This window comes from Lepidothrix coronata, unplaced genomic scaffold (assembly GCF_001604755.1).
Source record: "Lepidothrix coronata isolate B3197 unplaced genomic scaffold, Lepidothrix_coronata-1.0 Scaffold83, whole genome shotgun sequence".
NCBI lineage: Eukaryota > Metazoa > Chordata > Aves > Passeriformes > Pipridae > Lepidothrix > Lepidothrix coronata.
Genome location: NW_016690263.1, coordinates 1,533,018 through 1,654,913, shown reverse-complemented (window position 1 = coordinate 1,654,913; position 121,896 = coordinate 1,533,018). Strand labels below are relative to the sequence as shown.

Below are 121,896 nucleotides of genomic sequence, written 5' to 3'. Positions count from 1 at the left end.
AGCAAGTCCGAACCAATTTGTAATGCGTGTGGTCACTAGGTGCTGATCCCTTGGCCCCATTTTCCTTACAGACAGAGGCAGGGAGCCGCCTTCCGTGCTGCTGCTTCACAGTGCCACCGCTTGTGCTCTCTGTGGGAGGACCTGGGTCTCTTCCACCCAAGCCCGGGACCGCAGTTCTCAGCGCCAGACTCTCACACCCAACAAGCCGCGCTCTCTCCCCGGCACAGCCAGCGCCACCGCCTCCTCCGGGGCTCCGTGCGGGCGGAGCGCGGGGGCGGGCCGGGGCGCGGGCAGACGGCGCCATCTCAGCGCGCCGGGGGCGGGGCGGCGGCGGGATGGCGGGTCCCGCCTGGCGCTGGGTGCGGAGCGCTGCCCGCCTCCTCCCCGCCGGCGGCGGGCGGGCTCCGGCAGCGCCGTCGCGCGGTCCGAGTTGCGCGTCCGCCGCTTGCACCGCTCCGTTCGCCGGCTCCGCGGTGAGTGAGGCGTGAGCTCCGCCGTGCGCCGCGTCCGCCCGGGGCGGGAGGGGAGCGGAGCGGCCGAGCGGCGGGCTGTGCTTGAGGGCGCGCTGCGGAGGGCGGCAGGCGGGGGGACCGCTGTAGTCTGGCTCTCCGTGGATGCCCTGACGGACTGTGTCCTGCGGTGGCCAGTTCGGCAGCAGTATCCCTGCGGGAGGGGATGCGGTCGCTTAGGTCTAGGTCTAGGTCTAGGGCAGTGTTGGGCTGGGTAGAGGGAGATGGGGTCTGCCTGCTTTTTGCCTGGATCTGAGTGCACTCCCAGGGAGTAGCGCGGCGCTCACCGCCTTTGGCGGTGAAATTGTACCTTCCGGGAGCGGGTGGGACGCTGCCCGCGGGGATGCTCCACTCGGCTGCTCGCTCCGTCCTGCCGCGGGGCCGCGTGTGGCTCCTCTGCCGCAGGAGCGGCGGAGAGGATGCCTGTGGCACGGCTCGGGGCGGGCACAGACAGCCCTCCGGGCAGCTGCCTGTGCGGCACCGCCTGCCCTCAGCGCCCCGCGTTCCTCCTGCTTCGCTGTTTGCCGTGTTTACTGTGCCTGAAACAACTGTGCGGAAAAGACGGCTAGGTTTGGCCTCTTTTTTAAAGCTTCGACTTTTAAAGGAGTGCTTTGGTTTATTTCAACACAAGTCCTCCTTTTTTTTCTTTTAGTTTAGGTGTTAAGATCGATCATATTTGAGTCTAAGCAAAATGCGACTGGGTTTACTTTGAAGTGGGCCCCGTCCCTGCCCACCTTGTGAACAGGCTCCCTTTGGGAGAGCCCGCGTGCCAAAGGGTTTTCTTGGACTAGTAGTGACAATTTCTCAGTGTGCAGGTGGGTTCCTCCTTGTCAGCTCTGCGAAAGCTGCATGTTGATGCATACCATTTACTTGCATTCTGGTTTTGTTAGTCCTCGAGCTCCGGGGACGATTCTCTTGGGGACAGACGCGCCCGGATCCTGTCACGCGGGCTGCCAAAGCAGAAGCCCATAGAAGGAGTTAAGCAGGTGGTGGTCTTGGCTTCTGGAAAAGGGGGAGTTGGAAAATCAACAACAGCAGGTAAGATTTGACCTTTTTTAATTGTTGACTTTGCACATTTTCTAATACTTGGTAAAGAATATTTGGATGCTTGTGTCATTAGCTTGTAAATTGGCTCCACTAACACTGCCCTTTACCTCTGTTAAGTCCCATTGCAGCCATTGAGAATCTGTTTGGGTACAGAAGTCTTGCCTTTAAATAAAATATAAATGGAGCAGACAGCTTTGAAATAGTATCTAATAGTGCAGTGGTGTCCTGAGACAGTCTGCTTTAAGAGGCAATGTAAGCTGAGGTGAATTGGATCATATGGTAGTGCGGTGGCACTTCCTCTAGCAGCTTAGATGTACCTGTACAGTGCCTCTCTGCTATGTGAGCGTAGTCATGTGCTCTGTCGAGGACACAAACATTTAGAAAGGCTCAAAATCAGGACTGTCCAATTTTCTCAACTACTTATATAGCTGTTTCATAAACAAAAGAGGAAACAGTAGTTGTAAACCACAAAACTGTCTACTCCACCATTAGGTTTTAGATTAATTGTTCTCTAACTGTGCAGTTGTTCCTAGGTGGTAGAACGAGATAATTCATGGGTTACCAGTACTGCAGAAATTTTCTTGAACTTAAACAATGATGGCAAAATGGAAAAATAATCATCATGCCAGCAACTGTGGTAGCCTTCTAAGATGGGGTTACAGTTGTGGTGGATGAGGGAAGAGTGACTGGTGTTATCTCCCTGGACTTGCGTAAAGCATTTGGCTCTCTCCAGCACAACATCCTTTTGTCTGAACTGGAGAGACTGGGATTTGATGTATGGACCACTTGGTGGATAAGGAATTGGCTGGATGGTCACATTGCATCCAAGTTTGGGTCCTCCAGCATAAGAAGGACATGGACCTGTTAGAGTGGGTCCAGATGAGTGCCACAAAGGTGATCGGAGGGCTGGAGCATCTCTGCTGTGAAGACAGGCTGAGATAGTTGGGGTGCTTCAACTGGGAGAAAAGAAGGCTCTAGGGAGACATTATAGCAGCCTTCCAGTACTTAAAGGGGACTTATAAAAAGGAAGGAGAGTGGCTTTTTACATGGGCACATAGTGATAGGACAAGAGTGAATGGTTCTAAGCTTGGAGAGATGTAGATGAGATGTTAGGAAGAAATTCTTTACTCTGAGGGTGGTGAGGCACTGGAACAGGTTGCTCAGAGAAGTGATAGATACCCTGTCCCTGGATATGTTCAAGGCTGGGTTGGATGGGGTTTTGCACGACCTGGTCTAGTGGAAGGTGTCCCTCTCCATGGCAGGGGTTTGGAGCTGGCTGATCTTTAGAGTCCCTTCCAACTCAAAGCATTCTATGATTCTGTGACACTGAAGGTAAACTTCTTTGAAAAGGTCTGTTTAAAGTGTTAGAAATTTGTTTAAAGATCTCTTCCTTAGCATCTAGATTGGAGAAGAGTCATGCTTTAGTTGAATGATGTGTACTGTTCATGTCCAGTTGTTGAGAATAACAGATGGATATAGCTTTTAATTTACCATTTTTTGTTTTGTATTTCAGCCGTGCTTGAAAAGGGCTGTTGGATAATAAATACTAGAACAGACAAACATGATACCTGTGCTAAAAGTACTTAGAAAAAAATAATTTCCTTTTTTTTTTAATCTATTTATCTATTATCCTATACATAGGATAGACATACCTATACAAAGACATGCAAAATAATTAACAGTTGCATTTCTTAACCATCAACCAAAAGGTACATCATTATAATTCATGGTCTGGTTGTTTCAGGTAAAATACCAAATAACTGTTTGTCTGTCAAAAGTTTACAAAATGAACATAATTTGAAAAGTAAATTCAGACTATTCTTCTTGTGTCTGCAAACAAATGTGTGAATTCAAGTTCTGCTAACTGGCACCTATATGTAATTTCTACATAAAATATAACATATGTATAAATAATACATAAAGCTGGGAGAGAGTTTGTTCCCATGCATTTAAAAATAAAAAATCAGGGTTCAACAAGCATTAAATAAGAGATTAGAAACGTAAATGAACCGTTCAAATGTAGCTGTACTGGACAGCCTTTTTTAATGAATGTATTAATTCATAATATTGAGAAGAAAATCTATATTCCTGTTTATTATAATGAGAATAAATTTAATGATTCAGAGGGACAACAAAAGATCAGATAACTAGTATAAACAAAAGTATTGCATGGCACCATTACTGAATTATGTATTTAAAATTATATTCTTTGTAATTGAGGTTTGTGGGAAATATGTTTGGGGACAATTCTGCTGACACATTTTGAGAGCAGGAATTTAGAGGAAAAGAGAATAGTAAGCACCTCTAATTCCTAAAGCACTACAGAAAATAGTCTTACTGCTTGTATCTCAAAAAACCTATCAGGGTTCTTTTTATTGTTTTTCTCAGTGTGGTAATGTTTTAATTGCACTGGATCTCCATTTCTGGACAAGAGGATCTGCATTCTGGTTAAGTTTGTCAGGGCCATTCCTTCACCTGTTGAATAACTCTGTTGCATTTGGCTTTCATGTTGTATTCTTTGTTGCTTCCAGCGCTTTTTGGTCTTCTGAGATCAATGTAGTCAATGATTAGAAGCAGTTGTGTTATAGGAAATATATTTTTCAATGCATGTTTAAATGCTTCAGTTGTTTTTTGTTGTTATTTCTTTTTGTCTAGTACAAGTCTTGGATTCTTTGTTTGTTTCCTGTGGTTTTTGTCACTTTCCTGTCAAGTTGCTGTCTTTTAACAGCATCCTTCTGTATTTACTCCATCTGGCCAAAGTTTAGGGTTTGTGGTGTGGTTTTGTGTGGGTTTTTTTTTTTTTTTATTCTTTCTCTTCTGTCCCCTCTTTTGCATTAGCCTGAAGATGAGATTACTGAAGAAAATTGATCTTGGCATGAGAAGAGGTCAACGTGTGGTCTTGAAAGAAGAGGCATTTTTTATTTATTGGAAGTCTTGCTGTTTTCAGCTGTGGAAGTAAAATAAAATTAAAGACTGATGTTCTTGCTCACATTTTGATAATCCTGAAGTTTGGGGAAAATAAAACTACTTACTGTGTGGGCCTTCAGACATTTTTAGCAAAGAGTAACAGGCTGAGATTTGTTAGTATTGTTCAGGAAGGCTGATACATTTTACCATGTGTTGACTTTATCTCAGTCATATTAACTGTGTTTTAACTTTTTTTCCTCTTGCGTACTTTTGTTCTGCATGTAGGATATACTGTTATTGAAACTTTTTTGATTTTGGGCCTTCTCTACATGGTAAAATATTCTGATAAATTCTTGTTCTAAATGGCGCTTATGTTGAGACGTAAGTATTGAAAGTTATCTTTCAGAGTTCATCTAAATTATCTATACGTATTTTATTGATGATGTATGTTAACCATGTTACAGATACAGGTACACAGCTGGTTCTATATATGTCTGATTTTGGACCAAGAAGTTTTATTTGTGTTGTTAGCTCGGTGTTCTGAGACTTCAACCGTGCTATTCCTACGGCCAGTTTGGATTTGGAAGTTAGAAAGTACAAGGTAATAAACCTTCCCACCCTTGTGCTGATTTCAAGAAGACTAGAATCATAGAATATCCTGAGTTGAAAGGAACCCACAAGGATCATCAGAGTTCAGCTGCTGGCCCAGCTCAGGACCATCCCCAGGAGTCACACCTTGTGCCTGAGAGTATTGTCCAAATATATCTTGAACTCAGTCAGGTTTGGTGCTGTGACCACTTCCTGGGGATCCTGTTCCAGTGCCCAGCCCTCCTCTGAGTGAAGAACCTTTTCCCAATATCCAAGGCTTCATACCAGGTTTAGGTTGGATTAGACTAACTTGGATCAACCTGTGCATCATTCCTGATACTGGTTGGCAGGTGGAGCTGCTGGTTTAGCATGAGTGCTGAACCCATGAGTGGAGAGACCATGGTTAGAAGTTGCCTGCTTAGAAGTTGTATAGACTTTCTGGCATGTACTGCCTTGCTCTCCTGCACTCCTGGCTATAGGAACTTAGTAGTTAGGGCCAATATGAATGTTTAGGATCAGGTTAGGTCCTGTGCTGCATGTTTACACCCTCTTGGAACTGACAGTAATACAAATACAAGGGAGTGCAAGATTCAGCTGGGATTCAACATCAAGTGTTCAGCTAGATAGATATCTTGCTAAAAAACTTAGGTTTACGTGCTATACTGTTTCCCCTCTTTCCCTTCAGTAGTCAAATATTTTTTATTAAAGAAGCATTGTGGATCATACATTAATTTTCACACATGAAAGGTGTGTAAGAAGAAGATAGATATATGAAGTGATTTTTAAGACAGTGTCTATCTTCCTTCTTCAGATATGAGTTGCAGTTGATTTGTTTTTTTTTTCTTTTTTTATTGATAATAAAATTGGTTTGCTCGTTTTTTCCCCTTATCTGTGATTTGTAGATTGGTCTCCAACTTTCAGAAGATCAATTTTCCCATGATTGATTTGGGGAATAATTAATCAAGCCTATGTTTAAATAGCAAGATGAAGAATAAAATCTATGTGCTTTATTAGCTTAGGAGTAAACAGAGGCTGTGTGCCTCTTAGGAAAGCTGTACAGTTGTCCTTGTTAACGCCCTGACCGTTTTGTTTGAAGGAGCTTACCTTTTTCAGTGCTAAATTCTTCTGGATGGGAATCTGGCTCCCCAGCTTGTTCTCAGAACCATTATACTCTTCTGGTAGAACAAGACTGACTGCAGCTTAGCTCTGTTGAAAGGTTGTGTGGACTGACAAACAGCAATATGTAAAGAAAACAAAATATGTTAGCCAAGAAAGAGTTGTGTGTGTTGGGTTTCTTCTCGTGGTGTGTGGGTTTTTTTTTTTTTCCTAAAACATGTTACTGCTTGCATTATAAAAATTACTATTTGTTTATACTGAAGCTTCTGGGAGGTCTTCCAACATAATTGAAGCTGGTGAGCCATTAAAGATACCATTTCTTGCATGTGCTTTTTAGTTATGGGAATTAAGTATTGATGGAAATATAAAAGCTGTAAACAAACTCAGTCTTTTTAGTTGCTTCATCCCTTTTTGTCTGTTTCTTTAGTTGTTACAATTGCTTTCAGGTAGATGTGATTTTGTTTTCTGACATAAAAATCAAGTGAAAAGCATACCTTGCACCTTGTTCCAGGAAACATCTATGTTCAGTATATCACAAGAAATCAATAATAGTGATATCATCTTCCTGGTCACTGTGCTTTAATAGTTCATGCCAATACTTACCTAAATTCTAGTTTTATGAAAGTGCACTGGAGACTGTTACCAGTGAAGGGTGAAGGTTATCAGTGACAGGGTGAATTTAGTTTTGTAGTACGATGTCCACTATTCAGAAGTGGGTACCTCAAAAATTTTTCCTTAATGTTGTGCTTTGGCAAAGTACTGAGATTGTTTTTATTTTGCAGTGTCCTCTAGAAACTTAAGAGTTTGCAAGTTTTTGCAGATTAAGTTTGTTCACTTGTTAACAAATGTGGACTGAAATGTGAGTGCTGCTGCCACTTAAACTGAAAATATTGTAGAGGTGCAAGAAGCTAAGAACCGAGATGATGATGCAATTATTAAATAAGTGTCATGTATTTATATTATATTTTCTCATGTTAGTAATGATAATGTTCTCAATATTTAGGAATTCAGTTTTCCTGGATTTAATCTTTTTGTTTTTTTCTCTTTTCTCTTTCTTGCAGTAAATATAGCCCTCGCCTTAGCAGCAAATGATTCGGTAGGTAATCATCTAATTATCAGCCTTAATGTGAAATGTGTGTCATATATCAAATGGTTACTGCTGAGGGCAGTCACATACATTAAATGTATTTACTCTGACAGTTAATTTCTTTATTTGTTTTTGGTGGACTTCTGATTTTCTGTTAATTTGTTTATATTTTATCAGTACCATTAATAACTTAGTAGATCTCATCCTTTCTCTTGGTTTGGCTGTGTCCTTTCCCTTGTGTGTTACTGAGTTCAATTCTACAAGAATGTATAGATGTAGTAGAGGATGCTTGTGCAGGTTGGAGACACTTAACAGATAATTAAATTCTATCAATTCAGAACACTGATTCAAAAATATAGGTCCAAAGATTTACTTTTTCTGGAGAAATTATTATAAAAATACTTTCTATATAAACAGCTATGGAAAAAAAAAAGAGCTATGTATCTTCCCTAAAGCTTGGAAATACTTTTTTTTTAATGAAAAATTATCATTCCCCAGTTTGGTATTGCTCAAACTGTTACCTGGACTATAAATAGATGGTGGGAACAATTCAAATGTAAAAACCACAGGTGTTCATTATGTCCACCTGCTGCTACTGGGGGGTAGTTCCATTGTGCACATTTATTGCCACACATGAATACTCAGAAGCAAGTCTCATTTCCTATATGAGGGTGTATAATGCAGGTTTTGTGCTCATAAAACATTAAATAGAAAGATCCTCAACTACTTTAATCAGATAAACGTAGCATCTTTTTAATGTTGTAAAAGATGAGTAAAAGAAAACAACAGGTAGAAAGAGCGAGGTTTACATTCAATCTGCACACTTTCTGTAGGAATTTTATCTAAAGTTAAAAGAAATTTCCATAAACTCACTTAATAAGAAGAATGTTTAAAGCTGTTATATGAAATATGTACTGTTTGTGATGGCATCTGATCTTGTTATTTCACAGTTTTAATTCTGTGTTTTAAATAGGCTGTTGGAGTAATTTGATTTCAGAGAAATCTGTCATCTTGAAAGCAAAACTGCTTGAATAGTTCCTTCTAATTAACTTTAAAACATGGCATTTGCTGTAATACTTTTGTAAAACAAATGTGAGCCTGCAATGTGATCTGTTGTTGGATGGCCATTGAGTAGCTCCATGGAAACCATGGCAACTAATTGCACATAACTTTCAGTACCAGTTTATGTGTTTTTAAGATTGTGTCTGATACTTTTCGAACATGGAGATAAAGCATCTCTTACTAATTCTGACATACACAAGTTTTGGATTATGCCCTTTTTAGGAGTTAAGCATCTGGCTTTAAACATAATAATGTGATATACCACTTCTGTAGCCCATTGAAACACTCATGAAGCACACAAATAAGAGAGACCATAGTCTAGAATGATTGAAGAGGTTACTGCTGGAGTTATGTGGCAAATCAGAGACTGAGAACTAATTTTAAATGAAATTGAGCCAAGAAAATTAAGCAAACGCAGAATGCACCTGCCATTTCTGGTGTTCCGATTATGTGTGAAGTCGCAGGCCAGCGTCTGGTGGATGTTAATCAATGAGGAGGAGCTGAAAGTGATGAAACAGCTGTGACTTGCATGAACCGATGGTCACAAGTTAGCAAGCTGCTACCTTGGTGAAATTGTGCACTGATGTAGTTACAAGTTAGAAAATATGAAATTAAGGTGGATTGAATAAACTCAACTCTCTCTTGCTTGTTCATGCATTAATATTTTTTTGTGGGTTTTTTTGTTTGTTTTTGTTTTGGTTTTTTTTTGAGATAATGATGTGTACATCATGTTTATGTTTAAACTTTGGCCTTGAAGTCACTGGTGTGTTCATTTGTGTACTCACATTGATTTCAGTTCACTAATTTTGTGAGTCAGGCTTTTGAAGTGAGTATCTCAGGCTTTTGAAGTGGATCTTGTTCCAGGCTAGGATTGTCCAGTGCTCTGAATTGTAGAAGTCATTGCAATGATCACTTTTGTTATGGCGAATGAAGTTGTAGTGGGTTGATCTTGGCTGGATGCCCTTAAGTGCTCACCCAGCTGCTCTATCACTACCCTTCCCACCTGGAAAAGGGAAGAGAGAAAAAGATGGAAAATGAACTCGTGGGTTGGGATAAGGCACTTTACTAAAGCAGAAAAGTAAAGCTTGTGTGCAGAAAAGCGAAGCGAAAAATAGTGAGGTTTATTCTCTACTTCCCATCACCAGCAATGTCCGGCCATGTCCTGAGAAGCAGGGCTTCAGTGACTCATAATGGTTTCTTAGCAGGCAGCCATTGGAGACAATGGATGCCCCCCTTCCTTCTCCTAAGCTTTTGTATCTGAGCTGACATCATATGATATGGAATATCCCTCTGGTTAGTTTGGGTCAGCTGGCCTACTTGTGCTCCTTCCCAGAATCTTGCCCTTGACTGGGGAAGGAATGTTACATACTGATGCTGTGCTCAGCAGAAGCCAAAACACTGGTGTGTTATCACAGAATCAGCTGGGTTGGAAAGGACCTCTGAGATCATCAAGTCCAACCCTTGATCCGCTTCTAGCTACCAGTGCAAAGCACAGCACTGTGAGGGCTACTATGGGGAAATGAACTCCAGCTCAGCCAGACCCAATACAGAAGTAAATAAGGAGTTTTTTTCCCAGAGTCCACTGGTGCCTCCTGCTGAAGTTTATAGTGAATTTCTTTATCCTCAGACACACAGCAGTGGATGCCTTCTTTTTACATTTAATAACTACTGATTATGGATTACCTTCCCATGGTTTTTCTTCTCTTCATTGCTTTTGTAAGTTAGTCTCTTTCAGAGGAAGCAGTAATGATTATGTGAGTAAATCAGAGCTTCAGGAGCCCCCTGCAACCTATTAGAGTCCTTATATCTCTTATAAGCAAAATACAGATTTATTGAAACTGATCTTGGACTTGATGTACTGCTTAAAGGAGGAAAGAACGATTCATGGAGGAAGATAGATCACCATGACAATAAAGGTCTGTGCTTCCTTCATTAGACACAGTGTGTTTGCGTTATAAATTCTATGTTTGTAACTCAACTGTTCTTTTTCTAAGATAATACAGGTCACAGACTGTTGAGAACAACTGTTTTCAGGTGAGGGTGATCTGTAAAAGATGCTTTCAGAGGAGACTGGATTAGAGTAGATTCTTGCTGTGTTCAGTGACAGCTGTGATGTCAAACTAGATAGTTTGATAGTCAAACTAGAAGATTAAAAGTCAAAGCATAAGGATTTTTTGTCCTCTTGATAAAAGAAAGCATCCTTCCCTCTTCTCTTGAAAGTCTACTTTCTATAGTTAAAAAAACAAAACCAAAACCCCACTGTTTCTATAGATAGACTTTTTTTTTTTTTTCATATGGAAGCTTTTTCAGTTATTGTAGTGATTGTCTGAAATACTAGGGCATCAACAGAGGCTTGGACATTGTCATGGTCGCACGGTGTTATTGGCAGAGCCGAGATTAGAATTCAGGAGTTCTAAGTCTTGCATACTGGTTTTCAGTCTGTTTGGCGTATTTTTACCTCATGGTTACAGAGTAAATAATTCAATACTGGATTTCATTTAGATGCCTAGATACCATGTCCAAGACAGAGTAGGGGTTTTGGAGAGGTTCTCTATTTTTTCTTGTTTGATTTTAGTTTTTGATTCAAAGCCAGGGAAAACAAGCAGGACAGCCTCTTATCCCTTCCTGGTATATTAGTTTTTTGGTACCCTGGGTTACCTGTTGTAGATAGATTAGTTAAGAAATATATAAGCTCTTGGGCTTGTACCAAGGCCTATAAATCTATACAATGTTCTTTTTCTGTTAAGAAATAACTTAAAGTCTTACCCTTGTGTCCTGTTTTTAATTGCTCGCTTAGTTTGACAGCTGATTCTTTTCATTCTTTTGATGTATCAGCAGTCAGTTGTGCTCCCCTAGGAGCACTTGGGAAGAATTTTTGGTTTTTGTGCCAGGACGATTCATATTCAGACTAGAATGACTATTTATGAAAGCTGCCTGGCCAGAGACGATTTATTATAGTAGAAACAAGTTGAATTAATAGATGGCAGCAATAATAGGGTAGAGATTGCTTGTTTATGAACAGAGTATTTTAGTGAGCAAACACCAGCTGTGCATGACTAAGGATGGCACAAATCCAGTTGGGAGGCTGTATGCTTGTGCTGTCACTATGAGGCAAGCTCCTCAGTCAGATTTCCTTTGACTTGCCTTTTAGATGCAGGAAGATTTACATTTTTCATTATAGAGTGAAATGTTTTTGTTGTGAAGGACAGAGGAGCAAGAAGTAAAACCATATGGAACAAGTTAGCATGTAAGCAGAAGCAAGTGGCTTCTGCCTGCAGTAGTGGGGACATGTGGTTAAAGGCAGCAGTTTTCACTATTCTAGCCGAGCTCCGCGCCAAGGGATTACGGGGTCATGCAGACTAGGACCAAAATTTGGGATGCATCATGGGCGATTTGAGCTCGGGGAGTGGCCCCCGTTCCCAAGCAAGCCCGTGGGTTGCTGAGCAACGCGGGGATTTCGGCTGGGCCCGTCCGTGTCCGTGTCCCTGTCCGTGCGCGCGGGGAGGCGGCGGCCGGCAGGGGGCGCGCGGGCAGCGGGAGGCCGGGCCCGGCGTGAGGGGGCGGCAGCGGGGGGGGAACGGCAGCGCCGTCACTGTGAGATGGCACAGCCCGCTGTAGTTTTCTTTTCTTTCTAAACCAGAAAACTCGCATGGATATCTGCCCAATATACACATAGGCGAGTAAGAAGTTTCTCATACATATATGGCAAGTTACAGCACAGAAATGACGTAGTGAGGAGCTCGGTCTTCATGGAATTCAGTATTGTGATACCAAAATTAATTTTAATTTCTTCGAAACGTGTATGTAATAAAACACACATTTTGAAACTGCTCAAAAGCCACCCAGCTTACTTTCTTTACATTCCAGCTTTCTTCCTCCCCCCAAATATTTGGCTCCTGTAACTAAGCTATTTGTCCAAAGGGTAATATTTGACTGCTGCATTCGTAGATGACTTCACAATGTATATACATTTCTTGTTGGTAAGGAAAAAATCCACGTGGGAGGACAAACAAATGTAGAAGAATTAGGACAATAATAGGCTCCTTGGCTGAGTAATCTGTAGTGTGAAAGCAGGTTTTGACCTGTTTTGTCTTCCTCCTATGCAGCTTTTCTGATTATTAGGGTTTGATTTCTAGGCATCTCTACCTCTGTTGCTTAGAGAATTAGCAGACTTTAATTGCTGTAGATAAGGTCTTCATGCTTGTTTCTTAATGCTATCAAGTGTCAATAAGGGTGGAGATGCTAGTTAGAATTGATTGGATTATTTTGCAATGACAGCTTCTAGATCAGATGAGAAAATGAGGGAATAAAGCTTTAAAAATCTGTTTTTCAAGTAAAACATGAGTGAAATTAAAAATATTTTAAAACGTAGACATCTTAAAATGTTTTATTTAAATCAGATAACTATATGCTTAATTTGAAGAAAATTTCCCCTTTTTTATTATTAAATATTGCCTGTAGAGTTAAGTACCTGCATCCTTAGTCTTCAAGTCATTGAAAGCCTAGTGCAAATATCGCAGAGACTTATGTGAAAGATGGAGCATGTTTGTAATAATTTGACGTGCTGTGAAAGTGGAGAGGCATCTTGTAGAGATGGGGTAGTGTTAGGGATTCCATTTTGGTAATTTCTTTTCCAGTGATGCTATATTGAATTTTTTTTGAGTGGGATACATAATGTGCAGGAAGGCCAAACAAGGCTAAATTACTGGTATCTGATTATTAAGAAGCTTGAGTAGGAGCTAATGCAGACTGCTATGGAAGGAAAAGGACTTTTAAACCAGTAGCAGACTGAATGTTTAAAGCAAGTTCGTGTTTCTAGGATAGATAGCGAGGAAACTGCAGTGGTACGTTTTTGGCTTTAATCCAATTTACAGCTAGGCACTTAAATATTGTGTGCAGCTGAAAGAGTTAGAGAATTAGGGATTAAAAGATGACTATTCATTGTGTCAGTATGTCAAACGAGGAATCCATAGCCTATCCTGATTTTAAGTTCCCTTTTGTCCTGTGTGTTGCTGCTTGCAGTTTGAGATTAGCTCTAAGTCTATAATGACATTAAAAGGGTAAATTGAGAGTCCTGGTGGTGGATTAAGAGCACCAGCTTTAAAATAACTGGCACCCTCACTTAGCAAAGCTAGAATCTCTGTCTCTGGAATGGACTGCAGCTACTGAATGCTGGGAGCACTTCTAGTGTAGGAAAGCCTTCACCATATAGAAAAACGACAGCTCATTAACCTGTGCCTCTATCCCTCCCAGACTGAACACCAGGGAATTCTGGTGAGCTGCAGAGTTTACTTCAAAGTAAAATACCATCCACTAACATCCAGTGGGGATACGTATGCCTTACCAAGTATGGAAAAAGTCTCAGATAATATGAGCAAAAATGAAATTAATGCTGTCAAAGAGTCTCTGGATGCTTAGCAGTAACGTAGGCTATGTTGATTAACAGCTATTTATAGCAGCTTCTTGTGAGTTCCTTTTTTAATTCTTTTTCTTTATTCTTTTTTTCCCCTTTCTTTCTTTCTGTTGGTATGAAGTCTTTAATCAGGTCTGTTCCTCAATAAAGCATTTGGCAACTTGGAAGAAATTAATATCACCATATTCTCCTCTGCACACAGAATTATGTGGGGAGGGATCCTTTGTGATATGTAAATAGAACTGGTTGCATTTGGTTAAAAATTTGTTACTGGAAAGTGTAATTGATTTCATTGTTACTATTCCCTGAAAGACGAAAAAGGGAAGCTACATAAAGAAAGTGTAGGGAGAAACTAAACAGTTCTGAAGTGTCTGTTCAAATAGCTAAGAGGATGAAAGATATGGATCATTTTATCATGAGTATGGACTTATGCCATCTGAACAAGGATTGTGTATAGTAAAACTTACCTGCCTAAGAGAACAAACATAATAGCAATTGAATATTTTCTAATCTGCATGAGGAAAAGCAAAGGAGGCAGAATTTACTGGGTTTTTTACAAGACCTTTCTCTGCCAGGACTTTGTCTAATGTGGCCTTCAACAACTTTATTTTTTTCCCCCAAAATAATTATAACTAAGTTCAGAGCTTGAAAATTGTTGGTTTAGAATACAGCTGTCTTCCAGATCTTGATTGTTTTGCTCACAAGGCAGTGACCAGGTTCAAGGACTAAAGTGAACTTTAATTATGTTGATAATCTTGCCAGAGAAGGTAAAGGAAAGGATCTTTTTAGTGAGGTTCTCTATGCCTGTATTTTGTACACTGCAAAAAATGAAGCTGTGGAATTGCCATCTTTCAGGGATATATGCAAGAATATCTTAATCTATTGACATAGCATTTGGTTTCTTGTAAATATAGAGTCTCTACCTGGTGACTGTGAAAACTTGTTTTCGTTTCTTAGTGTAGGTGAGAGAAATTTCTGAATTGCAATAAAAACTTCACTGTATTGGTACTGGGTTAAGAGCTGCAGTGATTATATAGCTTATAATACGTTATGCTGAATGTTTGTCAGAAATCTTTAGAGAGGTCTAATGGGGAAATTAATATCTTGCTGAGAAGATAAATGGTAGTGAAGTAGAAAGACGTATGTAGTCCATGATGTAAAAGCAGAAGATGAAGAGGAATTATAGTTCCTTATCACAATCCTTTATTCTGTAAATTTTTTTTTGTGGTCTTAAGCTCACCAGTGATCAGATGAGACCATGGCAGCCAGTGCCAGTGCTGCAGAAAGAGCAAATCCTAGTGGTAGTTGGCCTGTGCTAGAGAGTGTTTATCTAGAGAGGAGAGAAATCTTAAAAGCATTAGTAAGAAGGTAAGTGTGCACATTTCCGAGTTTTTAAGTATAGTTTTTGCTAACAAGAGAGTACTTTTGTGTTTTCATGTGCCGACAATATATTTAATTATAATATTGTGTTCTCTGCCTGATGGGATTTTGATAAGGCTCTTATTCTGCATGAAGAAGACAATACTTCTGTATGTGTTAGATTGTATATTTTTTTTCAAAGTAGCTTCCAGTGGCCAGGAATTACATGATTAAATCATATGGGAATGGTTACATAGTCAGTTGAATCTTGAGAATTTAAGCTGTTTAGAACTTGCAGTCATCATCATGGCTGGGCTTTGCGAATGAAGATTTGGGAAAGGCTCTACCCACATTTGTTACAAGCGCGCTGGTGGCTGATGAGGCCAGTATGAGATAGATAAGTCCGATTGCAAAAGGCACAGCAGAAAGACTCCTTAGGTGGTATATTCTGCAGGACACGATTCTTTCTGCGTTGTCTTTTCTCCTCAAGGGTGATCTTGTGTGCTTTCTCAAAGGAAGCAGCACCATTATAGATGGTGTGTCTCCAGACCTCCTGATTTGAGGCCAGAGTAGACCAGTTATGTTGATCAATATGGCCCAGGCTGAGATGTTGTTTCAGGGAGTCCTTTTATCTTCTCTTCGGGGCTCCTCTCCTGCAGCAGCCGGTGGCAAGTTCACCATAAAGCAAGATCTTAGGGAGGTGGTGGTCCTTCATCCTTGAGACGTGCCCTGCCCAGCGCAGCTGTGTTCTCAGCAACATGGCCTCAATACTTCTGACTGCTGCTTAGAACTTGCAGTAAGGCAACAAAAATACACAGGTCTCTAGAAAGTATTTTCCGAGTGTGGTTAAGTTGAAGATTGTCCACAGCTGGGCAGGTGGAAGGAAAAGGACAGATGTTAACTTGAGAACAGCTGTTTTGAACTTGGTTATTGTTATGTTGTCTGGAGAGATGGAATGCTGTTTGTTTTATAGCACAGGGTAGAAACACGTTTATAAGGAGAAAATGCAGCCATAAGAACATAGTGGAGTTTTATTTCCTGAATCCTTTTCCTGCAGAGTGCCGAAGGTGGCTGTAGCAGTGGTGTGTGCTCTGCTCTGAAAACCACTCTAGAAGCAGGGGGAGTTCTGCATGCTTGAATGTGCTTTACGTACTGCATTTCTATTTGTATAACTAGTATTACTTAAGAAAAAAAAGATTCAGCATCAGAATGATATGTATATGCATATGAAAATAATGCCAGAGGGCATAAGAAGAATCTTAGAGCTTTTTTTCCTCCCTCTTTTTAATTTAAGTTGCCTTCTTGGTTCTGCTTGTGATCCCCTGTAATGTGTTTCTTCTGCCCAGATGTTCTTTTTTGCCTTGTCTGATGTTATGCCTGTTTTTTTAGGATTTGTTTTAATACAGCAGTGCTTTGAAAGATGTTCTTGTTTTATATGAGGTGTGGGTTATATGGGGGAAACACAATTTATTAAAATTTAATTTAATTTTTTAATTATTGTAACATGCATCTGGATTACATTTCAGTCAGCATGAGAAGTATCTGGTGTTGGTAATTCTGATGAACAGTTTCATGTGGTAGCATCCAGGTGTGTGCATATTATTTCTTCTCTTGGGCATTTAAAACATTGTAAATGCTGGAAGAGATGATCTGGACTGTGCTGTACCTGCCTTAAAAGATCCCTTGGTAACTGCCATAATGTATTTCCGAGATAGTTAAACCTTGAGTAAAGGGTTTTTATTGGTATTCTATGGATGCTTAGATACTGCAAAAGCAGGGATAGCTGGGAGAAACAAAACTCAAAACCATAGCTTATTGGGCCAATGCTTTGTGTATAAACTGCTGCTTTTAGGCAGTAAGAATTCTTACCTAACATGTTGAATTGCTTGGTGAAGAAAAAAACCCCTGCCTTAGGCTATCTTTAGTGAGGTTCTGCCAGTGATTTAAAGATTTGCCAAAGAACCTTTCTCCTATAATCCGGTAGAAAGCACCGTGCTTACAGGAACACTTGTGGTTTTGCAAACGTGAGTTGTAGAAACTCGAGGATCTGTTAATTATTCTTCTGTTTGAAGACAACAGTTTTATTGAACCATATCCATGAACACAAACAGTGCATCTTGGAAACTGGCACTTTCCTTGTGTCTGAGGAAGTGTGTACATTTTTTTGAGAAACTATCAGGTTTATTGCATTTGCTTGAAACAAAGATCAGCTTTGTAATGTGGAGTAACAGCTGAATTTGGAAAGTCTTCCTAGGTAATTGAAGGATGTTTTTCTCCAGTGTGCTTGTATCTATTCAGGAAATTTTGTACACTTGCAGATACCTTCCTGCTGACTCCTAGGAATAAGTGGCTTGTATTGGTGAAGACCTGATTATGTCCAGGAGGTCATAAAATGAGTCTAATTAATTTAGATCATCTTAAATCTTCAGTCCCTTTAGGCTGAAAATAAAACTGTAGTGAGTTGTGAGATCATTGTAGTCAGTCAGTGCATAGTCACAATCCATGCTGGGGGTGGGGAGAACCCTCAAAAAATTGAGGGAAAGTATGTCAGTCAAGTGTAAAACACTGTAGGTGTTCCAGCAAATATTTACTTTTGTTGGGAAGGAATTAGGTGGTACAGCCCTTAAATGATGTTTTGATGGGTTGGATTAGCTGCTAACACGGATAAAGGGACTGGGTCATGAATCTTTCTAATCTGTTAAAATAATACATTTTGTATAAGAACAAAGAAACTCTAATGCTCTGTTGATGTCTTTGAAATCTAACATAAAAACGGGTCTTTTCAATGTTTTTGAAATCACAGCTCTCATGCAGTAGACAAGAAGTAGAATAATTTCTTAGAGGAACTCCTGAACTTTTTTCTAGTAGTTTTCACAAGATGTTATAAAAAAAAATGCTTAAAAAATCTAAATTAAATAATCCATATAATTACATGTGTTTTGCTCTGTTTAATAAAAAGTACACTGAACAACTGAACCCAAATTTGGCTGATTTTTGTAGTAAAAACTTATTTTTCAAAGTACATAGTAGATAAAATATGTTAATGCATTTTTTTTCACATCTTAGTTGTAAAATTTAAGATACATGTGTCTTATAATAGGTAAATTTAACACTGCAAATTGTTGAGCTGTTAAGGATGTCTTCAGGATTCAATATCAACAGCTTTAAAAAAGAGAAGGAAAAAAGAAAGCAACCTCTACAGAAGAACAATGCCCAGAAACTCAAATTATTACATATAGGTTAATGGTTGGACTTGATGAGGTCTTTTACAACCTAAATGATTTTATGAGTCTATGATATGTTGTACTAACAAGTGTCAGTTTTGTTTCTTAGTTGTCTAGTCTTCTGTGAGTTAGTTTCCTTACCTTAATTGAAATTCAGATTTATTTAGTAGCAGTGGCCTCAATACTCAGGTTTTTAATCCAGGTGCATTTCTCGATTAAAAAACTACAGTAAACAAACTGATTGTGATGGCACAGAATGTACTTCATGTTTAGAAGTTCCATTCAAGGGTAAAGATGCTGTATACTTGCATTAAAAGCCTTGTTGCACTCCTCTTCTAACCGGAAACTCAATAGTTATCACCGAGCCTTTATCTTTCTTTCTTTCCCATCAAAACTGTGATAACAAAATGGCTTAATATAAGATACCAAATTAGGAAAGCATCATCCAAAAAGTGAAGCCCACATTTTGAAACACTGACTGATTTGGCAGTGTTGGAAAAGCTCCTATTGCTGCCTTAACCTTTTAAACATACTTGTTTGCAATTTTGCAAAATGTTGAATACAGTTAGCTTTTTATATTAGAGAAACTTGACATTCAGCACTTTAAAGGGCTTGCTCTTTACTACTTAATTTGCAGAACTTGGTAATTCACAGTGTGTCTTGCCATCTGTAGGAAAAATAGTTTTAATTTCCACAAAATATGTATGTATATCTGTAAAAATGAATATAGAAAAAACTCTTCTAAGTCTAGACTACATAGTTGAAATCATTTTTATTTAAAGTTTATTGCCTAATGTACCATATGTAGCTGAATAAACCCATTTTTAGCATACTTTTGTGTAAATATATTTGATTAAAATGTTATGCCTGCTTAATTAACTTCAGAGACTTGCATTTCAGTAACTTCAGAATGTCTGCAAAAGTTTACTCTGGCTACTTAAGTGGAAGAAAAAAATGTTTTTTATGTTTTTCACATTCCTTATGGTCACTGGTGTAATTTAAATTGCATAAAGTTGAATATATTTACAAACCTAATTTGTTGGGTTTTTTTTCTTTTTACAATAAAATTTGATACCTTTCTTAAAAAGTTAAAATATTATTTCTGTATAAATGTACGTGGAGTAGAGAGAACGTTGTTCATAATGTTTGGTAATATAAAGTCTGTGGTCTACATTATGTAAATAAGAAAATGTGCAAGTGAGGATTCTGTGTATTGAGAATCTAGATTTTATAAAGATGTCTTACCCAACTTGTAGACATTGTTATATTTCATTCTTCAACTGCAATTTAGAGAGAAAGGAAACAATGATAACCGATGTCTAAATCAAAATCCTATTTTTATTTCTGTGGGAAGTTTTGAATTTTGCTCAGCTAATAATTCAGAAAGGAAGACATGTTTTGACAATTCCTTTTTTTTTTTGTTCCTTATACAGACAAAAGAAGTTGGTTTACTTGATGCAGACATATATGGACCTTCAATTCCAAAAATGATGAATTTAAAAGGAAACCCCGAATTAACACCAAGTAAGTGGAAGTGATTTTTCTTCCTGTCTTCGTTGTACAGGGATGAGCATGGTCCACTCATCCACTCATTGGTGCTTCTTTGGTGTGGTACAGAAGGGATGCAAACAGAAGACTGAGTTATTTGTTTATTTATATATAGTATTGAGATTGCCTTCAGAGCTAGCTTGTACAATCTAGGAGCATATTCAGGGTCTTATTTTTTGTTAATCCACAGACTTTGGCTGTTTCATGTATTGTTACTATAAACACTGGAAAGACCATCTGGGAAAGGAAGGTTATTTAGTAGTTTTAAACTTGCTGTACAATATCCTGCAATAGATGACCTTCAATTAAAGAACAAAACCCAGTAATCTAAGGAAAAAGAAAACATTAAAAGAAATAAGAGAAGGATCATTACAGGAGCTTGTACAAAATGTCATTAAAATGATTCTGTTTGGTCTCTCTTCAACCAAAAGTGCTAGGCCACTTGAATAATTTGAAGTTGTGTCTGTGTGAATGCAGTGCTGAAGGTAAAGATACAGACAAAACTTCCACTTTTCCTTCTGCTAGGAAGAATTCTGGGGAAACATAAATTGAGGTAGGAGAGTCTTGAGAGAAATAAGGAAGATTTTTTTACTATGAATTTTGCATTTGAAGTGCATGGTGCAGTATGAACACGAAAGGACCTATTTTGTCGTGTTCTCTTTTTGTTTTTATGTGACATTGACTTTTGTTTCTCCAATTTTTTCTCTCACTGTCTGAAATATTGATTAGATAACTTAGAACTTCTTAGTCATTTTGCTCTGTATTTTATGAATCCATACAAAATGTAAATTTTCTTATGATCATACAAATGAACTTGCCAGAAATGCAAGAACTTAAGAGTATATTTAGATATTGGGCAACTCAGTTTTGCTTCAGTGACTGTAGATATTTTGGTAAACAGCTGAAAATTCACTATGAGCTTTTGTCTCAACATGTTTCAAGCATTGTTAAAAAATGCAGAATTCAATGTAATAGAAAAAAATTGGAGGATTTTTCTGAACTGAAACTGCTGCTGTTGACTTCTAAGCACTAACATTTTGATCACTAAAATATATTCTTTCTAGTTCTATGTGGAATGTACAAGTAAATATCGGGATTTAAAGAACATACCTTTTTTTTTTTTTACCTGACAGAAAAATGAATTTGTATCTTTCAAAAGCTTGACACATTACATGAGTCTGCTGAGAGAGACATGTAGTAATTTGGTATGAATGATAATAGGATAGAATTTGTATTTCAGGGATTTTGTTCACTTCTCTGTGTGCTTTTAACTCTTGAGTTGGTGAAAGTGCTGTCAAAGATGGTTTAATTGTGAAAATTGGAATGTGGATGGTGTAGGAAACTTAAATTGTGAACTTCAAGGATGCCTTTAATGAGTGACAGATACAATAAGCTCACAAAGAGATGGTCCATCGTAGGTGTGTGGAGATATATATATAGATATATATATATAATGTGTATATATAGAAGTGTATATGTATATATATGTATGTATAGATACACAAACGTGTATGACCCTTGTATTTTGGTATAATGAGGGTTAGTGTTATCTTTTGATTTCTTGCTATGTTTTGTAGAGTAAAACAAGCTCTGAACAAATACTGCATAGCAATTGAGAAAGCCCAGGCAGTTCTGTGTTACTTGTATGCATGAACTATGTCTACACAACAATAAGTCAATTAAAAACATTTTTAATAGCATAGCAATCAAAAAATATGTTTAATGTCTAATGTTGTCTTCATTGTGAGGCCTGGATTTGAAAATGAATCTGCAGAGTAATCCTGGGAAGTTCTGAGCGCTCCTGCAGTCTTTGATTTCTATTTCTTTTCTCACACGAGCAGTTGAAAAGGGATTAGAGATGCCTGGTACAATACAAAATAAGTCCATGCAGTAACTATTACTGCTGAATAGAAATTATTATGGTTATGCTATTTTTATTTAAGTATTCAAAATGAATTGGGAGTTCTTGTTGAGGAGAGTCTGTATAAATGGAAGATACTCCATTAATTTAATTTTGCTAGCTGTAGTACATTGGAAACTCTGCTAACATTTAATAGGCTGTCATTCAAAATACTTTAGCTAAATGGTCAGAGAAATATTGGTTAATAAGTTCACAACTGAATTTAATTAGCTAATGGAATTATCTAACTATGGAATAAATATTAACATCAGCTACAATGTATACACAGGGCAATGCTAATAACACAAGTAACAATAGCATTTATTCTTTCCCAAATAATTTACTGAAAAGCTGTTTTCTGGCTTAGTGAACTGCATAATTTTTTTTTTTTCTTAAATCTGCCATTTAAACTAGTTGGCAGAGAGTAAAAACTATTATATTGCCAAAAAAATATGGCTATTTTGCCAGATAAATAAGTTTCTTCAGTTCACTTAAGTGATTATGAAGGTTTTGGTGGGCAAATCTTTGACAGTTGACTGCTCTCTTAGTATTTCAAACCTTTCCTCATTTTATGATAGCTTCAGTGTCTCTTCTGTTTCTAATAAAATGGTATATTCAAAAGATCAGTAGTGGGTATCTGTTTTCAAAATTTAGAATGAAAAGTAATTTCTGAGAGAAGGCTACCGGTGTTTGTAGCTGGCCCCATTGATTCTGTATAATATTGGGGCAACTACAGAAATGGACACTTGCATTTTTTCAGTGGGGTATGTTTACATGTCTGCTACTCTTTAGACTGTGATAGCAGACTCTTGTAGGAGAAAGTGAATATTTAAAATAGTTGTGACTGTTTAAAGATGTCTGCTGGAATATAAAGAGATTGTGGTGCATCTGTTTGAGGGTTACAAACAGAAAATTTGGAGTGGAATAGTTAAATAGAAAAAATGTTATATATGTAGCATATTTATTGTGGTAATCATGAAGAAGTTTCTTGATCTTGCATAAGAGTTTAAATTTAAAGATACAGCTTGAGGTCTCCAAGTTGTCTTTATCATGCTCTACCAATGGCACTGCATCATGATTGATTCTTTCAAAAAAGTCATATTTGCTACTGGCACTACTTCATGATTTGTGAGCAAGTGTTTTTTAGTCTAATAATATCCTTTATTGATTCTATTTTCAAAGAAGTCTGAACTGAAACCCTGTGTTTTTCTTTTGGTAATGTCTTATCCCAGTTTACCTGGATGGCTGAAGTAGAGTAGGTCCCATGTGTCTTACATGGGACAAAATAGTAATTCAGAATGTTGTAATTAGTTGTGGTTTATATTTTGGAGGCTTTTCAATATATGATGAAGTTGAAAGTGAGAAGACTACTTAAGTGTTAAATATTTTATTCTGATCCTTGACTGTTGCCTTCAAACCTGTAACAATTAACCTCAACTGGTTTAATACATCTATTGATGAGTTCACTTGTGGCAAAAATTGATGATCTTTACTTTGAAGGTAAAGGAGATGGAAGACAGCCAGTTCTACAAGGAATTAGTTATAGTGCATACAGTTGTTGGCTGCTGTTTTAAAAAAAACAACTGTAGGGGATTAATTTATTAAAATTTTATTGTTCATTATACATAAATTATACAACTAGAAAAAAAAAAGGGGTGAAAAAGTATAAGATAAAAATGTAGTGTAGTAACTAAAGCCTCTTAGTGAGAGCAGTCTTTTTGGATAAATGGCAAATCAAATTTTACCAAATACTATTCCAGTATAAATTACTGAAACACCGCGACCTGAAAAAATACATTTGAAGTCCTTGAAAGTGTTGTATTACTCTTCATGTTGTTAATCCTGCAGTGCAGTAATTCTAAGTGATTTGATATGGATTCTTAGCAGCTATTCATTATATTATGAAGTTTACTCGTTAAGGTACAAATGGTTATTTGGTTCAACTTACACAAAAATTGGAATTAAATTGCAAAATGATTTTATTATAGGAACATGATAGATACACTTTTCATTGTACATAAATAAACAAAAGAAATTAATCATGTTTTGGTACACTGAACACATTTACCTTTTTGCTTATTTCAGAGGAATAAATGTTTCCATTGCTCTTCTCTGCTAGAAGTAAAATTGAAAGACTGTAATTAAATCTGAATTTTCTCAATATTTTTACCTTGCAATTTCACTTTCATGCTTTTTTTCCTCTCTAGGTTTCTTGCAGTATTCTCCCTCTTTCCTTCTCTGCAGTACAATGGAGTGGCTTTCCAGAATAGAGAAATAAAGCACAGTATATCAAAAATAGGAAAAAAAAGTGGTTTAATCCTTTCCCTATAGAGACCAGAGGCTAAAAGTGACAGTAGGAGTTTAAAAGCCAACATCTCTTTCCTTTAGTCGATAGTCCTAATCTTGTAAAGTACACAGAACTTCACCTTAAAAGTGATGAAATTAGAATAAAATCACAGAAGGATGTAGGAGGAGATTCATATGAAATGCAAAAGGAAATATTTAATATACACAGGAACACATTTTTTTTAAAGTAGAGAATCGACAAGTTTACTGTAGTTTTAATCTATGTCATCAGTGTCCAGTGTCCGAGTTTAACCCCAGCTGACAACCAAGGCCCGTACAGCCACTCACTCATTCTCATAAGGAAACTAAAATCCACACACACAAGCAAAGCAAACCCAGGAATTCATTCACCACTTCCATGGGCAGGCAGGTGTTCAGCCATCCCCAGGAAAACAGGGCTTCATCCTGGGTAACAGTTGCTTGGGAGGACGAAATGCCATCACCCTGAACATCCCCCCTTCCTCCTTCTTCCCCCAGCTTTCTATGCTAAGCATAATGCCATATAGTGTAGAGTAGGCCTTTGGTTAGTTGTAGTCATATGTCCCTGCTGTGTCCCCTCCCAGTTCCTTGAGTACCCCCAGCCTGCTTGCTGTTGGGGTGGGGTAGAAGCAGAAAAGACCTGGACTCTGTGGAAGCACTGCTCAGCAGTATCTAAAACATTCCTCTGTTATCAACACTGTTCTCAGCACAAATCCAAAACACAGCCCCATATCAGCTACTATGAAGAAAATTAACTATCTCACCCAAAATCAGCACAATTACATATAATCCTTTGAACAGTTTTTTCTCCCATGTCTTTTCACCTAAATTTGTTTTGTGTCTTGCTCACAATGTTAAACCTAGAAAGGCTGAATTGACTCAATTGTATTGAGTTTCATAGTTTTGTTTTGAAAGCAATTAAAGTCCCTAGTTAACTGGAATTTTTTTTGAAGTTGGGTCTTGGATTGAAGCTAATGTGTAGTGAATGTCTGCTGCTTGGGTTCCTGCTGCTCCCTGTTCTGCACTGCTGTTGTCTGTCACCCTGTTACGTGACTGACTTGGGCAGTCCCCCTGTCACACCAGCAAGTCAGTGCTTCAGGTGACATGAGCTTTCCCAGAGGTTGTGTGTGTCAGGACGGATACCTTGAACTGAACGTTGGGTTAGTCTGTTTCATTCCTTGTGGATATAATGAACTAAAAGAACCCACCCAAATTAGTCTGATAAAGCTTTTGATCCACTAAATAATTTTTTTGGCTCCATGGGGATCTGAGAGCATTTCAAAATGTGAGTTATTTTAGCAATTGTAAGAAAGACATTTGTGATGAAAGGTAGTGGCATGATACTTAAAACTAGTCGTACTACTATTTTAAACTTAACAAGTCAGTGCTGCTTTAAAATGTAACAAAGATGTGACCAAATCGCTACTTGCTTTTGAAGTATAGTCTTCCAGCAAGCAATTAGTCCTTTTGCTTTTACATAGGACTGATGAAGTCATATCTGCTAAACTCTTCTGTTAATGAAAAACCTTTTACAGAGCTTTCTTTCCTCTGCAGTCTATCAGGAGGAAAAAAAGTAGAAAACCTGCTCAGGTAATAGGACTGGTACACATATGAGAACCAAATCTTTTGGGAAAAGCTGCATTTCATTATATTTATGTTTCTTGAAATTGAACAACGAGCATGGAATAATGCTCTTGAAGTCTCATTACTAGTTTGCTTTGGTTAAGTATTTGTGATGCGTTCATGGTTAGATAACACTGTTAGTCTGGAATGTAATGGGCAATCACAGCCTTCCTTGTGTGGAGCTCTTCAAGCTTAAAATACAAATTGCAGTATTTCTGGGGCAATCCTGCAAGTAAACTTATAATACAGTGTGAAATCAAGCTTGAAGTCTCAATTAGTCTGTCACTTACCGTAGAATATTCTGGACTTCTGGCACAAGCAGTTAAAACAAGGATTTAAAATTTGTGACTTTGACTGACCTTTTGGTGACAGCCTCCTTTACCCTCTGACATAGATTGGTGTCTCTGTGTTTTATTGCAGGATACCCTGGGGCCCTGTTGCTATTCATTCCCTTTCCCTCTGCTGCATTTCTTTCCTCTTTACCACACTGAGGGTGGAATTCAGTTGTCTTTGCTTAGGAAACTAGTACTGCTAGTGGAGTATGGTGTCTGGTGTCTTGCTGCCCATTCAGGTTTCTTCCTATGCCCTCTGCCAAATCTGCTAGCCCTGTACAGATCTCAGCTCCCTAAGGCATCCAGAGTGGCAGGAGACATCTGTATTTACACAAGTAAAGCCAACCATTTTGCTACTCTTCCTGTCCAGTGTTTCTTCCCTTTCCCCCTTCTTTCCCCTCCTTCTTTCCTACCCCTTTCTTACTTCTTTCCCTTTCCTGATACTGGAAAGCCTATGTCGTCTGAAGCCTTTGTGTCCTTGGCTAGAACCTGGATCCTCCCTTTACAGGATGTTGACCTTGGGAGGTGACTTTCAAAATAAACAGCAAATAAGTTCCTTATATTTGTATGTAGTGACAGCCATGTGAGAATTACTATGTTGGATGTATGCTGTGTATGTTGGAGTCCGAAGTTAGATTGTGATGTTATCCTGTAGTCACTGGAGGATATGAAATTTTATACAATTAAAATCCAGATGATGCAAAATATTTTGAAATCTTATAAGTGACCATGCTGAAAACCTATTGCAGCTTGTCTGTATGTATGGCACATTGAGTTTGTGTCAGATAATCTGGGTTAGCGTACCGGACCCCAGACTGCTCTGCAGTGTCTCTGTCTGACTGGCATGGTGACCGTGTGTTTCAGTGTGCCAGACGTCTTCTGTGTTTCAGGCAGTGAGTTGTCACCAAGATGTGAAGAGGTGGGAAATAGCAATTTGTCATGAAAACCCAGCTAATGATGAGCTGTGCAAACAGCAGCAGAACCTGTAGCTTTTGTATAAACTATGATGAAGTATCAGCTTGCTCAAATTCTCATAAATATATGCAGAGGATGGGTTTTATTTAAATAAGGTACTGTAAAAGATGGAGTACTTAAACTTATGAGCAATTCAGAAATATGCTTTTAAAGCTGCTGCTTTAAATGCTGCTGAAATGTTATTCAGAGACTTAGGTATTGTGAGCAATATGTAGTGTAACTCTCTAAGCCTTTTCTAATGTATGCTTTTTGTGCCTCAGTTTGCTTTTTAAATTCTTTTAGAGGTATTTGAGAGTTTCAAGTGAAAATGTGTAACTTCAGCAACGCACCTAAACTGTTTAGGTCACCTAGATGTTTATTACTTGTTCATTGCATGCTTTCCAACAATGGAAATGCTTCAAGTGGAGCTGTGGCTCTGTTAGAGTATCTGACCTAGGGGAACACTGCATAGGTCTCCAGATCCATGGGATTCTTGAATAATCGATTCCATCATCTGTAAATGAGATAATAATTTGCCATCTTAGAAGCATGTTGTTAGGTAAAAATGTTCATTTTAGGTGCATGAGTGGTACAGAAACAGGGCTTGTATAAAAATTAAGAATCAGGAAACAGTCACATTCAGAGCGTAGCCTGGAGCTTGCAGTAGTGTCTGTGCTTGCAAAATTTCTATGTTGGTAGCGTCTTTGGAAACATTTGGAAATGTGCATGCAATGAGGATGTTTTTAACTGGAAAATAGTACAAATGTTCTACTTTTTCATAGATTTAGCTATTGAAGCTAGAAGAACTTAAAAGCAGCAACTTTGCTGCTTAATGACCAAAATCCAGTTAGGACAGACAGGTGACTTTGAATATTAAGATTTATTGAAGACAAAGATTAAATAAAATAATTACTAGAAAGAATTCTAGAAAGTTTCTGATCTTGTATATAGTGGCAAGTTCCAAAAATAGCTGAGTATAATAGGAAGTCTTTAACAGGGAGGAAAATCTGGGCTTCTAGTGTTCTCCTCTCATGTTTGGATGTTTTTTGGTCTTTGAAGTGGTAAAATAATCCCAACCTACCCTGTAGTTCAGACACTTGAAAACTCAAAGCAGCTCCTCTGCATTAGTGCTCATTGAGTCAGTGAGCTCAAAATACCTTTGCTAGGACGTTACATGATCTACTATATTAATATTTAATAATTATAATATACCTTTGCTTTTCTTAAACAGTATAATGCCTCCTAAGGAGGAGTATTCTGGAATAATTATCTTTATTATATAAATAATTATCTTGCTTTATAAGACTAAATGTAAGCTTTTGCTTGCTCTAATGTATCCATCAACAGACCTCTTCTGAAACTAAGCCAAGAATCGAAGTGGCTCCTTGTAGCTTAACCCTGATGTGCAGCCAAGCACTTGGTAGCTGCTGGCTCACTTTGCCTGAGAGTGATGGGGAGAGAACTGGAAGGGTAAAACCTAGAAAATATGTGGGTTGATAAAGACAGTTTAATAGGGAAAGCAAAAGCCACACATGCACAAGCAAAGCAAAACAAGGAATCAGTTCACTACTTCCTATGAGCAGGCAGGTGTTCAGCCATCCCCAGGAAAGCAGGGCTCTGTCATGTGTAACTTACTTGGAGACAAACTCTGTAACTCTGAATGTCCCCCTATGTATTGCTTCTTTCCCCAGCTTTATAAGCTTAGCATGATGCTATGTGATATGGAATATCCTTTTGGTCAGTTGGGATCTTATGTTCTGGCTGTGTCCCGTCCCCAGTTCCTTGTGCAGTCCCAGCCTGCTCACTGGTGGGGTGGTGTGAGAAACAGAAAAGGTTTTGACACTGTGCAAGCACTGCTTAGCAATAACTAAAATATCTCTATGTTATTGTCACTGTTTTCATCACAAATCCAAAACATATCACCACATGCAAGCTACTATGAAGAAATTTAATTATCCGAGCCAAAATTATATATATATATAGCTCTGTACATACTTTCTGTTCAATGGCCACCATTGAACAGCTCTGTCAGCCTTTTCAGAGAAGGAGTGGAGTAACTCAGTTACCTTGGCAGGATAGTCTGCAAGGCTTGATGTTTTTTGGGAGGGAAAAAAAGCTTAGTAAAAAATAATTCCAAAATGCAGAAGATCCATCTTCATTACATCAATGTCATTCTTCCCCATATGAGTAACAATCCAGCCTTCAGACCAGTCCTAGAGATCTTCTAATCAGCAATCTGCTGTAATGCTGTTACAGATTTGCATGTCTACCTCTTCTAGTGCATTACTTTTATTCTATCAGAAAAGGCATTTATTGATATGTCCTTGGTGTTCTGTTGATCTTACTGATCTGATTTTGTATGTTCAGAGAAAACACAGCATCCTTTTATTTAGGGCCATGAAGCTCACTGGAAAATTGTAATTGATCTCTTGGTGTAGGTGGCATAGTATTGCTGTGTGTTGTGATTTTAAGAAATCTGTTTTGTTGTGTGTTGACTTTTTGGAGCTGTATGGAAGGCCTCTGATAACAGAGAAAGCATACTCTCAAAGCAATGGGAATTTGAGATGTTACTGAGATCTCATTAAGCTAGATCTTCTTTACGTGTTATGTTTTAGAAGATCTTCACCAGTCCCAGGGCGAAGGAGAGGGATGGCCTGTTGCTTTTGATGAGACAGGGGTGATTACCAGAGCCCACTGAAGCACTTGCGATTTGAGATAGATAGATTTAACAACAGAGGCCCCTTTGGTTGCTCTGTAGATCAGTGTTTGTCTACTCACAGCAACTCTCCTGTTTTAGCCACCAAAGTGAAGGCAAGGGAGATCTCTGAACGTGTGTGAGATTAGGCTGTGTACGTAGTTTCTCTGCAGAAGAAATGGTCCATGCAGGTAGTGGATGTTGAGATGTTAGCCTCTTGATATTTGACTGATATAGTGCAGAGCAGTTGGATTGAACTGAGAAGTGGTTTAGTATTTTGATAAACTTTCCAGAATAAATGTATCTTTTCCATTCATCTTACTCTCCCGTTCCTGGTCCTCATGTGCTGAACATCAAAAATTGGCCTCTCTTTTTGTTTTCATTTGTTTTGCCTTAAAATTGTCCCTATTTCATGGTAAAAAATGGAGACTGTGAATCTGCCATGATATATACTCTTGCAGATACTTTTTTCCTCATACTTTTTTTAAAACCCTCTCAGATAAATACGTGGTCATTTCTGTCAATATTTCTAACTTGTGGCGATGTGTATGTTCTTTATAAGGACACCAAAGCAGTGCCTAGAGAGGGCTCTAGGCTGAAGTTCAGATGTAATCAACCTCTTCATAACAAAACTGTCCTACTGCAGGGGAAGAAGTAAGACTGTGGTTCCTAGAAATTTGGTTAGACAGCATAATGCCACCAAAAGAAACCCTGACAAAACACTGAAGAGCTGCACAAGTCAAGAAGAGCTCTATGCACCGGTACAGTGTATCAGTCCAAGCCAGTCTCTTTTCCAATAATAGTTCCATACTCATTTCTGAATGCAATAGTCATGCAAGTGGTTTGTTTAGCTTCCTATTTTGTTCTTTTTGATTTGTAAATCAAAACATCCAATTTATTTTCAACTGTATTTCTACAAAATTACATGTCTTGAATGCCCACTTACTTGATTGCTTGAAAGCTTTCATCTGTAGAGTTTAGCTGTTTAATTTGCGTGCTTTTGGTTGATTTTTTTTTTTTGAATTTTGAGTTCAGTTTTGAATGTACTGCATTACATTCACATTGTTTTTATTTTAGTCTATCTATTTTGCTTTGGATGCATAAAAGGTTTCTGTCAAAATAATATATTTTTTATTGCTTAAAGTATTCTTTCTGTTTTCTGCTGGTTCCTGTCTGTGCGTGCTCTTAAAAGACATCAGCTAGACCAAAGAAAATTCCTTTTGTTCTTTTGTATGTGTGCGCGTGCCATTTTGAGATAAGGTGTGGAATTAGGTGGCAGAGACTATAAAGAGGAGTTTTGGCTTTTGCAAGGTTTTGTTTTGAATGCTCTCTCCTTTTGTTAATTTCTGCTTACTTACCCCTTTACCAGCAGTATAATTACAGCATTTCCTCCCCTATTTTTTGTCCTTGACACCTGAGAGCATAGGAATATGAAGCATGACAAGGACATTACCTCTGCAATATTCAAATAAGCATCTTTTGTCCTACAGAAATTTTAGAAGTCTGCAGACTACTACCAGCCTGAAGAAATCCAGGACTTCTTTCCTTGAGCTGCTGACAATGTGTAATTTAGGGGTGTCTTTATTTAGTACCTCTACTCTGGGTTCCAAAGCAGCCTTAACAGAAGGAGATAAATTCCCAAAACTCTAGTGTGTTAATGGGAATGTTCTTCTGATTCATGAGATTGATGAATAACAGTTTAAAAAAAAAAATTAAAATCCCATCATGTTGTAGGACTTTGGTTTTGTTCTGATATAAATGACTCAGTTTAGTGAAGTATTGCAGAAGTAGAAGGCTGCTTAATAGGACATTTATGCTTCACAACATGGGGATTTCATGAAAATAGATCAAGTTGGGTTTGGCCGCACAAAGTGACATTATATTATGGGCAAATAAATTGTTATTTTGGCAAAAGATGAATGGTATCAGTAAAATGTAACAACCTAATTAAAAGTGAGGTCAAATTCTTGCATAGGTAAATGTATACTGAAGGGATGAGAGGGAAAAATAGACAACTGTTTAAGAAGAGAGGAAAAACTGCTCTTAAAAGATAAAAAAAAGCATAAGCGTATTTCTTTAAAAAAACCCCCAAAACCCACAAAACCAACTCCCCTTCAAAAAAAAACCAAACCCTTGTTTGCTTCTGTTTTAGAAAATCTAATGAGGCCCCTTAAGAACTATGGAATCGCATGGTGAGCATATGTTTTAATTTAAATCAAGCTTCTTTTCAGATGTACTTGATATTGTGCTGGAAAGCTTAAGTTTTTGCATTGTTGTTTCAGCATGTCTATGGGTTTCTTGATAGAAGAGACTGCCCCAGTTGTGTGGAGAGGGCTCATGGTAATGTCAGCTGTTGAAAAATTGTTGAGACAGGTAAGGATTTAGGTACATATTTATGTTTCAAACTAATCAGTTATTTTAAAATATATTTAACTGATACATGAGTGTCCATGACATTATTTCATATGTTAGTGGTGAGCATTTTCGTATCTTGGTCTTCATAAATTCTTAAGAATTTACTCTTAACTTCTGGTAACAGGGAAAGTTGATACTTTTGCATTTACCTATCTCCTTCAAATAGAGCTGTTGTTACATGCATTTGATGAGTGAATTGCCCCAATTTGCCTGCCTTCTCATTCCTTTTTATGTTTCTTTATGCATGAAAAAAAAAAGGCATTTTGAAGTTGCCTAAGGACTCGAATGTATAGGTATCTATGCATATCTACAGCTGTATTCCCTTATGTGCTTGTTAATTCACCAGCACTAAGAACTCCTAGATGGCATTTGACATGTGACAAGTACAGGAAAATGCAGATAGATTGTTAGTTAATAAGTTTCCTGGCATGTAGAAGCAGGGTGGCTTTTTTATTTTTTTGACAGATTTTTTTTTCTTTTATTGTGAATAGATCTGTGAAGTGCTAATGAGACAAACAGCTGAAAAAATGCGTTAAAGTTGTGCAGTAACTTTGAAGTGACCCAAATTGTCCACAGCTGACATCCATTTTAGAGATCTAATGTCCACAGCTTGGAGATCACAAGGTTTCTGTATGTCTTCTTTAAATGCCTCCAAATCTTATGTTCCTTTAACAACTGAAAAGAATATTTTTTCAGCCTTTTTCCATTTTTACAGAATTCTCCTCTAACATGGATTTTAGAATAGCGGCACTCATTGCTCTAGTCAGAAAAGCCAAAATTTTGGGAGGAACATCTTTGTCTAGAATTGACCTCTAAAAGTAAAGGGTATGATGGCAACAGCTGTGGAAGGCTGTTCTGACCTCTTTGTGTGTTGCATTGCCCTGGCCAGGCTCACAAAAGCAGAATGTAAAGCCTTGAAGGCAGAGCTAAAGTTAGCACCTGCTGTATTGGCGTGCTCCGCCCTGAGAGACTGAAGGCTGGCAGGCACTCCGGTACCCTTACTTCAGTCAGTGGGATCCCCAGCTGGGAAGCCTGTGCCATCATTCTTGTGGAGGGTGTGGACGATGCTGTGTAATGAGCTTGTTGCTCCCAAGCAACCAGTGATGCAGATACATGCTGTGTGACCGTGCTGTGGGAACGAGACAAGTCCATTTATGCTCAGGGCATCACTGATTTGCCTGAGAGTGGAACCTGAGTTCTGAAAGAAGAAGGCTTTACAGCTGAATTTCTTCCCACGTGCATTTTGCTTCTGCATGATGACCAGGATAGTCTTAAACTTGTGCTGGAAAAAGTTGTTTGAATCTACTCCTTCAAAGAAAGAAGCTTACAGATCAGATGGAAATGCAGAAGGTCTATCAGATGTACAGATAGTTTTTAGAAAAGAAATAATGCATTTTCCAGACTGAGACATGCTATTTTATTTCTAAAGCTGTACTCCCTTCTGACGTAGCTGTCAGTCTCAAGAAGAGGTTAACTGTAGGACCAATAGTTTTATAACCTTGGACACCTAACCAAGAGGGAACAACAGCGTGTGATGATGCTTTTAAAGATACTGTCATTCTACTTTATATTAGTAGTTTTGTGATTTGTTGGGGACTTTGAAAATTTTTCTTGTTTTCTCTTTATCTGTTCTGGTTGATCTTAGCTATTAACTTTTGTTTGACCGGATAAAGTTGCTTCTAAGATTAAAATACTTCGGCTTGTATTTAACTTTCTAAAACCATATTTTTAAGAAATAGCTGCTTTGTCTCATTAGCTGCATAGAAACCATTTAAATTAGCTCCCTAATCTAGATTTGTAGGATAATATATGTGTAAGGGGCCCCTGTGCATTCAGGCAAGCTGATAAAATATGAAGTTCTTAAAATAATTAATTCAGCCAGACAGAAAACACAGAGGTTCCCAGACTTCCGTGTTAGAATAATTCTTGGTATTTTATAATTGTTTTTTTTGTTAGGTGATGGAGAGGTTTTTTATTTGTTTTAAGACTATGTGTTCACTCTGTAAATAACTTTGGATGCTTGTTTGGTTTTTTCCATATGAACAAATCGGTTTTCCAGAGTTTATCATGCTTCAGATACTGCAATAAGGCATTTGAAGTTCTCAGCTTCCAAATTCATTTATGAGGACTTGTTGACTCATAATTGATCTGTGCCTGTAATGAGTATTTAAATGCTTTTCTTTTACTTGGAAGCTATTTAAATTTCTGGAATTCTTACTTTGGAAAATATATTTGTTGAATATATGTGTTATACTTTCTTATATACTTACTGCATGTAACCTCACTCTTTGTAATAGATGTATATCTGTCCCTCTTTGGTGCGTGAATGGCTTTTCAGCACAGTCTAGAGTCCAACCTCATTATTGTCTCTTGTTGCTTCTACTTTAAGTGATTAACCTTAGGCTAAGTACAGTAAAGACAATTTTTTTGAGAGTCACCTAAAGCCTGTACTTGAACAGTAATGTGTCTGAAAAGCTCTGTTGAAATAAGTATCAAGTAGACAGCTAAGAATCTTAGAAATATAAAGATTATTAAAGAAAAAAAAAGACAAGAAGGTAAGCAAAACTTGTTCTCTGATTTGAACTGTTTTTGTGACAAGGATTTCAAATAGTCATTACCAGTGTCCCATACAGTCTGTATGGTAAGTTTTCTAATACCATTCTCATTTTTTTTTGAGGGCATCTTGACAGGTCAGTGGCAAAGGAGCAATTGGAAGGGTGCAGGCATAATCCTGCTGTATGCCTTGCAGTATATTGTGGCAATTATTCTGCCAAAAGGTCGGGAGAGAGGAAGTGAGCAGACTGTGGGTTGTGAGATCTGGGATATTTCAAGAGCCTCTCTGAGAAAGCTGCCATAAGAGCAACAGTCGAGTGAATGGCACAGTAAAAATTTATGTGTAAAGATTTGGGATTAAATTAATTTGGAAACAGTAGTAGTATTTAATTTTGGAGAGCAAAGACTATGGAGGCTGTATTATTTTTAGTTTTTGATCAGTCTGAAGTGACTGATGTCTATGGAGGAAATTACAGATGTTCAATACTGGTTTTGTTTGACATATTAGTAAATTTTTATGTGCAGTTGCTACTGAGAAGTGTATGTGTAGTTACTGGCATTCTTCTTTCCACCATTTAAATTGGAAAGGTTGCATATGTGGATCTGGGGACAAATTTTCTTTAAATGTGGTTTATTTAACTATATGTTAATGCTGCACATGGGAAGATAAAAATGGATAAGGTATTGAGAGCAAGTGTATTTATACTCGGTAAAATAGCTACAATTGACTGTTTTACTGGGCGTGTTCTATGCAGCATAATGTTCTGTATATGGTGTCTGTACACATCAGTCTGATCTCGTTTGGCGTGTGTGTTCATAACACTGTGTTAAATCTTATAAATTTTTCATCCCGTAAATTTGCACAGTTTTGCACCATCTTACATGTCTGTGAATACATTTTTTACAAACAGAACAATGGAAAAACTAGGGGGAAAGCTTTCCAAATGAAGAGGAATAATGTGTATTTGATTTGGAAGAAATACACAAGAAGAACATTTTCAGTAAAGCGGTTAGATACTACACGCTGAGCCATTTGCCTGATTGATTAGTATGGTTTGCTAAGAGCTGTCCTTCAGCTTCTGTTTGTGTCCATGTACTGTCTTTTTTGTCTCACATTTTTGGGACATCATTCTGTGTATACAGTGTTCAGCACTGCAGTGAGTTATCACTTCTTGAGAGATGCACAGACATACAAAGACTTAGATTTACTTCCAAGACACAGATTTACTTCCAAGTAAATCTAAACATTTTCCTTTGATATTTTCTTATATTTATAAAATGAATTTATTATACCTTTTCTCTACTGAGCACGATAAATGTTGTGTTTCAGGTTCTCAAACTGTGTGTGTATGTGTGTGTGAGTGACATATATCTGTTAAAAATGCCTGAGATCAGTGTAAACTACCAGTGGCATTCACCACAGCTGATATTCATCAGAAATTAAAATCTCTTTTGCAGATACATAACAATTGCTTAACTTCTGATGGCACACGCTACCTTGCATATATATTCTCCAGCAAAGAGCCATCAAGGTGATAAGGGGGAGTGAAGCATGTAATGTGTAGAGAGACACTGAGAATTAGGGTTTTTTTGGGTTTGAGGCAGTTAAAGGGAGATACAAACTGCTGTCTTAAACTACCAAATGGATATGTACAGAGAAGGTGATGATAGATTCTTCCTGGACATGCACAGTAATAGCACAAGAGGTGATGAATGTAAGTTGCAATATGTAGTAAGAAATGTGGCAGTCTTGGAAGTACTAGGAGGTTCCAAGCAAATTAGATTGGATAGCATGTTGTTGCAGCTGGTGGGCGAGCCTACTAGGGGTGGGGCCCTGCTAAACATGCTGTTTACAAACAGATGTGTTGGTCCAAGGCTGTCCAGGGTACAGTGACAATGAAATGATAGTTTTCAATACTCAGTTGAACAGGAAGGGGCATCAACAAGTGTACCGACTTTCAGGGGGCAGACTTTGGCCTATTCAGTATCCAGTTGGCGGCCAGTCACTAGTGGTGTCCCGCAGGGATCAGTGTTGGCCCCAGTCTTGTTTAATACCTTCACTGATGATCTAGATGAGGGGATTGAGTCCACCATTAGCAAACTGGCAGATGACACCAGCGGGAGGAGTGTTGATCTGCTGGAGGGTGGGAGGGCTCTGCAGAGGAACTTGAACAGATTGGATAGATGGGCTGAATCCAACAGTATGAGGTTCAACAAGACCAAGGGCCTGCACTTTGGCCACAACAAGCCCATGGAGCACTACAGGTTGGGGACAGAGTGGCTGCAGAGCAGCCAGGAAGAAAGGGACCTGGGGATACTGATTGACAGCAGGCTGAACATGAGCCAGCAGTGTGCCCAGGTCGCCAAGAAGGTGTTTAAGAAAAGACTGGATGTGGCCCCTAGTGCCATAGTCTAGTTGACAGGGTGGTGTTAGGTTCTAGGATGGACTCGATGATCTCAGAGGTCTTTTCCAACCTAGCTGAGTTGATTCTAGTTGATTTTTCCTCAGTAGCATTTCTGGTCTCTTTAGACTGTAGAAGTGCTGATCAGATCTCTGTAGGCAGAGACAGAAAAGTCAAATAAGCCTTATCTCTTGAATAAGCATCCTTAGTATGAACTATGAAAAAAATAAATAATTTTTTGTTTTCCTATCATACCTCTTGTTTTTATGGATGTACCTTGATCTAGGAGAAGTTTAAAGCATGCAGTGATGTGCTCTCAGGCATCTTAGAATTGAGTAGTGATACCATAAAGAAGGTTTTGCTGGAGCCTTCTGGCAATTTTTTTTGCATTGGCTTTAGTACTTTACTGCCTAGGATACAGACCGTTGTGAAACTCAGTTTTAAGACATCTGTCTGTCCTCTGTAGTGCATGGAGAATGATACGTTGATTTTTTTTAATTTCTTTTTTTTTTTAAATCTTGCTATCAGTGTCAGCCCTGCATAATTTACAGTCTGAACTGGACTAAGAAAAATTCGAAGATAACAGAAAAAAGCACCTTAAAGTAACAAGCTACATGTGTAGAATAATTTTGATAACCAATTTTTAAGAAGAAAGGCAAGCAGGAATGATTTCAGGAGCGGACTCCGGAGACATGAATTTGAAAGCTAGCATGTTTTTAAGTGTTTGCTAAACAGGAGTACTGGTGGTATTTACTTATGTGGAAAATTTCAAAATATGGACTACAGGAGAGACCTAATGCCATTCTTTTATTCTTTTCCACTAATAAAGGAGTCTGTTTATTCTTTCTAGCTGCGGTAGATTAGATGCAGAAGGGGACATCGGTATTGCTGCACTGAATATTGCAGTGCCTAAGAGGCAGGTGCCCTGCCTTGCAGGAATGGAAAGTTAAACCAAAGCCTAGGCTGGAGCTACTACATACCTGGAGTGCTGGGAATACATCACTTGTCATTTCCAGTGGTACTATCTGAGGGATTATTTTTCTCTCCTGGATTGACCTTCATACTCTTTGACAGTGTCTTAAAATAATAGGTGCAAGCCTTGGATTTTAAGGATAGCAAAAACTTTTTATCCTTCAGATCCATTCTTGAGCTAATTGGCAGAAAGTTCCAATTGTACTGTGTTTTGTCACTTACATGGTAAATGCCAAAGATGAAAGCATTATAAGTGTGGGCAAAAACCTGTGTCTCAGTAGTATAAAATGAGTGAGACTGTATTAGTGGATGAGAGGGAGTAGCAAAATGGGATTTAGCTGAGAATGGCACGTATTGAGTCAGGAGGAAGACAACAGTAACAAGTTGATGGCTCTGATTTTTTGTACCTATATTTTAAATGAATTGAAAGGATGCCCAGAATAGTAATAGTGAATCAATGCTGCAAATTATTCTTATTGTAAATGTAAAGAGCAAGGGAAGAAAGCACACCACAGTGAAGCCAGATGATTATTTTTTTTTTAGTATGGATTTTAGCACTTTTTGGTTTAGGAAGGGTGCTCTATCAAGACATTAACATTGAAGGCATTTAACTTGCCAAATTAATTATGGTACTAAATTCTCAAGACAGGAAAGTAGTGAGATGCTGCAGTGGGAAATTGTAGCAAAGGAGATCAGAAACATGAATAACTCTTAGTATTTGCTTTTCAAACTTTTGTAATCTTTTAATCTTTTAGTGCACATTTAAAAGTCTGTGGACACTCCATTTGTGTATCCACAGAGTATATGTACCACAAGCGTATATACTTAATGCAGATTAATATTGTTCTCCTTTTTCTATATTTTGTGTTTTGGCAACATGTTCCATCTTAGGATATTTACTAATTTCAAAATTGACATGTGTTTCACAATATTCATGTATTTACCCAATCTGCAAGTAATTGAGGCAGATAGTCAGTAGCAGGTTATTTACAGTTTGCATTTCATTGAGCTAAACAAAGCTGTGCTTATATTATAAACTACAAAACTGTGTTTATATTTGCAGTGCATAATTCTGAAATACAGTAATCTCACCAGGTGTCACACAGTGAAAAATTTGCCAGCGTTTCAGCAATTACAGAAATATTTCTTCTGTTTATTTCATCTGTTATGAGTTGCCTTAGCCTGAGAGGGACATAGAGCTTGTTAGTTCAGGCTAAAGTCTGCCACCTTACAGTTAGGGGAAAAAAAAAAGAAAAAGCTGAGACATCGCTGTTCTTCAGAACAGTAAGAGCAGTTGCATCTTAGGGAGTTGGAATGCTTTTCCATTTTTATTTTTGTGATCCAAAGTACAAGAATGAAAAGATCAGACGTTTCATCCCTACACCTAAGTATTAAGTATTTGTTCTGTTTAGAAAGATCAAGATGTGCTATCGGAGATATTTTGAAAAGAGGAAAAACACTGAACTTTCAATGCTAAAATTGCACTTTAATATGTCACTAAGATTGCATCTACTGCTGGCAGAGGGTAAACAATAACTCTGAATACTTGTGAGATTTTTTTTTCTGAGGTTTTTAATAAGCTTTCATTTAAAACAAGGAAGGTCAGTTTTCATCCCTTGTTTTATTGGTGAAATTAAGGAAACTGTTTCAAGAGCAAGATAAGCAGAGGACCTACTCATACCTTATAAAAGAATGTTTTAAAAATTCTTATACTCGTTTTTTGTTATATTTATTTTGCTAAGACTGAAGGACAAATAATTAGTTTCTTCTCCTTCAGAACTCGCTGAAATCAATGGAAATCTTGACACTAATTTCTACACCATGCTTCAACTGCGATGTTGGTGTTTAGAAAAGCCTGTTACAGGAATTTGTATAATCATCACTAATTTGCTCAAATGCTAATAATCACCTGGAAAGGTCCTGTCTGTCCAGAGAGAGCTGCCTTAACCAGTCACAATCACTATGTACGTGTTTAAAGGATATGATTGTACTTTCTGGAGATAAGAAACTAAACATTGATGCAGAGATGTACTGCAGCCAGATGTGGGAGATGATAGGAAGCTCCTTCTTTCCATCCCTCTGCCCTCCAGTTAGAGTACTCCTATTGTCACCCTTTGGCTTGAGTGTTCCTGTATGTTTTGAGGTGGCTGTGACTGAACCGATATGGGCCTGATTCTTTTTGTTTCCAGCTGAAGCTACAGAACCTGTTCTCTTGTCTTTCTTCCCTTAATGAAGCAGGATCTGTACAGATCCCTGTTGCTTTACTGGCTTGCGTTAGCAGCTGCTACGAAAAGGGATTATAGTCTCTGAAAGGAATTGACAATCATAGAAAGAAGTGTTAGGAAAACCAGAAAAATACAAACCCATTACCCAACATGTTACTGCTGTACTGGAAGCGTTTGCAGTAAATGTATTTTAACTGTCTTTGAGGATTAAAAAAAAGGCAAAAAAAAAAAAAAGCCTAAGAACATAGTGAGAATGTATTTACAGCAAACATTTCTTGGACTGGTTCCTCAGCTGTCATGACTATGACTGTGCAGTTACTGCTGCTGTGGGAACAGGCTGCGAGAGTGTTTTCTTTACTCTGCTTCCTGTCTCATCTCTCAAACAGATTACACAGGTATGCATGTGTATGCCCTCCTTTGCATAAAAGAAAAATACAAAACATGCAGCTGTTTTGCTGGGTTCATTGACTAGACAGGAAGAAATGGCAGAGAGCTCGTGGTGTCTCAAAATGTACTCAGGCTAGATTTTTTTTTCTTTTTATTCTTTTCTCTTGTTTCTTTTCTTTTTTCCCCTTGAGGTTTTAAAGGAAACAGTTTTGAGGTTTAAGAATTTTTTGCAACAAAGACTTGAATTTTGTGCCTAAATGGCATCCAGCTTCATTCTTAGAAAGAGGTAGTGGTTTAAGCATGATCTGAAGTGTTTACTAAACAGGAATACTGGTGGTAGAGGAACTAGGAAAAGAGCAGGCACTGCTTGTTTTCTTTTCTAAATGAAACTTCCATTATTTACGTGAACTTTTTCAAAAAATAGAAGACACCTAATGCCACTCTTACTTTCTCTGTTCTTCTCCAATAATAAGGGTGTTGTAGGTTAGATGCAAAAAGGGATGTGAGCATTGCTCTGCTGTGCCTAAGAGGTAGGTGCCCTGCCTGCAGGAATGAAAAGTTGAACCAAAGCCTAGCCTGGAGCCACTACATACCTTGTGTGGTAAGAATACATCATTTATCATTCCCAGTGGTACTGGGGGGTTACTTTGCTCTCCTGGAGGTACCTTCAGGCTCTTTGGCAGTGCCTTAGCGGATAGGTGCTGTATCTTGGAATGCTAAAGTTTAGAGCTTGAGGTGGAATAAGTGGATATTAGTGGTGTAAGTCAGTGGTGGTTCACTAACTAGAAGTAAACAGTACTGAAGATGTAGGAGAGCTATTAGGAAAATCCTATGGGCTGTGTCTCACTTTTTCTCTGTCCTGAATCTCAGCACCTAAATGTGACATTGGACAGCTGTGTGGAGTGGAGATTAAAGCTGAAATTGAGCATCTTCCGTTAGTTTCTTTCTTTCAGTTGAACTTCACAGGCTTTTTCTCTGTTCACAGTAGCAGTCTTGGAAGCCTGGACATGGGGGGTGAAAGTTCGGTACTTTCTCAGTTTGGCATTTAAGGCTGTATTACCTGCTGCCCAGGAGAGTGCCCTGAAATCACATCCAGCAGTCAGAACCTGAACCAGAACTACAGCTGGTGATACAAGATTCTTGGGGCCAGAACTAGACACGTGAAGGGGGGACTTGATCAGATCTGTGAGGAAATTCAGTTAATCTGAAGTTTTAGCTTTCCAGGTGATCACCTGACCTACAGGCCTTATGTAGGGTCATGATTGCTTCTGTGCCTTTTGCATTCTTGCTTACGTGGTTGCCACTTGCTTGGGAAATTAAAACTCACATCTTGCTATTCATAGATAGGTTCTCTCGTATGTCTAATTATGATATTAAATAGCAGCAATTATAACAACAGAACCACAGGCTTTGTGATTTTGTTTTTGGTTTAAGTCTTTTGGTTTTTTGATGGCCACAAGTGCTAACCTTTGTGCTGAATTTAGTGTTACCAGTGGCAGGTGCATTTAGAGCATGCCTGCTAAATTGGGCTTATACGACTTGCTCTTTTCTTGGAAATGTGTGTGGATCCCAAATGGGTTGAAATTTTCTGCTCAATGGAGATTGAGCAGAAAGGATTGCTTCTGAGTGTGCAGATGGAGCTCACCAAAGCTGCTTTTTGGGCATGTTTTTTTTCCCATTTTTCAGCCTTTCTTTTTCATCTTTTTGATCAAAACAAAAGTGGAACCTCTCCATCCCTGAACATTGATTGAACATTGATATATTGTTTACCATTGCACACTAATTTTGCATAGTGTATAACAATCAATATAATTCTATAAACAGCTTTTAAAGTTAATATTGAATTTATATATAAAACTGATTGCACAGAGTTGTTTTTTTTTCTTTTTAATAATCCAGCTTGCATTCTGACTGCTGGAAGCTGACAGATTGATCCTTCACTGAAACTATCCTCCCATGTCTCTTTGGCTCCTAGAAAATAACTGCAGATATCCAAGAATAGCAGCAGGGTTTGTACCAGTATTCTTTGTAGAAAGTGATTATTTCTCACATCCCAAGTGATTGACACAAATGTAAAGTAATTGTGCTTAAGGTACCAGAGATTGGTGTCGTGGGTTTTTACCCCCCCTCCCCCTCTCTAACAAAGGAAAAACCTTCCTTTTTTGTACTACTTATGAAGCTGCAGAAGATGTTTCTCTCTTAGTGTGTTTTGCTCCATCAGTAGTATCTTTTAAAAGAAGGATTATGTTCTAGCAGAATGCTGTTGTTGGAATACAGTTCTTACTATGCAGCTAAAGTGGATACCCATTTAAAGTACTTTTCTGCTAGATGTAAACAGCTTATTCTGTAGAAATTAAATAAGAACTGGAGGTAAATAAAAACCCTAGGAAGTGAATGAAATTATGAAGACTGTCCCTTGCTTGGTAGTAATCACTGTATGTCCCTGAAACTCATGGTATCAGCACATTCAGCAAATTATTTTAATTGGGTTTAGAATACAAGTAACACTTCATTGTTGCAGATTTGTAACTGAGGACACTGGTGAATGCAAAAGCATGATTCTGTAGGCACAGCCAGTATTTTGGCAATCTATATGTGATGCTTTCACAGATTATCTGTTGTCTAATTTGTAGTAAGTGCTGTTAATACTCTAGGAATAAGACATTCAGTACATCTTTAAATTGTGGCTGTTATGTGTGTGACTGCAAAACGTGTACAATTTTAAAATGTATTTATTTTCATTTTGACATCGGTGTCTTTAATGCACATTGTGTTCCACTCTTTGTAAGGACAATGTATATGCAATTTTTCTTGCTCCTTTCTGACCTAAAGTCAATTTTTTTAAAAGATAACATATACCAACTTCACAATCAGAGTTCCATGGTCATGAGTCTGCTCTACTGGCTCTCACACATGTTCCTGTTTACATTCTTTTTTCACACTGTCATCCTCTCGAATCTTCCTGTGTAGATAAAAGGTTCTATATTTTGTGCAGTATTATTGTTAGTCCTTGTTGAAATAATTGATTGTTGTGCTCTGAGATAATTCAAACATGCTCTCCAATGCTGGTTTCATTTTCAGGGGAGAGACTGTTTTGAATGCCATGACTGAGGAGGATATGCTTGTGAATTTAAGTACAGAAATTTTGGAGGATGAATCCTTATCCATATTTGTGAAAAACAAGTTATTTAAAAAAAGGAAAACCAACATTTTATTATTGAAAATTAATGTTTCCCCGTAAGGCTACTACTTATTTTGAGATCTGATAAGATCTTACCAGGCAGAAGACCAGTCTCCTATATATCAGTTCAGTCGTCTACATCTAATTGATTCTATTTCAGTTTTTCTTGCACTATTTATGGTAATATTGGAGGGTTTCCTTCAGCAGCATTTTAAGTGACTTGAATAACATCTATCATGTTATTTTCTTGGGTAGTCCTTTTTCAGAAGGCCTTGGACTGGCCTCTGTGGAAGGTCTGTTTTCTGTACAAAAAGGTGTTACACATTGTGTTTGAGAAACAAGAGTTTTCTGAACTTTTAATCTAATGATTTTTAGTTTAAGCTCTGATGTAAAGTCAGTGTCTCAATGGTGGGCATGAAATGGTACCCATAATAGCCTGTTGGTACCCCAATAAGGAATTGATAATTTCTTTTAATTGTACCAGAATATGAACTAAAGCTTAAGGAAGTTAAATAACTTGTGAAGAAATTTAGGAACATTGCTTTCCATTGCATAACTTAAGCATTCAGTCTTAAATTATATATCAGCTTTTGACATCATTATAGAAACATAGGCTGAAATACATAGAGGGAGTGGACTTAATAAGCTTCTCCCTTTTGGTATTTGTTGCCAACACTTGTAATATTTCCTTCTGTTGTTGTTGTAGGGAAAATCTGAATCAGACAGCTTATATAAATTTTATAAGCTTAAATTGAGTCCTGATAATACTGCCTGAAAAATGTGTTGTTGGCTTGGGGTTTGATAGCTAAACAATGATTTTGCCTTTGGGTATTAGTAAGGAGAACTCAAAGAGAATTTGTAATTTAGTTGACGTGTAACATCGCTGTATCTACCTGGTGACTGGTTTAATTAGATGATGGGATGCTAGCCCACTTCTGATTTGGTTACTGTTATATTACTTTTGTACTTAATTTTATTGCAAGAAGATGTAGGAATAGACACTTACCTCATTCCATATTTATTTTCCCAATGTCATATGAGAGTAGCTGAACTACAGACAGTTCTGTGTTGTAGAACCTGAAAAAAAAGAGAAAGGTGTATTTCTGAAGAAAAGTTTCTGCAAATTACGTAGTGCAAACTGTGGGTCAAGGGTGGAGAGAACAGTGGACCAATGATCAGTCTCAAGACTGAATGCATAATAGAAGTTTGTCTCTCAAACTGTCATCTTTTAGGGAATAAACCCTGGGAAATGAGTCACATCTCATGAAAACTCTTTGTAGTTACGACTTGAACCGTTGACACGATGTTGACTGGGCTTTCTGAAGAAGCTTGGTGTTGAGTGCCTTCTCTCCATCTCCTGGAACACCGTGCAGAGAATAATCTCTTATTGTGGTCGTCTTTGTTGTGGCCTTCTGGCAGTTTTTTAGTTTCGTAGGTTATACAAATGGAGGTGACAGAAACTTCAGGTTACTGCATTTCCCTTCAGTTCTTAACATTATTAAAAACCATCAGGGAGGAAGAGGAGAAGGCCAGTTTCTGTTTTAGTTGTTGAATTAAACAGAACCTTGGTGTTCTTCCGAGGTGCTTATTTCTAAAAGTTACTCTTAGTCTATATTGAGAATGAATAGGAGAATTTCCTTCTCATTATGGAGATCTTTGTAGCAAACTGTTCTTATATTTCACCTCAATTTCTCTCTGAACTTGGCAGAACAGACTGCTCAGAAATACCTTAGAGGGAATTTGAACTGTTGCAGTGCATCTGTTTTTCATGGTGTTAGATTGCAAGGCTTTGAGATCAGTTAAGCACCAGAGGACAAGTCAAAGGCGCAGTTGTCTTTGTTCAGAAAGTGTCGAGTTGTGTTAAGCACTGTAGCATATCCTGTTATGATACTGCCAGAGAGAAAGTTTCCACAGGGGCTAAAAATCTTCTGGTTTGTGTCTGGGGAATGTCTTCTTTCTTTGTCAAATACTTTTGAAAATAAATTAAAAAAGTGTGATTAAAATGCCATGTGTCATTATTAATATGGCCAGTCTTCGCGAGCGAAGATTTGGGAAAGGTCATTAACCCTTCGAGCCTGCGCAGTGGATTTTTTAGGTGAGACCCAGTGTGCGCTGAACTGAGCCCACCCTTTAATCCTGAGGTTCATCTACCGGGGCCGAGCAAGCTTGGACAGTGGCAGTGAGGGTCTCAGGACGTAGGTTTGTTTAGAGTGACCTTCTCTTAGATGGATTGCCTTACAAGGCTAACGAGCTCCATCTGCCCGGGGGGCTGGGAATCGAACCCGGGTCGCAGCAGTGAGAGTGCAGCACCCTAACCACTAGACCACCAGGGGCCCCCGTCATTATTATTATTATTATTATGTCATTATACTATTCCTAAATTATCTGTTTTCTTACCTTGTGAAGCTAGTTAATTGTTCCCAATGTCCATGTATGTTTAAGCAGAATCTTTTAGTAATTTTTCAAGGAAATATTTTCAAATACACGTTTGGGGTTTTTTTTTAAAATATGTGCTTTTTATTTTAAAGAAATGCTTTATCTTAACACAGAAATACATGTGAACAGTTATATAAATCTTCATTTAAGAGTGTAATTTCTTTAATTCGTTCAGCTGTTTGGCACTATTAAATCATTTATATGCACATGAAGCAGTTAGGAGGACAGATCTGGCAGGAATAGACCTTAAGCTGCCTGCAGTGTAGCTTTTGATGCTTTTCTGATACCCATGTTCAGAGTTTGGCTGGCTGCTGCCAAGTTTGCCACCTGCATAATGCTTAATTGAAACTCTGCATGTATTCCTCTTAATAAGAACAAGTAAATAATGTTTTCTGTTATTTACCAAACAACAAAACAACAGTATTATTTCAAAGTCACAAGTAGCAATTCATCTTCTTTGCTAGTATTCTATCATTTCTGCCTCATGCACAGAGGATACTCAGGCTTCATTTCTCAGTAGAAATATCATCTATATCTCTATGCTTTACCTTGGGTTTAAATACATATCTGGTGTTTTGATTATGGATTGTCACATAAACAGAATGATTGATTAAAGTAATTTACATAGAAGAATTCGTGGTGTTTCTGAGCAAGGGAAAATACACAGAAGCACATGGCACTTAATTACATTGCTTAACAATAAATGTCAAGTTAAACCTTTTTTAAAAAAGATGAATGCTATACTTAAGGAAAACACAATTTCATTTCTATGGGTTGAAATGTTTTACATACTGTATACATTAGAGGGACAACGATATTAACAGTTCGGTACATACAAAGGTGCTGACAGATTTCAGATGCTACAAGGCAGGGTTTTGTAGCTGCTGTCCACCTATTTCTTGCAAAGGGAACTCGTTTACTGTAATATGCTGTTAGTCTGAGCTCATTTACCACATTTGCATACAGACACACTTCTTGGAACTGATTGAGAACATGAGGACTAGTGGTTCTGATTTAGTAAATTTGTTGTATATAAACAGGATTTGCATTCAAATTAATGTTTTATATCACAGCCTGATTATACTTTCCATTTTAATGATGTTGAATAAATGGCTATAGTAGATTTCAAAAAGCCACTCCTCTGGTTTTATGTTCCAATTGTAAATTTAATTAAAAATGTCTTTCCCCTGTTTTTTTCTCCTATGCTGAAATTTAGTAACAGACCTGGAATTTCTTCTCCTATTATTAAATGAAATGCTTTGCTGAGGCTGCTGAGCTTTTTGGGCTGGAAGTCAGCTTAAAGAAGACAGAAGTTCTCTATCAACCTGCACCTCAGGAAGTCTTCCATCATCCCCATATCACCATTGGCCAATCAGAGTTCAAATCAGTCCAGCAGTTTAATTACCTAGGTAGTCTCATCTTCTTGGATGGTAAGATTGACGGGGAGATAGACAACAGGTTGGCAAAGGCATATAGTGCTTTTGTAAAACTCCATAAAAGAGTTTGGCGAAATAAACACCTGAAGAAAAGTACCAAGATCAGTGTTTACAGAGCCATTGTGTTGTCTACTCTTTTATACGGATCTGAATCATGGGTCATCTACTGCCACCACCTGCGTCTCCTAGACTGTTTCCATCAACGCTGTCTCCATACAATCCTAAACATCCGCTGGTCAGATTTTGTGACCAATCCATCTGTTCTAGAGCAAGCAGCAGTCACAAGTATTGGGGCCATGTTACTAAGAATGCAGCTGTGATGGGCAGGGCACGTCTCAAGGATGAAGGACCACCACCTCCCTAAGATCTTGCTCTATGGTGAACTTGCCGCTGGCTGCCGCATGAGAGGAGCCCCGAAGAGGAGATACAAGGACTCCCTGAAACAACATCTCAGCCTTGGCCATATTGATCAACATAACTGGTCTACTCTGGCCTCCAGTCGGGAGGCCTGGAGACACACCATCTATAACGCTGCTGATGCTTTTGAGAAAGCACGCAGGATCACTCTTGAGGAGAAAAGACAATGCAGAAAGAATCGTGTCCTACAGAATATACCACCTAAGGAGTCTTTCTGCTGTGCCTTCTGCAACCGGACATGCCTGTCTCGTATTGGCCTATTTAGCCACCAACGCGCTTGCAACAAGCGTGGGTAGAGCCTTTCCCAAATCTTCGTTTGCGAAGCCCAGCCATGAAATGAAATGTACACTTCTATAACAAATTATCCAAATTACGTTAAATAATTTGTTTAATAGAAGATTTTCATACTGCTGTACTTCTATGGGAGGGTAACGGAGAAGCAACTGAACTCCACAGTGTTCATCATCTACTCCTTGCAGAATAAAAGCAAATGAAGAGAAAATCCACAGAGAGAAACGGGGTGATGTGCAGAGTTCCCAACCTAAGTCTGAGCAAATCCATATGTCCAGAGGATACCACTCAGTAGTGGGCAAAAACACTAGCTCAGTTTTTTCCAGAAATTATGGCTATATTGTTGTGGTGCAGCTCTCCCTTCTTGCCCTGAATTACAAATGAAAAAGAAGAAAATGAAATTGCGAATTAACTACATCCAAAATAAAAAGCAACATTAGTTTTAATGAGGAGTGGTTTTCCAATCTAGTGTGCTATCTGACTTTGACCAGTTCAGCTCCACAGCAGTGGCATGACTCAGAGAGATTTGTAGAGGGTAGTTCTCTCATGTGCTCAATACTTGCGCACCTTGTCGTCTTTACTGGGGCCTTTTCTGAACTTGTATGATGAAAGCCTGTAGTCTTCTTACTCTGCACAGTGGCAAGACATCCTCTCCACTGCTGCTGGGATGGTGGTGTAGCTTCTCCATTTTTCTGTGTTCAAATTTATAAGTATTACAATGTCTGTCATTTGATAGCTCATTTCTTTTTTTTCAATCCATGAATTTAAAGAAAATATGTGAATTAAGATGTTTCCAGTGCCATAAATTAAATAAAGCATTATAATTTAATTGCACTATGTGTTAGCAGAGTATTTTTCCTGTTGCCTAGCAATGAGATTTGCCATGAGATTCACCATGTGCTTAAGATTCCATTACTAACATCTGTTTCCAAAGGTTGTAACTTTATTAAAAATCATTACTCATAGGACAATCCAGAAAGTGCATGTTGGATGTTATGGGGTCACTTATTAAGGAAGCTTGAGGCAGGAAGCTCTGGGGCCCTCTTATTTCTTTACCCTTTCTCCCATTTTACTGTATGTGGTAAACTCTGGAAGTCACTTTTTGAGCAGCAATTTGTGTTTCCCCACGAAACAGAAGGCCTAGGAAAGGTTTTGAGCGCTGGTGTTTGAGGTCATCTGCATTAACGTTGCACAAAGTAATGGAGTAGGTCTAGATATTTTCTTTGGGGAACCGTAGTGCTTGGTATGTTGGAGGATCACACGGAACCTGATGAGAAGACTAATGCTTGAAGAGATTGGAGGAGCAAAACCTCTGGTAAGAGTGAAAAGAAAAGCTGTAGGCCAAGCCCAGAAAGTTACTTTGTTTACAAGAGGAGCTAGCTTAAAGTTAGGGCCAGCAAGTGTATGCAAAACCAGACAGCTTTTAACTTGGGGGAAAAACCCAGTGTATTTATTTTTTGTTCCAGTTACCTTTGATAAAGGATGGGGTTTGGATTGTCTTTACTACTCCATGAGGCAGTGCTGTACTTAAAAGGACTTGAATTTGAGCTCATGGAGAAAAGGGCTTAAAAATACTCAACATCCAAGGTTTTTTTCTGAGAATATATCTGAGAAGCAAGTGTTTTTGGCATACAAAGTTATTAGAAACTGTCAGAATAATAGCAGTGCTCTGCTGCTCGTAGTTGTGTTTCCAGATTGCATCTTGCTGCAAGGCAGAAAGCAAAAATCCAGTTTGTTCACTGTATTCTATAGAAGCATTTAAGGAAGGAGTATATGATTACTGGACTTGTAAATTTGGACTTAACAAAAGGTGCCAGGACCAGCCTTCATGAGGACATGGGGGAGGAAGGTATTCTGAATTAATCCTTTTTAAAAGCTAAAACTGTCTGTAACTACCTAGTGTTTCGAAATGGTTGTGATTATTACAAAAGATCTGGGTTTGCATATTGAGATTTATAAAGTTTACTTATAGAAGATAAGTATAAAAGAAGATAAAAACATTCACATGTTTTTAGTGTGAATCTTCAGGGAACGTGGATTTACTCATGTTGTAAATACTACTTTTTAACATCTATATAATTTCAATTTGTCACCTTTATAATGGTTTATCTTTAATTAAGAAACATAGAAATTTGAAGTTCATGCCTTCAGGTGAGCAAAGTAATTTTTACTGGAAAAGGAGGCATTCATAAATACTGGCATTTATCTGGCATTATAAGCATGCAAGATTAGTTAAGAAAACCAAAATAAAAGACAGACTTTTATTTAGATGAACTGGCTTCTCTACCCCATGATTGTTTCAGTATGTATATTTTTGCACATATATGTAATCTTTCTTTAGGGTTATCTAGTCTCAAAATAATTATTAATATATAATTACGAATGCTAATTGCTTTTAGAAATCTGTTAGGCATATGTCATTTTTGTTGACAAAATATAGATCATATAGATGATCTAGATCAATATTAAATGTGAAAAAGTAAAGTGCAGTATTTGCCATGCTTGACATAAATGGCATTTCCTGTTTAGCGTGACTGTCTTAGGCACCATTTAGTATTCCTGAAGCCTTTGTATAGAAAATGAGGAAAAGGAGGTGTGCCTGAGAGTCCCTAATTTAGACATTTAAAGTTCGAATTTGCAACTAATCTTCCTCATCCCTCTTTTCTTATAAGTGCTCTGAAATCTTCCATCTTCATCAGTCTGCCTTGAAAAACTGCATTTCTCACTGGAGTGCACATTGCGTTAGTGATCTGGATTTCACATCGCATGTGCTTCCCTAGAAGATCATCAACCATACAAGAACTGAATGAAAATGAATGTGTTGCCCTGACAGGGTACCGTGATAATAACTAGGGCACTGGCAAAATGTTGATTGTTTTTTTGCTGTTAAAATGACACTTGAGGGAACGTGTAAAATACAGTGCTCTAGTTTGGCATATTCCTGTATTAAAGCAGCTCGTACGGTTGTATCTTATATATGTTGTTTGAGTCAGAAACATACCATATAATTGCATTATGTCTGTGTAGAGGGGAAAAGGAGGGGGAGATGTTTGTGCGTCTTTATTTTTAATCTGGTTTTGATTTCTAAAGCTTCTGTAATGCAGAGATGAAAGACCTTATACATTACTGCTGGCTAGTAAGATAGTACTGGTATTAACCTGCACCACGTCAGAATTGATTTGAGGATCTCCCAAAGCTTAGTTAGACTGTTGGGAAATGTTTAGGCAAAGTATAGCTAGACTTTACGTTATATAGAGTAGGCCTAGGACCATTTCTGTTCTTATGAAAGAACATTTATCACAGTACACCATGCTCTAGAAAGAGTTATTTAGCTCTCCTGGAAACCTGTCCTAGTAAAAAACATAACTAATCAGAGCATTCTCATACTGGAGTCTGATATCTTTAATGGTTGCTCTCATTTGATGTCTAGCAAACTTTTTTTTTATTTTGCGATGTCTTATGTGTGTTGTAAGTTTGTATCATTATACCTGATGATTTTAATTTAACAAATCTGAGGTGTTTTGTTTCTTTATTTTTTCTCCCAACACCTCTTTTTCCCTAGGAAAAAAATGGGTAGTGATGGCTCTAAGTTTCTAACAACGAAATGGAAAAAATTTGAAAAATATTTATATGTAATTTCAACAAGTAACAAGAAGGAAGCAAAAGTAGTTTTAAATTAATGGAAACAATTCCTAAACCATATTTGTTGCACAACCCCCTGATTTTTAGCCTGAATTTTACCTAACGTTTGCTTCTAACCTGTGATACTGCAGCTGCAAAGTAAAGAGTCTTAAGTTATTTCTACTTTTTTGCGGGAAAATAATTAAAAAATAATATGCCAATGAAGTTTATAGTAAAATTGAACTCATAGTTTTAAGTGATCAGCAAAGATTATGTCTCTTAGAAAAATAGTGTTTGATCCTGTGCTGAAAGAGTGACTAAGAGGGCATTGGAGTATTAGTCTTTTGAGGTGTCCTGGGTTCACTTTTTGTGCGTCAGAGGAAACAAAGACTGCACTAAAACGCAAAGTGCCTTAAATAAAAACACTTAAATCTTCACATACGTTTTTATTGTTGTCTTCTAGGTTGACTGGGGTCAACTGGACTATTTAGTAATTGACATGCCGCCTGGGACTGGAGATGTACAGCTCTCAGTATCACAGAATATTCCAATTGCAGGTATGTGTTCTGCTTGACTGTTTCTGAGATTTGAAGTTAGTTAAGTTTGGTAGTATAACCTAAAGAGACCACAGAGAAAAAAACTCCGGGCCAATTTAGTGTATAAGATAAGATAAAAAGAGCAGATCGTGGTTCTATGACTTTATAATAAGGTCCATCCAATCCCAGATTTATCTGCCTCCTGGGTCTGCCCAGTTCTGCCCCCAACATGCCCCTTCGGGAATTGGGTCTGGGGTCTTGGGGATCCCTTCTTCCTCATCTTCATCTTCTTCACAGCATGTATAATCCTTGGAGCTCCTCCAAAGTTCTGGACTTGAAGGTTGCTTTTGTCTTTTCTGGTATCTTGTTGTTCAGGCCTAGGGTGTGATGTTCTTGAACAGAGGTGTTTTTCTACAATTCTACCTTGAAAGGAAGACTAAACACGCTAAAGGAATTTAGAGGGGTTTGATATGAAATGGGGTAGTAGGGTTGAGTATGTGTAACCTAAGGGTGGCATATTATACAGGTACATGAAAATCTACATTTACTACTGAACTACTTCTAAAATCTACAAAAAGCTAAAAAAAATCCAAAAAGCTCTGAAAAATCTTATTTTAGAATGCCAGTCAAAAATTTTTTTAATTTTCTTTCTAGCATGCTAAGAAATTGTTTTGTCAGTTGTGTGATGATGAAAACATTATCAGTGATTTTTAACATGTTAGCATTATGGTTGCATTACTTTCTTTTAAGCTAAGTTTTGAAAAGATTGAGAAGTCAAGTATAGTTCTTGAAGGAAAAACAGTCATGCCAAAAACTGGTAATTTTTGTAGTAGAAAATTTTCTTTGTCTGTACCTACTACATAGTAAAGCTAATACAGTGAAATAGTTTGTCTTTATGATTGCTTTTTAGTTAGAAGGTGTAAATGCTGTTAATTCACAACATTTATTCAGATAAACTGTTCGGCACTGTAATACACTAATGCATTCTTTTTCCTCTTGTGTTATGAATTTGACTTTTTGGAGGGGGTTTAAACTTCAACAAATCAATCTTGCCATATGTAGGCTGCCCTCTAATCTCATTGGTTTCAGCAGGATTTAGAAATACTGCTTCTGAAAGAATGCTTGAGCATCTCACGAGGTCTGATAGACTGTAATGGTTTATTACCTGTCTGACATACTTCAACAGAAGCATTTGTCAATAGCAAACATAAACAGTCTTAGGAACTCAGTGGTAAAAAAGAGAAAGCAATCCTTAACAGTCTCAGGAAAAACTTAATAATTGCTGTGACTCTTCACCAGGAAGGGAGTCCATGGGATCTCCTTTCTGGCCAGTTGTCCAGATCATACTAGACAAATCCCTAACTGGCCCTATCTAGTGTTGCCAGTAGAAGACCTCCAGAGACCTTTTCCAACCAAAAATTCTGTGAATCTCTGTTAAAAAGGCATCAGTAGGACCACTTGCTCTGGTTTTAATGGTATCAGACAAGTATGTCAATACAAACCTAAAACGTAAGCATCTTTTGCTGCTCTCATTCTTTTCTGAGTGCAGACTGGCTTGTGCACAGCCCCTGTTTCCCTCCAACATTCCTTTATCTCTGCACTGTGGTGTCAGTAACACACTGAAGTGAAACCACTAAACATTAGAAATGTAGAAATGTTTCGCTTGCATGTAGAACTCTTACCAGAATGTCTATAAATTTAATTAATAAAGAATTGCATATCTCTAAAGCTTCATGGGATAGGATTAAAGAATTAGCTAGAGCTATAGGTAAAAGACAGGGCCATCTATAAGGGGACTAGAGCTAATGGTTTTGGGACACACATCCAGCTTTCACAGCAAAACCATTAACAGGACATTGACGTCTGCAGAATTGAAAGGAGTCTTTTATCAGTCAGGCAGTACCTTGTAGCTTTTTCCTTAACACAGGCATGTCTCAGCTTCAGTCAGTCGAACATGATAACCACAGTTACTCATATACCTAGAAGACAGATTTTTTGACAAATAGTTAAATTCAGCATCAAGGCTGTGTGGGTATCTCATGATCTTCCATGGTGTCCAGTTCAGGAAAATATAAATCTTTTGACATATAAAACTCAAATATTCAGACAAATGCTAGCTCAGCCATAACATAATTGCCCTAAAGTGGTTAATAATCACGGGAGGTTCTCTCTGCTGACTGTGATTGTGTTGAGTGGTGGAAGGGAGCATATCAACAGAGTTGTGATGAAGAATGTAACTAATTTTTCCCAGAAGAAGTAGAAGAGGAGGCTTCTAGTGCCTCAGCTTATCTGTGACTTGGAGCATATGATAAAAAGCAAGCTGATTCATACCCATTTTCTTAAATACAGTGCTTAGTAGGTTGCATGTGTGAGTAGAAAGCAGGAGGGCCTTTTACTCCTGGTATTTTAAGCAATGAGATGAAACATGACAGTGGTACAGAAGTTTTTGGTGAAGTAGAATTTCATCAAATCATGTAAAATTATGAAATTGAAGAGTTGTGTATTTATCTTTGGGAATTATGTTGTTTGTTTTTTTTAAAGTACAGTAGATATTGATAATATCTGTTTACTACAGTGCACTTAAATGTCCTGATTTAACATAGAAAAGGTCATTAGACTATGGATCTTCAAGGGATTGTTGTGCCCTTTCTGCACAGAACTCTACAGTGCCTTCAGGAGTGTAAGTGGTTGTGGTGGTACACTGGGTCCTCTGGGACAAAGAGGTGATGGAAATTGCTTTAATCATGTATTTCTTCTGAATTTTGCTGATGTCTGCTTTTGGAAGGTCATAAAATCTTTCTGACTGATACACTATATCAGTAAATGGAAACTTTAATTTTTTTTCTCATAATACTTACATCTTCAAGCAAAACAATTTTTAAAAAGTTGAATTTTCTTGCTAAGTGTAGTAATGTCCACATTCTTGTGTAGATGTAACAAAGTGAAGAATTAAGAGTAAATAATTTTTATGCTGTATTTTCATTAGTTATCCATGTGATTTCAGAAACCTGTGGTATTCATACCTGTTAAATCAGGTTTTGAGGCAAGTCAAAGTAGACAAGATGTTGATTTTAAAAAGGGAAAACAGGTTTAAAGCAACAACAAGCAGTGCAGATTTTCTTGATATGCCATAAAAGGGGATATATTCTTGCCCATGTCTCTCTTTAAACTCTTCACTATAGCTTCCTGGCATAGTTTTTAGCTTTTTTTTTTATTTATTTGGACAAGTATGGGCTTTTAAAACTTCCTAACTGAAGACAGCATTTTGATTTGAATTCTGAAATGTCTTCACATTGTTCTTGAAGTTGTTCAGTTCAGTTTATTACTTTGTCAATCCTAACTTCATAAAATTAGGAGTGATAGTATCACTTTACGTTTGTCTTTCCCATTAGTTTGTTTTGTTGAGCCTGCTGAAGTCTTCTGCAGTTTAAAAAAAATAAAGGTATTCTGCTTTTGATGAAGACAAATAGAGCAGACAAGGAGTGATAGGATTTTTAATTCCCTGTGTTCTTACTGGTTCAGTGAATTTGTGATTTATGAAGAATTTTCTCTGTTGTTTATTATGGCTATTTTTCACCCTCATTGCAAGGGCTTCTTTTTGTACAGCTTGAACTGTGCTTTCTTCTTTTGCTCTTGTTACTTGGTTTCTGTCTCTTTGACAGTCCCTAGCATTGTTTAGCATGCTTTTATTTTCTTCAACTTTGTTCCTTTCAAAGATGTTGAAGATGGTGTTACACATCCTGATGATCATATCTTTGGAGCAGTCCACAGAATTCGTCTGGCTTGAGGACACCATTTGCAATTCATATTTTCTAAGCCCTATGTTGTCTTTTACTTTGTTGTGGAAAATATTTGATGATGTGCCATTCTGTTCCCTCTCCAGTTTTCTTGTTCTTTCTTTCTTTCTCCTTTGAAGATGCCTTGGACAGTCATGATATTAGTGGAATAATTTCTCTGTTTTTCCTCAGAGGCAACATATATATCTTAGTTAAGTAAATTTAGAAGGGCATTATCTAATTTGCATGAAAGTTGTTCTTTGATTTGCATGCATGCATATGTGAGATACAGTATTTGCATTATGGTTTCTTCATTATTAATCTGTGCTTCCTAGGGATAGGCAGTGTAGAATATTTTTATTTTGCCTCTAAATAAATTTACAAAACCTGCACACATATTTTTGCTAGCCACTTACAGATTTTTCTGTGCATAATGAGTATGAATATGAGAAAGAGTACTGGTAAAGATGTTTTGTTGGGGTTTGGGCAAACTGGGTTTGCCCATTTGGGACATCAAAAACTGTAGCATCGTAACGTCTGACAATAAGAGAGACTCAAAAAGAGACTAGAGCAATACCTAACTGGTAAAAGCAACACAACAAGATATGCCTTATAATTCCAGTTGTCATTAAAGAGAATATCTTACTTAGCATATTATTCTTTAATTGTCTGTAACTTTGCTCACGTTGCACTTGTTCTTCAACAAACTAGTAGATACAAAATGATATGATAACTTGAAAATGGGATACATACTTCTGCGCAACCACCACTGCTTTCCTCAGGTGCAAGTTTGCTTTCCAAATAGAAATCCAGGGTCATTATGGAGAAAAAGGCTTTGTTTATGTCCATTGTTACTTAATTTGCATTTAGTATTGCTTTCTTATTCTGTTTCATCGTTTGCATGAACAAAACTCCCAGAAACGGCTTCTTCATCATGTATGGAACACGCATGCCTGAAAAAGTTAGAAACATCCTTACACGTTTTCCAGCTTTTAAAACGTTTTACAAACAGAGGGTTTCAGATGACATTATGGTGTTTGATATCAAGATATAGTGTGAACTAATTATGAAGAATAAGGCTTGTTAAATTGAGACATCTAAGTGTGTGTATTTGTTTGGTTATTTAGATAAAGGAGCCACAAATAAAATTAATAAATAGTACTGGAAATGGAGGATTAGCCTCCCTAAAGACTGGAGGGAAGTTTATCATTCTCTCCCTTCAGAGTACAAGGACTGTGTGAGGAGCAGCAAGGGCGACTCTGTTCAGGAGGCAGTCTCAGCCCTTCACAAGTGTTTCCGCAGGAGAAGCTGCATTGTGGGGGCTGACTGTTAGATCAGTTAGGGTGTCTACTGCCCTTTCATTATAAATGTTAAAATGGGGTCTGTGTTGGTGAAGTGTGACAGCTTGACAGCTCTAGAGACTTTGTTGCAACTGACAGAATCAATTCCAGGTTAATACTGGAATTCTTTCATTTGCTAAAGTTTGTCATATCACTCTTTTCTTTGGATATTGAGGTGCCATGGCATTGAAAACCATTAGAAGTATACACCTTCCCACCTGTCCGGTGGAAGCTGACTGAGACAACCAAATAATTTCACAACTTACTGAGCAATCTTTTAATAATTACAGTAATGAGCGTTGAACTGGACTGTGTTTGTAGAGGAGACCTAAAGGTAAAAGGCTTCAGGTTTTATTTCAATGCTCTTAATTTTCCCACCCTTTGGAATTAACTTTATATTTTCCATACAAAACATATATTATTATAATCTTACAATAATAAATTCTAAAAAGGTTGTTAATAAGAGTAAAAAAGACAATTAGTCAAGATAAGCAAAATGAAAGCAAAGTGAATGCTATTTGATGTTTCTGTCAAGTTCTAAAAGCAGAAGCATTGCCATTGCTAGTCATATAGGGGATTATTTTCATTACCTTTCCGATTTTAAATCAACATTCAGAGTTTGTACCATCTTTTTATTGCCTTATGCTATAAATGGTGCAGTCTTTCTGAATGCCCTTTTCAGATAAGTCTGAAATATTTATTAAAGGAGTTTTTGTTACTTCAAATATGAATTTTCAAAGAATTGTAATTAATAGGATTTCTTTTGATGGCAATGGTTTGATAGATAATTTTAAATAAAACCAAAAAGTATAATTTTTATCTTTACTGATTAAACATTAGAAGTCTTATTTCTATTCAAGTATGTACATTGAACAGGAAAGAACAGAGGGATGCCACCAATTTGAAGACATTTGGCATTTTTAAATTCTTAATGTAATGTGATACACCAAACTGGTGAACCAAACTATTTAGGCATATTTATGTCAGTGTCACACAGAGCAGGGTGTAGCCTTTGCACAGCTATTTTATAGCAGTGTGTGTGCACTCAGGAGAACCAGATTCTTCCTCAACATATAATAATGTACAAGAACAAGGAGTTCAGGTCATGATTAGATGGTTTCTTCAAAAATGAACATTAAAAACTGTGAAATGAGAATTTGAAATCAGCTTTTAAAAAAAAATTGTTGATGTTTTCTTAAACTAAGTGTGATTTAGCATGAGAAAGAATTGTGATTTGAATAAAGGTGTCTTTTTAAATTACCTGAAATTGCAAGCTGAGTAGGTATGATGCTGTTCTCTTGCCTTTCCAAAGAGAAATGATCAAAAAAAGCCCAGTGCTGCAGTACAAGATTAGAGGTGTATCGGTATTCTGTCATTGCTCTTTGTGTAAGTGTTTGTTTGCCCCTTGTGGTGTATCTCGTCCTTTGATGCAAACCACAGTGGCAGCACATCTGATCTTCTTTCCTTTTAGTTTAACAGTAATATACAATGTTTTTCTCCATTTCTGAGCTTGCTTTCTTCTTCTGTAGTGAAGGTACATAATTAGTTTCTGCAGTAAATTTTTGAAGCTATTTTATGGGAGCCATTTGGGTAATAGTAAATTTTACTTGATCTACTTTTGAATGGCAAATACTTTTAATACCAGATTTTGATGTAGATTTACTCTTTGTTTTGTTCTGTATTTTGATATTTTAAATAGCTGCAGGAAAGGAAAGGCGTGTAGGTTTAGGATACATTGAAAAGCAAAGAAAACCTTAGTCACACCAGTGGGGATTTTAAAACGATTCTTTATATTCATCCCAAAATAATTTGCATGCTGAAATAGTTTGCTTCTGTTGGCATAATAAATGTAGTTGACAAATGCAAATTGTCGTCAGGGGTATCTTAGCTTTGGACACTCTTGATATACTTCATTATGAACTGCCAGACTCAGTAGACTCTGTAAACTTAATTTAGAGACCAAAATACAGTATCAGTTTACACATTAATACCTCATACTCTTTCAGTATAAATTTAACTCCTGGCTCATAGAATTGATGTAACACACATTGCCTGCGGAAGATGAAAGGATAGTGTATTCAGTGCAAGTTCTTTAAATTTTATCATTCCTGAAAAATAGTTTCCAGATATTGAGGAAAAAAGCTGTGAAGTACAGCTTTCAAAACTGGGGCTCTCTGAGGTCTGGCAACAGTGGCTAAGTGTATGTTAAGTACTAGATTAGCTACCATTGCCTCATTTTTTAGACGAATCATTCTGAACAAAAAGAACAAACGAACCTAGTGTTCAGCTGACAATTCCTAAAGCTGAGAGAAATTTATATGAATAATGCTACTGTGTTCTCTCCTCTAGCTATTTCTTCTAAAAAAATAAATATTCAAATCTGCTCCTTACCATCCCCACCTCAAGGGGAAAAAGGTAAAGAACAGAATGGTTTGGGGAGCTGATTGAAGTAGTCTCACTATTGTCATTTTTCTGCAGTAGAATTACTCTTTTACACAGTTCTCCTCTTTGGATTAGGACCTCTCATTTTTTAAAAAAATCATATTTGTCAGAGAGACTGTTTGGACTTTGCTCTTGCCTAGTACAATCCTCATAATAATTTGGACATGATTGGTAGATGCCCTTGAAAGCAGGAGGTGGAAGGGAGTAGAGCAGAAAATGCTCATTCCGATGCCTAAGGAAAAGTGTAAAGTGGCAGTGTCTGTGAGGGAGTAGCTTTTTATTTTATGTCTGTACTTTGCAGATAGTGTTTGTTCACAGATGTTATTATAAATGTTTTCGGTGTTTTCACTTCTCTAAATAAATATTTCATTGTAAATTGCATTAGTATGACATATGTATTCAGTTTGCCATGACCAAAACAAAACGTTTTAACACAGTGAAAGTTGTCTTTCCACATCTTTTTCCATGTGGTCTAGTGTGAAATGGATGTTATAATACTTAGCAGTAAGTTTAGATGAGGGCAGTTTAGCTTTAGGGTGACAGCTTTATCCAGCTTGTGATATTCGTCTGCTCATTGGTTTCACTGACAGTTTGACTTAGCAGGAGGAAGAATCTTGCTCTAAGATTTCTGTTCTCTTTTTGTGGGCAAGTCAGTAGTAGTGTCCTTATGTACAATTACTTGCTAGTCCTTGGACAGGAGAGGATGTGTTGGAAACATACACTGTCTGAACAGGTGTTCAGTGACTCCTCCAAGAAGAAAGCAGTGAGTATGCTGGAGGTGTGACACAGCAAGCTGGAGGATCCAGCCCTTGGGACAGTTTTGAACTATATTATGAGTTTGAAGTGAGGACCCTGTAATGGAAAACCACACCAATGGTTCTTTTAAGTTGCTAGTTGTGATGCGATGTCACACACAAAAGCTAAAGGAACTTCTTTACAAGGTTTATCCAAGGAGATGAACAGTCTTCTAACGTTAGTTTATCTGTTATCATTATCTGTTATCATTTGTTCTTGCAAGACCTTTTTCTGCATCTTCAAGTGCAAAGTGTATCTGTATTTGCAGGCACATTTTACCTATGAAGTAAAAAGAGATATAATAGAAGGTCAGAGGGACTCTGAAGAGATCCACCGTAGAGAAGATTCAGGTTAACCAGGCTATTTATAACTGAAAAGTCTCACCTAGAAGTTTGAAATTAATGCATTGGAAAAGGTAGCAAAAGCTACAAAAAGTGCGTGAATGGTGAGTTCAGATCAGACCATCTACAGCTGCATTGAGGCCTGCATGTGGTTTCTTGCCAAGAGCATTCAGTGCCTGTCAGTCAGCAGATCTCATTATTCTGTGTCTTTATCCTCCAGAATTCTGTGTATCGGTCTTCCTGGTCACTTAGACTTCCCAGCTTTTGAGGTGGCATTGTTTGCTAAGAGGGTGACATAAGACACAGTCTGATACTTGTGTGTGGAGGGATCCTTAGTCATCTGTTTGGATGAGAGGCACCTAGCCTGGTTCTGAAGTCTGTCTGTGAAGACACTACAGGGAAGAAAGAATATATTATAGGGATCCTTTTCGTCCTAAGGTAGACCTTCTACATTGCTGTTTATCAGCTGGTTTTTAGACCTCCCTGTTTTTTGCTTGGGTACAAATTTACAACAGCTAGGGATTGGTGAGATTTCACTTTATGCTTTGTAATTCAGAGTATCTAATGCAAACTTCAGTGGTACATTGAATATAGGTGGTATTTTCTACACACAGGAATAGGGTGTTTAAGTGCTTGTAATTTCCTGAGCACCAGTCCACCCAAGGATGAGTACCAATGTGCTGTGTTGGCACACCTTTCTTTTTGTGAGGACTGAGGACCTGGGGTTGAAAAAGAAAGGGAAACATCAATGTTATTATAGGGTACTGTTAGTTCTGTCTCTATATATCGTGTGTCCTAAGGACAGTTAACATAGTTTTTGCTAATGCAGTCTCACCTTGACTGCTGTGTCCAGTTCTAGACTCCTCAGTACAAAAGAGCCATGTAGCTCCTGGAGCTAGACCAGCAAAAGGCTATGAAGAAGATTAGGGTACTGGAGCATGTCACTTATGAGGAAAGGTTTATGAGGGAGCTGGGCCTGTTTAAACTGGAGAGAAGACTAAGAGGGGAATCTTATCAATGTATATAGACAGCTGAAGTGAGGGTGTCAAGAGGGAGGAGCCAGGCTCCTCTTGGTGGTGCTGAGCAATAGGAAGAGAGGTAATGGGCAGGAATTGATGTACGGAAAGTTCCATCTGAACATGAGGAGGAACTTCTTTACTGTGTGGTTGACTGAGCACTGGAACAGGCTGCCCAGAGAGGTTGTAGAGTCTCCCTTGCCGGAGATACTCAAAAGGTATCTGGACAGAATCCTTAGTAACATGCTCTAAGGGACTCTGCTTAAGCAGGGAGGTTGGACTAGATGACCTCCAGTGGTCCTTTCCAGCCCTACCCATCCACAGCTTCCGTGTGATTCGGTGAACATGCATCAGCTTTTTGTCAATTGACATAGAGTGAAATTACAAAAATAAATGGAATGCTTGAATAAGTAGATGAGTCAGTTAAATATAAGTGTGCTCTACTTAGATGTCCTTAGTATGCTCAAGGCACAGAAATTATTCTTCTGCACACAACTGCAAACGCAGAATTTGTAGTATGTTTTAATGTACAATGTGATAGCATTATAGTTTCTGCAGTTTCTGTGTTCAATTTGTCAGCCTTAGTTTGTCTCATTCAGACAGAGACTTCTGTAAACGTTGCACGTACTGCTTTGAGACACTGTGTGCACAAATGCAGTCATATTTCATTCCCATATTGATTAAAATAACTTTACTGTTTGATAGTCCTCTTAACCTTGTAGAGTCAAGATAGCAAGGAAAGTGTGGGCTGTGTTCTTTCTTGCTTATGATTTTAATCACTTTCTGAATTAAACGTATGCAAACTTATTCAGGGAGGGGAGCACCATGAGAAGTCTCATTTGCCATATTCAGTTGCTAGTAAAGGAAATAATGCTGCAAATAATTTGAATTCTTGAACTTCAGGTTCGGTTTACTGGACTAGCAGTTGTACCATAGAAAGAGAAAAATACTTACTTTATAGGCCATTGGTATAAGTCAGTACAAGCTGGCTGTGAATAAATTTTGTCTGTAATCCAGCTCAGAGTGAAAAGGAAAATAGGAGAGAAACGTCTATTACACCCTCAACAGCAGCTTCTTGAGCATGCTGGCTTTCATCTGTGGAATAAGCCATGCAAATTGTCCATGAGCATAATTTTAACTCATATATTTCAGAAACCAGAGGGTTTTTGTACAGAGTTGGTATTTGTGGCAGCCGAAACTCTGCAATGTGCCATTGAGTCTTTTTGGCATTTTTGCTTTTTCCCTTTGGATGAGAATTTGTTAGTCAAAAATAACTCTCAGTTAAGCTGCCTGTGGTTCTAGTGGGTGTTTTTTTGTTCATAGTCTCCATGCTTCATGCCATGCCAATTATTAGATTCTTAAAAAAAAAATTACTAATGAACCAGACTGCACGTAAGCTTCTACACAAAGATCCAGGGGATGCTGAGCCAGCATCTTGAAAGAAGAGTGTGAATAAAGGTGTGAAGCAACTAATGTGAGTGTATACACATAAGGCACAAATTTCCAATTTTGTTGGAAAAAAAGCATTTATAAGCTTTTCGTCCAAGTATTGAAAGATCCTTGTTCTACAAATATACAGAAAACTCAAGGAGTCTAAATTATTTAGCTGTGGCCTGTGCTTTTAGGGAAAGGTATATTCATTTTGTGAAATTAACCCTACATTTCAGTGTTGGCTGAAAAGTGTAACCCTGTGTTTAGTGAAATGAGGAGCTAAGGTGGCTTCCACGTTATTCTTTGTGATGCTGTTGGAAAGAGGTTGTCTTGGCAAAACCAGCAAATTATTGGAATGCCAGAGTTTTAGCGAACAATAGGGAAATTGCATTTCTTTGGTACATTACATATGCCATTCAGTTTTTGGACTTGTTTATAATACTATGTAAGGCAGAGATTGGCAGCTTTTCAGGAGTGAGGTGCCAGATAGTATTTTTCTTTCACAAATTAGAGGTTAAGAGCGCTGGTTGAAAACACTGAAATGCACTGTCAGGCGGTGTTTGGAAACGGCTGGCTGTCAGGCAGGCAAGGTGCCACCCAGCAGGAGGTGGATGGCATGAGGGGCAGGGCTCCCTGTCCCAGTGCTGCCAGAGCCAGGAGTGCTCTCAGAATGCCAAAGCTTCTGGTGCTCTGGCCAGTGATGCCAAGGTTGTATGCCTCTGGATATCTACCCACCTCTTTCTTTGCTGTGTACACCAAGGATTGGAAGCTGCAGGCCCAGTGGTAAAGTCTCTCTCAAGCATCTGAAATTGTCTGTTGTAGTGGCTGTTAGTGTGAACTTTGACATAAATTTCCTGTGCATGGTTGGCTTAATGTCACTCGACATTTTTCTGTAACAGGTACTTTTGACACTAGATGATCACAGTGAAACCAAAGCTAATCAATTGACCAGTAATGTCCTCTGGCACATTGCATTTTTCTAACATAGGGATGAGCATGAATGGTTTTGAGGAAATAATATTTCAACCCCCGAGCATATGGAAAAAGATGCTCTTTGTGAATGTGGAATATTCTAATGTCTCTATTGGTTTTGCAGGCTGTATTAATCAAGAAGTAATACAATAATACACTAATACAGTATATGATAGTAACCTGTAGGCTTACTTTACTTTAGAATCTAACCTTTGACAAAGAGCTCTAGCTGTTTTATGTGCTTAATAACTCTTGGAAGTACTAATTATCAGATGACCTGTAGCCATGTCTGAACAGTCTGAACACTACACTTGATTCAAACCTAGTACAAGTGTGCATGAGTTGGCCTCTTTTTGTTACCATTCCTACAAAGTCACTGGTGTTGTGTCTAGTGTGACATGTTTCAAGACTGTCAGTGCTTGTATCAGAAGGCATCCAGGTCCGGTCTGATGACAGGCAGCTGCCTCTTGATTTTAGGACAAGGCTTATTGTTAAATTAAAAGCTTTCAAATGTAGTTATGGCGTGAGACAGTTACTGTGTAGATATTCCCAGAGTACCACCTCTGCAACCTGTCAGCATATGGACCACATTGTCTTCTATCCGTCGTCATATGACAGTAGATAATTTTTCTCATTTAGAAAATATAAATGGTTTCTACATAGAAAAAGTTATGATGAAAATATTTAAATTATTTTTATTACTTCCTATCTTATCTCTTATTTTGGTCATTGCATTATAAAAAACATGGCATCACCTTCTTCCTTAAAAGCATATAAATGTGTGACTACTTTGAAGTAGTAGTATGTACTAAATAATCAAAATATTTAGCAATATAATTAATAATACACATTTTAATGGAGTTTCGTATTTTCTTTACCTAGGAGCTGTGATCATCTCCACGCCACAAGACGTGGCTTTATTGGACGCACGCAAAGGAGCTGAAATGTTTAGAAAAGTCCACGTACCTGTAAGCCTCTATGTTAAAAATATCAGTAGATTTTTCTTCCCTAAAATGTAAAAAAAATTTCATATAAGGCAATAGATGAACATTCAGAAATCATTTGAATTTCGTAAATTCTTGTTAAAAGAATTGGAATCCGTTTTATGTCTTGGAACTTGCTTTAACAGAAAGGAAAGATTTTTTTCTTAGACTGAGGTCATAATAATATGTGATTTCTTTTAAATCTGTTTGTTTAATCATGTGGAATGGATCAGGTTGCTAAACAGAGTATCTTATGAAGTAATGTGTGCTTTTCAATTAAACCTGTCTTATTATCTCCCCATTATATGTCCTCTTCATCACTGTCTGTGTTAGAGCTTAAAATCTGAAATTTCTTGAAATGTAGAAAAATCATATATTGGTATGTTCTAAGAAAATTTAAGTTTTTGGGGAGATAAGCATGTTTGGAACTGTCACTTTGCCATTTGAAATGCTCTGTGACTATCATGACAAGTAGAACACTATATAATCACTATTTTTCATGAGGTTTGTAGCTTATATCTTGGCTTGCTTATTTGGGAAATACAAAATTTAAGAATATCCACAATTAGGAGAAAATATTAAACAGGCTGACATCTTTGACTAGATATCTTCTGTGTGTGCTACAAGTATCTAAGTCACTGAATATTATACTCCAGAATATGTTTATGTAGAGATTAATTTTTCCTTTGAAATGGGCATTCATGAAAAAATAAAAACTGAAATGCTTCCTTATCATAAACTGTAAAGAAAAAAAGATGATTTCTTGCTTACCTGTGTGAAGGTTACTTTTGCACTTTATTAAGAAAGGAAATTTGTTTCAAAGCTAGTGCTTTGTTAATTTAAAAAATGCAATAGAAAGTTGAAGTGACTGCTTTCCCTTTTTCTTTAATTTACAGAATAGTTTAACAAAAGAAATACTTTGATAAATTCACTATTATTAACTATTCCTTAAGCATATTTGCATCAAAATAAAAATATAGTAGCATTTATAACTTGCTACTGGAAGGAAAATAAGAAGAATAACATATGGAATGTTTTGTTTTGATTCTATTTTTGGGTTTGCTAAAATTATGTAAAATAATTTTCTTCAATTTACATTGTGCTCAAGTCAGCACTTTGCTGAATTTTACTTTTGTTTTAATGAGAAATTACCAAGATTGCTTTCTAAGACTGTTTTGTTCAGTGTTTTTGAAGAGAATGGCCTCTAAGAAAGTCATGCATTCTAGGATAGGCTTAGCTAACATTAATTTGATTAGTGGTAGATAAGATATTAAGTATCGTCTGTTTTGGTTCGTTGGAATTTTCGGATCTTGTTAAATCAAATGAAAGTACCAGTAAAGCTGTTATGCCAGATGTTGAGTTTGAATGGGCTTGAACCAGTCATGAGGTCTTGGTTTTTCATGATGCTGCTTCATTTTATTCTGCCTTTGAATGTACGTGAGTACAGGTGCATCATTTACTTCTGTTTTAAAGCAACTCCTGCCTATCTATTCCATTTCTAAGTGTCAGCTAAATCTGAGGATCTAAAGAAAATGTAGTTACATAATTTCTGATGGAAAACGTCAAACCTGAGGTTTACGTCAAAGAGGTGGAATCTGTGGGACTGTGCTAAAATTATGTATCCTGGTTATATAATTGACTGATCTTTAAAATTCTAATCTCTAAAATCTTTAATCTTTAAAAAAGTGCTTGCAAAGATTTTATTTTTCAAAGAAGCAGAGAGTACATAGGTTGCAGAATTATGCTTTTTTATATTTAATGAACTGCAGTCTCTCTCGTGTACATATAGGTCTGCATATACCACCTGCCTCTCATACCTACTGTCATGAGTTATCAAAGACTCAGATGACACATGTAGTGTTACCACAGTAAAGTCACAATCGTTAATGTTGTTTGTTTGTCCTTTACAGTATCAAAATTAAAGTAGAATAACTGAAGGAACTGATGAAAAGCTGGCAATTAGAGCATTAAAACCAGGATTACAGCACAAAATTTTCAGTCCTAGGACATGGTCGTTAAAAGAGGAATGTCATCTCTTGTGCAGTGCAGCACACCTACACTTCCAGTACAGAAAGAGTTTTGCTAAGTGGTGCTGATTCCTGTCAGAACAAGTTTTTAAGATTCTTGCTCATTATGTGAGTTTGGTCAACGTTTTCTTGCATTCCAGAGGGTGACTCAGAGTGAGTAACTTTGAGTATTTAGGAAAAAAATTGCCTATTTTCACCTGCTGAAGTTGAGTTCAGTTCAGTATGGTTTATCTCATCAAACATATCCCTGAAAGAAAAAGACAGGGTTTTAGTTAAATCTGCAACTTTTTTGGAAGGTTACGTTGTGGATCTTCTAGGTTTCAAAAAACTGCTTAGATAAACTCAGCTATGTATTTCCTTCTAAGTTATACTAAAATTGCTTGTTTGGCTATGTTCTTTCTGGTATATCTGTAGTATCCAGAGTAGCCAGCCAAGATTATGGCTTCATACTGGGAGCAGATGTTAGAGCCAAAAATTGCTCATTATAAGATGAAAGGTAGGAAGACAGAAATATTGTTCATGTTTACTTGAAGCACTACAGTGTGAAGTGACTGACTCATGGTTACGCAGGAAGTTGATGGCAGACTGAGGAACCGTAACCCATCAGATTGAAGTCAGACCTCAGCACGATCCATCCTTGAGTACAGTGAATGACTTAAGTGGGTTTATTGTCTCCTGGTGTAAATACTGAGAGCTTTCATTCTCTTACTGTGTTTTCTCTAACTTAGAAGGTAGTATATTTGGATTTAGGCATGGTTTATTGTGTAACCAAAAGGTTAGTTAAGCACAAGAAATATGTAAACATTCAGAAACTGTGTGCAGATAACTCATAATGAAAGGTTTCTTCATTTCATGTTATTTCTTGATAGATGTCTCTTCACCATTTAAAATAATGATTTGACTAAATGAAATTCAGTTCCATGCATTATAACCATACTCTCCTCTGCTGCAATAGATTAGCTCCTGCATTATGATTCATATAGTAAATACTAGTTTTCATGTCATTACTGAGCCAAGTTTGCCAAGAAATGTACAGGAAAAGGAGCTCACTAAGGACTGGAATAGTATTCTTACATGCTTATGGGATAGTTTGTGTAACAGCTGCTTTGAATCTATTAGAAGTCTATTATTTGAGCAGGGAAATGAGAGTTATTACTGACTTCATTAGCAAGACGTATTACTTTGTAGATTTAAAAACTCTGAAGATCGTAGTGAACTCTTTTTCTTCTTTAAATATGTGTGCAAAAATATGCATGGTAAAAATACTTCAGCAGAAGAGTTGTGTGTTTGCACAAATTCTGTATTAAAGTTAGTATTTTTAAGTTGCATCTTAATATTAAAAAAAAATCTTCATAGTCCGGAAGAATGGTTTATGTATTAATAAATATGCAATACTCATTGGTTGACAAACAGGACCAACACTAGAAGATTATTGTGTAATGCTAGAACATTATTTGCTTTTAGTAAGGTTTGTTGAAATGGAAAGAAAAAGGACAGTAAATAAGGCCTCTAAAACTGATACAGCATTGGAGATACAGCTGTATCTCAGCATTTGCATTAACTGTGGCAGAAGGACTTCTTAGTTATTAGGTTATCAAAGAATTAACAACATGATTGTAATAGTCCTTAACTATTCACAAAACAATAGTAGACTACAAAACTTTTTCTTTGATTGTAAATTTGCTGAATTATAAATGTCGTGTGACTACTTTGAAGAGAACAGAAAGTTCAAACTCCAAGATACCTGAAAATGAATTAATTAAAGTGTACATGTCAAATTATCTTTTTTTTTTCTCCTGTGCTGTCAAAAATGGCTTCCCTGTATCCTGGTGAAAATAATATTTTTCTTTTGCCAAATCATACTCCTTCCTGTGTCCTTCGGTTTACCAACACAGTGAAAATTCCATGACTCGACTTTAAGGAGAGCAGGATGAATGCCTGCTCAATGGTCATCCATAGAAGGCTGTGGCTGTAGAGATCCCTTGGACACGTAGTATGTCGTGTCTCTCCTAGTTTAAGAACTGGATGAGAAAATTACCTACAACAATGTGCCAGTAAATAGAAACTTATTCCTCTTGCTCCTCTCGCAGTCTCTGGGAGAGCGTAGAAAGTGGGGAAAGTCAGTTTGTGGTATTAAATTGAAAATGGGTAATTTTTTTAAAATGTTTTTATTATTTCTTAAAATGTTCCTTGCTTAAAACCCTCTGAGAGTTTTACATAAGTAAAGAAAATACACCTCATGGTGGTATAGAAAAAACAGGTGACCATCTTTTGATAATTTTAGCTTTTGATAAATTTAGCTTATAGATAAGGAAATTTTTATTAGGATATTGTAAATAACATGCTTTTTTATTTTTAAGTTTGGTGCAAGGAGTTGTACATTCACTTTTAATTAAATAACTATATTTGTTGGTTGCATTGAACACTGGTGCATCCTTTTAGATATGCTTCATTAGTGTAGTGATTATGTTTCTTCTCTAATAACTAGGCCAGCTTCTTCAAGCACAAAACTAGAAGGCTCAGGGAAATGTAGAAGTACAAAGTGCTACAAAGTAAATAACAATATAAAATATATATTCATGTTTTTAAAACTTGGCCATAGTTTGTGTGACATATCTAGATAGCATATAAATCTGAAAATGAAGTATTGTAACACATAACCTTTAAGCAGGTCTTGTGTTAATTAACAGATGGGTAGGAACTTTCACCCTGTAGCATTTGAATGCTGTTTTATCACTTCTGGAAATTCTCCTCTGCCTTAGTGAAGAGTTTTGTTTACTAGGTGGACAAAATGAGATCAATGCTATCATTAGCATTGTTGTATATTGTGAAAGAATATTTTTTTGTGTGAATGATTTCACAAATTTTCATTTGGCATATTTTGTAAGGATGATGTTGAACACCTGGCTTCAACAGAAAGGTATCCAGGACGTGTGTATTAGATTGTTATGCTGTGGTTTTTGCCACTTAGTTTCACATAACTATTTCTTATGTTTGATCTTTAAAATGTGTTTCTGCTCTTCAGAAGAATAGCAAATCTGGTTCTTTTGGAAAACATTTCCCTACAGGACAATTTATAAAAATACCTTAAAAGCATATCTGATTGTGTAATTCCTCATAATGGTGTGTTTTTATTTTGTGTTTCCTGAAACTGCAAAGTACAAAACTGTAAAACACAGCATGGAAATTCTTCCAGTATTCAGAGTTTGAAAATGAAATACTGGCAGGGAGGGTTCTTGGCAAGATAGGCCTGTGCAAGAGGTACTTTTCATTACAAATAAATCTGTTAGTCTTTGAGAGGTGTAAATGTGATAAAATTGAAATAATACACAAATGATGGTGCAACTGAGATGACTAATAAGAGCTGATAATGATGTTAATGAGTCTGATTCCTATTTTAAATGAGTAATCTGTGTGAATTTATAGTTGATAATCTATTCTTTATTGTCAGAGATGAATAATGGAAATACCAGTGCTTGAATGCCAGGTTTGAACATCCTTTCCTTTACTTTAACAGGTTTTAGGACTGGTTCAGAATATGAGTGTTTTCCAGTGTCCTAAATGTAAGCATGAGACACATATCTTTGGAGCTGACGGTGTAAGAGATCTAGCAAAAACCCTTGGGTTGGATATTTTGGGTAAGAATATAGAAATGTTTTTATTTTTCAAGAAAAATTGAATGTGTGTGTGAAGCATGAACTGAAATAATCCTAGCATAATTTTAGATTACTCTATATTCAGACAGTGTTCAGATATAATAGAACTAATAAGTAGTATGCTATGTTCCTTGTCGTTCTTGTGATGGCAATGCTGACTGATTATGAAAATTCATGAATTGTATCTTAAATCTCTTTGTGTTTACCAGCAATCCAGAACGTGAATTGTTTTGATATCAGTGTGCTGTATTACCTGAAACTGATTATACAGCAATTTTTACTAATAACCAAGAATTCTCTTTGGTCTTAGGACAGACCTAAACTCTGTCCAGTAACGTCAATAAATGTTTTCTCATTTATTTCATTTAAATTAAATGAGTTTTTACATATTGACTTGATGGAGACCTTATAGCATCCTAAAGGGGCTTATAGGAAAGCTAGAGACTTTTTGCAAGGGCAGGCAATGATAGGGCAAGGGGGAATTACTTTAAACTGAAGGAGGGTGGATTTAGGTTAGATAGTAGGAAGAAATTCTTTGCTGTGAGGGTGGCGAGGCACTGGCACAGGTTGCCCAGAGCAGTTGTGGATGCTCCATCCCTGGAAGTGTTCAAGGCCAGGTTGGATGGGACTCTGAGCAACCTGGTCTAGTGGAAGGTGTCCCTGTCCATGGCAGGGGGTTTGGAACTTGGAGATCTTTAAGGTCCCTTCCAATTGCAACCATTCCGTGATTCTGTGATTAGCCACAATTAAATGCATACTTATAAGCTAAAATATACATGAATCTTGAAAATATACATCGCTATTTTAAAAAGGCATGGTTCAACCTGTGCTGTAAGTAAAGAATATAACGCAACATAATTAAGTTGGTAAATGGGATAATTGCATGCACTAATGATGTGTTTCCATGTATTACTGTAATTATCTCAATGATTTTCCATAGCTAATTCATTAAAAGGAACCAGGAAGCTCACTTAGAGAGATCAACATAGAAACATCAAGGTCTGACATAGACATAAGATAGCAAGGCAACACATAATTAAAGACATGCTTTTGGGCTATCTTTTAGTTTTCTGAATATATAATGAGTTGTGATCGGGGCCCAAGGGGGCTTCTACAGTCCTGGTTATGTGGATGGATGCAAATGCTCTGCAAACAGTTGAATCAAACATGCATTTAGATACACAGGCACAAATGATGTACCGTGCCATTGGTCCCACAGGTGATTTGTGTTATTTCCTACGAGGGAAGAACCGATCGTGATTGTGTTTAATTAGGAGTGATGTGAGAGATGTACAGATTTAGCAGGGGATAGATGAGATATATGAAGAAAATGAGAGTGAAGTTGAACTTCAAACTGTCAGTGAAGGACCACACTAAGATTAAGAATAGTGCCTCAAGGGTTAAATTTAGAATCACAGTGCTTGATCTGATTAGTGCACTCCTTCCAGGGATGACCATTATATAATAATACCATATGGTATTGTAAGAATTACTGCTTACAGATTTTACATTAATCTATCCCAAATGGAAGTTTTATTTCAATGTTATTTGAATTCTGCCCCAAAGCCTTGAGAACTTATTTTTACATATATATCTATAAAATATATATATTTAAAATTAGTATTTCTAAATTTATTTTGGTTATATTTTGCACCATGGCTATTCTGTTTGTTTAAATAAGAATCTAGTGCTCCTTTGAAACCTGACAAGCTGGCATCTGACAAATTCCGCAAGGTAACAATGTGCAGGATTGAAAAGTATTTTCCTTCTACTTGCTCAGAGTCAGCTGCTATTAATTTTACCGAATACTTCATTTATTTTTGTTTGTGACAGAAGACAATTAGCAGTTGCCAGAACACTTTCAGGTGTAGTTTATTATTTCATATACTTCTGATTGTCTTGTCTTTTTATTGTTCCCTAAAGGAAAATGTGATAAGGTTTGTGAGAAAGAGTTTTGTGCTGCTGATTTTTCCCTTTCTTTCTCTGAAATTTTTTTTTCTGAAGTTTGGTGGCCATAACTGTGTTTCGTTTGTATTCCCGCTTCCTTTGTGTTCTGTTTTTTATTCTCTTAAGCTTTGTCAATTTTCATATAGTTTTTTTAATGTTTCTTTTTCTGCATACACTGAACCTCAATAAATTACACTGGCTTGGTTTGAGTTAAATAAATGTTGCTAAAGTGTACAAATTAAACTTATACAGTTTCTGACATCAGTCAGGGTTGAACTCAGGCTGTTCTGTCTGCATCCATCCATGATGTAAAATGTAGCTGTGTCTTCCATTGAAAGAAATTTGGTCTTCAATTCACGTTATAATTTTTTATGTAGCAGTGAACTAAACATAGGAACCTCCAAGTTTTTTGTAGTGCTGAAATCTGTGTTTTGGAAAGTATGTTTCAGAATGGAAAAGAGCTGCTAATTGACTCTCCCTTAGAATGTTCCTTTCCTCTCTGACAGTTCTCTGCTCATTATAAAAGCAGAATATAAAGAAGATTTCTGTTGGAAAGAAGAATGAGCTGAATAGCTGTCCACCTTTGAATTGAATCCAAGGCCTAATAAGGGCAATAACAAATGCTATTATTTGGAAATTTAGTATTCAAAGAAGTCTTTGAACAGTGATTAAAATCTTAAAACAGCACAGAAAAGAATATATGATGAGGAGATAGTACTGAAGAATAAGTTGCATGATGAGCATTTTCCCAAAACTCAGGCAATTCATTTAATGTATGCAAAATAATTTGTATCTCAACCTGTGTTTTTCTGTTTGTTTGAGGCAAAAAGCCCTGCCTTCTCTAATAAATGACAATGCATGGTCCTTCCTATTCAGAGCATGAAAAGTCCAGAATAGTTTGGCATTATTTATTATGGATGTAAGGAAACTGTACTGCAGCCAGTATTCATTTTAAATGCTAATTCTTGGAGATTAAGTAATTCAAAGAATATACTGAACTGAAATTTGATATCAAGTTACTTTAGGGCTATTCTAAAGAAACATTTGAGAAGTATTAGGTCTTCACATATGTGTATCTTGGTATTTTTGATGCAGGAGACATTCCACTGCACGTTAATATACGGGAGTCGTGTGATTCAGGACAGCCTGTTGTGATCGCTCAGCCTCAAAGTGATGCTGTAAGTTTGGTGCATTGCACTTAAAGCAACAAAAAGCCCCCCTCCGAAAATGAGTGGAGAGGGCTTCTTGGTATTGCTGTTTGAAAAATGTGTGTCTGAATGGAACTTAAGGAAATAAGATAAAAGAAGGTAGTATCATGAAGTAACTCAAGCCCTTGATTTTGGAATGCTGGTCATCCGTTCTGCTTCTGTGGGTTTGGTTTTGTTTAATTAGGCTGAATCATTCGGTATAATGAAGTTTTGATCCAGGTCCTGGCATGCCAAGAGGAGGAAGGTCAGTGTCAAGCCTCATGAGACCTTGCAGCTAATGTAGGACCTCTAAAACTGTCAGTTGAGCCTTTGGTAGCTGAGCCTGGAAACTGTCAAAGGGTCCTATCCAAAGATGTTTGGAACAAAACCTGTGCATTGTCAGTACCTGAGTTGTTTTCAGCAGGAAGTGGAGCAATTTACACACAGGAGGAAATGGATTTTTCTCTGCATTTACCGTAATATTTTCTTGCCTGTGGAAAGTAGGAATTGGTGAGGTGGTGAGAGTCAATTACACAAGTCTGTAAAGAAAAGCAGTTGTACGTACAGAACTTCATTAATACTGATAGAGTAAGATTTTCCTGTCTGGTGTTTTCTTTCTCCTCTGCTGGAGTTTTTATGCCAGGCTCTGTAGGGCAGGGTGCTGTGCATAGTATATGGCATGATGCAGCCTCACTTTTGACTGCTGCTTAGATGTTATAGTGAAAAAAAGTGATTAATGCTGATAATAGATGGTAGAATTAATTTGAGATAAGGTAGACTGTACCTATTTATTTTTTAATATCATGATTGTTAGGCATATGCTGAAATACCTTTTTTCTTCCCAGTGTTTTAGAAGATTAAGAAAAAAGGGAGGACAGGATTAACATTGTCAGTTCAGTGTTTAATAACACTGATTGGGATTGTGGAGGAACAGTGAGAGTCTTAAAATTGTAATATGTCATTTTGTTTTGAGAGAGAAGCAGCAGCACTATTGCATGTTGATTTCTAATTGAATGCAATATTTTTGCTAGACTTGGGTAAGGCCCATGCTGTGTAATAATGTAGTGATCTTGAGTTCAGGTCCTTGTGAAAAGGAATTCTTATAATTCATGTGGTAGTTTCTCTCTGGGAAGTTTGATCAGCAGTGTGAAGGTTTGAATGGATGCATGGCTTTGGTCAAAGTTGAAATAAAACAGCTGAGCAAACTAAGATGGAAGGCTCACAGCTCTCAGTATCAGAAATCTGTAATAACCAAGAGTCTGTAGCTTGCTGGACTATTGATCTAAAAATTCAGACATGGAGAATAGCATTCTGAAAATAAAAAACCAAGAAAGTCTGTGTTGCCATCTGTTTGTCCTTGAACTATATTCTTCATAACAAAAGGATGGGTTATAATCACCATTTGTGGCAATTAAGTTAAATATGAAGAGGAATAAAGATTTACAAATATGTGTGACTCTGGGGAAAAGTCTTTAATATCCTTCTCTGCCATTGTGTCTGTGAGATAATCATTCTTCTCAGAGAATGAGGTTTTCTTAAATGTCACTAATCTCTGCAGAATAAAAAAGAATTTCCCTTTATCCCTGGTTTGCTTCTCATTTTAAAGACAGAAAAAATATTGTTGTTCTCTTATATTTTAAAAGAAAAAAAGAAAAATCAAATTCTTAGTACATAACTGATGGTGGAAGAGGTCATATAAGGTCAGATTCTAATCTTTAATACATGACACTCATCACCATGTTTCTCAAGTAAACTAAAATTGTGGCTGTTCATGCATGAACAATCACAAGTTTTCAGATAGAGAACAGTATCTGCTGAAATTATCCCTGCTCTTGTCTCTGAAATGTGCAGGGGATTTTTATGCAAAATTCTGAGCTGATTTTGTTAGAACACACAAATCAAATACAGAATCATAGACCTGAAATAATACCCAGCAGACTCAAACAGTAGGGAATAAGGATGGTGATTTACTTTTTAGAAACCCAGCATACTGTCACACCTTCTAAGCTCTGTCAAGCCTAGAATAAAGGGTGTTTCTAAAATATGCCAGTTAATACTTTTTTTGCTTACACATTTGCTGTGGGGTTCAACTTGCCTTGCAGATATATGAAAGTATAGCTCTGACTCTACACTAGAATTTCAAAATGTGTAAGCAAAGTTGTTTAAACTCATTATTTTAAAGCTTAAATGTAGTTAGTGGAAAAGAGGTTTTACAAATGACCAGGAAATTGTTAACAACTAAAAAAGAAAATTACTTGTAGAACTGTGCATGTTTGAACTTAGAAAGTTGTTCCTCAGGGAAGGCACAGAATACACAAGAATAATGTACTTATGGAAAAGGCTGACAATATAGCTAAAGGATATGAAGGTTTAATGGCTGGAGTTCTCTTCTGGTGAAGCTTGAGGCAGTCCTCAGGGAGAAATAAACAGTGCTGGTAAAATGATTTTGCTCTTGGTATAACATTGCCTATGCTAGTGTTTCTGTCAGCTTAGTTGTTTAAATTGTGGCTTTTTCTTAGCACTCTTCACTGACAAAACTTTGTTATGTGCTGTAGAAAATTGAATATGGCTGTACTCACGTCAGCCTAACGCAGCAGTTGAGAGTGACCAGAGGTCCTTTACAAAAAGCTATTAATTTCTTAGTTTAATCAACAGTGAGGACTTAACAGATCCTTCTGGAGATTAGTTTAGCATTTCTCTCCTCTGTCAGGCTGTGAAGGTGGATTGGCTGCCTAGGGCTTCATTTTTTCACTCACTCAGACATACAAAAGAGTCTCTAAACAGCAAAAGCTAGTTAAGGAAAATCATGAATGGTACTAAAAGGGTAGAATGGGGGGAAAAAGTAGGGTAAAAGGTAGTCAGGGAAAACAAGTGAGGAGTCACTGAAACCAGGTGAAATTGATTATGCTCAGATGTAGGAAACCTCCTATGGACGTGGGAAGGAGCCAGCAGCAAAACAGGTGTTTGGAAGAGGCATCCTGAAGCTTGCAGATAAGAGGACTAGAAGCACAGCAAGACATACAGAACATGATTAATTGCAATGCAGTCATTGTTCCACCAAATGAGTTGTTTAAATGCCCAGTGAATTCTCCATCAACACTGGGAGAAGAGATAGGGGTTGGTAAGATCTCTTCCATTTGTGAGTACAAAACCCAGAGTGTGGTGGTTATCTTGTGCAGAATTCTTGCTAGAAGCTTTTGAGTGTACCACAGCCTTCATGGCACAGTGGATTTATTATTAATACCTTGGTAGAACAGACGGGCTGTCTTTGACTGTTGAGCACCAGACTCCCACCTGTCTTAAGGCTGAAGAAGCAGCTCAAACAAGTACGAAATTCATTTGCTGTACTAGTGTGTTCCTTCACATCCTAAAAGTTGGGATGTATATTGGGATGACATTTCAGGGAAGAGGCATGCTGGAGGCTGAAGCCAGCAGTAGATGTTGTCTCTCATCTTCTTGTCTTGGGAATGAGATGTTTAAAAAAAATATTGTGGAGGAGAGGTGATACACCTCTAAGGTTCATCAGGGATAATGTATTCAAGACAGCAGAGAAGTCATGAAAGAATGAAGTTTAGATGTCACCTTTTTGCCCTTCTTCGTTATTGAAGAGATAGTGACACTTCATGACAAAATATAGAGAAGATGACTGCTTTTGGGGGGGAAAAAAATCAAATTCCAGGAAACTCATAATGGTCAGTTAGTTCCTTAGTGTTTTCTTGCCACATGTTGTTATGGAAAGCATCTGGAATCTATTAAGGAAAAATACTGAGTTCACCCTCTTGTTCCATAAAAATCAGGTAGAGTATACTGGGAAAGCAAGGAAAGGTGAAAAGAAGCAAAGCCAGTGCCTCTTCTCCTCGTGGCCTCAGAACATGGCCACCTCTCCAACTACAACAACTACTACAACCTTCTTTTCCAGTCTGGGTGATATGTTTATATTTTGCAGAAGCGCTCATTGGCTCAACCCCAAGGGTAACCACCCCCTGTTTTTTCCCCCACCACAATTATATAGAGAGAGTGTTGGAATCCCCATATTGCACAGCCTTTTGCATGTGTGCATGAACTTATACGCAGTGTGGTGAGGAATTTATGACTTGGATAGAACAGCTAACCTTGTCCTGGAGCAAGGAAACCAGGACCTGTGGCTGAAAAACATGCTTAATGTCATCATATCCAGTTTGCGATCAAGACCAGTGTATAATACAGACCCCACATACTTCTTGAGGGAAGTTCTGTTACTATCTAGCACACATTTAACTATGTGGAATATATTCAGCACTCTTGCAGCTTTTGTATATTCATATATAATGGTGAAGGATTTTTAGTCCAAAAAATTGCACAGTATCTGTAAGGGGAGAGGAAAAGCCCAGTCAGGTGGAAAGCAGGGACACAAGGCACCCGCAGTTTGACATAACAGAGCAAAATAAGTCTGGTTAAAAATCCCTTTTCAATTAGAGCAGAATGTTATAAGCCTTACTGTGGTGTCATCCAAAGAGACGGCTGAAATTTGTATTTGGAAACACTTTTCCTGTAGAACTCTGTGAAAGGGTGATGTGTAAGTAGGGTAAAAATGTACAGCCTTTTAAAGCTTGCAAGAAATAGTTGGAGAAAAATTGAAGTACTGGTAGCAAATAATCATAGAATCATATTTGGTGGTGTTCAGCTGTCATCAATAATTCCATTTAATGAGTGGTCAATCTATTGTGTAATATCTTCAAAGAAAAGCAAACCCCGAAGAAGGCTGCATGATATGATTTATAATATGCCTTATTATCAAGACTTCCTTTGAATGATCACAGTAGCATTTGGTATGTGTAGGTTCAGTTCCTTCATTTGGGGTATAGGTAGTACACTATCAGAACTTCATTTATGGTTCTCTCCGCTGAAGGAAATTCTGAGTGGTAGGTTAGTCTGTTTGAAGGATGTTACTGTGCTGCATTTGATTTGCACTGTTCTACTTAACCATGTTTTCTGGACAAGATGTCTTTTTAGATGTCTGTAATGGTATCTGAGTGATGTATATGCATAATGGCACCTTGGGATATCAGTATTACCCAACTGAGGCTCCCTCAGAGAGTGGCTTGGCTGTTGCAACTGCTATTATGTAGGATTAACAGGAAATTTCCCATGAGCACTAGGGGTTTTTCTTTAAGATTTTAGTTTCATAAATGCAGCTTACTTACCCATCTCTTTAATTTCATGTTATAATGTGTGGATTGACTTTTATTGTCTCATTAAGTCTGAGCTGAGACTTCTGGCAACTCCTGCCAACATGCAAAAAAGAATCTTATGGTAGAACTGCCCAGAGGAGAACAGAGTGGGAAAGGCTCTGGACCTCTTGCAGCAATCAAGAATTTCTCTGGGTGACATGAAGCTTTTATCTGAAGTGGCAGCTTATTTAAAGCTGTGTTTATCGTCACGCTTTTAGCGCCTTCTGAGTTGACCACAGTAAAATACAGACATTAGAGGGCAGCTCCAGTCATGCACCGAAGGCTGGAGTTGTGTCAAAGTAGCAAGCAATTTCCATGGAAATTAAAGTTGTTTAAAAATCTGATTGAACTGGAAAATGGACTGTGGTTGAGCAGAGAGTGCTAATAAGAACAAAAGCTACCAACTATTATTTTCATGTAGATGGCAGCTAAGTCTAGTATGTGATAGTCACTATTTAATTAGTTGCTCATGACTGCTAGCTTCCTTTAGCAATGAGTAAAGTATAAGCCCTAACAGCTCAGTTGAACAGATTTAAATTCCTTTTCCTTCTCTACAGGTATAGTAGCATCCGCAGCATTTGATATTCCAGACAGTGAGGACTTGCATAGATTCACCTTTGGATGGCTAGATAAAGCATCTTAATAATCTTGGAGTCTTGCAGTAGGAGTTAGAAACCATGTTGGTACTGGGATTTATACTCTTTGGTGTACTAGGCCTGCAACTGTGTGATGTATCAGTATGCTTTTTCTCAGTTGCTGATCTGAAGTTGTTTGTATGCAGTAGTTTGGGTGAAGGCAAATGTCGTATCAGCTATGTGTTTTGACTTTGTTGATTGCAAATTGGGTTTTGTGTTTGTGTGGCAATTGCACCAGATACTGGAAGCCACTAAAGTGAGATGGTTTCAGGCTAAGAGCTGCACTTCAGTGGAAGGCAAACCTGCAGGTCAAGCCAAATCAATCCAATCCAATCCATGAGAACAGGGCGGTCTCAGCTGTGACCTGTGCAGTCTGTTTGCAGTAATCTTAGCAGTGATGCATACTTCCCTCACGGATAAGATTTTTAGGGAGAATGAAATGCCATAACTGAAATCCTCATATTTCTCTAAGATTACTGTAGGGCTTAATTAGATGAGCTAATAAATAGCCTTGCAGTTTAAATCTACCTGTCTATTATCGCATGAAAATACAGATTCATTACAGAGTAAGGAATCAGGATGTTCTCTGATTATTTAGGCTAAGTAGGACTTTTCAGTCTTACTTATGTGAACTTCGTTGCAAGTTCTCCATTTTCTACTCCACCATCTATACTGCCATTAGTCACTTCATTGTTGGTTGTGCCCTGGAGGTCCTAAGAACTGTACACTTCTGGCAGTGTTTGTACCAGTGTCTGAGAGGTGAACAGTCTCTCACATGGCTGTTATGCAGCTCTTTTGACTCTGTGAAGTCACCTTCCACCTCTGCCTCTGCCCTTCCCTATGTTCCTCTCAGATGCCGTCTAGGCAGTGTTCATAATAAACAAGTCTGGTCTGATTTTAGGACATTGTCTTCCTGTGCACTTCTTCATTCTTGTGAAGCAGGGAGAATGATAACCGCTGTGTTATTGTTGAATATAAAGTTGTCCATCAGCAAAAAAATGGTTTTCAGAAAGTCTGTAAACCATTCCTTTAGAGCTTTCAAACATAAAGGGAATAACTGACCTGTAAAGTTTGCTTTTATCCTATTAAAATGAAAATGGTGAGTGATGAATAAGAACTCATCCTTTACTTTTTCTCTTCTGGTTTTCCACCCAGAAAGGAAATAATAAACCCTGTCCATTTTCAGTTGCAGCCTGACTTCTTTTGCTTAGTAATGACGAAGTAAACAGCTGAACTGTGCTCTCTGTCTACAGATGCCACGTTGGAAAGATCCTGAGTAGGAGAAACTATTCAATACATGTAGGGTTGTTTTTATGTAATGCATATTGACAGTCACCAAGATTCCATTTAGACCTTTCAGGTATGTTGATTGATAGACAAGCCCTCTAGCTAAAGGATTTGTTCAAAGGTAGGAAACTAAGGCTCGAAACAGTTGATTTTTGTTGAAGCCAGGTTACTGGTAGGATTCTCTACTGACATGTATGAGATACTAGTCTGTTCAAAAGACAAAGTAGTGGTCTAGGAAAACAGAAAAAAAGGGATGTTTAGCAGGTAAGACCAGTTGTTGATAACTGTAGGGCTAGGTAACACTGGCATGCTGGCTACAAGGAGTTGTACCAGGAACCTCCTGTTGCAAAGTGGCAGATAGCTGCTTGGCAAATAAGAGTCAGTGTACACTGGGAAATTGTTACTCAGACACTCATTAACAGTATTTTTGGGGAAAAAAATCTTAAGTTTATTGGGATCTTGACATAAGGTAACATTTATACAAGCAATCAAGTCTGTTTATGGTGGATTTATAATTCTGTGTACAGTTTGGTCAACTCTGGAGCAGAAAAACAGCCTGGGCAGTCTCTAGAAGGGGCCAGATTTTCTATGCAGGTTGTTAATTGACTCATTAAGATGCATGAATTGATTTGTGCAAAGTGGGAGCTGCCTGCGGGACTATTCAAGAGAGTTCAAAATTCCCACCTGGAGTGCTCCTAGAACAATTAGTCAAACATTTAACTGCAAAGGCAGCTTGACTTCAGTCAGTCACCTTATTTCAAGTTAGTCCATTATCTTATCTAGGAGAGTGGTTAGTTGGGGAGTAGCTGGACCACCCAGGGAATTAGTATCTGAGTGAGGTGGGTGTTGCACACAAGCTGTGTTACCCAACTGCACTGCAGGTGTAGCCATAGGTGTTTTAATTTTATGGTTGTGAATTAAGTTCTATAGTTCATTCTATAGTTCTTGCCACAAAGTCATGCATATGGGAGAAAACAATTCTACCTTGGTGTCTGCCTTCCTTGCAAAGTCATAAAATTACACTGCTTTAGTTTTAAGGTGATGTGAGCACTGAGACTGTGAGGCGCTGGGGCTGGCAGTGCCAGAAAAGAAAACCCTACACGCTAGGAGCAATCCCTAGAAAAGAGGAGACATGAATAGTGCGTGGCCCTGCAAAAGGTTGACACGTGGTTCAGACTGGTGACAGTGGGAGCTAGTGGGAGCTGCCAACCTTCCCTCCCTTCCCCTCAAGCTCTGACCTCTGGCATGTGTCAGTTCGTTTCCTATTTTAAAGGCTCATCAAGGATACAAGGTCTAATTCATGGTTAGAGCTGTCTGAGAATGCTGCAGGAGGCAGGAAGGATCAGTGCATTTGGGGTTATTGTAGGGATTTCTTCTAGTAAAACAGGGAAAGTTGTCAATATGGGCACCATATTCAGACTTACTTGAGAGGATGGAGAAGTAGATTGGTGTAGTGGGTTGACCCTGGCCAGGTGCCAGGTACCCACTAAAGCCACTCTCTCCCTCTGCAACTGGACAGAGGAGAGAGAAAAAAACAGCAAAGGACTCATGAATTAAGAGCTGGGAGAAGTCAGTGACTGATTACCTTTATGGGCAAAACAGACTCAAAGTCGGGATAGTACCTAAATATTACTAACAGGATAAAAGCCAAAGAGCGAGAAATAAAACAGTCTTAAAAAACACCTTCCCCCCACCCCTCCTTCTGTGTTCTCCCTCCTCCCCCCCAGTGGTGCAGGGGGACGGGGAATGGGGGTTATGGTCAGTTGTTGTTTCTGCCACTGCTCAGAGAGAGGAGTCCTCCCCCTGCTCCCAAACCCCACTTCAGTCTTTGGGAAAGATTTCTTTTTTTGAAAATACTTTAATTTTAAGAGTCTGAATAGGAAATTCTGCAGTGCAGTCTAGTCTGTGATTAATTAATTGTCTCAAAAGAATTTTTTTTGAATGTTTTTATTTTCTCTGATTCTCTGTCCTATGCATGGTGCATGTTGGTTGTCATGGTTAGGGAAGTTTATAATTAATAGTACCTGTGGGATTAAAGAGTCTCAACACTTCCAGGAGGCTGTTGACTTTGTTTGCTCTTAAAGACAAATTGTTCAGTCAAGTTCTATTCTTAGAATAATAACTGAGTTAAATTTTAAAAACTCCCTCTCCCCCAGTATTTTAAATAATGCTTGTACTTATTTTATGTATTAATGCATCATTTTTCTGGAAAACAAACTAAATTGAACCCATTTATTTAAATATCTTTAGTTTTCTTTGAGGGTGTGTGAAAGAACAGATAACTAACGAGATGTAAAATGTTCCTTTTTATAGAAATGACAGGTGCTAAATATATGTTTCTGTTTTTACAGGCTAAAGCCTATCTAAAGATAGCTATGGAAATAGTAAGAAGACTACCAGTACCTCCTGCTTGAAGTATTTACCACAGAAACTTGCAAAAAAAGCCATCTTTGTTGCAACCAATGCAGAAGAGTCCTGCTACCTAATAATGTGGAGGCCATACCTTAGTTTTAAGAACTTCCTTAGGAGTTAATTTACCAGAGATTAAATTAAGATTGTGATATTTACTGGTTTTTGAATCATTGCTTGTCCATGTCCAAAGGGATTGAAGTGTGCAGACAATGATAGACAGTATTTAACTGCTGAATTGTAACATCATCAAGCATTTTTCACGTGTGCTATTTTATGAATGAAAAACAGCCTCTCCACTCAAGGAGAATGATGAGAGGTATGCCAAAGGATTAATCCTGTTTAAAAACTTAAATTTTCAGTACTCTTAATTTCTTTCAATTTTGGTTCAGCTTTTACATAGTTAACTATCAAACTGACCTTAAGTTCTGCAAGATTTTAACAAGAAAAGTTAGTTGTGCAACTGCTGTACTTTTTGTGTGTTCACCTTATAAGAAAATTTTAAAAATTCCACGTATACTCTGAAGAGTTCTTGTGATGAATGGTGGTCAGATTTATTCATTATCAGATCAAGTTTGATCATGAGGCAATTCATGGTTTAGTGAAGAATGGATTACATGACCCTGAGGCTTATTTCTTGACTGTTTTGCATTATAATGAACCCAGACAGAAGACCAGGTAACCGAGGTCTTCACTGAAAACCAGATGTTTTGCCTGAGCTCAGTTTGACAGGGAATGCAAATGATCAAGATAAATTAAATTTGTGATTGCATATTCCTACTACAGTGCAGCAACTTGGAATTTGAATATAAAGATATATTTTTGAAGTAAAGAAATATTTGGTCTTCAAACTGCACGGCCTTCTGGTTTGTTTTTTCATTGCCTTTGATCTTTATTTTTGTGTTAATGTGTGGAAGTGAAAGATCATGCCTTCAGGGAATGAGTTTCCATTTACAATTAGATGTTTGAGTTGACATTTAGGCTTTTTCATTTACACAATCAAGTATGAGTATCTTAAACATGCATGTTAACCATACCATACTGTGAATTTAACCATACTAGGGAGTTCTGCTGTTGACCTCTGAGGAACCAAGGTTTTCCCTGTATTCCAAATACTTATTCAGGATTTTGTATGAATTGTTTTTTATTACTGAAGTGATACAGCATAAAAGTTGGTATAGATTTACATTAAGAATATTTAAGTGATATGTACTCAGAATTTGCATGGAAAATCTAGGCACAAATGATGAGTTGAATTTCAAGCTTAAGTGATTTTGTAAATATGTAAATTACATAGTCCAAAACTGTGGATTTTTTACTTCAAGTCAATCTCTGAACCTCTTCGCCTTCAGCCTTCCCTGTGCAATCTCATAGCAGTGATCAGTTATTTCAGTAGTATATTATCCCAGGCCCGTAAATTTACAGAAATACTCCCTTCCTTTCAGTTGTCTGATATATTTTACAAAAATTAAAGCTGGCTTTGTGTTCTACCCTTTCATACTTTATTGATAACATTTTTTAAAACTGAATTTTATCTCTCTATATTTGTTCACTTTGCTTTACATATCGTAATTGCTGATATACCTGTCTCTAAGTAATCCTGTGGTGGTTCTGGTATATTATAACCATAAATTTCAGTTGAAAAACTGGGATTTCTGGCTGGTTTTTAATTCAAGACGGTGATATAGTCTGAATTGTTAGCATTTGTTATTTTCATTCTGTTAAAAAGTTTTTGAATGTCTCTGACATCCAGTTCATGTTGAGACTGGATGAACAGTCAGTATACAGATAGATAGTTGTTTGCTTTCCCTTTTGTTTTTTTTCTCATTATTTCTTGAGTTAGTTGAAGGATGAAATTTGCTTTCAAATGTCCTTTTATTTTTACTCCTTTTTCTCTTTTTTTTTCCCCTTTTAATTAAGTACTGTGGTTTTGCTCTGTTGAATCTTTCAACTGCAGAACTATTTTGAATGCCTTTATGAAGAAACTGGTTCTAATGATTAAACATAGTTTCTGTGCCAGTCTCTGAAAATTCATATTTAGTTAACAGTTTTGTGGAAGGATTGCACAATGTAGTAAATTTATTGATTGAAAATTGTCAGTCATTTTCAATAAATATACATAATTGTACAGAGTCGGTTTAAGTGCATTTAAGGGTAGCAATGGTCAAATCAAACTTAAAATGAGAATGTATTGCTTTACTTCCCTCATTCTCATAACTGAAAAACTGTTTCCCAGCTCTTCTCCTGCAAAGTAAATGAATAACATTATATGTTATTTATATGTTATATTCATATTTTTTATATTACATGTATATATGTTAAGTATATATATTAATGAATTCTAGTCAACATACTACATTTGAAATTGTAATTCATAAAATCTTTTATGTAAGTTGTAGGGGGGGTGTTTGGATCAGTCGGAGGTTTAGCAGGAGAAAGTGGTATTTAACTATAGCTTATAAATACAGATTATAGACTTGACACACAGTGCTGTTTGCTCTTTTCAACTCCAGTATTTTACTTTAATCTCAGTGATATTTCCTAGTGTACTAGTAAGTTGTTTTCTAAAAATGGTAATCCTAACAAGAGGGCCTGGCTTTCCTTATGTGTATGGGTAGGTGCTCTTTGCTCAGAAGCAATGGAGACTTGCTGCAAAAGTGCTGTGATCATGGGTTACTGGCACAGAATTATTAAAAGTCTGTAGCACTGTGAGCTACAGTTACACACTGGAAAATCCCACAGAGGAAGGAAGAGAAAGAAATAGGAGGGCTAGGGAGGCACGGGACCAAACAGGCAGGAATAGGGACAGAGGCCAGTCAGTCCCGGTTTACCTCCTGTGTAGTTTAACAGCAAGATCCTCAAGAGCCCCTTGCATCGCTGTCAGACTTAGTTTTGCTTTCACCACATGGCCCTTTGTATGATGACGACAGTTCCTGTGTTTGCAGATAATTTCTGCTGTTTCTTGGGTGAGGAGCATATGGGCTGTGTCTTAAGATAGTGCATTTCCTGGCTTTCAGAATTTTCAGTTTTGATGAAAATTAAGCTGAAAGAGAGTATAGAATTGTTTGAGTCAGTGAAGTATATTGCTATAAGATTTTTACTGAAATGTTCAGCTCACTGTGAATTGTTCAGCCTTTGAGACTATGGTTTGTGCAATACTTCAGATGTTAGACTTCTCACAACAAAACATTTTTGTTATTTGAAGTTATGAGAGAAAAGTAGTTTGCAAGTCAGTTTATCTCTACTAATTCGAGTTCAAACTACAACCCATTGTAGTTGCTCTGATTGGTGATCATGGTTATGAATTAACATTCATGCAGAGAAGTGGCAAAGTAGGTCATCTTCAGTATATTAACGAAAAACTCCTGTAGTTCGGACCTTACTTCAAATAGCTGGATTCACTTGGATCCAGTTCAGCAGGTGAAATCCTCTTTAATATCTTTCCATTAGTAAGTGTGGTTTTCACCTTGACCTGCTCAAATTCACTGTTAGGTTTTTCCTGTTTGTGATGAATGCAGTTGGTGCTGATTAGAAAAGGCTTTGATCTGAGGCAGCTGCTGTGTACTGGTTTGTTGGTAAACTGTGTTCGGGGCCCCCTAATATAAACCAAAGGCTGCAATCAAGGCAGCGGCAAAAGGGAACGAATAAGAGGTGAATCTTGTGCCAGTGGGAACATCTCCAGGTTCTAGAGAGGCTACCCGTTACAGGGCTTGCCAGGTGCAAGAATGTGTGTGGAAGAAGAACAACAGAAGAGCAGCAAAAAAGAAAAATCCTTCTGTTGCTTAGGAGAAAGATTAAAGTGCTGTGAGAGGCTCTGTGGGCTACAGAACTGATGAGCAAAGGTTAAGGCACTGAAGATGCTGTGCAACAATTTAAAGGGCATTTTGGTACTTGCTCAGGCTGTGCAAAGCTTCTGTCAGAGCATCCTCAACCCTGAGGCTGACACATGAGCTCAGTACCCAAGTACCGAAGTCTGCAGGCAATGCTCCTGTCCTTCCAGATGCTGGTGGGGGTAGGATCTCCATGCTTATTTTTCCACATCGTTTGCAGTAGTTGTCCAAGGTGCAAGAAACTTGTTCTACACTCAGGTTTAGCTAAAGATTCAAATTCGTAGCTCCTAAACTTAGAAATGATCCTCAGCCACTTGGCTTAGTCTTTGCTAAGGACCATCATGGAACATGCAGCACTTCTGATAAGCCTGTATCACTTGTGGAAAAATAAGGAACATCGTCCTAATCACAGCTAATTATTTTTAGCCTAATGACTTGGGCTGGGTTTTGATCTTGCTCCCAGCCTTATTGATGTCTTTTACCTAATGAGACTGTGAATAAAATTATCAATGCTTAGGCTAATGCCTGGCATTTGAGCTGCTTGCTGATGTGAAATAAGGCTCTGGGGTTTTGCTTTTGTGATTTTGATACCCATGTGTCATTCTAGTTTCTCATGGCCACATCCTGGCCTATATTGTTGTCATCATTTTTATTTAACAGGAATACTGCCTAGTGGAGATGGTTAGGGGGAAAGGCTTCTGCTTAAGAATGCTTGACCATAAGATGAATCTGAATTGCTGATTTAATTTCAGAATTGACTTATAATGGTAGGAGTTATAATGATAATTATGTTTTATTTTGGCAGCGTATCAGCCAAGGCCCTGATATGTCAGCCATGTATCACAAAAAACACAGTAAAAGAAAAAATTAATTCCCAAAGTAGTTTTCAGCCTAAATTTAAGACTTGCTTCTTTTTTTTTAACCTCTGTTTTGCATTATAAAGATGTTAAGTCTGAAGAAAAGGTATATTCAAAGGTCTGTATTTTTCCATTAGCTTCACATATTCTGAGAGGTTTTTTTTTTTTCCAGCAAGAAGAGGACAGGCACAGCCTGTCCTTCCTTATGCACCTATTCCTCTAATTTTCTGTTTGTATGAGTCTGGATCTGAATACCCACTTTAATCAGTGCAAATAGATTACTTTTCCTAGGGAGTGCATGAGTCTTCGAACAGGCTAGTGGGGAGGGAGAACATCTGTTGTCCTTTAACATTGTTTTGAGGGCTTAGACATCTATTTGAAGTGTTTTCACTCATACCACTGGGATTTTCTGAAACTTGTATTATTTCCTGTGGTCCAGAGGTTGTCTCTTTTCTTTGAGAGAAAGGCCGGAGACTCCCCATGCTTGCCTCTTCCATGTATGCTTCCTGTTACTAAACAAGGTCTGTTTTACAGATACAAACTTCCGGTTACTTTTCCTGAAAAGTGTTAGCTTATAAATCATGACTTTCTAATGACATTTATAAGTACATTTTAGGGACTATTTCTTTCCCCAAGTTAATATGGAAGAAATACTAAAACATATTTTTAAAGTCCAGTTTAACTGCATATTTAGGAGTAATAAACAGGGTGAGAAACTATCCTATTAAGCCAAACCCACAGTCTGTAGGTGTAATTTTGGAGTGTTCGTCTACTTTGTAAATGTTGCAAGTATTTTTCATCTCATTAAGGGAAAATGTTAAATGAACTAAAGTTCAGGAGCCTGAATGTTCTCCTGCTCCCCAGTAAGCATTTGAGGGTGACGTGAGATCTGTCTGTAGGCTGTTTTCTGCATTGATTTATCTGCTGAATCAGGAAGTTTATACCTGTCTCTTCTTAGAGGGGGAATTTCCATATAAACGGGTTTTTGTCTGTGATTGGCTTGAGGCCTCTAATTAATTACATTTCAGATGAAGTGGGGAGATTATGGGTTTGTACTCCCTACTTCCGCCTGTAGGATATTAGGGCCCAATGGCTATTTTGGAGAACAAGTTTTAAAAGGCTGGAAGAATGTGCCTTGTAAGCATCTAGGCTTTGAAAACTTAGTCTAATAACCCTACATTTATTTGTGAGTGCCAGCACTACTGGCATCTCTTTTGTAATGCCTTAATATCCTAAGCTTTTAGGAAGCCTGTGAATTGTGGCTTGTTTGCACTTTTTTATAAATGCGTGTTTTACAAATGCATTTCTGCTTAACACAGACAGTGTTACTTCATTTTTGGCTTAATTTCTCAACAGTGTAAATAAACCTCTTTTTGTAAAGCAGTTTTCCTTGGCTATTGCTAATGCATTTAGAAAGTTATTCCTCTAGAGAAAGAAATGACAGGGCTGTTTGATGCTGAATACCTTCTTCCCTGTCAGGTTAATACAGGAAATTGTAGTTGTTGTTTCAGTGAATATTGTTGGGTTTGTTACCCTGATGGGAAATATATCTTCATTAAAACAAAATGAAACTGCTGATAAAATGTCTTTTAATTATTTAGAGCTTGTAGCTCATGAACTTTGAAAACAGTACACTCTAGAAAAATTTCTTTAAAATATTCCGATTTATAGACTTTTTAAATATATTTTTTTAAATAAAGTAGTGGTATTAAAGATGTTTGGACAAGCTCTTAGCTGTTGAAATGGATTGCTTTCCACTGCCTGAAAAGGTCTGCCATTTTCACAAAGAATCTGAGTCAGTGAAGTTCTGTATTATTGCCCATCAGTGCCTGCGTACAGAATCCTAAGTATGAGTCTGCAGTAGCAGGTGACAGGAGGGTAGAGAGATGACGTACCAGTATTTGCCTGGAATGACCTCATGCCAGGAAGTAATAGGAATTTGTTTGGCAAAGCAAAAATAAAAGCAGGCTTACGTTTTTAGTGAAGGCAGATGGGTCAGGGCAAAGCAGGGAATTCGTCTTAGCTGATGAATGCGACTGGCATATGAAAGGAAATAAAACGTTATACTTGAGAAATGAAATAGAAAATGAATCTTTCCCACTTCTTGCAGAAATATATGGCCATGTGACCTGGGGTGCCTGGCACACTGGGGATGTGTTGATTTTAGTGCTTCAGAAAGGTGACAGGACTCAGCAGATCATCAGGAGCCCTCATTTATGACACAATTTCTGCATGTTAGGGAAGCAAATGAAAAATGTATTTACAAGTGAATTGTTGAACACAATTGCTGCAGAAGGTTACTTGAGGGATGAAATGTCTCAGTTCTTGCTCAGTCTGCTTTACATCAGATAACGTGCCATCCCAAGATGGTCATTTATTAAAGTTAGCATTTTAGCTGTCTTTACCACAGGAGCTGAATTTGAATGCAGTAACAAGATATATATTATCTGCAAAGTACTTCTCCTGACACCGTCGTGATACCAAGTGTCAGGAAAATTTTGAATACCTTACTGAATTATTGTACCTGAGCTTAATATGCAGTAACTTGAAGTTTCATTCTATTCCCATCATTTTTTCTATGCAAAGCGTATCATGTTTTCATTTCCAGCACTTTATGCTTGTTGTTTGTTCCTCACATAAAGATAAAAAGATTTATGTACAGGGGCTCCAAGAGGGAATGTCATGCTTTGACATGAGATTATATAATTTTCTTCAAAACAGAATGGTCAGCAATAGGGGTTGTCTTTGTTTTCTGTTTTGTTTTGAGAACTAGTCACCAGAAGATAAGATACCAATTGGACATAACTTTGGATAGTGAGACTGGAATTCTTCTAACCAGGCGCTAGTTGTATCTTGAGAAGACAAACACGAAGCTCTTTTTTTTGAGTATATGAATTTCTTTTGTCATTGGCATGGAAAAAATAAAGAACTGTGGTAGATAAAATGTAATCCTTTGATTTGAAAATCATATGAGTTAATTGTCATGGTTAAGGATCATGAAAATACACCTACTGAATCCAGGTTTTTTGATGCAGCATGTGCATGTGCTGGCCCTGGAGGAGTCAGCAGCATTCAAACAGAAGTTATTGCCTCTTAAGTAAACTCCAAGCTCATTCTGTGATTTGCTGTTAAGAAAAGTCACACCCTGAACTGTGTCAGCATTGAACCTTTAGACTGTAGGTTCACATTTCCCTAACACAGGAAGTGACTCACTGAAATGTTTGTTCTTCACCTTTCGATCTACTCTCCTCAGGAAAACAGGGATCTATTTACTCCACAATGTGTCGGTGCTTCTTATCAGACTGTAAAATATCCCTGCCAGGCCAGGCATTAGTCAATATTTGTTAGTAGCTGGTATTCTGTTTGTACAAGGCCAGTTGCTGTATATAATACTTGGGAAGCATGTTCATGTTCTGGTGTAGACCTGGCAGTTGTTACAGGCCATGATCTTTGCTTTGATTTGCTTTCTGTTTGAGTAATGCTGCATTATTTGCAGGCAATGTGTGGCCCTGTAATTCAAAAGTGTTACCATTCCCAAGATAAAATCCTGCACTGAGAAAGACCCTCTGGAAATGACACCTTACCCTTGTAACTCCACCACTTTGGGAAGAGCTCTGCCTGGACACTTGGAGAGTGTGGTCCACTCCTCAGCTGGACCAGGGATAGAGAATATAATGGAAGGCTCGTGGGTCAAGATGAGGACAGGGAGAGATCACTTGCTAATGACAGTTATAGGCAAAACAGCCTCAACTTGAGGAAATCAGTTTAATTTATTACCAATCAAATCAGCATAGGTTAATGAGAAATAAACACAAATCTTAAAATACCTTTCCCTCATCCTTACCTTCTTCCTGGGCTCTGCTTCATTCAGCTCTCTACCTTTTCCCCAGCAGCAGCATGGGGGGACAGGGAATGGAGGCTGCAGTCAGTTCATCTCACATTGTCCCCGTTGCTCTTTCCTCCTCGGGGAGGACTCCTCACACTCTTGCCCTGCTCCAGCGTGGGGTCCCCTTCCACAGGAGATAATCCTCCACGAACTTCTCCAAAGTGAGCCCTTCCCATAGGCTGCCACTCTTCATGAACTGCTGCAGTGGGGGTGTTTTCCATGTGGTACATTCCTTCAGGAACAGACTGCTCCAGTGTGGTTCCCTTGCGGGACCACAGGTCCTGCCAGGAGCCTGCACCAGCGTGGGTTTCCTGCAGGATAACAGCTTCCTTTGGGTACCTCCACCTGCTCCAGTGTGGGGTCCTCCATGGGCTGCAGGTGGATCTCTGCTTTGTTGTGGTCCTCCATGGGCTGCAGGGGCACATCCTGCCTCACCACAGGCTGCAGGGAAATCTCAGCTGTGGCGCGGGGAGCACCTCCTCCCACTGCTCCTTCACTGCTCCACACTCCTTAGTGTCTGCAGAAGTGTTCCTCTCACATTCTCACTCCACCCTTCTCCGGCTGCAACTTGCTTCTGCCCAATAATTTTTTTTCCCTTCTTAAATACATTATCCCAGAGGTGCTACCACTGTCCAGCAGCATGTGCATCTTGGATTCAGTACCTCTCCTGAGGTTCAACTGCAAAAATAGAATCACTCTTCCTGCTATAACTTCCCAAAGTGAAGAGAGGTTTCCTGTCATAACTTTAATCTCACTATTCTATTAGGGTATGAAATAACAGCCTTTACTAATATAAAAGGAAGTAAATGGCTTTGGGGCAGGTTTTTTACCCGTAAGGTTCATTCTGCGCTGCAAGCATCTTAGAAATCACCGTTACATTGTTGAGCTGTTATGTCATGTAGAGTCACCTTTTTAACGTTAAAGTCATGGCTCTAAACTCTTCAGCAGCTCTGCACAAGCAATTTTAGGGTGGGATGACTCCCATTGTCTGGTCCTTCTGCTCCATCAACAAGGTTATTTCTTTAAGTGGCTATAACAGAATGAAATAACACATAGCTGTTAATCTCCTGATTATATTATTGTCTTTGATAGGAATAGGATTAAAAAATCAGATTACATTTTTTAGAAATTTGCTGGAGTGCTTCTTGCTTCTTTGGAGCTAGCCACACAACACATGTAAACTTTATTCACGGAGGGGCAGGTACATGAGAAACGAACAGTCATTCATAAAAAACCTTTCCCTTCTAAAAGCCTTCATTGACTTTTCTTTTACCTTTCATTATTTAAAAAAAACCAAACAAAACACCACCGCCCAAACCTCCCTGGTTCCTTACTTTTTTTCCGCTTTCTTTAAATGACTCAGTTATTATTCAACAGAGAACACTGAGCTAGGTTTTAGGTATAAGTTCTAAATAGCACAGAGCTTTGCAACTGGCAGCAACATTTGGGTGAAGACTTTCAGAATGCACCAACCCAAGCAGGTATAGTCATTTCAGGTAGATTCCATTAATTTAATTCTTTATGAGAAAATACCTTTTTTTTTTTCTTGGTTTTATCTTCATGGCAAATACCAAGAAACTTATGTTCCTTGGTAATTTCATATTTATATGCCTACCCATACAATCTCTTAAAATACACTTTTTTCAAGACGTTTATGTGTTCTTTTAAAATACATATACATTCTTCGTTACATTTTCAAAACAGAATTGGTAATTTGAAGGCTTTGATTTTCAAACTTGAATGAATTGCAGCTTATTTCTTAAGGAATTTTATTCCAAATTTTAGTATATTGTATACCAGGCCATTGTTAAAATTATGTGCATGAATTTGAACTGCTATGACAAAAATGATAGGTGTGTAATTCATCTTTTTCTAAGTATATGAATGATAGAATATATACCACATATAATTGCTTCTAAATCCAACTAATTTATTGTGACTATGTTTTTGTAATGTTCCCTTCTGCAAGCTTGCAATTTATATTTCAAGATATAACATTATGACATTAGTTTGACCCAGCTTATATTAATATTGTGATTTCAAAAAGGAAAAGGGAGCGATCCTCCTCCCCCTTTGTAAAGCATAGCTGGTGTGGCTTCATACAGTACTGAATAAGAGATTTGCCTTTCAACCTCTTTTTTTTTTTTTTTCCAGTTTTGAGGTGGCTTGATCAGATGCCCCTTGGGTCTTGCTTTGAGATCTACAAAATAAATAGATTTGTCACAAATGTTAGCAGCAGAGGCAAGAAAACTTCTGCCTTGGTAGATGTGTCACCTGAGAAATCCACTCTGTTATATTGCTAGAATGAAGTACAAGGAGATGGCACAGATCATGGCTTGGATTAGGCAACTGTCACCTGGAGGAGGAAAACTGGGCTGTAGCCCAGTTTTGTAATGTTAAAAAAAATTACACTGAAGGGATGAAATTATCTTGGTCTCCAATACAACTACCTCGAATATGGTTTGTACCAAAAGATACCATTTTCATTTGCATCCTGAGTACCTGAGGCCTGCATATCTTGAAGGTATAATATTTCTACCAAAAATACCCATGTACTCAGATTTAGCATACAAAAGAATCCCTGCTCCAGGGAACAAACAGGTCTGAACTAACTGAAGGCCTGTGAAGAGATGTAAACCTGTCTGTAGGAAGGGATGCAAACCATGCTACCAAAACTATTTGGAAGATTTCTCAGTTGAGGTTGCTCTGTGCCTATAATTTCAGCATAAGACATTTGTGTAACTACTTTTATGTACAATACTTGGTACACTTATTTATGTACTGTGCAAGGTAATGCTCCACCTGAAACCTCTATACTTTGATATTTACTTTGCATACAGGCCTGACTGTGTGTATCCATGCTAAATACTGGCACTTGGGCATTGCTGGTGTCCCTACCTGTGCCCACGTGCAGCAGAAGTTTCTGCTGTCCCTCACGCTCTACCTTGATAAACCTGAGTTTGTCTTGGGGAATAAAGTGTACTTCCAAAAGACCTGTAAGATCAGAGATACCTCCTTCAACCGTTTTGCTGAAATAAGCAAATCAAGGCTGAAACTCACGACTTTTGAAGAATTCTGTTTTCCGATTCCTTTAGGTAGGAGCACTGTGCTTTTCTCCTCACCACCATTATGATGGTAAGCTTCTGTTGGGTTGAATGCTCAGTTCGTCTTTCTGGTATGTGAAAGATAGTAAAAGAAGAAATAAGTTTGTGATTTAATATTGTCTTCATAGAACAATTAAAATACTTCTGCCATTAAAATGATACTGTTTACATCGATTCAGCTGTCTGGGTATGACTCCTGTAATTTTTACAGAATGAGGGGCTGGCAAACAATTGGTTTGGAAACTGGGGAGTGGAAATCACTTCTTATGAGGAAAGGTCACCTTGAGTGTGTATGAACAAATACTGCCAGATGTTCTTTAAGAACGAGAGGGAATTATCCATCACTTCTATTTCAAAGTTGCTTAGCATGGCCTTATTTTAGTATTTACCCCACGCAAACAAACATCTAAAAAGTCTTCAGCTTGTGTTCATTAACATAAACACCTTCAACAACACATTGAAAGTGACTTCTACATCTGGTTGCCTTGTAATTTATTAATAAGCACATGCTGTTCAATAAATGATTAATTTTTTTTAAAAAAGCATTAAGAATTTATGTTTGAGATTTTTTTTTCTTTTCAGGGAAGTGAAAAAATACCTTGCAATTTGATTTTTTTTCTCTTTGTATCTGCTGTAGATATCTATATTTTCTATCAAGATACAAGCACAGAAGGAAACTTTGCAAAGGTCAAGGAAAATATCTTTTCAATACAATGAGACAGTGAAATGCTGAACAGAGAACCCAACCCTGGAAGGTCACCATTGACTGTGAATAATTTAAAGAGTCAAAACCAGTATCCAGATTTGCTTTATGATACTGATTTAGAGTGATGGCCTCCAACAAGCAGGCTGGTCGTCCAGATTTTTTTGTGATGTCTGTTATTAGGATTTTTTTTTCTTTTTCCATACTGAGATGTGGTTACTTAGAGCTTACATTTTTACCACTTGGATTTTGTTTCAAGGTTATTTCCATGTGACTTGGGGCTTTGATGAGGTAGTTACACCCTCTCTGTTTCCAATATACTTTTATGCATGATATAGCTCCTTATATGCGTGGTGTATCTACTATAATTATCAAGTTGGCACAGTCTGTGTATGGCCTGTCAGGGTATCTTGGCATTTGCTGAGTTTTGATTTTTCTACATAATGTGAATTAATGGAAAATTTTAAATCCCAAAGTTACTTCTCTCATCTGCTGATCTAAACAGCATTACGGAGGGAGCATTATGAAAATAGGAGTCGAAGTGAGTGACAAAGGTGTTGACTGTGGATTCTTGGTATATTTGCACAAGTTGGGACAATTAAAGCTAAGCAAGAAATGAGAAATGGCTGTGAAGTAAAAAACACTTTTAATACAGCTTGAAAATAGATAACTTCAGACACCAAAAGGTTCCTCTCCTGTGACAGCTTTCAAACAGCTCTCACAGACTTCAGCTGGCACCCGCTGTTGCTATAAAGAGAGAATTCAGTCATCACTGGCCTTTTCTGGCTTTATTTATAGGGGAGAAAGAGGTCACAGTGGCTAAAATGCAGCCAGCATAAGGTCTCAAAAAGGTGAATAATTTAAAACACAAGTTTTACATTTCTTGATGTGACTTCCATTCTAGGCAAACAAAAGCGAAGGTGAGAGCAGAAAATTAAGAGCTAATATTGACTCAGAGTGATCTTAGGTTCAGTACTGCCAAACCTGAATTTGCAAACCATCAAGCTGCATATAAGTCATGATCTGCTTAGGGAGAACTAAAAAACTGGTGAAGCAGCCAACCAACCAAACAACCCAAACCACCTTTTTATTTGCCTGTGGTTTTTGAGACTCTTTTTAAGACTATTCACAGGTTTCTGCAGTTGTGGAGACTAGAACTGTACCAGTTTGTTTTAATGGAAGTCAACACAATAAACTCCCAGAGCTGCAGTATAAAGGGAAAACAAATAGGAGTATTTTAATGAAATTGTGAAAGTTGGCAAAATTGCAGGTTGTGGAGATACAGGACAAAACCCCATTGTTGTTAAATTATTGCTTAGGTACTGATAGAAAGGATTAGCTTTTTGTAGCCTTGTTTTAGTGCAGCTGCTGTGGTCATTGGATGAATAAGGTTGTAGATAGGGCTAATCAATGAAAGAGAAAATCCTGTGGCAGCAAACAGGCAGTGGCTGCAACGTGACCAACTATAACTATTACGTGAATGAGGATCTCAGACAGAATGCCTCTTTGAAGGAGCTCACTTATCTCCTTAATTAGATGGACCAGAGTGAAAAATGTGAGCGACTTTGCTGGATGCGAGCATCCTCATGCCCTCTGACATCACAGAAAATTACCCTCTTGGGATGCCGCCCCTTACTGTGAGCTATTCACTCTTTCAGGAGGCCCAAACCTGCCTGGGTGGGGTGGGTGCTGCAGGAGTCCTAGGCAGGGGCAGGATGCTGGATGGGTGATGGTTTTCATCACTGCATCTAACTTCCTTCTGATGCTTGAATGAAACAGCTAGTGAGGGCTCTATGCAATAACCTAATTGCTCTGATGTCTGCTCTTTTGTACCATTACATATAACATTGAGACTGAAATAAGCTGTATCCCTGATGCATCAGACACCAGGGCAACTGGTTGGGAAACTTCTGAAAAACGGTGTTTAATCAATAAGCGGTGACTGAATAAAACCAAGTCTTTACATGTTAATTTCCATTTCTCTTCCTTCTCTCTCTGGCTCCTGCCCTCCTCTCCCTCCTGTCTTTTTGTCCCTTTTGTTCTGCCATTGGTCAGTGCTGCAATCTTCCCATGCCTATAGCATCTCTTAGTCCTCAGTTGTGCTTCTTGCCAGACTGGCATCAAGTGTTCAGAGATCCAGGAAGTTAAACCTACCCAGAGACCAGGGAGTTACTTTACATGGCTTACACACAACCTCTGTATCTACCTTTTTTTTCTTCTTTGTCTGTTTAATTATTTTCTTAATTTAACATATTGACAAACAGGCTTTCTGCCTTTGTTTCCCTTGTCCTGGGCCCTGCTTCTGCTGAATCGGTAAATACTTTGAATTTTAAAAAATTAAATTTTATTATATGTATTTGTAAATTCTGCTGAGCTTTTTACCTTCTCTTAGAATCCTTCATTATGGCAGTGCTCTTAATGTCCTCAGATTCAGGCATAGTCTAAAATGTGCATAAGCAACCAGGGAAGTGAAGTGGTGAATGATCCATATGAATTTACTTTTTTGACTTTTTGTTTGGGTTTTTTCTTTTATATTACTGCTTTCCTATTTGTACGCCCTCTTGTTTTGTTCTTCCTTGGTCTGATGGAAGAGTGCCAGCACAAAGAGCTCCTCAGTAACAGCAGTCTGTGTGTGTGGTGAAGGGCAAAGAGGTGAGATATTCCACCCAGGATAGAGGGAGAGATGAAAAGAAGGACACACAAGGAAGCATATTAGCAGCATGAGCGTTAACAGCTGGTATCTACTAAACACATGAAGGCTGGTATTTCTGGCCAACTAAAATGTCTTGATCACAGCTGTCAACTGAGCCACTGTGTTTTCTATATAAATTTAGAGGTATGGCCCAAAATTACTGTGTGGCAAGTGACAGTTCTTAAAGTTCACCATTAGGTTCTTGTACTATTCATATGTATGTCAGATTGACTGTTCACACAGACTAGGAAAGCATCAGACTGTTCACACAGAGTAGGTAAGTTTTCAGAATCTCCAGCAGGTTTCAATTTCCATTAGCCTTTGGTGCACCTAGATTTGGCCATACTTGTTACATCCCACCAACCCCTGTCTACTCCTCAGTCGCAGTATCCGCAGGGTTTCTGAAGGTTTTGTAACTGTTTCATGAACTGTGAGATAATGGATATTTGAAAGTGATCAGATCAGTGCATAAAAGTTGTTTTGGGAGCTCAGAGAATCACTTGCTCCTTGCTTGTGAGGAGCAGTGCTGCTCCCCTCCTCAGTTCTCTCATGGGTTGCATTTGGGATAATAGACCTGGCTGCTTTCCAACAGCTGCTAAAAGCAGTGACCCAGAGCTGCACAGAGTGAGGAGAAAGAGGGCACCACTGTCACAACTGTGGGGCTGAAATGGGTGTTGTGAGACTGGGTCATAATGCTCCCAATTGCACAAATGATAGAAAGACAACCAGTGATAGAGAGAATCATCTCTGCACTCCAGTGTCTTTTGATAAGCCATAATCTGCTTTGGAAGCTTATTTCTGTATGCTAATAAAATTGAATTGCATTTCTGAAAGTGTCAATATCAGCACAGTATGCAGACTTGTATACAGACTTTTATAGTGAAAAAAAGAGTTCATAGCCTTTTTTACTCTAGTAATCGCTGCTCTTAATTAACATCTTTGTTATCTCTAAATTGAAATAATACTGTGAGCTACTCGTGCTTCCTGCTTAGCTTTACTTAATTGTCCAGACATTTGACTCAGCACTGACTAACCTAGATGCCAAATCCATAAGCTAATACGTTCCCCTGCTCTCAGGGGACTGGTAACAAGCTGCCCATTTAATGCTGAACACATGGGAGCAGCTGCGTGGTGTGAATATGATGGCCCAGCAGACTTGTTTCAGTGCCAAAATGCTTCACAATCAGACATAATTTTTCAGTGTCACATTCCCTTTCAGGGAACTCTCCTGACACGCCCAGGCTTGTTTTCTTCTTTCTGAATGACCATGAGATGCTCAGAGATGTGGGAAGTATAAACCTGCCCTGGGACTTGGGAGGGCTTTGCATGGCTTGTCTGCTGCCTCCCTTTCCTTCCAATGCCAAGGTAGCAATGGCCATGAAAGCAGTTAGATGCCCCCTTTACCTCCCTTCCCTTTAGCTTCACAACAGCCTCTGAACCTGCATTTTGGAAGACTATACTAGGAGATGTAGGATTGAAATATAGATATATTAAGCTGAAAAAGATATGTAGAAATCCCAAATTCTTTCATTAAGGCAGATAGTAACAGTTGGCACGCTAACAGTGTAATGCTGTGAATATGATACCCTCACACAAAACACAGCACACTTCCCCTGTGATCTGTAATTCACAGGGAGGTGTAACCAAGGCGTTTCATTGAACCTGCTCAGTTACCAACCTGCACATACCGCTATCTAAAGCTGTAAGTAACAGCAGTGCAGTGTGAGGCTGCCTCTGCTTCAGCCTATACTTTGTTGCAGTTGTGAGAGACCAACAATATAAGCAATGTGAAGTTTGCAGGTGGAGGGAATGTCTCAGGAGATCAGCTGGGAGAGCTGGAAAAACCTGATCAAGCCATTCAAAGAACAGAAGCTCCAGTTTAAACTCACTATACCGATTTTGCTATAGTACTGAAGAAACCCAAAGCTTGTTGAGCCTTTTCAACTCTACCAGCTGCTGTAACAATAGATGTTACCTCTACCTTTAAACTTTACAGGCATTGAATTTTCCCTCCTAGGAGCTACACAATTAGAAGTTGCTGGCCAAGTTTGCTGAAAGGAATAGTACTTCCTAGCATCACTGGTTCACTGGCACAATGGACTGGATCCAGTCTGTTACATTTCTTCGAAGCCCCTTAGGTGAGAGGACAAACGCAGATAGATCTTCCCACCAAGGTGCCAGAGAAACTCAGCATACTAGAAACACCAAATTAATATATTTCCTAGGCAGTTACCTGGTCTCTCTTCCCTCTCAGCACAGCTCACTCTTCTGGCTGCAGTGGGCAGTTCAAGGGTAACAGCAGACTCCCCAGGGTCCTTGGTTATTGTTGGGTAAATCCAGCTTTATAAAAAGCAAAGAGTGAACAAATATGAAATAATAAAGTGAAGGGTGAGAACTAGGCATTGATTGTATTGAATCACATCATCTATCATGACTTTTGCTCTCTTTTTTCTACTCTATTTTTATGGACAGTATTATTAATTCTCTCACCTCACCTTGTTCCTGTAGCATTGCACTATCCCATACCTTTCTTACCTTTGTGTGGGGTTCTACCCTGGTAAAGCTTGCAGGAGCTTTCCTTCTTGTCAGTATTCATACCCATCTTTATTTTGCTCCCCACTACTGAGGATGGAGCAGAATCCACTGCTGGTGCTGTGCTCTGGCTAGGTAGAATGAGATATTGGAAAAAAAAAAAAAAGAAAGAAAGAAAAAAAGGCTGGGGAGCATTTCTTTCCTTCCTGCAGGGTTTGACAACATTTTGAAACTTGGGCTTCATTAGGGCAGTGAATGGGATGTGGTATTTTAAAACTAAGCAGAGTCCATAGCCCTTTCACAGTTCATAGTATCATGGATGATTGCACATTGAGCTCTTAGCAGTTTATTAGTCTGACGTTTCCCTTGCTTTCACATCTTTGAATGGTGATTTCTACATCCCCAACAAGATAGGCAAGTCCCAGAAACAGGCTTAGTATTGCATATGGTTGGAATGTCTGGACAGACATTTTTCTTTTGAAAAATTCTTATTCGTTGAAACTGAGTTGTGCAGGGGACACTGAGTTTGGTTGGGTTTTTTTTTTTGCACTTGCATTTTGTTGTAGTTGATGCTATTATAGAACTCTGATTTTAGTTGGTACAAGATTAAAAAAAGGTGAAAACAAGAATGAAATGTTTTGGTTTACTGGATTTTATTGCTGTTTTGTGGGAAATTCCAATTTTTCAGTCCACTCGGGCATGAAACAATTTTTGCAACTTCAGCTGTTCACAGGAGACATTTTGAAATTGGCCAGCACTGTGTGCTGGTCTGCACTGCTCATCCACCTCTTTCCAGCTGGCTGTGCTGTGCACCTTTTTCTGTGGTCAGTGGTGTGACCTGTCAGGAATCACTAGAAAAGTTGTATAAGTATCAGTCTGGAGAAGAGACTGTGGCAGCAGTAAGCAACTTCTGCTGAGGCCAGGCAGAAAGGATGCCTGGCTAATGGAAGGAGGGTGGAGGAGCCTTGCTGGCTGCAGTTCTTGGAAAGTCTGAGGGGAGAGTTTCAGTAATGTTATTTATTATTTGCATGGCAGTGTCCTCTGCAAAAAGGAGAGGAGACAGAGTCCCTAGGAAAAGAAAGCAGAAAAGAGGAAAGGAAACATAAAGAAAAAGTTGATTGAGTTTTCTCATGAAGAAAAAAGGTAGCAAAATTACTGAAAACTTTGTTAGAGGAAGAAAAGGGAAAAAAATGAAGGTAAAGGAGCAAGAGGTTGTCTTCAACATGCTGACAGAAAAGACAGGATGGCTGTGATTGAGAAGCTACAGAAACTGAAATGATAGAGAAAAGTCGGGGGGGGGAAGGAAAGAGGAAAATCAAGTGAGGAAACAAACAAAGAACATGGTGAAATTCCCTTCCTAGTAATTTTGTGGAAACAGTGATTCTGGATATGAGGTGCTATTTTCTGTGTATTGAGAGAGTGATAAGCACCCTGACTTTTGGTACATTTTCCTGCCAATTACAATGTCTTGAGAAGCATGATATTTCCCCGAAGTCTGATAACAGGAACAGGTTATGCTGTGAAATTCTATCACTTCTCATTTATCTGACCACCATGGATGTCACAGGGAAGGAGTATCTTGCAATTACTCTTTAATTATATGATTAGTTAATAGGGTTCCCTATTAAACACTGTGTAACTACGTGGAGATTACCATGTAATTACTTTGAGTAGATCCAAAACTAATTAGCATATAACCTGTATTCTTGCCTTGTGGTTCGGAAGGCTATAATCTTGTAATGATATGGTACTCACTGTGTTGTTAGCCTGCCACTACACGCTAATTTCCATGTAGTTAAATGCACAGTAGCTTTCATACAAGTAGTTTTTGTGTTCTGTTACCAGTTGTCCTATAAACTTGTGCCCCTGTTGGCATTGATAATGACTTAAACCAATTACATTTTCAAATTGCCTATGTGAAATGCTTTGTTATAGCCTTTGCTTGCTGCTATGCCATAAACTCAGCTGGATATGAACTATAAAAACAATCTTGAGTCAGGTGACTTGATTAGCTTCATTCATTTGCTCACAGCACCAAATCTAGTGCACAATGCACACATCCATTTTACTGATGTTTACTGTTCATTTGTGGGAAGCAGTCAATTCTGAGTAGTAAATGCTGCAGGTAATGCACCAGTTCAATAATCATAATAAAATTATGTATACTTTAAAGATAAGCATCCCTGCCCAAGTTTTAGTGGAGGTAAATTCTTTCTGTGTTGTTTCTCTTTTAAAACCCAGTGGAAGTATTGGTGAGCAAAGCTAGCTTGCTTAATAAACAGAGGCTAGGTTATATCTTTTAGCACATGAATAAAAATATTTTTAAAATAATGGCTCTGTTTTTTTGCAATTCACTTTCTAATGAAGGGATCCATCATATCTCTCAGCTGGGATAGGACAGGAAAAATGACCACTATAAATACAGCTAGGTTGATTTTTCCTTTTCCTTTTCCTTTTCCTTTTCCTTTTCCTTTTCCTTTTCCTTTTCCTTTTCCTTTTCCTTTTCCTTTTCCTTTTCCTTTTCNTTTTCCTTTTCCTTTTCCTTTTCCTTTTCCTTTTCCTTTTCCTTTTCCTTTTCCTTTTCCTTTTCCTTTTCCTTTTCCTTTTCCTTTTCTCTCTCCCTTTCCTGTTCCCCTTTCCATTTATATTTCCTTTTGCCTTTCCATTTCCTTTTGCCTTTCCCTTTTCCTTTTCTTTATCCAGCTACCCAACATCTACCCTCCTGCAATGCTCCCAATATGTTTTAGTTTTCCCTAAACCCAGAGTAACCTCAAACATGTAAATCCACTCTGTTGTCCCCCTGATGCCCCACCCTTGGCTCAGAGGGTCTTGCTGAGCCCAAGGAGGACCTTGAAGACACTTGCATTTGAAGTGCTGGGTGAGCGATATTAGGTTGTGGTTTAATTCTGTCACCCAAATGGCTTGTGCCCTGTTAGATTTCTGTCACCTGTGCATGCAATAAATGCACATTCCCATGTTCAGGCTGCTTGGGAAATTATTCAGCAGGAGCAGACCTGGGTGGAGGCCAGATTGCTGCAGATCTCGCTACCAAGTCTCTGTATCCTTCACTTTGACTGTGACATTCTGCTGTGTTTGAGGTTTTTTCCCAACCAGTTCTGCACCCATCTTCCAATAGTTTAATCTAGAATATTTCCCTAGCCTGTTTGTGCTAGGGAATGTCACGAGAGACAGTGCCAAAAGCCTTAATAAGTCAAGATATATGATGTGCACTTATTCTTTTTCTATCTGCCATGTCTGCTTCTTTGACAGAGAAGGAAATTACAGTAGTCTGACATGACTTGTGCTTGGCAAATCCATTATTGGCTTTTACTCATCTCTCTTCCCCCCCCTTTTCTCTAAGGTTTTTGAAGTAGTTTGTTTATTTGCTGTTTTTCCTGACTACTTTAAAGGGGTTTTTGCTCCTGAAGCCGTCTCTGAGTTTTTTTTTTAATGTATTACATCAGTTATCTTAATCAAATTCATTATGTCTTCCTATTAACCCTTTCTGGTGTGTATCTATTCTATCTAAGCTACAAAACTCTGCTGCTGCTACAGTATTTACACAGACTGGTCTGAAATTCACTAGCCCCTCCATTCACCTCTTTTAAATAAGAGCATGATATTGCTCTTTTTTCCTTTTCCTAAACCTCATCATTGGCTGTCCATGAGCTCTGAGAGTTAACTGCTAGTGCTCGTGACACTGTTTCACATCTTCAACTATCTCGTTCTGAAATCAGCCTGACCAGCTAAACTGAAAACATTCAGCTTCTCTCTAATATCTTTTTTGCTCTTCTAGGCAAATATATTAACCCATCTCTTGTTGGTACTCCTAGTGTTAACAAACTGACTGTATGGATTTGATTCTTTGCCTCACGCATATCTACTGGCAGCTTTCTTCCCCTATAATCAGCAAACTAACGGTTTTCTTGGTCTTGTTTTACTAATAACCTGTTTATACAAATACACTCTTGTTGCCCGGGATGTTTCTTCCTAATTTTATTTCATTCAGTCCTTCTCTGATTTTGCCCCGCCTTTATTTTATATCCATTCTTCTATGACCTAGCTTTACACTTTTGATTATGTTTCCTTCTTGTCTTGAGGACAATGAAGAGCTTATTATACAGACAGATGAGGAGATGACCACCACCTTATACTTAAGTATTCTGAATACTGAATAGGTACATGAGATGTGTAAATGTAAGACCACATGGAAATTCAGATGTGCAAGTAGACACAGGTTCAGCAGAACTAGAGTTAGAGAAAATTTTCCTGAGCTACGTGTAATCTTTACAGTGAAGTGGTTGGTTTGTGCAGCAGTTAAGGTCCAGCTTTGCTGCATGTTGTTACTTGGGATTGATGATGAGATTTATCATATCAAAGAAGCTCTAGAAACAGATCAGGCTGTAGCACTAGAGAACAGAAGACTCTCTCACCTTGCAGGAAAGCTGCAGGATAAACTTGGAGGCATCTTTTATCTTCCAGCTTGTTTGTATCAGTCTTCATTTTCCTGTCATTCTTCTCTTGTTTATCTTGAGGTGTCAAAAAACTGTGAAAATCCATGTGGAAGCTGGGAAAACCTAGCATGTCAGAGGCAAAGGTAGAAAGTGGCACAAGTTAGCAGGTACTCTTGACTGCTTTCTGTTAGTAGGCTAAGAGTGAGCCAGTGCCTATGAGGTTATTGTGATGGAACTGGGATCACTGGTGGAACTGGGATTCTTATTACCAGAGAGCTGGAAGCTGCACTAGTGATAAGGTTTGCTGTGAGGTCCTCCTTGTCATTTTGTGTGAAATCGAGAGCACAGCAGGACTGCACATAGCACCTGAGTCTCAGATGCCTATACAAAAGGAGCACAAATGAGGAGAGGAGCTTTGGCAACTCAGTTGCTTCTATTTACTTGAAATCTTTGAAGGTGACAAAACTGTGGTCTCTTTACCAACACTGCAAAAAGAATTGGTTTCTTTACCTGTGGATATACTTATGTCCTGATATCTACTTTGAAATAAATGATTTGTAATGAAGCTGGTTTCATCTGGGGTGCCTTACTGAAACCTGGTGTCTGATGAGAAGGTGAATACAGCATTGTCTATCTTTGTCTGCTCTCTGGTCTGTGATGTACTAAATAACCTTGGGCACATGTTGTGCAGCTTGTGCTGGCACTGAACCAGAAGCAGCTTTGTGTGTTCTCTAGTGAGATCAATGCTTTTGAGGGAAGACTTGGCGCTCACTCTCAAGTTTAGTTCATGATGTTTTGTGCTGTCTGCCAGTAAAATATTTCTGTAGTACTCGAAGTCTGGCTACCTGGAACCTTTTTTATTTTTTTGTTAATTTTTCTTCTGTTTTGGAAAAATCCTTGTGATTTAAGATGATACTGGATGTTGAGTATAGACATAGTGATCTAGACTCTTAAATGCAGGAGAGGGACAAATCCATGGGATATGTTAAGTTCCTGTCTGGGAACAGGTGCAGGCCCTTTCTGGGGTAGTAATGAGGATATTAAAAGAACAATGACCTAAAATGACAGAATTTTAGTAGCTGACAGTTAAGAACAGGTGGAATTCACTTTCCAGCAGCATATAAAATATGTCAGTGGTATTCAAGGTTTGATTTATTCAAACTTCCTTTTCTCACAAGAGCTCTGGTGCTTTCACCTATTTTGAATGGCGATAGAGAGGACATCCTGGAAGAGTCATAGCACTCGTAGTTTACTGAGATCTTCACTAGAGTTGTAAAATGACCTGTTGACCATGAGATGAAGCTGAAGGACTATCCTGGGCCCCGTTTCCCCTCCCTACATAAAGGCAGAGTAATTTGGCAGAGTGACTCGTGGACTGGTTCATGTGATAACAGATACACTGAGGGTAGAACCTGTACTTTCATCTTTGATTAGTTCCGCTCCCAGATCTGAGACTTCCATATTGGTCCGGTTACCTTGGCTTACCTCCTTCTGGACGGGGTGCTGTGATCTGGATAACATAGCAATCGTACGTTTTGAATGCTGTTTTTCAATTGTCCCAAAGAAAAAGTTATTTAACACACGTTTTAATTTAGTTTGGATTTGTTTAATCATACATACTAACCTTTTTCTTCTCTCTTTTATAAAATGTGAATTTTAAGAGTACATTTTTCAATCCATCTCTCTGAATCTCAGTTGAGAGCAAAATACAGTTATCTGTCAGCAGCTGTGCATGAAGAACTTTACTGAGGAGCCAGTCTGCTGTTTTCCAAACATTTTCTTGTTTTCTTTCTGTTGCAGTAGACACAAAATCACCCCAAGCATTATGGTCTGTTTAAACTCTATGATTACTTTTCCACACTTGGAATAAACAAGTATAATTTGTTTAGAAACTTCTATTACCCATGTTTTAAAATAATTCTCTGCTGTAACTCACTTGAAATATTTACCCTGCAGATGTTAAAAATGTAGGTGTCAAAATCATCATCTGCTTGTGGGCTCCAACCCTATTATGGAAGTATTACTAAATTCTGCCATACTTATTTACAAAGCTACACAATATAAGTGAAACCAAAACTTTCAACTGTAAATATTTTACCTTTCAAAATACTACAGAAATAACTTCCGGGATAAAAAAAGATGAGTCCTAACAAAAATGAAATGCTGCATGAATTCCAAATATATAAGATGGTACTTGCACTTTTCAAACCAAAACTGACAGAAGACTGTTATGAAGTGTACTCTGACCATTGCATAGATATTCATGGACAGTATAAGACTTGGCAGCAGAAAAGGCACTACATGTGTACGATTCGTGTTTTATATTCATATGGCTTTAGAATTTACCTCAGTCTGCTGTGATAAAAAGCTATGCAGAAACAAATAATCACTAGAACCATTATTACATTTTCACGTATCTGGCACAATGTTTGAAGGCATACAGACATAATATAATGTACTTTTCTAATCTGTAATGGGATGAACATAAGTCTTGCCAGCCTTTGTGACAGAGATTTCACAGACTGAGTATCCCAAAATCATTACAGTATCTCAAACAGATCCTGAGACAATTATTTCTCTTATTTGAGCAAAATAAATTGAAGTTTTCATTCAACTTGCTGGTTACATGAAGCTGCTTAAGTACCATAATTTTTATCTCTAAGTTTTTGCTTATAAATCTTCCAAGAGTCCTCTCCTTAGGCTAAGCTCCCAGTCATAAAGACCAACTTATAGTTCCTTAATAAATTTGAATTCATTTCTGAGTCTTTGCTCTTTCTGTAATGTGCATTTGATAGAAACAAAGATACTGACCATATTAGAGATTGAATTTCAAGAGGACACTTGGACTGTTTCCACTTGAGACTCTGCTACATTATATAGCAAGGCAGGACAAATGTGCTTTGTATAGATCATATCCTTTACGTAACAAAATTAAGAAAACTGGCCAAAATTGTATTCATGCTGTCCCAAAGATCACTAAATAGAAATCACATTTACAAGAGAGCACAGAGGAAGGGGGGAAAAAAGTGGCAAAATAACAGATCAAAGCAAATAATTTTTCACCAAGGTGCAATGTGATTTTTGGACTCTTAAACAAAATAAATTCCAAATGCAGAATTTAGCAAAAATTTAAGAAAGGGTTTTAACATACAAATTAATTTCAAGCAAAATATATTGCTTGAATACAATAATGAATGACAGTGTTATGGTAACAAAGCATTATATAAAAACCAGAACATTATGGGTAACAGACCATTATATATAAAAACAAATATTTATGCTTCTGTATTTGACCAGAGTTTTAACAGCTTGAATGAAAATCATGTTCTTTTTCTTTACCTCTCAAAAAGCTGTGTGTTTAAGCTAATCTTCTAAAACATTGTATGTCGTGTCAGGGAGAAGAAGAGACAAGAAGCTATTTCTTTGGCATTTTAAAGCTTCAGCAATGAGCTCTCTATTTATCTGCACCAGACAAATACTTCATCAGGTCTGGACAGCAGGAGCTCCACTGCTCATGCAGAGCTCGGATAGGTAATGCCGTGGGCGAGGACGGCTGCATTCAGTAGTGTGGGCCAGGGCAGATACAGAATGAAACCACACAAAGCTCCTTCAGGACTGGGACCTGAATATGATCTATAGTGATTGCTCTTCTAATATAATCTGTGTCTAGACAGATGAATATGCTCTTGTTAGCTGATGAGTTGTGTTAATGGCATTGGGAGCAATGTATCTTCAGACAACCGTTTACTTTCTCTGAGAACTGCATTTATGATGTTCCACAAACACTGTACACAATTCTGAATGTTTTTTTCACAGTCTTGATGTTTTATTTTAAGTAGCGTGTCATTTACAAGACTCCCAAAGACAGATAGCTTTCCCTGCTAGCTCGCAGTTACTCTGCAATTATATGGAACAGACGTTGAAATGATGATGGTGGCGTCTCACTACTACATTTTGCTGCTGCTATGATCTAATGTATTTCAGCAACAAGCAGTTCCCCCTGCATTTTGTATTCATCAGATGTCGACATTAACACACTGTCACTTCTATCAGCTATACTCACTTTTTTCAAACTTGAAAAATGTTTTTTAATCTAGAAAAGGTGTCACTATATAGCTGTAACTGTAAAGGTGGAAGTTACCCTATGCAAAGACAGAATGATGCCTTACCATTTAAAACCTCATTCTGAATGTTAATATACTTGTTTTGACCTTTATGGAGCTAAGTGCGCTTGACCAAATTTTGCATGCTGTATGATTAACCTGTATTGTTTTAGTTTAGTTTCTTGATGATGGTCTAAAAACACCTGGTGAGGTTCTCTCCATCCTTTATCAGAAGATAAAAAAAAAAGAAAAAAAATATGCCAGATTTCACATAACACTATTGCTACTGAAAAATTCTCTGTGAGAATTCCTTTCCTAAATATACTGCACCCCCCAGGGGGAGGTGTGCTTGTTTATTTCACAGAGGTATCACCTATCATTAGAGAAGTTTACAGTTCACAGTATGTTCTGTATCTCCTTTTTTTCCCCTGTGATATAAAAGTCTGTCAGATTGGGTTTTGGAATGGAACAAAACACAGCGTTCGAGAAAAAAAGGAAAAGTATTTGTTTGGTTTTCCTCCCTATGACTGAAAATCAAGACATCAAAGTATGGGAAGCACATCATACTAAAACAGTGAGTAAAGAATATTTTCTTGGGGTGATTTTGATATTAATACATGTGGAAGAGTCTGAAAAAATATGAACATTTTTCTTTACCTCTTATCTACTTATTAATCTCTCTATATTTGGTTTACAAACACATATTGCAATGAAAGTTCTTTTCACACTTCCTGCTTGTTGAAGATTTAATTTCTTGTACATATCTAAAAATACATAGAAAGTTAAAAAAAGTCTGCACGCAGCAAGTTACCACCATGCAGGGACTTCCTCTGCATATGCTCAGTGTGTTAAAAGTGCATCAGCAATGGAAAACTGCGCACGCAGCATTTATTAGATCTGTACTAACTCTGCACTCACCAGGCAAAACTCCCAACTGGAATTTTTTCCCTCTGCTGATTTGTACCAAGGCTGCACCTTTGTGCACTGCACACGGCTAAAGAATCTTCAAGATCAAAGCCTCATGCCTGAGCACAATCTTGTTCCTGACGTGTCATGCCAGGCCCTTTTCACTGTGAGTGCTTTGATGCAGCAGCAGTCAGGAAAAATAACAAACCAAGTACAAACCAAGAGATGAAGGAGGCAATGCAACGTGTTCTCACGGCTTTAGGTTTCTGCATTAAAACTAATATGTGCAAACCTCCTGGTTTGGATAAGTTTCCCTTCATTACCATTATTTTCCTTAGTTACTGCTCCCACTGTCATGCCTGGAGACTTCATTCTCACATTCTTGTAAATACACCAGTGAAAACTAAAGGATTCAGGATGAGAGCAAGAGACTATTTCCAGCCATTCCCAGTGTAGGAGGAACAGCACACCCGTTGATTCACCCAAACTTGCACCTGGCCAACAGCAAATGGAAGTGTAGTGCGTGATATTCTGTCGTATCACCAGCCTGGAAGGTTTGCAGGAACCTTGAAAGCACTATGTCTCCCCTTCTGTGAGCCCTTCTTTGCTGTTCTCAGTGACTGGTGCTCAGTTCCAAGTCTCCCAAGGGACCCTAAACTTACTTTGTTCTGCCAGAAGAGGCCAGGGCACGGAGCTGAGAGTGGGCATCACAGATGAGGCAACTCAGGAGAACCTCTAGGACTTCTGAAAAGATAAGCAAGATTTCCAAATAGAAAACGGTTGCATGCACAGAGAAAAGAAAAACCCCTATGTGAATACTACAAAATTTAATAATGCTAAGAAACAGGAAAAAACCAAGAAGCAGTACAGAAAAGTACAATGCTGATTATTTCTATTTCAGGCATGACTTCTGGTGGGAGCCAGGAAAAAAAGCTTTTTTTCTTTTTTCCTCCTGATAGAATAGGACTTCTAACACCCTGGCTATCAGTTACACTGAAATACCACATTCCCACTGACACTATCTTCTCACCTGAAGAAGGCAGCAGTTCTGTGGGGGAAGTCTCCTTGGTTTCCTCTCTGCAGAAAGGGCAGAGGAGAACAATTGCAAAGAGAGGAAGGCTTTTCACTAGTATCAGGGCATGGTCTTCCAGGTCACTTCTGGGAAGCTGTTTGTGCAGCTGCAGCCAAAGCACCGGAGAAGGTAGCACAATACAGTTTCACAGTAGTACTGCAATTTCTGCCCCTGGACCCAACCGTGACCTGGGGTGTTGTGAGGTGTGTGTTGGCAGGTTTTCAGCCTCAGACACCTGAACCCCCGGTAACAGCACAGGAGTTTTGTAGTCTGTGGCCTGTCAAGCACATTTTTTTTATCCAGCTTCTGCAGGTGTATGGGCATTCAAATAAAAACAGAAGAATAATGGCTTGATATTAAGCAGATTTATGATCTCTTTGTGCCTTCAGCCTTTACCTAAGGGAAAGTCCTATAAAATTCAGTAAAAATTTGCATAAGCTGAGATTTTAGGAATGAAAAAGAATGGGGATTAAAGTTGTTTTTCTGTGATTATTTATGGCAGCACTCTTTATATACCAGACAAGTTACAAACCCTTAGAGATGATAGTGAGTTCACTTGATGAAAACCAACACTGGATTCCATTTAGAGGAACATACAATAACCTAAACAACTACTCCACTTCAAAGTTACCATCTCTACTTGCTTCTCCTGGCTTGTCCATAAGGATTGGCCAATCAGTAACCAACAGGATGAGAGCCAGTAGGGAATGCATAGATTTTCTTCCTCACTGGAATTGCTGCTTTCTTTACCTTATAGTGAATTACTGTCAATAGGTGATTTTACCAAGTTTGCCTAGGCTCACAGCTCCCTTTGTACCTCTTATTTCTTTAGGTTGATTGCTGTGATTACTTAAGCTCTTAATTAGCTGTCTATAAACAGTTGTCTTAAGGTGCCTAGGAGTCGATTTCACTTTTTCTTGGTTTTTGCATAATCCAGAAACCAGTATGTGACTGGGGTTGTTTCTCTAGCACAGTTGCTCTATTTCCACTTTACTACCATTTTCAATTTTATCAATAAAAATCCTTTTGATTACTCCTTTGCCAGATTAGCAGAAAAATCCCCTTCTGAGCCACAGATGGCATTACTGGGTGTAGACAATGCCAGGCTTCCACTTTTGTTTTCATTATATTAATAAGACTTTTCCTTTGTCATATCAACAGAAATAAGTGTTGATAACAGATTAATGGAGCATGGGTTAAATTCCACAAGTGATGTTAATGTTTTTACTTTTACAAATGTTGCCTGTAGTAATCACACTTGAACTCCCTATCTGCTTTCCACCTTCAATTATTAGCTGATATCATCTGTATTGTAAGGCTGAAATTCACTAAATTAATATGACATGAATCCAAGCACCCTGCAACTGTTATTCTCTCAGCTGAAACTTTTCTCCCCTTGGACATAGCAGTTCTTCAAATAGCAGGACTTAGTACCTGCATCAGCAATTAGAAAACAAACACAAAACCTGAAGCAAACAACCCTGTAATGTGCTGCCATTAGAAGATCTAAATGAGAAAGCTGCTACACACTCTACATTCTTTATAAGCTGTCTGCATCATGTGATTTTTAAAGTACAATATAGTTGGTCACTGGAAAATGTTGTTATCCTTCAAGAGATCACATTATCCTAGATGGGTATATATTTCTGGCTGGAAAACATGCTAATGAATTGATTCAAGCCAAAATGAGTTCATTTCAAACTTTGGGAGACTTTTAAATAAAGACCTGTCTAACCCCTACTCGATATGGATCATCCTTAAAAGTTTTCATACCATGCCATGATAATTCAGGGGAGTTTTCTCTGCTGTCTTTCATGGAAACAGGCTCAAACATGTTATCCTGCCTACAGTGAAGTCAGCATCAAAACTGGCAAACTTTATGTTCGTTGCGAGAACATAATTGTCAACAATTTAGCGTCTGAGAAAGCTGAGCAGAGAAACACCACATTCTCCACTTTTATAAATAATAAAAAGCAATATAACAAAATGATTTTTTTCTTAGACTTCCAATGAAACAAAAAATATTTTAAAACCTTTTAGTTCAGAAGAAACTCGTACAAATATATTTTGTATAGGGATCAGAAATATGTAGTATAATCACTTTTTAAAAGCTCCATACATTTGCCCAATATATATTCTCATCACTGTTTTACTAACTTGAAGCAGGTATATACTTGTTGTATAAATGTGAAATGATTTGTGAAATGAACACAAGACTGTTTTCTTGCAGACTATGATTGTAGATGCCACTGAATAGGAAAGACTTGAATGGCTTTTCTTTGTAGATATCATCCCATTTATATAAATATTTATATTATGGTTTAAACTTTGTATTTTAAAATAATAATGAACATGTATTCAATGACAGAACGGTATATAGTAATGTAGTAGTCACAGAGCCAACAGAAACTTTTCTTAATCTTCTTCAGAACCATCTCCTAGATAAAACCTTGTCTTTCAGTTAAGGGCAAAGATAAGGAAGGTAAAGCCAAACCTCTAATCCAGATTGCCTCTGCAACAATGCTTTACATACCCCTTTTTCTTTTTGCATTCTCTTACTGTTTACTGAAGGCAAGGGAAAGAACAATGTGAAATATTACAGCCTGTGACTAGCAAATATGTGCACATGATCTGTGTCTGGTCACGTTTCACTTATAACAGGGATGCAACAGTCTTGGTGCCAAAGCATTGAATGTACACGTCATAGCAAGGTTATGTTAACTTGATTGACCTGATTTGATGAGCTGCATTATTCATCCAAGCTTCTGGACCTTGTTTGCATTAGATATCATGGGGAGAGCAAAAAGTCACAATAATTTTTGCTATAAGGGAATGAGTATATCAGCACACAACTCAGTAGGGTCACTGGGAACTGCCTTTCTGGAAAATTTTGGCCATCTGCTTCAGAAGTGATCAGAGTTAAATAAATAACAAAAGTGATTAGGCACAAAGCTATGTGCAAATAATCTCCATTTCCTAATGAATTGTCCCACTATCAATCCTGGGAGGTGTTAACTGCTCAAGCTGTAGTAGAAACAAGAGAAACTTCTTTTTTCAGTGATGTTCAGAGCTGCCAAACTGATTATCATATCACAGACATTCCTCATGAGTTGTGTATATCCTGCATGCTTGTGCTTTCTTATCACTGAACATTACAGTCTATATTGCACTACATATTGCTCAGCTGCTTCCCTTTCATGGAGGCTCATTTATCATGTATTTTGGCTTGTGCAAGGATGAGATTAATGGCCTTCTAGTTACTGCCCGATTCACTCCTACTTTTCATAACTTCTTGGTATAGTAGGCTGTATTTTTTCTTAATGGGTGTATTAATTATATTTAATCACCTTCTTTAGCTAGAAGAAACACAGGATCCCCTGACCATAAATCTTTGATCACTGTTCTCCATGAATGCCAAATACTATAAGAAAAGGATCCCCACTCTCCTTGTTCAGTGATACTATCCCATTTCTCCTGTCCCATCCCTTCCCAATGCTGTATATCCTTAAATATTGCCAGAGGTATTTTCAGTATTCAGTTGGGTTTTGGTCACTCTGCTTCCTCAGGCACTGACTACCTCTCTCTAAGCTTCCCCTTCTATCCTTCTCTTGTTTTCCTGATACACCCTAAGTAATTCAGCTTACAGTTATTTGATGCACTGCTGCAAGCTGTGACGATACTGAAGTAGTAACATATAGGATATATTCACTCTGTGCACATTTTAAATCCAGCTAGGAAAAATGTTAAACACTGTTCCTCTAATGTGTTGATGAGGAACAGTGAGATGGGCCAGCAGGGGTAAAATTTCTCTGGAAATGTTACTGAGACTTTGTCCGGAGGTTTTCCTTTTCCCAATAGATTTATATACTGCACTGCAGTTATGTTGCCACCAAATGTAAGAGTTTGCAGCAAAGCTGAAAGAGAAATATTCCAAGGTGGAATACAAGTTTCTCCTTCCTGTGCATATATGTTGTTTTATCTATTGCTACTTCTCTCAGAGAGCATCCAGAGAAAAAAAATGAAGAACGTCTTCCTTCAGTGGTGCAAAAGCCTGTATTTCAGCAGTAGAGGTCTGTCTCCTGGCAGGCATTGCCTAGAGCTTTACTCTTCTGGTTCACTTTGTTTTGCTTTCTGTTCTTACAATCTATCAGGCTCTTCCTTGGAACTAGTGCCTCAAGACATTTCCCTTCTGGACGCTGCTTCTACCCTCCCCCACACTAACTGCACGTTGAACTCTGCCAGTTCCTGTTTTAAGAATGCAATGTTCCTGGGAGCTGACAAAAACATAATTTGCAGTGGCATTTCATTCAGTTACCCGGCTTTCCAAGGGTCAGGGTAACAGCCTGCAACAATGTGGCCCGCAAAAAAAGTCAGTAAGTTGCTTTTCAAAATCAGTAATGCACAAGTAGCAAGCCATGCTCCTCTGCCTTTCTTCTACTCTGTCTCTAAAACATTGAGTTCCCATCTGTCAGTATTTTCTCTGGGACATCTTGTGTTTCATTGTAATCTTCGCTGCCATTTTCTTTGGCAACATTCACCACAAGTGTCTTCAGCCATTAAGGCAACTTGAGGTGAAGAAGATCTCTTCTATTTTATTTACACTCCATGTTCTTTGAAGAAATCTCTGGATGTCTCTTTTCATAAGGAAAAACATTTGCAGTAAACAGCAGATAGCCATAAGCCTACTTGTGTCATATCCATGTTTTGCCTAGATGTCAGATAATTACCTTAATAAAACCCAAGATGTTAAGTGCACTGTGATTTGAATATCTAAACCCAATATACTTCTTTTAAGAGCCTAACCTTCAGTTGTGATATATTTTAACCTTGCAGGCTAATTAATCACCTGAACAAGGGCCTTTAAAAGACATTAAACTGGAAAACCTAAAGACATCATTGTGTCCATAGGTCTGGGATTAGTAAGGCTGTTGGCATATGAACCTTTTAACATCCATTCCCATCATCCTTTGAAACACAGATGGTTAAAGGAGCAACCTAAGCCCAGAGCTTGGGTTTCAGAATCTTCAGGGCATATTGTAAGGACTGCAGCTACCTTGTCCTTGAACAGTTGGCTACTTGTTCCAGGCCTTCAGCTGAGGAGCAGTTCAGGTTGACTGGGTTATTCCTCCCGGCCCCTTCCAGTGCCCAGTCAGACAGATTAGGTTAAGTCATTCTGATAATGGTTAAACTTTGCAGTGAAATATATTTAAGAGTTTTCCTGCATTCATCTTCAGCTTCTCATCACTTTGAAGAACGAGGAATTTACTGTCTGGAGCAGCTGTGACATATTTTCTTGAGCTGCTACAGCTGTTTCCTAAGCAAACTGAGGAGCTTGGCACTGACACCCCTGTACTTTTCCATTCACACTGTCTTTGAAGGGAAGGTCGCTCTCTTAATAAGGGCCTCTAGCACTCTGAGGGTTGAAAGACTTCCTTGCCCATCGGAGAAAAGGCATCCTGGCTTAGGCAAATGTGTTTGCTGCATGGCTGAACAACAGGTGTAGTGTTGTGAGGATCTGGTCTTGGTCCCAGGTCTGAAATATCAATGTGCAGTCCAGAGTTTCTTCTGGCTTAAGTCACTTGACATTAACTCTTCTTGCCCTATCACTATAATAAAAATCAAGCAGCTTGTTTGGTAAAAGCAGCTCTGGGAAATAGTCACATGCTGTGCAAGTGCTGGGAAAATGATGAAGGTGTTCCCCAGCTTTATCTGTGGCCATCTCTGTACCTGATGGATTGCTGTCATAACCTTGCAGAGGTCTGCTCATGAACCAGTGGGGTGATTGGAAGTTGGGTGTACATCACTAGAATCTGAGTTTTATACCTGAGATCTGATATCTGTACTCAGCACAGTTTGCACAGGAGAATTGTGCTACACTGGGATGCTAGTAACTCCCTGAGAACTTCACAGGAAAGCACCCAGGAAATGGGGTAGTGCGATGACAGGAGGACACGGATAACATTGGCACAACAGCCCTGGATGCACTACAGAGGAATATCTCAGTCTGCTACAGCCTTGTCACCTGAATTATTGATTCTCTCTGTCACCCCTTCTATCCCAGGAGAAGTAAAACAGTCCAGGGAAGACTGCCATTACTGAGCACTTGTCAAAAATAAAAGATGGCAGCTAATAATTACCTGAGTCTCAGCTTAGAAGTAAAATCAGTAATCAAATGAGCTGGGCATAGAATTGAGCCTTGTGCCTGTAAAAAGACAGTATGAAAAGAATAACAGGGGCATTACACCATCATCATAATCAAGTTGAATGAATTCACATTACCCATTACATTGATGTTAATAAGAAGTGATTTTTTTTTCTGGATGTAGACTAACAAGTGAACCCTATGCATTATGAATAGTGGAAATACTTTGTTTAAACAGAAGAAAATCAGAAACTGTTGCTCTCTAGCACCCTTCCTCATGAAGAAATTCAGCTGCAAAGATTTTTCAGTCAGCATGAAGCAAGGCTGCATGCAGGGCAGATCCCAGCATCATCCAGCCCTCTAGCAGCATTTGCAGACAGACACAGCAGCCAGCTGCCCATCCAGCTCTCCCAAGGCTTGGCAAGACTTCCAGGGTCAATACTGTTTCCAATGACTTGGAAAGTGCCGTTTACAGTAGCAGGAGATGACATAGCTCTGCAAGAGAAGCTACAAGTATTTCATCCCATAGGGATGTAAATCTCTTTCCAGTGGCTGCTCTGACTGCTTTGGGACAGCAGCCAGCTGGATATCGCATGCTGCACTCCTGTCAGGGCCTGGGTGCTAGGCCTCTTTCCAAAGCCTGGCAGTTAAACCAGGAAAACATTCAGTTGAGGGTTAATTGAAAACCTGAACTGTGGAATCACAGAATCACAGAATATGCTGAGTTGGAAGGGACCCACAAGGACCATTGAGTCCAACCCTTAACCCTGCACAGGACCATCCCCAAGAGTCACACCATGTGCCTGAGAGTATCATCCAAACACTTCTTGAACTCTGTCAGGCTTGGTGCTGTGACTACTTCCCTGGGGAGCCTGTTCCAGTGCCCAACCACCCTCTGCATGAAGAACCTTTTCCTAATATCCAACCTAAACCTCCTCTGACACAACCTCAGGCCATTCCCTCAGGTTCTGTCACTGATCACCACAGAGAAGAGATAAGTGCCTGCCCCTCCTTTTCCCCTCACGAGGAAGTTGTAGACTGGGATGAGGTCTCTCCTCAGTCTCCTCTTCTCCAGGCTGAACAGACCAAGTGACCTCAGCCACTCCTCACATGGCTTCCCTCAAGGCCCTTCACCATCTTCATTGCCCACCTTTGGACACTCTCTAATAGCTTAATATATTTTATATTGTGGCACCCAAAACTGCACACAATATTCAAAGTGAGGCCTCCCCAGTGCAGAGCAGAGTGGGACAATCCCCTCCCTTGACTGGCTGGTGATGCTTTGCCTGATGCCCCCTAGGACACGGTTGGCCCTCCTGGCTGCCAGGGCACTGCTGACTCATATTCAACTTGCCATTAGCCAGGACCCTCAGGTCCCTTTCCATGGCACTGCTTTCCAGCATCTCATTCTCCAGTCTGTACGTACATCCCAGGTTGCCCCATCCCAGGTGCAGAATCCGGCACTTTCCCTTATTGAACTTCATATGGTTTGTGATTGCCCAGTGCTTTAATTTGTTGAGGTCTCTCTGCAGGGCCTCCCTGACTTCAAGGGAGTCAACAGCTCCTCCCAGTTTTGTGTCAGCTGCAAACCTGCTTAGTATCCCTTCCAGTCCTGCATCCAAGTCCCTTATGAAGATGTTGAAGAGCACAGGGCCTAAGATGGAACCCTGTAGAACCCCACTAGTGACAGGTCACCAGTCTGATGTCACCCCATTCACTATTTTCCTCTGTGCTCCACCCCTGAGCCGGTTGCTCACCCAGTTCACAATGTGTTTACCCAGCTGCGTATTGGACATTTTGTCCAGAAGGATCCTGTGAGAGACAGTATTGAAAGCTTTACTGAAATCTGAAAAGATTACATCAACTGGCTTTCCTTGATCAGCTAGGTGGGTTACCTTGTTATAGAAGGAAATCAGGTTTGATAAGCAGGACTTTCCTCTCAAGAAGTCATGCTGGCTGTGACCAATGACTGAGTTGTCTTTCAGGTGTGTTTCAATACTTCTCAGAATAATCTTCTTTATAACTGTACCAGACAGTGAAGTGACACTGACAGGCTTCTGTAGTACTAACCAGAAGAGGAAGTTCCATCATTTAACAAGACTGATAATGGTTGTTTGCCCTACAACAAAGGGAGAAGCATGGAAAAAAGTCTAACGCTGTGAATAAATCTCTGCCCCTCTGGTGAATCACAATTCACCTTTGTAGATATTTTACTGAGTAATTTCAACCTAATTATAAAGAAAGAGGAACAAAGAAGCCTTTCCTCATCCCCTCAAGAAGTGGCTGCTCATCTGATGAGCACGGTGGGAGTTTCACTGAGCTCTCATGCAGGATGTTGCTTGCCAGCACTTGAGGTATGACTGTCACCTGCTAGCTGTTTGGCTAAGGCAGTGTGCCTTGCTTAGAACAAGGACAGTGTGAAGCAAGAATGTACTTGGAAAACAATCTCTGTCATGACATGACAGCCTGCAGGTTCAGTCTGGATGAGCTCTTCTTGCCAGAGTGAAAAGCTCCAAAGGGACTGCTAATGGACAATGTATATCTCTGACAGGGTTTCATTGCAATCTGTCAGCATGTGGATAAACTTCAGGATGTCACTTAATCTGTCCATTAATTGTTGTGCTTTCTTTTGGGTTGCGAAGAAGCATGGAGTGATTGTAAATTATGCATGTGTCTGTAGTCTAAGACCTGTTGAACTTTTCTGTGAACATTGCTTTCCTATGTATAAATATCCCCATTGGAGGAGAAACAGAAGCCTTTTTTTTCCCAGGGTGTGTCCTTACTAAGGCTATTAGACTGTTCTTTTAAACTCTTTACCCCACTGAATTTTTAAGTGCTTTATCCGGACTACTTCATTTAATCTCCTCTAGCCTAAGGAAGTGGCTCTTCTCAATGGTCGGGGAAGGCTTTGAGAAGGAAGAAGTTGGTTAGTATACGCTGTAGCAAAAAGTAGATGGAAGCTACTGCTACTTTCTCAGAATAATTTTTTTTTTCATCTTCTTTTTGTTCCCTTCTCAGTCTACTGTTTGGGCAGAGCATGAAATGAAGAATGTGGGGGAGGGGGGAAGAGGGAAAAGCAAGGGAGAGTCCTTGCCCTTGCCCTGGCTACTCCTTCTGGATTGCTGACTGCTCACCTGAGCTCAGCCAGGCTGTGAAGTATCAGAGAGCGTGAGCAGTTTTATGCTCTGTTTTGCAAGACAGGAGTGATTCGACATGGACAGGCATGTCTAGAAGACTCACTAACTGTAAGTCATTATGACAGCCTAAAAAGTCCATGAGCACTCAAGCTCTCAAGCACCAGCCTTTACACTAGTGTTTCTTGCTGGAAGGCTGAGGTTGTCGCCTGGTCTGTCAGCTGATGTCTGTGAACTCCATTCTTTAGCACCTATCCTTCTCTGTGAAACATGAAACTGTGGACTTAGGACCAGGACTCACTAGGCATCAGGATGGTTAAGATGTTGAACCTGATTCACCTTTAGGAATTAAACCCCTATTTATTTCCTCTGTACAGTACTATTTGCAATCCAGCAAGTGCAATTAGCTTATGTCTCAGTCTCTCTAGATCATAATGCTTTTTGTTTGCTTAAATCCTTCTACAAG

General features: G+C 38.2%; 1 protein-coding gene across 2 annotated transcripts; it reads left to right on the top strand.

Moving 5' to 3' along the window:
* Window positions 1–1,528: 1,528 nt before the first annotated feature.
* NUBPL (nucleotide binding protein like) lies at window positions 1,529–86,262 on the top strand. Of its 2 annotated transcripts, none has more exons than XM_017820478.1 (9): window positions 1,529–1,547; window positions 19,746–19,836; window positions 31,842–31,881; window positions 31,972–32,062; window positions 52,489–52,582; window positions 65,557–65,642; window positions 71,202–71,322; window positions 74,383–74,465; window positions 83,958–86,262. In XM_017820478.1, exons 2-9 carry the CDS (start codon window positions 19,800–19,802, stop codon window positions 84,018–84,020), a joined length of 615 nt encoding a protein of 204 aa, XP_017675967.1. In that variant the 5' UTR covers window positions 1,529–1,547; window positions 19,746–19,799; the 3' UTR covers window positions 84,021–86,262. The 2 variants fall into 2 exon arrangements, with proteins under 2 accessions (XP_017675967.1, XP_017675965.1); XM_017820476.1 differs by lacking the exon at window positions 1,529–1,547 and adding an exon at window positions 11,886–11,992.
* Window positions 86,263–121,896: the final 35,634 nt, after the last annotated feature.

Excerpts from the sequence above, each read along its gene's own strand:
- NUBPL (XM_017820478.1), top strand. The coding sequence starts at position 19,800 with ATGATGAATTTAAAAGGAAACCCCGAATTAACACCAA. Across the intron at positions 32,063-52,488 it reads TTGAAAAATTGTTGAGACAG|GTTGACTGGGGTCAACTGGA; the intron begins GTAAGGATTTAG and ends GTTGTCTTCTAG. Across the intron at positions 52,583-65,556 it reads ACAGAATATTCCAATTGCAG|GAGCTGTGATCATCTCCACG; the intron begins GTATGTGTTCTG and ends TTCTTTACCTAG.